Source organism: Monodelphis domestica, chromosome 3 (genome assembly GCF_027887165.1).
Source record: "Monodelphis domestica isolate mMonDom1 chromosome 3, mMonDom1.pri, whole genome shotgun sequence".
In the NCBI taxonomy this organism is placed as follows: domain Eukaryota; kingdom Metazoa; phylum Chordata; class Mammalia; order Didelphimorphia; family Didelphidae; genus Monodelphis; species Monodelphis domestica.
In genome coordinates, this window is record NC_077229.1 from 45,665,918 (window position 1) to 45,801,295 (window position 135,378).

The window sequence follows — 135,378 nt, forward strand, 5'->3', positions numbered from 1 at the left end:
ATAATTTATCCCCAAAATGGCGTGAGATGGGGGGATTGTTGGAAAATCAGGAAGACGGTGCAGAGCCTTCTTTAACTCCTTGAAAATAGTCCCAGGCTGAGCCCCTTGTAGGCTGCTCCAAAGTCTTTCTGGCTCCTTGCTGGTGCCTCTGGCAGGGTCTAGCCCTGGGAGATGCTTGGAAAGATCTGTTGATTAGCTAATTTCTCCTGGTTTTCATCAATGCCTCTATAGATGGGCACAATCTGTTGCCCTGTCCCATAAATGTTAATGGTTACAGTGATGGAAACGATTATACCCCAAATTCAATGTCTATAACTCAACAAACATTTATTAATTGCTAATACTTGAAAGACACTGTACTCACTGAGTAATGAGGCTACAAAGACAACAAATGAAACAGGTCCTGCCCTCTGTGGGCTTCTATTCCCCTAAGTAACATAGAGGACAGAAGATGTGGCTGGGGATACAGGAGGCATTTTGATGTAGTAGGAAGAACCCTAGATTTGAAGTCAGAGGACCCTGCTTAAAATCTCTGAGTCCCTAATTCATCTAATGGATAATTTTCATAAAGCACGGTGTCACTCTCCTGCTCAGTAAACTCCCATGGCTCCCTATGACCTTTGTTTTAGATTTCGAGTCCTCCCCAACCTGGTTCCATTACACCTTTCCAGACTTATACATTTCTCCTTTTCAAACTGGTCTACTTGCTGAAGTTCACAATAGGATGATATAATCTCCCATCTCCAGAGCTTTGCACAGACAGTTCCCTATGTACTCCTTCCTTACAGCTACCTCTCAGAATCCCTCAGAATCACGTTCAAAGTTCCCTTATTTGCTACCTCCTCCAAGAAACCTTTTCTTATAGCTCCAGGAGGGGGGAAGGAAGAAGGGAGGGAAATGATAGATAGATATGGATCATATGACGTTAGCGTTTGAAGCTTTTATGTAGAAATGTATTAATAAAATTAATTAAATTAAAATGAATTAAATTTAAAAAATTAAACATTAAAAATAGAGTGAAAATAAATTTAAAAAGAATAAAGTACTGTTTAGCAATTAGCTAATTTCAAGGGGCTCATATGGGGGAGACGATATGGAAACGATTATGGACAAACCAGATGGAGACAAGATCAAAGGGAGGTAACTGAGAGGAGGCTCTAAAGTGAAGGGGTAGTGGGGAAAGGCTTCCTGTAGGAGGTGGGATTTTATTTGGGACTTGGAGAAAACAGGGAAGCCAGGAGGCAGAGATAAGGAAGAAGAGACTTCTGGGAGCCTTGGAGGACAGTCGATGAAAATGTCCAAGGTTGAGAGAGGACATGTATTGGTTCAGAAATGCAAGGGGCCAGTGGCACTAGATTAAGAATACATAGTGGGGGCAGCTGGGTGGCTTGGTGGATGGAGAGCCAGGCCTAGAGGCAGGAAATCTTGGGTTCAAATCTGACCTCAGACATTTCCTAGCTGGGTGACCCTGGGAGAGTCACTTGACCCCCATTGCCTAGCCCTCTGCCTTGAAACCAATATTGATTCTAAGATGGAAGGTAAGGGTTAAAAAAAAAAAAGTATACGGCTAAGCTCTGTGAATAGAGAGCCAGGAGATGAGAGGTCCTGGGTTCAAATTTAGCTTCAGACATTTCCTAGCTGGGTGACCCTGGGCAAGTCACTTGACCCCCATTGCTTAGCCCTTAGAGCTCTTCTGCCTTGGAACCAATACTTACAATTGGTTCCAAGATAGAAGGTAGGGGTTAAAAAAAATACCCTCTTCCCAATCTACATTGAGACTTTTCTCATCACAATTTCAATATGTCATGGGTCTGCTTAAGAATTTAAATGGGAATTTTGTGGACATTTTTTGTAAGCAAAAACAATACAGGAGAAGTTTAGAAACCTTAGAAATGCATATTTAACCCCCAAAGGGTGCTGATTTCCCCATAAAAGAAAAAGAAAACATTTAGGCTTCTTTTTGGAAAAAACAAAAAAATTAAGGAAGATTTTCCAGTTCACAGAGACTCGGTGCTCCCAACCCCCAGGATGTGGAAGGGATGACTGGATATGGTGGGACGGAGTATGGGATAAGCAGATTGCCAACAGGATTTTTGTGTTCACTTCTGGAGGCGATAGGGAGCCACTGGAGTTTTTTTCAATGGGGAGAGGAGGGAGAATATGGTCAGATCTGATTTAGGAAGTCCTACTTGACAGCAGAGCAGGTGATGGACTGGAGCAGGGAAGAGACCTGAGGCAGCCAGCCCCACCAGCAGGCTACTGCCATCACAGCTCCGGCATGGGGGGGGGGGGGCAGATGAGGGCCTGCCCCAGGTCTGGAGGAGAGAGAGGGATGGTGAACAGGAAATGTTATAGAGGTGAAATCCAGATTGGATAGAGGGGGCGAGAGTGAGTGATCCGTCCAGGGTGACTCCTAGATTGGGACCCCAAGAGACCCGGGGCGAGGGGGTGCCCCTGACTTATTAGGGATATTCCAAAGGGTGAGGGTTTAGGGGTTAAGACAATGAGCTTCTCTTCAACCTGCCAGAAACATGTGTGAGATGAAGAAATGATCAATAGTGAGCAAAGGGAGAATCCCTGAGGTGGAGCCGCCTTTTAGCTTTACTAGTGAGGAAGAGCACTGATCCCTCCCATTTGTAAACTAGAAAAGAGACTCTGCTGACTTCTCTTCACATCTCTGGGCGCCCAGGAAGGGCAGGCAGAGCAGACACCTGTGTCTTTACTGATGAGGAAACTGAGGTTCCAGGAGGCTAAGAGATTTGCCAAACTGAGTCCAGGGCTCTAGGGTGACTCTTCATGGGACCGTTCCCTGGTTTCAGGCACGTCTCACCCTGGAGGCATCCCCTCTCCCTCTCCAGGCATCAGTCTCAGGACATGTCATTGCCAGAAGGAACCTGGATATATTTACCCAGTTGTCTTCCAATAAGGGCGGCTTCTAAACCTAGAACATCAGAAAGATCAAATCTCAGAGGAGGATTCAATACCAATGCCTCTCTTGGCCTTTTAGAACCCTTCACGACCTGCTTCCAGGCTACCTTTTCAGGGTTATTACACATCACAACCCTTCATTCACACAACCCTTTCTTGTTCAGTCACATCCAACTCTTTGTGACCTCATTTAGTGTTTTCTTGGCAGAGATACATTTCCTTCTCCAGCTCATTTGAAAGATGAGGAAACTGAGGTAAACTGGGTGAAGTGACTTGTCCAGGGTCACCCAGCTAGTTTGCCATTTCCTTCTCAAGCTCATTTGAAAGATGAGGAAACTGAGGCAAACAGGGTGAAGTGACTTGTCCAGGGTCACCCAGCTAGTTTGCCATTTCCTTCTCAAGCTCATTTGAAAGATGAGGAAACTGAGGCAAACAGGGTGAAGTGAATAACCCAGAAACATCTGAAGTTTTCTTGACAAAGAGACTGGACTGGTTTGGCATTTCCTTCTCCAACTTGTTTGACAGATAAGGAAACAGGGAAACAGGGTAAAGTAACTTGTCCAGGGTCAGGTTTTTTTTTTTCAGTTGTTTCCAACTCTCCATGACTCCATTTGGGGTTTTCTTGGCAAAAATACTGGAGTGATTTGCCATTTCCTTTTCCAGCTCATTTGTCAGATAAAGAAACTGAGGCAAGTCGAATAAAGTGACTTGCCCAGGTTTCCCATTTCCTTCGCCAACTCATTTGATAGATAAAGAAACTGAGGCAAACAGGGTGAAGTGACTTACCCAAAAGCATTTAGGGTTTTCTTGACAAAGATACTGGAGTGGTTTGCCATTTTCTTCTCCAACTCATTTGACAGATAAGGAAACTGAGGCAAGTAGGGTGAAGTGACTTGCCCAGGGTCACATAGACATTAAGTATCTAAGGTCAGATTTGAACTCTGGAAAATGACTCTTCCTGATTCCAGGTCTAGCTCTCTATCCATTGTGCCATCTAGCTGCACCTCATATCTGACCTCTCTCAAACAGAACAGCCCAGCTTCCTTCTCCATGCCATTGCCAGTCTGTCCTCTATGCCTGGAATGTACTTCCTTTTCACTCCCCCCATCAGAATCCCTAGAATTCTTCAAAGTTCCACTCAAAAGCCATCTGTATGAGGCTTCTTCTTACTCAGCCAAGGCTAGTTTATCCCCCCCATCAAAAAAAAAATTGCCTTGTATTTACATTGTCTGTGTTGTATACATACATGCATATATGTGTGGATGGGTGTATTTTATTTTCCTACAAAGAATGAAAGTTCCTTGAAGGCAGACCTGCTTCATGTCTTCTGTTATTGTGTTATTGTGTTGGCTGAGTAAGAAGAAGCCTCATACAGATGGCTTTTGAGTGGAACTTTGAAGAATTCTAGGGATTCTGATGGGGGGAGTGAAAAGGAAGTACATTTCAGGCATGGAGGACAGACTGGCAGTGGCATGGAGAAGGAAGCTGGGCTGTTCTGTTTGGATGGGGCTACTCTTCTCCCTTTCATGCACCTGAGGACATTTCTCCTATCCCTCCCCTCTGCCCAGAAGTCTAATGGGAAAACTTCCTCCCTCCTCTGTCTGGGATATGGTAGCAATTTGGTCATTCAGTCCCTAAAAGGTTCACCATCACTGGTCCAGACCCTATTCAATAATTTAAATTATTTAAAATATAGGGTCCTAACTTTTCTATAGAATGAACCCCTTATCAGAATCGTACTAGATTATCTGACCAAAAGTCAGGAAGACCTGAGAATCCAGCCTTAGAAACTTACTAGCTGTGTAACAATGGTGAAGTCACTTCATCCCTTGTCTAACTCAGTTTTGTCATCTGCAAAACAGGGATCATAGTAGCACCTGCCTCACAGAGTTGTTGTGAGGATCACATGGAAATAATTGTAAATGGCTTAATATGGTGCCTGGCACATAGTAAGCAGTCTATAAATGTTAGCTGTGATTATTGTATTCTTGAAAGCATAATATAAAATACATAGAATTACAAAAGAAATTGTTTACCATGAGATACAATTATCACAATATATTTTTTAAATTCAGGAATGACCTTGTCATTTGGATTAACCCCCTTTGGATTAAGACCCTGGGGGGAGGCAGCTAAATGGCTCAGTGGATAGGGAGGCCTTCCAAGCTTTGGGACCCTACGTAAGTCACTCAACTCCCATTCTCTAGCCCTTACTGATCTGCCTTGGAACCAAAGCACATTGGTATTGATAAAACTGAAGGTAGGGGTTAAAAAAGAAAAATTTAAAAACCTGGGTCACTTGACCCTAAGGGCAAAACTAGGAACAAGAGAAGCAAGCCACCCAGAAGAAAATTTTAGCCATAGTAGGGAAACCTTCCCAATCATGATTGCTGTCTAAAGGGGGCAGCTGAGTAGCTCAGTGGATTGAGAGTTGAGATGGGAGGTCCTAGGTTCAAATATGACCTCAGACATTTCCCAGCTGGGTGACCCTGGGCAAGTCACTTGACCCCCCATTGCCTAGCTCTTACCACTCTTCTGCCTTGGAGCCAATACACAGTATTGACTCCAAGACGGAAGGTAAGGGTTTAAAAAAAAATGATTGCTGTCCAGAAGTGGAAGGGGCTACTTTGGGAGGGAGTGGGGTGTTCTACACAGTCTTCAAACTGGCTGACTGAAGGAAGAAGGAAGGGAGGGAGGAAGGAAAGGAAGAAAGGAAGGAAGGGAGGGACAGGAGGAAGAAAGAAAAAGAAGGAAAGGAAGAGATCGAGGGAGGGAGGAAGGAAATGAAGAGAAGGAAGAAAAAGATATAGTTTAAATTCAGATTAAATCTTCTCCAGAAGACCTTCCCAGGTCCCCCTCCTGCTCTTACCCTAGTGCCTTCCCTCCCAGAACATCTTCGAAGTATAGTGGCTGAGTTCAACTATGACTTCAAACACCTCTTAGCTGTGTGACCCTGGGCTAGTCTCTTAATCTCATTGACCTTAGTTTCCCCATCTGTAAAACAAGTTGGAGAAGGAAATGGCAAACCACTCCAGTATATTTGCTAAGAAATCCCTCAATGGAAGTGTTGGGGCACTGTATGTGTGTGTGTATATATATATATAAACCTCCAAAAACCTCCTGAGGGTAGGGAACTTATTTTTGCCTTTCTTTGCCCCCCGGGGCTCTTGGCACAAGGAGAACTGCTTTGGGACTCTGTGCGGGGCGGGCTCAGTTCCCAGAGGCATACAGTTTCTGCCCTCCAGAAGCACGCCTTTAAATACGGGGAGCCGGCAGCCCCATTTGTTGGGGCACTGAAGGGCGAGCCCTGGTCCTGGAAGGAGTTGCACTGTGCTGACTGGGAGCGCCTTTCATCTCCGGGGTTCTGTGACCCTCGTTTTATCCCGCTGGAATCTGAGGGAGGGAGAGGGACAGTACCTTGCCCCAGCGAGGCTTAATAGATGTGTGTGTTGTATTCAATCTACTTACCCAAACAAAGTCCCACCGAGAATCTCCCTCTTCTTTGTAACCGCGGGAGGATGGAGCCTGGGGGTTCTCAAAGGGAAGGCATTCAGTAAATATTTGTTGATTGATGGATTAGCCCTCTCCGAGCTATTTGCATTTTAAGCTTTATCTCTAATTGGGAAATGAAAGGCTTTGTTGCTCTGCTGAAGAATTTCGGACTTCGGGAGGGGGGTAGGAAGGGGGCGGAGGAGGGGACGGAGGACAACCCTTTGAAATCCTTGGGGTCAATTCTCCTTACCGGCACCGGACACCCCCACCCCCAGTGGGATAGTGGGAGAAAAAAATGTGCCAGATTAAAAGTCCCTGGATCCACCGACCTAGTATGTGCCTTAGCAAATGCTGCCTCCTTCATTCATTTATCCATCCACCCACTCACCCATCCATCCATCCATCCATCCATCCATCCATCCATCCATCCATCCATCCATCCATCCATCCATCCATCCATTTAAGCTGGTTGGGTCTTACAGGATTTCCCCCTCCACACTCCATCTCTTCTTGGCCACTGTCTCTGCCCTGACCGCCCTAAATTTCCTTCCCCCTTGGCCTCTTGGAATTTCTGGTTTCCTTCAAGACTCGGCTCCAGTGCCTAGGGCTGACGACCTTTAGAAGTTCCCCAGAGGCTAATGCTTTCCCCCATCTGGTTGCCTTTCCTTTGCCGGGGCTATTTTGCATATTTTGTCCCCCGCCCCACTCCGTAGAAAGTGAACTCCTGGAGCGCTGGGATGGTTCCCACTTTGATCTCTGTCAACCCGGCAGCTAGCCTTGAGCCTGCGGTAAAGCTGCCACTTAATAAAACGCTTCTTGAGGGATTAGTGGATTTAGTCCAACCAAGTCCTTTTAGGGAAAGTGATTTACCCAAGGTCACACATGATCCGAATGGAGTTCTTCCTGACTTCAGGCCCCGTGCTCTAAAGTCCCACATGTAGAGTAAGATGATATGCCCAACCCCAGGTTGCCTCGGATTTCAGGCTCTGATGATTCTGAATGCCCATACCTGGCTACTTACTTTTCCAGTTGTATTTCTTTCTTTCCTCTTTTATTTTTTTTTAACCCCTACCCCCCCCCCCCGCTTAGAATTAATACCTAGAATACTAGAGACTGGAGGGTCCTGGGTTCAAATTCGACCTCAGACACTTCCTAGTTTTGTAACCCGTAACATTCTAAGATAGAAGGTGTGTGTTAAAAAAAAAAAATTGTTGAATCGAATTGAATTGCCCTCCTGTCTCTAGACCTGGCTCTCCATCCACTGAGCCACCCAGCTGCCCCTTCGGGTTGTATTTCCATTATACCCCTCCATACGCCCCGTTTTAGCCACATAAATGGAATCTCCATGCCTGAATATGTCCCTCCTGCCTGAAATGCTTTCTCTTCTCATATCCACTTTGTAGAATCCCCTTTAAGCTCATGGGTTACCTTCCATAGCAGACCTTTCCGTGCCATTGTTCCCATTAGATTGTGAGCTATGATCAAGTTTGATCTCAGATGAGTCATTTCACCCTGTTTAACCTCAGTTTCCTCATCTGTAAAATGAACTGGAGAAGGAAATCTCAGACTAGCCGTGTGACCCTGAGCAAGTCGCTTAACTCTGCCTCAGTTTCCTTACCCATAAAATAAGCTGGAGAAGAAAATGGTAAAGTAGCTGTGATCCTATGCAAGTCACTTAATGCTGTCTGCCTCCATCTCTTTATAAAATAAGCTGGAAAAGGAAATGGCAAACTGCACCAGGATTTTTACTCAGAAAACCCCAAATGGGGTCAACAAGAGTTGTACCTGACTGGAAACGGACTGAACAATGAGGAAAACCCACCAAATAGGCTCCAGGTGATTTTGTAGGGGGAGAGCTCCAGTGGGCATCAGGAAAGACTTCTTGTAGAAGATGGTCCTGGAGCTGAGACTTGAAGGAAATGAGGGACTCCAAGGGTAAGAAGGCGGTATATTTCAGTCCTAGAGGCTGAACCAAAGGGACTAAAGAGAAATGGAGTAGGAAAGCTCTTCTATAGAATTTGTTGTTGTCTCTTTTTTTTTTTTCCAATCGTGTCTGACTCTTCTTGATCCCATTTGAAGTTTTCTTAGCAAAGAGACTGGAACAATTTGCCATTTTTTCCTCCAGCTCATTTGACAGATGAGGAAACTGAGGCAAACAGGGTAAGATAACTTACCCAGAAACACATAGCTAGTTTGCCATTTCCTTCTCTAGCTCATTTTACAGATGAGAAAACTGAGGCCAACAAAGTGAAGTGCCTTGCCCAGGGTCACTAGTTTGTCATTTCCTTCTTCAGCTCATTTTACAGATGAGAAAACTGAGGCCAACAAAGTTAAGTGACTTGCCCAGGGCCACACAGCTGGTTTGCCATTTCCTTCTTCAGCTCATTTGTCAGATGAAACCAACAAAATGAAGTGACTTGCCCAGGGCCACACAGCTAGTAAGTGTCATCGGCTAAATTTAAACTCAGGTCTATCTGACTCTAAGCCTGGTACTATATACCCAGGCACCATCTGTAGAATGAGTAAATCTTCCCTGTCTCTTTTCCCCCACATCCCCAGAGATTATCAGCTTCTCAAGACTGAGCAGGAACTCTTTTTGTCTTTGTATCCCCCTCCTCCAGCTCGATGCCCTGCACCCGTCAGCCGACTTTCAGCTGTAAATCTCAGACTCCAGGTGGACTGGCTGGGTGGCTGCTAGATGGGGGAGTGAGTCGATAGGTAGAAAGAGGGAGGCTGGGTAGAAAATTGGCTCTTGAAGGGAGCCTGGGAAGCCGGTGATTTTAATTTAGCTGAAAGGTCTAATTTAGTTCCATGAAGCAGCCACAGGGCTGAGGCTTAGAAGCTCCTTGGAACACAAGGCGTGTTGGGGGGAAAGACTTTAATCACAATAATAATAACTTCCCGACCAACACCTCCTGCTCACTCACCCAGAAAAACAGCCTGAGAGCAGGAATGTGTGTGGCCCCATTCCCTGAATCCCATAGTTAGGAAGACGACAGAACCCTGGAGCTCATAGCAGCTGAGGGTTAGAGCTGGGAGAGTTCCCCCACCCCATGATGTAAAAGGTGACTGAGAGAGCTAAAGAGGACTTGGTTAGAGGGTCTGGGTTGGAATTCTGAAGCTTTGTGACCTTGGGTAAGTCACTAGTAGGTGGTGAAATTAAAGACCTTAAAGTTTCTTTTCCAATTCTAAATTCTGTGATCTAATAAAAGGAACAGAGAAACAGGGAGACAGGAGGTCCCGTGTCCTCAGATACTTCCTAGCTGTGTGACCCTGGGCAAGTCACTTAACCTTAATCACCTAGTCCTTGCCACTCTTCTGCCTTAGAACCAATACACAGTATTGATTCTAAAACAGAAGGGAAGGGATTAAAAAAAAAGAAGGAAATGGCAAAATAGCTGTGTGACCCTGGGTAAGTCACTTCACCTTGTTTGCCTCAGTTTCTTCATCTGTCAAATGAGTTGGAAAGGAAATGGTAAATCACACCAGTATATTTGCCAAGAAAACCCCACATGGGGTCAACAATCTGAGATAACCAAACAATAACAGCCTTTTTATTAGAGCATGAATCCATAAAAATGAAGGACTCCTCATAATAATAATAATAATTTTGAATTTAAAAAATAAAATATATAGGCTTACAAAGGAAACCGATTCTGTCGAAGTCTAGTTATAAACACTTTTTTCTAGTTCAGAGACTTCAGGTTTTGAACTCCTGCCCTCAGATCCGATGGGAGAGGGAGAGTTTCCCCAAGGTTGTCAGGAATAATCTCTCCAATCCCAGAACTCCCCAGCTGGCTGGATCACAGCTCTTCAGGCGTGCATTATAGGATGGTGTCTTGCTCATTTCTGTAGGAAATTACAAAGAATTACAGAGGAAGACGGGAAGAGGAGAAAGCTACTTGTTTCTTTCTCATTGCCTTGTCCAGAGCTTTCCCAGCCAGATTCATCAAGCAGCCAGTGTTCTGATGTTGTGGTTTGCACCCTGGGAGTCCAGAAGGGAGGCAGAGCTGAGTGAGGACTTTATGTCCTGCCTATGATCTGGGCACATCACACCGTAAGGACTCTGCTCCCATATGGCCCCTCTAACCCAGGAGTTCTCATCCTATACTTCATGAACTTATTTTTCTGTCTTTATTTATTTAAACCCTCACCATCCATCTTAGAATCAATACTGTGCATTCGTTCCAAGGCAGAAGAGCAGTAAGGGCTGGGCAATGGGGGTAAGGGACTTACCCAGGGTCACACAGCTAGGAAGTATCTGAAGTCACATTTGAATCCAGGATTCATTAAAAAATGAGAATTTTTAACATGAAAAGAAAGAGAAAAAAAATTTAAAGAAACTTTTATAGGAAATAGTGAATCTCTTTTACTTGGGCATTTTTAAATGTTCCTTAAATTTAGCACTATCATACCAACAATCCCCAGCTTGGCCACAACCCCTTCTCTACTTCCTCTCTCTTCTGTATATTTGCCCTTTCATTAAGGCTCTCTGATTTTTTTCTTCTTCTCTTAAAAAGCAAATGAAGGGGCAGTGAGATGGTTCAATGGATAGAGAGCCAGATCTGGAGACCTCAGGTCCTGGGTTCAAATTTGATCTCAGACACTTCCTACTTGTATGACCCTGGGCAAGTCACTTGACTCTGATTTTCTAGCCTTTACCACTCTTCTGTCCTTGAAACCAATACTGAGTATTGATTCTAAGATGGAAGATAAAGTTGAAAAAAAAGTGAATGGAAAACATTATTAAGGGATCTTTGCTAATTAGGATAAAGGTAACACATGGTTTCAGGAAGCTCAGAGATTATCCATCCACTCCCACTCATGATCTGCCTTAATGAAAATTGCTCCTTTTTTAAAAAAATAAATAAGAGTAGTCGGGGACAGGGAGGTGGCACAGTGGCTAGAGAGCCAGGCTTGGAGTCTAGAGGACCTGGGTTCAAATGTGGACTCAAACACCCTGGGCAAATGACTTAATTTTATTTGTCTAGGTCTTGCCCTTGTGTCTTAGAATCATTAGGACAGAAGGTAAGGGTTTAAAATGAACGAATGAATGAATGAATGAATGAGCATAATAAAGTAAAACGGACCAACAATTTGGCCAAAGAAAATATTTGAAAACCAGAGTCGCATTCAGTGCATCTTTACTCTGCCATCTCTCCACCAAGACCAGCAGCATCATTGGTCCTTTGGCATTCTGATTGGCCATTGTATAGATCAGAGTAAAGTCTTTGAAAGTGAGGCTTCCTTTATGCTCTTTTGTTCATTGTATGCATTTTTCTCCTGGGACTGCTCACTTCACCCTGCATCAGATGTTGCAGATCTTCTCAGGTGTCTCTGAATATCCCAATTCCTTTTGTGAGTTCTAATATCCCGAGACTATGCCATTGCATTGATACACCAGTTTGTTCAGCCCTCACCTGAGCGGATGGCTACCCACCTTCAAGTTCCTTTTGTTATTGTTGTTGAGTCCTTTCACTCATGTCTGCCTCCTCGTGACCTCATTTGGGGTTTTCTTGGCAGAGATACTGGAGTGGTTGGCTATTTCCTCCTTCGGCTCATTTGACAGATGAGGAAACTGAGGCAAATGAGGTTAAGTGACTTCCCTAGGGACACATAGCTATTAAGTGAATGATTCTCCATTACCTAATTTGGGTTTTCTTGGCCAAAATACTGGAGTGGTTGGTCATTTCCTCCTTCAGCTCGTTTGACAGATGAGGAAACTGAGGCCAATATGGTTTAATTGACTTGCCCATAATCACACAACTAGTGTCTGAGGTTGGTTTTGAATTCACGTCTTCCTGATTCCACATGGAGTCACAAAGAGTCAAACATGACTAAAAAATAAAAATTCTTCATAGAAAGTCAAGGTATGATTGGCTTTAGGTATGAAAGACTTCCTAAAAGAAAAGCCTCAGTATGTGGACACAACTTTTTTCATAGGAATAGATAGTTTCATTTTTTTATTTTTGGAAATGTTTTTAATTAGTTAATTTAGAATATTTTTCCATGGTTACAAGATTCATATCCCCACCCCCACCCCCGAAGTACAATTCTACTGTTTTTTTGTTTGTTTGTTTGTTTTTTAATAAAAACCCTTACACTTTCCATCTTGGAATCAATACTACGTATTGGTTCCAAGGCAGAAGAATGGTAAGGGTTAAATAGAATTGAGGCGCTAGTCTCTGGGCCCCTAAAAATGAAGAGAACACAGCCAACAGGGGCTCAAGCTGATGGCAGCAAAAAGAGACACCCATAAATTCTTCGGGGTACCCTTCCACCCTGAGGAAAAATATAACTCACTTTGCCCTGGAAAAGGAGACCCAAATAACTATGGGAAATAAGAATACTGTTAATAATAAATAGTAAATATATAGTAATATATATATATTATATATATATATATATATATAATATATAAAAAAATAGTAAATAAATAGTAAATAAATAATAAAAGAATACTTTTTAAAATAGCCCTGGAATATTATTGTGCATGATTTCAGAAAAACCTGGGAAGACTCATATGAACTGATGCAAAGTGAAGTGAGCAGAACCAAGCGAGCGTTATATTCAGAAACATTTAATATTGTGAGGATGATTGACCGTGAAGATGATGATCCAAGAAAATGCCACAGGATACATGGTGGAAAATGCTACCTATCTAGAAAGAAGCTCTCAGTGCTGGTTGAAACATATTTTACATTTTTCTTTTTTTTCCCTTCTGTTGTGTGTGTGTTTTCCTTTGTAGGTCTTTTTCAACATAGCTAATATGGAAATATATTTTGTATGGCTTCACATGTACAATCGATACCCCATTGTTTGCCTTCTCAATGGGTGGGAAGGAGTGAATTTGGAACTCACATTTTAAAATGAATGTTAAAAAAAATTTACATCTAATTGCAGAATAATTAGTGAAATAAATAAAAATATTTTTAAATAGCATGTCCGTCACCATGGATACTCTGGGGGAAAGACAAAAGATCTTTGTGGAACTGCTAGACCTAAATTTCACTTTCACCTCAAACCTGTACTGTCTTGTATGACTCATCAGGCCCAGATTTCCTGCCCAGCTAAGGTGTGGCTTGAGTTTTCTTAGTTCTTTTGGCTAAGGCATTCGCCTGACAAATGCTACTTCTCCAAGAAATTGTCTAGCTCCTGGAAGGGCCTTCTTCTGGGCAACTGGCACCAACTAAGGAGCCCAGGACCTCTCAGATTTGACAAATGGTAGCCGAGGCTGGAAATTCCCATGCTCTCAGAATTACTGTTCAGTGAAATGTGTTCCATTACCTTATTTGGGGTTTTCTTGGCCAAGATACTGGAGTGCTTACTATGCACCCTAAAAACCGCAGTACCTTTCCATCTGATTTGCGGCTGAAATTTTCCATATATGTTGTTTTTCCCATTAGGCTCAAGGCTCCTTGAGAACAGGGACTCTATTTATATTTCTACTCTTTGTACTCTTTTTTTGTACACAGTAAGTGCCTAATAAATGCTTTACTTGGGGATTCTAGATAGTACAGTGGATAGAAAGCCTCACCTAGAGTCAGAAAGACCTAGGTTCAATTCAATCTGGCACTTTTTTAAAAAACCCTTACCTTCTGTGTATTGGCTCCCAGGCAGAAGAGTGGTAAGGGCTAGGCAATGGGTGTGAAGTGACTTGCCCAGGGTCACACAGCTGGGAAGTGTCTGAGGCCAGATTTGCACCTAGCTAAACTTGGTTCTCAATCCACTGAGCTACCCAGCTGTCCCCTTCAATCTGGCACTTCTTAACTGTGTGACCCTAGGCAAGTCACTTCACAGGGTTAGCCTAGTCCTTGTCCTTGGGTCTTTGACTTGTTACTAAGACAGAAGATAAGAGTTTTTAAAAAGTCAATAAATAAATGCTTTACTTATGCATTCATTCATAAAAATGTGGACTCTTTACTCTTCTTAGAACCTTCAATCTTGAAATTCAAAGATGGAGCTCTTTGTGGAGAGAGTAAAAAGACTTTAAAGTTTTTGCAAAGAGCCTCCTAGGGCAAAGTGGAGTAACCTTCCTTCTCCTTCTAAATCTATTGCCTCAGGCAGGAGGAAGAAGAAAATCTGTGAACTTCCATCTCCTGCCTTTAGAGGGAAGAAGAGGGGGGAAATGGGGCTTCCCACTTACTACATGCCTTCCTCCTCTTGCTTCTTCTGTCTCCTGCCTGATCTCCAGGCTCTTCTGGAAAGAGGAGTTGCACCTTCCACTGATGCCTGGTCACCCCCTACTCGTCCCAAGGATTCTGAACCCCGATAAGACATCCTCCAAACCCCATTTTCCACCCCCCCACTCCATTCTTTATTCTCATCCTCCTCCAACTTCCTACTCCAGTCTCAAGCATCTATGAGGCCCTCTGGAATGCCTATTCCATAGGCAACAAATTGACCATCATCTTAGATCTTTTCCTCTCCTAGCCATCACTGAGATCCGGCTCTCCCATCATGACCCGGCCTCCTTGGCTACTCTTTCTAATTCTGGCTACACTTTTATTCATCTCTCTCAACTTCCTGGTTGAGGTCAGAAAGTTGGAATATTCCTTGCTCCCCATTGCCACTTGGAGGTTCTTCCCTTATTCCCATCACTCAGTAATCTTGGAACTCCATAGAATGCACAAGACTCTTTCATTTGGTGATCTCATCAGCTCCCATAGTTTTCATTATCATCTCTATGTTGATGATTTTCAAATCTACCTGTCCTGTCTCAGCCTCTCTGTTGATGGGCAGTCTGCCATCTTCAAATGCCTCTTGGACATCTCCAACGCTATATCCAATGAACTCAACATGTCCAAAATGTTATCTTCCCTCCCAAGACTTTCCCCACCTTCTTTCTTTCCTATCCACCATCTTTCCATCCCGCAGGCATCATCCTGGATTCCTCTCTCCCACCCTCCATGTCCATTCTCTTGCCGAGACCTGTCAATTTCTCCTTTGGAGCATCTTCCCAGTGTGCCCCCTTCTCTCCCTTGAAACTGCAACCACTCTTTCTGCTCCCTCATCACCTTATGCTTGGACTATTGCAACAATCTGCTGGTTAGTCTGCCTACCACAAGGCTCTCTTCACTCCAATTCATCCTCCATTCAGCCACCGAAATCATGTTCCAAAGTTCAGAGATGACCAACTCCAGGGACTCCCTGGCACCTCAAATCAATTTGATCAATTGATCAAAAAAAGTGATCAAATCAAATTTTCTGCTTAGTGTTCAAAGCTCTTTGTAACCATATAAAACCTTGGAAAATCTTTTAACCATCTCATACGAACCAACTATTTATTGTATAGCTAAGTATGGACACAAAAAGTTATCAGAATGGTCAGAATCAGATTGCATTTTTGTTGTTTTTGCTTTTTTTTTTAATAAGGTTTTACAAGGTAACACCTGGACCTCCCTGCCTCCTTCCAGTTTTCTTACACCTTAATCTCTGCCACAGATTCTTTGATCTAATGCTACCCATCTCCTTGCTGTTCCATCTCTCTCATTTTGTGTCTTTTCCCTTTAGGCTCTGGGCATTTACCTTGGCCGTCCTCCTTGCTTGCTATATACTCCCTCTCCATCTCTCTGTTTCTTGGCTGTTCTGGCTTCCTTCAAGGCCCATTTATAAAACCACCTCCTACAGGAAGCCTTTCCCAACCCAACCACTCTTAATTCCGGTGCTTTCCTGATATCGATTATTCCCTATAGAGCTGATTTGTATACATTTCTTTGCTTCTTGTCTCCTCTGTTGAATCTGGAGCTCCTTGAGGGCAGCGCCTGGCAGTGTTTTTGCCTCTTCTTACTTCTCAGGTACAGTGCCTGCCACACAGTAGACACCTAATAACATCTAATAAGTGCTTATTGACTGACTGGTAACCCAAGGAATCTCAGATGCATTTTCTTTAAGCTCTTAGCTTCCATCTTGGAATCAATACTGTGAATTGGTTCCAAGGCAGAAGAGTGGTAAGGACTAGGCAATGGGGGTTAAGTGACTTGTCCAGGGTCACCCAGCTAGGAAGTGTCTGAGGCCACCTTTGAACCCAGGAGCCTCCTGTCTCTAGATCTGTCTCTCAATCCACTGTCACCCAGCTGCCCCCCTCAGATGCATTTTAAAATATTTTATTTATGATTTCAGAGATGAGGGTAATTCTAGATGGAAACATCTGCTGAGCCTGGAGCAAAATTATTGTTAGTGCCCATCCTCAATATTTCTGGAACTTGAGTTTGTGACTTGCAAATCATTTCTTCTTTTTTGGAAGTAAATATCAAAATAAAGCACTTCCTAAACAACCAGTTAACAAAGTAGGGAATGGGCTGTTAGTCACTGGTCAAACTGAAGAGGTTCCTTGTTCAATCTTATAACATCATATGGCCACTGAAGGAACCCAAGAGATCGATGTGGATGTAATTGGCTGCCTGGTACTCAGCCACATGCTGGTACTCAGCCACACAGCCACATAAAAGTCTGCTGAGGGGGCAGTTGAGTGGCTCAGTGGATTGAGAACCAGGCTCGGAGACAGGTCCTGGGTTCAAATCTGCCTCAGATACTTTCCAGCTATGTGACCCTGGGTAAGTCACTTCACCCCCATTGCCTAGCCCTCACCACTCTTCTGCCTTAGAGCCAATAAGGACTTTAAAAAAAAAAAAAGCTAGCTGGCCCAACTCTGTTTTGGCTCTCAGTTCTTTTCCTTTGTGCCTCTTCAGGGTGTAGGAGGGGAGGATTTCCCCACCCTAACCAGACTAAGCAGTGCAGAGGCAGAAGCAGAAGCACATGGCCACAGGAGACATCTGCTTTCACAGAGGAGAGGTGATTCTGAATTCCCTAGACAGCGCGATCCCAGAATCGAGTCTTCTAACAGAGAAACATGTCTTGGGGAGCACCAGTTTAGGGGCAGGTTGATGATACAGTGGATAGAATGCCAGAGCTGGAGTCAGGAAGACTCATCTTCCGGAGTTCAAATCTGACTTCAGATACTTATTAGCTATGTGATGCTGTAGATTTTAAAATTAACGTCCAGTGCTGAGTATTCTATTTAGTAAGATTTATTTATAATACCATGAAGCAAAAAGGAAAATAAATGGCTAGAGAAACAGAGAGCACTCATCCAGCCTTGCACGTGGGAAAAAAAAGAGAGCGAGGAGCCCCAAAATTATATACACACGTAACAAATACAAATGTGAACAAAAGGAAAAGGATTCTTGGGATGAGAAAAGAATTCTGGGAGAGGGAGTCCAAATTTTTCTAATTATACAACTCTGTGCAAGTCACTTCACTCTGCCTCAGTTTTCTCATCTGTCAAATGAGCTGAAGAAGGAAATAGCAAACTAGCTGTGTTACCCTGGACAAATCATTTAACCCTGTTTGCCTCATTTTTCTCTTCTGTCAAATGATCTAGAGAAGGAAAAGGCAAACCAGATGTGTGACTCTGCGCAAGTCACTTCTCCCTGTCTGCCTCCATTTCCTCATCTGACAAATGAACTAGAAAAGGAAATGGCAAACCAGCTGTATGACTGGGAAGTCACTTAACCCTGTTTGCCTCAGTTTCTTCATCTGTCAAATGATCTAGAGAAGGAAATGGCAAACTAGTTGTGTTACCCTGGACAAGTCATTTAACCCTGTTTGCCTCAGTTTCCTCATCTATCAAATGAGCTGAAGAAGGAAAAGGCAAACCAGCTGTGTAACTCTGGGCAAGTCACTTCTCCCTGTCTGCCTCCATTTCCTCATCTGACAAATGAACTAGAAAAGGAAATGGCAAACCAGCTGTATGACTGGGAAGTCACTTAACCCTGTTTGCCTCAGTTTCCTCATCTGTCAAATGAGCTGAAGAAGGAAATGGCAAACTAGCTGTATGACTGGGAAGTCACTTAACCCTGTTTGCCTCAGTTTCTTCATTTGTCAAATGATCTAGAGAAGGAAATGGCAAACTAGCTGTGTGACTCTGGAAAAGTCACTTCATTCTGTTTGCCTCAGTTTCCTCATCTGTCAAATGAGCTGGAGAAGAAAACGGCAAACTACTCAGAGTGTTGTTGTCAAGAAGACCCCAAATGGGGTCAGGACGAGTCGGATATGACTGAACAACAACTACATTCTAGGCTCTTGTGCTAAGTGCGTTACAAATATGATCTCACAAGAACCCTGGGAGTTGGATGCTTTTGTAGTTGGGGAAACCAAGGCAGATGGAGGTTAAGTGATTTAGTCACACAGCTAATAAGTATCTGAGTCTGGATTTGAACTCAGATCTTCATTCCTCCATATCCACTGCACCAACAAGCTGTCTTAAGCAGCTATTATAGTGTCTCTTGGCTTAAACAGGTTAATCAGTATAACAGGGTGTAACCCTTTTAAAAAGTAAACACCTCCATAAAGGCTAATGGACTCCTTGAACCTTTGGAAGGGTGCTAACTCAGAGAATGGACCAGATGGTCTTTGAGCCTCTGAGGACCTCCAGATCTCTGCTTGAGAGTCCCTCCCTGCTCTGGCGTCCCCATTCTGTGTCTCTTCGTCCTTCCCATGATCACAAATTTCATCTATAAAACAGAAGTACCAGTTGCTACTTCTCCATGCCCTGTTCTCATCAGCTCTGTTGGCCCCGAGAGGAGAGGCTGGGCCCTTGTGTGTGCCTGGAGTTTCAACTTTGATAAGATACACATTGGTTTTATTGTATTTCAGAAAAAGATAGGAAAGGACCTGGCACAGAGCCACCTGAGGAGCAGGAGGTTTGGCAGGCGCTGTGGGACCCACTTCTGAGTCGGTCTGTGCTTTTTCATCACTGCGTGACCTTGCAGCCTAGCATTTCCTTCTCCTGTGAGTATCAGTTTGCCCATCTTTAAAATGGGAATGATAATTTCCCTTTTCCCTATTCCACAAAATTGATATGAGTAATACCTCAATAGCCTGAGATTTCCTCCCCTGGGGAACTCCTTTGATTGTTGTTCAGTTGGTTTTCGGTTGTGTCCTCACCCCATTTGGGATCTTGGCACAGATACTGGAGTAGTTTGTCATTTCCTTCTCCAGATCATTTGACAGCTGAGGAAACTGAGGCGAACAGGGTTAAGTAACTTGGGTAAGGTCACACAGCTACTAAGTATCTAAGGCCAGATTTTTTTTTTGAGGGAATCCTTACCTTTTGTCTTAGAATTATTACTAAGTATAATTTCCAAGGCATAAGAATAATCGAGGCTGTTTTATTTTATTTACATTTTATTTAATTAGATGATTTAGAATATTTTTCCATGGTTCTTTCCCTCCTCTCCCTCCACCCACTTCCCATAGCCGACATGCAATTCCACTGGGTTTAACATGTGTCATTGATCAAGACCCATTTCCATACTATTAATTGTAGCATTGGGGTGATCTTTTAGAGTCTACTTTCCCAGTCATATCCAATAAGGGCTATTTTACCCAAGATCACACCACAAAGAAGCATCTAAGGTCAGATTTGAACCCAGGACCTCCCATTTCCAGACTTGGCTTTCTATCCAGAGAGAGGGTTACCTTTCTCTTACCACCCTTTTGCCTTAGAATCAATACAGAAGGTAATAATAATTTTTTTAAAAAGCGATTGAGGCAGCCTGGCATCCCATGTTCTAAAGAAGTCTAGGCTTGGAGATGGGTGTGTCCTAATGGGCAAATCTGTTCCAAATCTTGCCATTCTTTCTCCACCCTCTGCAAGGAGCCTTTCTCCATCTTCCTTAAATTTAGGGCATTCTAATTGGACTTCCTGCCTGGAGTCTCTCTCCACTCCAGTCTATCTAACATTAACATGCCCAAGTGATCAGTCCAAAGTGCAGATCTGATCTTGGTACTCCCTTCCTCAATAAATTTCAAGGGCTCCCTATTACCTCCGGGTTCAATAGAAAATACTCTGTTTGGCATTCAAAGCCCTTCTGGACTTGTCCCTTTCCTCTCTTTAGAGTCTTCTTACTTATCACTTCCCTGTCTTCAGTTCTCTGGGAGAATACCTACCCGGGGCCAAATGTGATAACAGAGAGAGAGGAATAGGAGCAGAGGAGAGATCCCAACAAAATATTGGAGAAAGTTTGAGGAGAGAGATGGCATTTTTAGCTGGTAAAGGGAGGGGAGATCACTGGAGATTTCAAGTAAATGTTGGGGTGGGAGCTGAGTCTTGAAGGAAGAAAAAGAGTTCAGGTTAGCTACCCTATTTTTTAATTGTTGTTCAGTCATATCCAACTCTTTGTGACCCCATTTGGGGTTTTCTTGGCAGAGATACTGGAGGGGGTTGTCATTTCCTTTTCCAGCTCATTTGACAGATGAGGAAACTGAGGTAAAGAGGGTAAAGTGACTTGCCCAGGATCACACAGCTAAGTAAATGTCTGGGGCCAGACTTGAACTCAGGAAGATGAGCATTGCTGATTCCAAGTCCAATGCCCTATCCACATGGGGAATTAGGTTCAGAGAGTGACTTGCCCAGGGCAAGCTTGGCAGCTAGCTGGTTCCGTGGATAGAGCACTGGGACTAGAGTCCGGAAAACTTGAGTTCCAATTTGGTCTTAGATACTCACTCAGTGGCCATTTGCAAAATGCTTTACAATTATTATTTGTCCTCACAACAACTATGAAAGGTAAGTGTAAATTTTATTCCCATTTTACAAGAGAGGAAATCTAGGCAAATAGAGGTTAAATCATTTGGGTGGGGTGGATAGCTAGGTGGTTGGTTCACTGAATAGAGAACTAGGACTAAAAACTCAAAGGTCCTGGGTTCAAATCTGACCATGGACACTTCCTAGCTGTGTGACCCTGGGCAAGTCACTTCACTCCCATTACCTAGCTCTTACCTCTCTTCTGCTTTATAACCAGCACAAAGTATTCATTCTAAGATGGAAGATCAGGGTTAAAAAAAAAAAAAAAGATTTACCTGGGCTCATATGGCAGTTCTCTGGGAAGGGGCTTACTACAGTGGGGCATCTAGGTGACCGTGTCTCTTATAAATGTCTTGGCCTGGCATTTGAGGCTCTCGGCTAGTTTACTCCAATACTTCTTCCCAGATGATTTCATCTGGGTTTCTCTGGGTTCCTGATAGTCATTGTTTCTTACAGCCTCATAATATTCTCTTCCATTTGTGGACCACAGTTTGGTTAGCTATTCCCCAAACCGCGGCCATCTTTCTACTTTGTTTCCTTATCTTTGTTCCCACAAAAAGTGCTGCTGTAAATATTTTGGGGCGTATGTAGATATCGGCTTTTCTCTTTGTCAGTGACCCAAGAAACGTTCATTTGGACCTGCTTACAGGGATTTGAAATGGAGCCTCCAGCTCCTTCCTTGAACCACTTGGACCTTGCCACAGGGACAAAGGTCTAGACAACACAGGCATCTTTCCGTTGGCTCTGCCTCTCACTACTTGGAACAGAGAACCTGCCTCTACCTCCCAGCCCAGAGGAGATACTCACTCTGACTTTGTGGTCTGCCTGAGATGGACCCTGTAAACTTCTATCCCTAGCCAGGTCCCACTCAAGGCTCCACCTAGGTCCTTGGCTGCCATAACCAGGGCCAGCAACTTGGCCATGCTCTGAATTTGAACACCTAACGGGGACCGGGGTGGGGAGTGCTAAGGAGAAGGAACCCTGGATTCATATATCTGGAGCATATAAATATTGGAGTTATTTTATGGCTCTTGACAGCTAGATGGTACATTGGATAAAAGGTTGGCCTTGGATACAGGAAAATGTGAATTGTGCATTTACTAGCTATGCAGCTGACTCGGTTTCCTCTGTAGAATGGAGATAATAACCTACCCTCTGGGTTGTCTTAAGGATAAAATGAGTTAATATTTGTAAAGCATTTTGGAAATCTGAAAGTGCTATATGGATTCTTATTAATAATAATTATAAGTGATAGATTGCCAAGCCTGGAGTAAGGAAGACATGGGTTCAAATTTGGCCTCAGATTCTTCCTACCTGTGTGACCTTGGGCAAATCACTTAACCCTAATTGCCTTGCCCATGTTCTTCTGTCTCAGAATTGCTACAAAGATAGAAGGTGAGGGTTTTGAATAATAATAGTAATTATAAATGACTACAAAGTTAATAACAGAATTTGGCGGTATCATTCAGTAAAAATTCCCATTCCCATCACACATGAATAATTACTGATGTATACGACCAGAGTGATCCAAGTAGTGGAGAGAGCTCCATTTAAAGATATCTCTAAGGATGTCCCTAGATTGGGGAATGGCTGAGCAAATTGTTTGCTATGATGGTGATGGAATACTACTGTGCTCTCTGTAATTGGAAATCATGTACCTTTGAACTACATTTCCCAAGAGCCCACTAACTTCCTGTCTTTACATGGAATGTGTAATTATCCTATAATGCAAAGTTTAAATTCTTTTGAGAGTAATTTCAGGATAAGAAACATGCTACCTCTCCAAATCCAGAAAATGAACTGTTTGGAGAAGGTCTCATGAAGTTGCCTGTACAGACCACATGCTGCACCAGAAGATCCAGAGTGAACTTTGGGATGTTGTGATTTGAACTGTGTGGGGTTGAATGCATTTGTTTTGTATGTATGCTCTTATGCCAAAAGGGGACTGCCCCCAACTGGCTTTTTGTCAATGTGCCTAGCAATTATTGGCTTTGTTCTCTTTTCCTTCTATCCCAAAATTATTGTAATTTAAAAATTGGTTATGTTTCCAGGATCCATTGGAGAGACTAGTCTTCCAAGGGATCTCAGGGGGGAATGTGTAATTGGAAATCGTGTGCCTTTGAACTGCATTTCTCAGAAGTCCACTGACTTTCTGTTGTTACGTGCTGACATAGACAGGGGATAAATAGGATGTTCTTCCATGGCTAGGGCTCTTTCCTTCCTGAGTAAGGACATTGGTGGAGCAGGCTATTGGATCAGGTAGATTAGCCATGGGCATGTGGTTTTATTTTGTTACCTTTTTATTTTGTTACTTCTAGTGATCATTAATAAATCTTATAAAATATAATATTGAAATTAGTGTATATTCATTTTAATTTTTCCGGCTCTAAGGAATGATGAGCAGGATGATTTCAGAAAGAGTTGGAAAGACTTCCATGAACTGATGCAGAGTGAAATAAGCAGAACCAGGAGAACATCGTACACAGAGACTGAAACATTGTGGGATGATCAGATGTGATAGACTTTGATATTAACAGCAATACAATAACAGGACAATTCTGAGGGACTTATGACAAAGAATGATCTCTACCTCCAGAGAAAGAACTATGGGAGCAGAAATGCAAATGAAAACATATGATTTATCATGTATGTTTTGGGGTTTTGATTATATAAGATTATTCACTTATAAAAATGAATAATATGGAAATATGTTTTGCATAATAATACATGTATAACCCAGATCAAATTGCTTGTCAGCTCCAGGAGGGGGAAGAGAAGAGGGGAAGGAAATAATATGGATCATATAACTTCAGAAAACTGCAAGGAAGGAAAAGGGGTTATTTTTTAAAGGGTTGGACTGGATTATTTAAAAGTGGTTGCCAGGAATTTAATGAATTCCAAAGAAATTTATTTTATCATTTATTTACAAAATATAGAGAAGAATGAAGAAGGAAATCAGAGAGAGGGTAGGGTAAGATGTCTAGCCTAAGCACTAAGTAATTTATTCTTGGCTCCCCTGGGCAGGGAGAATTAGTTTCAGCTGGCCTCAGCAAAATCAAGGATGCAGGGAAGTCTCTCAAGAGGATAGGTCTTTCCTGAGACCAATCTCTTTAGGAAAAAAAAAACAGCAGTTAAGAATCATCTTTTCACTCACCACGTGTCAGTCCAGTCAACAGATTCTTTGTTAGCCTCCACTCCAAGTTGAACTCCCAGTAGAGCTCCCAGGAGAACTCTCTCACAGGAGGTTCTACTCCAAGTGAGAGTTCCAAATCAAACTGCACTCAGGCAGTTGTCACTCCTTTTTAAAGGCACTTTCTTTTGCATCACTTCCCCTAATTCTACCAATCACAGTTGATGCTTTTGCTTGTAGGACTGCCCAGGGGCAATCAGTTGATTTTGATTCATCACCCACTATTTCACAGGAGGTCACAGAGCTTGCACTTATTGTGTGAAATGGGGTGTTTACACCTTGGTGATTAAATCTAAAAAATGGGCAGATCTCTCCCCACTACTGTGATTAATCTAATTAGTGATTAAATCTAAAAAGTAGTTAGGGGTTACAATTTAATCTTCACAATCTGGGGGAGTTAATTAATTTCATTGTTATAATCAGGAGAGAGTTAAATGTAATCTTCACAAAACTTATGTGGAAACTTGTCATTAAAATAAAAAATAGAATAATTTACCTAACAATATCCCTAAGGAATGTTGTCCTTTCAAAAGAGTCCTTGAAATTAAAGGTAATGGGACAAAGAAATGGAGATTGTGACAGACTGATGCAAATTCAGGGGGAGTAAAGCAGAGAGTCAGAATTTCCTTCTGTTACAATCATGGAGAAGATGACCATCCATAATAGAAATACGCTTGTTTTCTGTTTGTTTTTAATTTTTTTTTCAGTTCTAAATTCTTTTCCATCCTCCTCCCCTTTTCTCCACCACTTGAGAAAGCAAGATAAACAAAACTATTACAAATAAGAATAAAGAACACATTCCTCACTCCACACTGAGTCTCCAAAATCTCTGGAAGGAGGTGGGTGCTATGTTTCAACATGAATCCTTTGGAATCAGAGTTGTGGTTGGTGTTTCCGTTGATTGAAGTTTCTAAGTCTTTCAGAGTTGGCTGTCTTTACAATATTGTTATTATTCTGTAAATTGTTCTTCTAGTTCTACTCACTTCACTTTGAATCACTTCATACAAGTCTTCCCAGGTTTTTCTGAAATCGTTTTCTTCATTTCTTTTAGCACAATGGTATCCTACCGGGAGCAGTTGGTTGATTCAGTGGATTGAGAGTCAGGCCTAGAGACAGGAGGTTCTGGGTTCAAATCTGACCGCAGACATTTTCCAGCTGTGTGACCCTGGGCAAGTCACTTAACCCCCATTGCCTCGCCCTTACTGCTCTTCTGCTTTGGAACCAATACACAGTATTAATTCCAAGATGGAAGGTGAGGGTTTAAAAAACATTTTTTTAAATAGTATCCTAACACCTTCATAGAGTATAACTTATTCAGTAATTCCCCAGTTGGTGGTCCTCTTCTCATTTTCCAGTTCTGCTCTAAATATTTTTGTATATGTGGATCCTTCCCACTCTTTGTCTCTCTCTGTCTCTCTCTGTCCTGTCTCTCTCTTCTTTCTGGGTCATGGACCTAGTAGCTATATCACTGGGTGAAATAATATGCCCAATTTAATAGCTTTTTGACATTGTTCCAAATTGCTTTCCAGAATAGTTGAATAGAATGTGTGCCTGTTTTCTCCCAGCCCCTCCAGCATTTCCTTAGTTGTTGACTTGGGCAATCTAAATATAGACTTATATAGACAATATAGCTTTGGCAGAGAAGCTTCAAACATCAGGTCCAGCTTCAGAAAAATAGATGGGGGGCTGGGGATGGAGATTGTGAGAGTCCCCTTAAGCGCTCAATGGGACTTCATTGGCAATTCTTTTCCATTTAGACTCATCAGACCTAAGAAAGAGGTGATGGACTGAGCCATTCATTGTTCTGGACAATAGTGCCCAAGTGCCTCCATGTTCCAGTTACTTTATGAAAAACCTCTAAAGAAGATCCCTGGGGGGCCTCAAGAACAGGGGTTCTTCACCTGGAAATGAGCATTTCAGGGAATCTGTGAACTTGGATGGAAAACCCCACATCTTTATTGTCACTCGTGTCTAGCGTTAATTTAATATTGACTTCTATTATTCAAGAAAGGGTCACTGCCAAAGAGGTCCTTGGTGCAGAAAAGGTGGAGAACCCGTGTTCTAGATGACAAAAACTGCCCATAATTGAAACAGAAGTTCCTATGTAGTTCCTCAAATTGCCTACATCAGTGTCAGCAAATAAATAGCTGTCCTAGCTTTTTTTGAAAAAATTTTTTTGAAATCTGGAGTAAGAGCATTTGCCCCTTACAAATTGGGGTGTTGTTCAGTTATTTCAATCATGTCTGACTCTTCATGAACCCATTTGGGGTTTTCTTGACAAAGATACTAGAGTGGTTTGCCATTTCCTTCTCTAGATCATTTGACAGATGAGGAAACTGAGGCAAACAAGGTGAAGTGACCTGCCCAGGGTCACCCAGCTTGGAAGTGTCTGAGGCCACATTTGAACTCAGGAAGTAGAGTCTTCCTGACTCTAGGCTGGGCATTCTATCCACTGTGCCATCTAGCTGCAAAACTGGCAAATGCTACAAATGAAGGCAAGCTTTATTGTTTTGTTGACTATCCAAACTTAAGGAACCGATAAAGAAAATGTTCATAACAGAGATTAAACTTCAAAGTGTGGCTTGCGTTCCCTTTTCCCCTAGAGAGCTGATTGTTAAACATTTACTAATTTAGCCCCACCATGTGTTAAAGGAATGCCAGCTCTAATTGGATCCAATTTCAGTCTATATAAGATCTTAGCAGAATCCTGAAAATAGAAAGCTAGGATCAACAGGAATCTAAAATTAGCCTCCATCTGTCTTTTGTTTATTTCTCCTCTCCCTCCTTCTTTCTTCCTCATCCTCCTTTTCTTGCTTCTCTTTCTTTTCTCTGTGTCTATCACCTCACTTCCCACTCCCTTTGCTTGTTCCAAACTGGTAGGATCTTCAACCTTATTGTTGCCATTGAGTCATTTCAGCCACATCTGACTCTTTCTGACCCCATTTGGGATTTTCCTGTCAAAGATACTGGAATGGTTTTCCATTTCCTTCTCTGGCTCATTTGACAGATGAGGAAACTGAGGCCAACAAGGTGATATGACTTGCCTAAGGTCACAAAGCTAGGAAGTATATGATTCTTTGTGACCCCATTTGGAGTTTTCTTGGCACAGACTAGAGTGATTGGCCATTTCCTTCTCCAGATCATTTGACAGGTGAGGAAACTGAGACCAACAAAATGACATGACTTGCCTAAGGTCACAAAACTAGGAAGTGTATGATTCTTTGTGACCCCATTTGGAGTTTTCTTGGCAAAGATATTGGAGTGGTTTGCCATTTCCTTCTCCAGCTCATTTGTCAGATGAGGAAACTGATGTCAACAATGACTTGCAACAGACACTTGCCCAGTGTCACCCCACTAGTAAGTGTCTGAGGTCAGATTTGAACTCAGAAAGATGAGTCTTCCTGACTCTAGACCTGGCCATTCTATCCATTGTACCAAGTTGCTGGTTATAATTTACATATTTGCATATCAATATCTGAGGCCATGAATTTAACTCCTACCAGGATCCCACAGCTAATAAGTGTCTGAGGCTGAATTTGAACTCAGGTCTTTGGAACAACAACGGTGACGCTCTAACCACTGTACCACCTAGTGACCCAATGCCTTATGAACTAAACCCAGTCTTTTTTGCCATGAAAAACCAACAGATCTCCAGCTCAACTTAGATGAGTTTTTTCGAGGGGGTCCCCCTTTCCCCTTCGGTGTCCCATAGGTGTTTGTTGGTATTCCACGTACCCTTCCCAGGTCCTCCTTTGTCTAGTTCTATTTTTTCTCATCTTTTCGTGTGTGTGTGTGTGTGTGTGTGTGAGTGGGCTGCAGCTACAGCTCTTCGAAGATCTTAGGAAAATCGATTTACTGAGTTGATAGAACCAGAAGAGAAAGTAGAGGCCGTCCAGACAAAGTCGCTTCCTGTACTTGAAGCTCTTCGGGGCTCCGAAGAAGAAAAGACCTTTTAATGGGACTCTTGGGTAAGGCTAGGAATATTTTGTCCTTTCCCACTGGGTGGTCCATTTCTTTATTGCAAACACTCCCTCAGCATGCAATGAAAAATCAACTTCTCCTTATCTGGAGACGAAATCCAGTGGAAAAGCACAGCTGGCAAATAAACAAGATTCAGAGATTTCAATTTAAAGAACTTGGAGATTAAAGGAGGGTAACTGATGCCAGCTTATGCGCCTGCCTGGATGGGGCAGGAGAAAGGGAGGAAGGAGAGGAAGGAGAAATCTGCCAGGTGCAAATCTCTGTCCAGGAAGGCTGTTATTTAATTGGCCAATGAGTCGGACTGTCTGAAATCACCCATAATTCCATTGGTAGGAAGGGAGCAGGGACTTCTTTTGGCAATTGGCTAGCTGCTGGTTCTGGGACAGATCTCCAGACTCTGCACCTCTCTGGAGGAGCTCAAAAGTCCTGTGATTTTCCTCACTTCCTACACCTCAACTTCCCATAATCCTTAGTTCCTCCTTCCAGTCTGAAACTATCAGTCTCTTCCCATCATCCCCTTTGCTGATATGCGACTACTTGTAGATGAGGAAAGGGCATATTAGAGTGATCAAATGCCTCCTAAGAACACAGAATTAAAGCTAGAAGGAAACTCAGAAGACCTCCAGCTAACACTCTTCACCCTACAGAAGTCATAGGGAAGTTATTTAGTCTGCCCATCACACCGGTGGTATGTCAGAGGTGGGGATGTTTAGCTGTATTTTGTTAAACCCGTAACTTCTTACTTTCTAAGGGCTAGGCAATGGGGGTGAAGTGACTTGCCCAGGGTCATTAAAATTTTTATTTGTATTTTTTTAAACCCTTACCTTCCATCTTGGAATCAATACTCAGTATCGGTTCCAAGGCAGAAAAGCCATAAGGGCTACGAAATAAGGGTTAAGTGACTTGCCCAGGGTCACACATTTAGTATGGATTCTTTTTCTTTGTTTTTTTTTTGTTTTGTTTTTAAACCCTCACCTTCTGTCTTAGAATCAATACTGTGTATTGGTTCCAAAACAGAAGAGCCATAAGGGCTAGGCAATGGGAGTTAAGTGACTTCCCCAGGGTCATTAAAATTTTTTTAAACTCTTACCGTCCATCTTGAAATCAATACTGTGTATTGGTTCCAAGGCAGAAGAATAGTAAGGGTTAGGAAATGAGGATGAAGTGACTTGGCCAGGGTCACACAGCTAGGAAGTGTCTGAGGTCAGATTTGAACCCAGGACTCCTGGTGTCCAGGCCTGGCACTCTACCCACTGAGCTACCAACCTGCCCACAGAGATAGGAATCGAACTCAAGTTTTACTAATTCTAGGTCCAGCCCTCTAATCACTACATCCCTAACTTAGTTTTCATTATCACCACTGTGCTTAGGAGGTCCCTAACAAATGTGTGCTGAATTCAAGGCACACGTCCATCCTTCCCATTGGCAGAGCTGGCTCAGGATTACAGCTCAGGATCCCAGTTCCAACCTCTGCCATGACTATCATCCTTTGATCTCAAACCTTCCCACCGCTCTTAGACCCTGGACCTTCTCTGCTTCTGTAGAATATTGTCACATCTGTCTCAGCAGGTGCCCAGGTTTTCCTAAGTAAATAATGACTCCTTTCCAAGTTCTGAAATGTCTATTCAAAGGAAACCTGGATCCTGAACAGTGGTTCATCATTCAAATCTGGCCTCAGACACTTATTAGCTGGGTGATCCTGGGCAAGTCATCATTGGCCTCAGTTTCCTCATTTGTTAAATGAGCTGGAGAAATGTCAAGCCTATCTGTGACCCTGGGTAAGCCATTTCACCCTGTTTGCCTCAGTTTCCTCATCTGTCAAATGAGCTGGAGAAATGTCAAGCCTATCTGTGACCCTGGGCAAGCCATTTCACCCTGTTTGCCTCAGTTTCCTCACCTGTCAAATGAGCTGGAGAAGGAAATGGCAAATTAGTTGTGTGATCCTGGTCAAGTCACTTCATCCTGTCTGCTTCAGTTTCTTCATCTGTCAAATGAACTGGAGAAGGAAATGACATATTAATTGTGTGACCTTGGGCAAGTCACTTCATCCTGTCTGCCTCAGTTTCCTCATCTGTCAAATGAGCTGGAGAAGGAAATGGCAAGCCACTCCAGAAAACCACAAGTGGCATCACAAAGAACTGGCCATAACCAAACAACAACAGCAGCACTAAACACTGGGGACCCTGGAATAATTTAGCAGGTATTGGGAATTTTAAGGCGATTGGAGAGGTTTTCCTAGCTGAGAGCTTGGATTCTAATCTGAGTTTGGGGAATAAAATAGTTTATTCTCCAACTCGAAGGTATATTTTCAGTTTGACCAGCTGGATTTGGCTGGTGGGATTGAAAGGAGGCGAGGGGGGACATTGGCTAGCATTCTGGTTCTGAAATCAAAGGGCCTGGCTTCAAACCTTTCCTCCCTTCTTATGTGGGTTTTTGTTGTCCAGTCATATTTGATGCTTCTTGACCCCCATTTGGAGTTTTCTTGGCAGAGATACTGGAGCGATTTGATATTTCCTTCTCCAGCTCATTTGACAGATGAGGAAACTGAGGCAGACAGGATGAAGTGACTTGCCCAAGGTCACACAACTAATTTGTCATTTCCTTCTCCAGTTCATTTGACAGATGAAGAAACGGAGGCAGACAGGATGAAGTGACTTGTCCAGAGTCACCCAGCTACTTGGTTTTTCTGGCTGGATTTGAACTCAGATCTTCTTGACTCTAGGGCTAGCACTGTATCTACTACTACACATAGCTGCCCTCTTATCTGCATAGACTTGGGCAAATCACATAATCTTTCTGAGTTTCAGCCCCTCATCTGTAAAGTGGAGAGGATGGAGAGAGAAGGCTTCTGAGACCCTTTCCAGTCCTAGATCTATGAATGTGAGTTGGGAAGAAACCTAGTCCAATTATATTATTTTACAGACAGGGAAACTGAGGCAAAGAGGTTTCAGTTCATTCTATGTCGGACAGAGAGCTGCATTGGGATTCAGGAAATCTGGGTTGGTGTCTTAGACAGCTGCCTATATTTCCCAATTGTGTGACTCTAGTCAAGTCCCTCTTCCTGGGTTTCAGTTTCTTCTTCTATAAAATGACAATAACACTGTCTTCACTGGATCCCTGGTAGAAAATGGACCTCAAAATGAGATAGAAGCAGGAGTTGTTATAATAAGTGCTCCTTATAGATTACAAGTTGCAGAGGTAGGACTTGAACTCAGGTCCCTTTACTCCACCATTCCACCACTGGCCACCACCCTACTATTTCCAATCTTCACTATGTCTCATAGAGTGTTTGATGCTCTTCTATGATGTCTGAGCCCTTTTAGAGTGGGAGTTATCTCCCATGGGACATTTTTACAGAAGTGGCATTCCTCTTCCGATTTATCTGCCTCAGTAACCCACTTCTGGGATCCTTGGGAGGTTTTAGATGCCCTCTACCCATTTTTTTAAAAAATCCTGACCTTCATTCTAAGATAGAAGGTAAGGGTTAAAAGAAAAAAAAATAATGACCCTGGGCAAGTCACTTGACTCCCATTGCCTAACCCCAGAAGAGAGGTAATCTCTTCTGCCTTAGAGTCATACACAGTATCAATTCCAAGATGGAAGGGTTTAAAAGAGAAGGTCTACACCATGGCTATCGAGCTCCTCTAGAACCCGGGGCCCCTCCATTATAGCCAGGGCTGCATTTTGACTAAGAAAACCACATGTTAACATCACCTGTGTTCTATTACGTATTTGTTGTTGGATTTTCCCTCACTACATCATCATCTGGTTGGTCGCCTCTTCTGTCCACATACCTCGTAAGGGGCCTCCTTTGACTTTCTTCCAGCCTTTCCGCCCAGCCCAGCCTGAACCCGCTTCCTGTTCAGGGAAGAGGACTCCAACAGACAGACACTACCAGTGTCGAGAAGCAGGTGTGTCCTGACAGTTCTCCATTTCTGTAGGTGGACCATTCTACAGACCTACGTGAAAGGATCTTTCTGCCACACAAACGTGCCCACACACACCAGGAAGGGCTGGCAGGGAGGGAAGGAAGTCAAGGGCCAGAGAATCCGGGGTGGGGGGCACCCAGCTGGGGCTTGCCAAATGGGGCTCAGCTGGAACCCAGAGGAAGAATGGGGACCCAGACAGGAGAGAACAGGTGACAAGTGGACACGGGGCGGGCAGGAGAGCAGGTGGGCAGAGCTGGGGTCTCTCCTCTCCTTTCTGTCTTGGAGGGGGGTCTGGGGAGTTTGTGGCCTTGTGTTTTGGTGGGGAGGTGGGACACTGTTCCTTTCCTTTCGGCACTGAGCTCTGAGGACTTGTACAGGACAGTTAAACCTGGGTGTTTGGGGGAATGTGTATTTCTCTCAGAATTCTTTTCTTAAAGTTCAATTTACATGATGCAAATTTACATAAAACTGAAATTGAGAACTGTCTTCTGTGTAATGGATAGGGCCCTGCATGTGGGGTGAGGAAGATCTGTGGGTGTATCCAGCCGTAGATCTAGGTAATGCTGGGAAAATCACTTACTCCTCCAACACAGTTTCCTTAGATGTCCAAAGAGGAGGGTGGGGGACAGCTCCTTTCTACAGTGGATAGAAGGACAGGGGTACAGATGGGAAGTCCTGGGTTCAAATATGACCTCAGACACTTCCTAGCTGGGTGATCTTGGACAAGTCACTTAACCCCATTTGCTAAGCTCTTGTCCCTCTGTTCTAAGAGTTGATATTGACACAGAAGGTAAGACTTTGAGAGAGAGAAAGAGAAAGAGAGAGAGAGAAAAGAGAAAGAGAGAAAGAGGAAGAGAAAGAGAGAGAAAAGAGAAAGAAAGAGAGGAAGAGAAAGAGAGAGAGAAGAGAGAGAGAGAAAGAGGAAGAGAAAGAGAGAGAAAGAGAGGAAGAGAAAGAGAGAGAAAAAAAGCCAAAGAGAGAGAGAAGGGGGGGGGGGCTGGATCTGATGATCCTTCAGACTTGAAATCCATGATCCTGTGACAGAGGACTGCTTTTTCCCTCTACTGGTCCTTCCAGGGATTCCAGGATAAAAAACGTCCTTCCCTGTCGATGTCTGCTGTCCTATTTAAATGGAAAGTCTTAGCTGGCTAGGTCTGTCTCCCTTTTGTCTCTGCATTTATCTCTAGGACCTAGCATAGTCCTTCCAACATCACTGGAGCTTAGCATAAACTTTTTCATTCATTCATCCATCCATCCATCCATCCACCCATCCACCCATGCCTCCCTCCACCTATCCATTCATCCATCCAATTCCTCCAGGTGTCTGTCTTATTATCTCTTCATCCGTCCATCCGTTGGTCCATCCGTCCGTCCATCCATCCACCCACCCTTTGGGATTTGGCCCTCAGTTCTCTAGCTCTGGGGATGATGTGTCTGAGCTGGGAAGGCAGAAATCTTGGACCATACCATTCTTCCGAGCTGGGAGTGGGGGGAAGGGGTGATATTAGCATTTGACTAAGCCATTTAGAGGAGGGGTTGGGGGGATTAATCACTTTCCAAACCGGCCTCCCTAGGGCTTTGAAGACAGATTGTTCCCTACCGAGATGGCCTGGGGGCCTGAGAGGGAGAAGAGTGAGGAAGGGGGTCGGGGAAAGCCCGCGGTGGGGGCAGGGCTGGGACCTGATTGGCCCTCCGAGTACAGAACAATGGAACTTTTTTTTTTCAGAGGAAATGGGGTTGGGGGGTATTTTGGGGGTGGAAGATAATCTCTCCATCCAGCAGGGGCCCCTCCCCCGCCCGCAGCCCAGAGGGAGCTTTCCTTCCTTTCTTTTAGCTCAGACAAGACTCCACCGACTCCCAATCCTTTACACTTAGGGTGAGAGGACTTTAGAGTTAGAAGTGAATTTAGGGCAAAGGATGTTGGGGCAGAAAGGGATGACTAAATGACTTTAGAGATCACAGATCAGTCCATCCATTAATCAGTATATTAGGCATCTCCTGTGTGACAGGCATTGGGGATAGAAAAGCAAAAATGTATGGTCCCTACCCACACCAAGCTTATGTTCTAGATTCATTCTTTCTTTTTTTAATTTTAAACTCTTTTCTAGCCTCAAAATAACTCTAGGATAGGGGTCAGCTGGGTAACTCAGTGAACTGAGAGCCAGACCTAGAGAAAGGAGGTCCTGGGTTCAAATCTGCCCTCAGACACTTCCCAGCTGTGTGACCCTGGGCAAGTCACTTAACCCTCATTGCCTAGCCCTTACCATTCTTCTGCCCTGGAATACACAGTATTGATTCCAAGACAGAAGGTGAGGGTTTTTAAAAATAAATAAAATAAAATAACTCTAGGATAGAAGGGTAAAGGCTGGGCAAACAGGGTGAAGTGACTTTTTCAGTCTTTTTTCCCCCCTTCAGTTATTTGGGGTTTTCTTGGCAAAGATACTAGAGTGTTTTGCCATTTTCTTCTTCAGCTCATTTTATAAAATGAGAACTGAGGCAAACAGGGTGAAGTGACTTATTCAGGGTCATTCAGTCTTTTTTTTTTTCAGTTGTTTACAACTCTCCATGACTCCATTTGGGGTTTTCTTGGCAAAGATACTGGAGCAATTTGCCATTTCTTTCTACAGCTCATTTGATAGATGAAGAAACTGAGGCAAATAGGGTGAAGTGACTTGTCCAGGGTCACCTAACTGGTAAGTGTCTGAGGCCAAATTTGAACTCAGGAAGAGGAATCCTTGTGCACTTTCCACCACCTAGCTGGCCTTCCATTCCATGATCTCAAACTGAACAAACTAAAATCATCCCCTCTGTGCTTTTTCCCTTTCTCCCTAGTTCTGCCATCAATCTAGTCCTTTTGTTATGCTGACAGCCCTTCAGACCCTTGAACAAATTTGTCATCTCCCTCCGGAGCCTTCTCCAGTCCAAGTTAAACCTCCCCAGGTGCTAATCAGCTCCCATGAGCACCCAGCATGATCCACGGTCCCTTGCTGGCCTGCTCCTGAATGAGCCTCATCTGGCACCTGGCATGGACCACAGCATCCTGGAGAAGGTCTGCTTAGGCAAAGGATGCGGGACATCCAAAGGTCCCTGCTCTGACCGGGCTTCTCCTCTAAGGGCAGCCTGCTCTTCGTGACAGAGTTGGGACTTGAACCCTTTGCATCCAACCCAACAAGGTTAAGCAGGCACAATTCCAGCTCCTGGGAGGGGGCCAGGAGAAAAGGATCCCCTGCCCCGGAGACCATCCAACCCAAAGCCACGATGTCTGTGTTGTCCGGTTAGGAGGGGTTCGAAGTTCACCGGAGCCTGGAAAGGGAGCAAGAAGCGTCCAGGATGGGAAGGTCTTTAAAAGCCCAACAGAGAAGGGCAGCTAGGTTGCACCATAGATAGAGCGCCAGGCTTGGAGACCAGAAGACCTGGGTTCAAATGTGACCTCAGGTGTGTCCTAGCTGATTCTGGGCAAGGCTTTTAAACCCGATTGCCAAGCCCTTGCTGCTCTTCTGTTTGAGAACTGGCACTAAGACGCATGGCAAGGGTTTACAAAAAAGTAACAAAGCCACTGGAGTTTGTAATATGGTGTCGGTGTGGAACATGGATTGGAATGGGAGAGACTTGAAGACATGGGAAGATCTGAGTTCAAATTCAGACATTTACTAGCTGGGTGACCTTGGAGAAGCCACTTCACCTTAGTTTCCTCAGCTATAAAATGGGAGTAATTTTAAAAAATGGGAGTAATAATAGCACTTATCTCCTAGTGTTGTGAGACTCAAATGAGATAACATTTTTAAGTGTTCACCAGTCTCTGGCACATAGTAGGCACTCAATATGAATGCTAGCTATTATTATTATTATTGGATAAATAGGAAGATCTGAGTTCAAATTCCCCAACAAATCATTATTCCTTGTCTAATCTTGGGACAGCTAGATGGGGTCGTGGAGAGACCATCAACTTTAGAGTCAGGAAGACTTAAGTTCAAATCTGGTCTCAGATGCTTCCTTGCTGGGTGACTCTGCACAAGTCACTTTACCCTTTTTGCCTCAATTTCCTCATCTGTAAAATGAACTAGAGAAGGAAATGGCAAGCCACTCAAGTATATTTGCCAAGAAAACTCCAAATGAGCCTTTGATGAAGAATCAGACGTCACTATAAATCACTTTATCATTTGGGCTTCTGTTCCTTCATGTCCAAGAGGAAGGGTTGGACTTGATGGCCCTTAATCTCCCATCCAGCTTTAATTAGATGATCCTTTTTTTTTTTTAAACCCTTACCTTCCGTCTTGGAGTCAATACTGTGTATTGGCTCCAAGGCAGAAGAGTGGTAAGGGCTAGGCAATGGGGGTCAAGTGACTTGCCCAGGGTCACACAGCTGGGAAGTGGCTGAGGCCAGATTTGAACCTAGGACTTCCCGTCTCTAGGACTGGCTCTCAATCCACTGAGCTACCCAGCTGCCCCCTAGATGATCCTTTGAAGTCACTTTAGCACTTAGTTATCAAGAAGAATTGGTTAGAGCAGGTGATTGAGAACCAGTCCTAGAGACAGGAAGTTCTAGATTCAAACGTCAGACACTTCCCAGCTGTGTGACCTTGAGCAAGTCATTGTACCCCAATTGCCTAGTCCTTACCATTCTTCTGCCTTGGAACCAATACTTTGTATTGATTCTAAGCCAGAAGCTAAGAGGTATTTTTTATTAAAATTTTTAAAGATTAAAAAGAATAATTCATTCCATTTGAGAGCTCTCCCTGGAGGATGGAGGTGGAAAGGGTGGATGAGCAGCCTCTGAATGCCTCAAGGACTGGTCTTGGTTTCTATCCTTCTTCCCCCACATCAGAGGGTGGTTTTCCTGCTGTTTGTCCTGGACCAGGTTCCAGCTATTTCCTACTAAGCATGAATTCCTGGATTTGGCTCTAATCCCTAGAAAATCCGCTCCATATCTCCAGAAATACGGAACCAGGAGCCCCACTATGCGATGACCCTTTGGGATCACATCCAGTTCTAGGCACTGTATTTCTTAGGAAAGATGGATAATCCAGAGAGTGTCCAGCCTGGATAGTAAAGGTCACGAAACCTCTTGAATCCATGGTGTTTTGTTAAGGACAGTTTGAAGGGCATGTTCAGACATGGAAAGAGAGGCCTCTGGGAACTGTCTTCTGGAATTTGAAGGGCTGTCATGGGAACGATGGATTAGCCTTACTTTGCTTGGCCCCAAAGGGCAGAACCGAGGGTAATAGGTGGAAAATATAAATTGGGCTGGACGGCAGAGAAAACTTCCTAACAATTAGAACTGCCCCACAGGCCTTCAGTGGCAGTCAAGAATCACAGATTCAGGGCTAGACGGGACCTTCTGAATCTCACACGTTATTGATGAGTCTTCTTCACATTTATTTTTTAGTGAACTAAAATGGCTTTTCTCTCCCTTTTGGAGAAAAAAAAAAGAAAAATCAAGCAAAACATATTTCCGTATTGGTCAGCCACATAAAAAAGTGTGTGTGTGTGTGTGTGTGTGTGTGTGTGTGTGTGTGTGTGTGACTATACCCACAGTTGTCACTGACAAGAGGTCAAGGCATGGGCAGCGTGGGCGCTTTTCCTCACTGTCAGTCCGAATCAGGGCTGGTCATTTACATTGATTAGAGTTCTGAAGTGTTTCAGAGTGATTTGTTTTTATTTGTAAAATGAGGAGGTTGAACTAGATGGTCTCTAATATCTCTTCTAATTCTAACCTGTGATCTCCCATGATTGGCAGTATCCTACTATCAATCAAGAAACATTTATTTAAGGTTTACTATGGGTCAGGTACTAAAAAAAAAAAGAGACCCTGCCCTCAAGGAGCTCACAATCTAATGGGGTAAACAAATATGTATGAACAAGCTATATAGAGGGTAAAGAGGAAATATTTAAGAGAGGGAAAGCAGCTAAATTGAGAAGCTTTGGAGAGAAGGGGGAGCAGCTTAGTTGACTCAGTGGACGGAAAGCCAGGCTTGAAGATGGGAGATTCTGGTTTCAAATCTGACCTCAGACACTTCCTAGCTGTGTGACCCTGGGCAAGTCACTTAACCCCCATTGCCTAGCCCTTACCACTCTTCTGCCTTGGAGCCAAATACACAGTATTGATGCTAAGAAGGAAGGTGAGGGTTTAAAAAAAGGCGGGGGGGTATTAACTGGGTAGCTCAGTGGATTGAGAGTCAGGCCTAGAGACTGGAGGTCCTGGGTTCAAATCAGATACTTCCCAGCTGTGTGACCCTGGACAAGTCACTTGACCCCCATTGCCTAGCCCTTACCACTCTTCTGCCTTGGAACCAATACCCAGTATTGATTCCAAGATGGAAGGTGAGGGTTTAAAAAAAAAAAAAGAGATGGGCCTTATAGGCCATCTAGGCTGAACCTCAGATTTACAGAAGGGGCCACTGAGGCCCAGAGAGATCAAATCTGGATTTCAAGCGGAAAGGGACCTCTGAGATCACATGATCTAACCCCTAAAGAAATGGCCGCGTGGGCCCAGACAGGCGAAATCCCTCACTGGAGGTCAGAAAGTGAAATGTGGGTGGTGGGATTCGAACCCTGTTCTCAGGCCCCAAAGTCTGCGTTCTTTCTTTTGCACCTGCAATATCTCCGCCTTCCCCAGGGCCCTCAAGGACTGCTGCTCGGCATGCAACTCTAGACATGTAGGGAGTTATTCTTATTATCCGGCTAAAATTGTTCTGCTGGAAAGAAATGGCCCCAGCCTAAAAGGCTTCTTGGGGCCAGGCCTGGGGATTACTAGCAGCAGGGCTGGGGAGAGGGCCCGGGGTCAGGAGACAGGCTCAGCTTGGAGCCTTTCATGTCAGCCTTAAAAAGCCTCCATTCCTTACTCCCGAGGCTCGCCGTGTCACTTTAAATCCATGTTGGGCAACATCAGCTGTTCTATTTTTCTTCTTAATTATACAAAGTGAGATCTGAGAAGAGCTCTCGCCTGGAGAGGGGGCGGTGGGAGCAGGCAGGGGAGGATCCTGCCTGGCAGAGGCTCCTGGGAACAGGCTGAGGTGGCTGCCTTCTCTGGGGCCCCAGAAAGAACCAGCAGACCTGGGAGTCTGGCCTTGGCAAGGGCTCTCCGACCCACAGAGGGGCAGCCCTGACTCAGCGGCCCTAAAAGGGGGCAGGAGGAGTCACAGGCCCAGAATGGAGCAGTTGGACAAATGGTTAGGGCAGGGGGATAAAAATAACCCCCATCCCAGGGCAGCCACTCACACCTTGACTCCGTCCATCCACAAATGGTCCTTCAAGGCTTTGGCAGCCCAAAGCTGACTGCTGTAGAGCGCCTCCTCCCAAGGCGGTCCTGCCCTGTAATGCTCCCTCCTTGGCCACTTCTACCTCCTTGAATTCTGGGCTTTGGAGGCTTGGTTCATGTCCTATCCCCGGATCCTGCAGGGAGCTGGTGGGGCAATAAAGAGAGTTCTGGGCCCTGATTTAGTAAGACCTAACTTCAAATTCTGCTTATTTCATGTATGGCCCTGGGCAAGTCATTTAACTTTTCTTTCTTAAAAAAAAAATCCTTCCCTTGCATCTTAGAATCATTAAGTATTGGTTCCAGGGCAGAAGAGTAGTAAGGGCTAGGCAATGGGGGTCAAGTGACTTGCCCAGGGTCACACAGCTAGGAAGTATCTGAGGCCAGATTTGAACTAGGACCTGCTGGTTTCCACCTAGCAGCCACCCATCTAATCTTTGTCGGCCTCAGTTTCATCATTTGCAAAAAAAAGTGGTTGGAAATAGGGGATCCTTGGTTCAAATCTGACCTCAGATACTTCCTAGCTGTGTGACCCTGGGCAAGTCACTTGACCCCCATTGCCTAGCTCTTATCGCTCTTCTGCCTTGAAGCAATACGCAGTATTGACTTTTTTTTCCTTAACTTTTAAATATTTTTCCATGGTTCTTTTCTTCTTGTCTTTTCTCCCCCTCCCAGAGATGAGGAGCAATTCCACAGGGTTCTACATGTATCATCACTTGATAAGGTAAGGGTTTAAAAAAAGAAGAAAAGGCTGGACACAATAGCCTTGAAGGCCTCTCCCAGTTCCATCCCGTCAATTATTTTGAGTATATTATTGTCCATAGATGTCTCTGCATGCACGCTTCTCTTTAGTAGAATGTAACCTCATCAAGGGCAAGAACTGTTTCCTTTTTGATCTGCATGGCGGTCTTAGTACAGTGCCTGGGCCCTGATAGATGTTTAATAACTACCTGTGGAAGGAATGAAGAGGGATTACTCATAGGTTCCTAGAGCTTTACATTTGCAACATTTTCCTCCCAACAGCTCGGTGAAGTAGTTAGAGAAAGTAAAATGATTTCCATTTTACAGCTGAATAAACTGAGGCTCAGACAGTATCCAATAATAAAATACTAAGTAGGTTCTGACTCTCTTTCCCAGTGCTAGGTAGGCTACATGTACTCTTGAGCATTTGTCCTGGGAGTACTCTCCGAGGTGGGCAGGCTATCTTTCTTCTCTATTGGGCCACCACTGGCAGCATTCCCTCACCGTTAAGGTGCCAATCACTAACATTTTTAAGATGGGATGTTTACTTTGATGATGGGAAAGTTACTTGGAAGATACAACAAGAATAAAGTACAAATATTTCTGCCCAATACTTTGAAGCATACTCTCACCTACACCAGGTAGGTCGCTAGGAGGCCTTGACTTAGCTCAGTTCCTACATGGCATTGGTCCTACCGAACTCATACTCAATTCTGGTCTATCAATAAGCATTTATCAAATCCTTACCATGTACAGCCAGGCCCTGGACAAAGCACATCTACTAAGCAAATGGAGATATAAATAGAAGCAAAAAGGGGGCAGCTGGGTAGCTCAGTGGATTGAGAACCAGGCCTAGAGACAGGAAGTCCTAAGTTCAAATCTGGCTTCAGATACTTCCCAGTTGTATGACCCTGGGCAAGTCACTTAACCCCCATTGCCTAGCCCTTACTGCTCTTCTGCCTTGGAACTGATATACACTATTGATTCCAAGATGGAAGGTAAAGGTTGAATAAAAAAAAATAATAAATAAATAGAAGCATATGCCAGTCCCTGATCTCTAAGCACTCACAATCTAACAGTGGAGACGACTGTCTCTAATGTGTGACTTGGTACAAACAAGCTGGATATAGGATAAATAAGTAATAATCAACAGAGGAAAGGCACTAGAATTAAAGAGATTTGGGAAAGACTTTTCACAGAAAGTGGGATTTTATCTGGGACTTGAACAAAGCCAAGGGAGGCACTGATTTTCCCATAAAATGGAAAAGAGCAAATGCAGAGGCCAAAGGCCAAAGCCCATTTTGGGGGCTTTCCTTTTAGGAAATTCCCTCTTCTGGGGTGCTGTAAGATTAATATCCAAATACTTCAAGTATTATATATATGTATATATATATATATATTTTTTTTTTTTAAATTTATAACCCTCACCTTCCATCTTGGAATCAATACTGTGTACTAGTTCCAAAGCAGAAAAGCAGTAAGGGCTAGGCAATGGGGGTGAAGTGACTTGCCCAGGGTCACACAGCTGGGAAGTGTCTGAGGCCAGATTGATTTGAACCTAGGACCTCCCGTCTCTCGTTGTTGACCTCCTTCAAGTATTATATTCTTATAAGAATTTATTAATTAATCACTTGAAGGAAAAGGAAAATGATAGCATTAGCAAAGAGAGAGTTGCCAGGACCTCCAAAAGCGGGCAGAGAGCCAGGAGAAGAGTGCTGGAAGAAGAGAGTGCAACAGGGTGGAGTTACAGGACTTATCTATATTAATAAAGACACAAACCTGCAGATGAAGGGAAAGGGATGCTGGGAGATGAAGTTCAAGTGTGCAAAATTTCTATTTGCACAGTGCTGTGAGTAGAATTAAACTGATGGAGCAGATGAGTGGAAGGGATTGAGGCAATTGCAAGAGATGGCAGAAGCCAATGGGATAATGCCTCCACAATCTATCAATGAGTGTCCTATTTACCACCAGGTTGGTGGACCAGAACCAATCTGAGAATGGCTGCACATGCTCCCTAGAGCCTTTCCTTGCATGTCATCAGGCCTGACCTAGAACTTGCTTCTCCATATGGAGAGCTCCATCCCAGGCAATCTGGATGTGCACCAGACCCCATTATAGTAGCAATTGATATTTATATAGTGATTGAAGGTTGTTAAAAATGCTTTAAATAAAGAACCTCACTGGAATGCTGGGAAGTAGGTAAATTATCCCCATTTTACAGATGTGGAAATGAAGAGGCAGAGAGCTAAGGGAGGCTTTCCCCGAGGTCATGTATCTAGTCCGTGTGCACAGTGAGATCTGAACCCAGGTCCATTACCTGGGTTATAGATGATATTGATGATAGCTGATATAGATGAGTAGATGATATTGCCTCTGGAGACAAGGATATAAATCCCTGTTACGAGGAAGTCATCCAGGGAGGGGGAGCAGTGGGTGGGAGTGTTAGATTTGGATCAGGAAATCCAGAGCTCAAATTCAACCTCAGATACTTACTAGTTGTGTGACCCTGGACCGATCATTTAACCTCTCTTTGCCTCGATTTCTTTGTATGTAAAATGGGTATAACAATAGCCCACAATTCCCAGGATTGTTCTGAGGAGGAGAGGAGATGATGTTTGCAAAGTACTTTGCACACTCTAAAGTGCTCTATAAATACTAGCTGTTATTCTTCAATGTAAACAGGCCAAGCACCATGGGACATTTGAGCAGGGAGAGACTTGCCTACACTGGACCTTTAAAGAAGGTCTGGATTTCAGCTGCTGGAGAAAATTGGAGAATCTATTTGAAACCTGAGGGACAGTGGATACAAAGGGGAAGGAAGAGGGGCAGGCAAGGCAGAAACAGAGAGCAGAAAGCAATCTGATCACAACCTACAAAATAGAGGAAAGAAGTCTGTGGAAGGCCTTGAATGCCAGAGTCAGCAGTATGCTGTATTCTAGGGGCAATTGGGAGCCCCTGAGTGTTTGTTGTTTTTTTTTAAACCCTCACTTTGGACTCAATCTTGGAATCTTGGAATCAGTACTGTGTATTGGTTCCAAGGCAGAAGAGTGGTAAGGGCTACGCAATGGGGGTGAAGTGACTTGCCCAGGGTCACACAGCTAGGAAGTGTCTGAGGCCACATTTGAACCCAGGACCTCCCATTTCTAGGTCTGACTCTCCATTCACTGAGCCACCCAGCTGCCCCCTATACTTTAAGGTTTGAAAAATGTCTCCCATAGGTTCACTTATAATGGAACTCGGGGTGCCCTGGGGGAACTTTCCAAGGTTATCAATGACAAAGCAGTTGCCTACCTGCATTGGCAGAAGGAATTTCCATACTGGAAGTTACCTACATCTCAAATTTGGGCCCAAAATAAACAAATACCCCCATCTCCTCCCATCTCTAGGTCTGGCTCTCCATCCACTGAGCTACCCAGCTGCCCCCCCCCAAGTATTTTTTGAGTAAGAGAATGAATGGCATGATCACAGTTGTGGGCTTTAGGGATTACTTGGGCAGAAATATGAGGGAAGGATTAGAAAGTGAATGAGCAGAGAGAATCTCCATCATCTACTTCCCGTGTTTCCCTTTTACCCCTGGCAAGTGCCAAATGTGAGGTCAAACACGTGGTGGGACTCTAAGGACACTCAACTAGGGCTTTTGAATACTTACTTCCATGAACTTGTGAACTACTGTGACCCTGGATAAGTCACCTTTTGGGGGATTCGTTTTTTCCTTTTACTGTGGCAGCTGGGATACTGCTTCACTCATGGGTGTCCCCACATGCTTTGTGAGTCTGCAGTCTCATTGTAAAATGGAGATTTGAACCCTGGACTTCAATCCCCAGAAGTCCTTGGTACTTCCCAGAATTCCCTGTAATCTCACCTGAGTCCTCCCCTGAGTGTGAGAACACAATTTAGTATTTAAAGGGCTCTCTGCCTCCCAAGCTCTCACTTCTTTTTCTTCTAAGCACACGCCATCTCTCTACTGGGTATGCAAGATGTAGTAAGTGAATTGTGAATGGGCTTATCAGCCCTAGGCACGTGCTTTTCTTATTTTGTCTTGTCTTATTTCCTTGATTTCTAGTAATCTTAACAAACCTCATAAAATATAATACTTTTATTACTAGAAACTAATTTAATTTTTCCACCATCACAAGGAACAGCCCAGACCTCCCTGATATCTTTATCCTTACCAGTTAGCTAGAGGACACAGTAACTACCAAACAAAATCATTTCATTAAAAAGAATGTTAAGGGGGCAGCTGGGTGGCTCAGTGGATGGAGAGCCAGGCCTAGAGACGGGAGGTCCTGGGTTAAAATCTGGCCACAGACACTTCCCAGCTGTGTGACCCTGGGCAAGTCACTTGACCCCCCTTGCCTAGCCCTTACCACTCTTCTGTCTTGGAGCCAATACACAGTATTGATGCTAAGAAGGAAGGTGAGGGTTTAAAAAAAAAAGGAAGAAGCACTGAGTTCAAATTCTGACTTAAACTTCATCAGCTCAGTGACTAAAGGCAAATCTCTGAGCCTCAGCTTCCTCACCTGTAAAATGGGGATAGTAATACCCATAGACCTTACCTCGGAGGGTTAGTGGGGATAGGGACCAGCCTCATGATTCTGTTAACTCGGAGAACTCCCAAATGAGGAAGGAGCTGCTACTTCTAGTCTGAGGAGTTGCCCAGGCTACATACAGAGAGATTTAAGCCAACATTTGAGCTGGGCATCCTTCAAGCCTGCTGCCAGGCTGAATCTCCTCTGGGTTGTTGTATGGGTAATAAATGAGCATCTCATGACCCGGAAGGGCTTTGAAGTCTTCAGAATATAACCATCGGTCACATCCTATCAGCCGAGAGGAAATGAGGGCTCAGTGGCCACCGAGGTCCCTTCCTGCTCTGCATTCAGAAGTCTATACGATGATCCAATCACATTTTGTTTCACCAAACCTCAGTTTCCCCATCTGTAAAAGGAGAGAGCCGAGCTCTAAGGCTTCTCTCTCTAGACTTGTGACCCGAGGAAATCAGCAGCAGCCTTTTGGTATTCCCCATCCCATGAGAACCTCCAGACTTTTGTGTTTTCTGAAGTCGTTTATTCATGTTTTTTTGGCGTGTGTGTGTGTGTGTGTGTGTGTGTGTGTGTGTGTGTGTGTGTGTGTGTGTGTGTGTGTGTGTAGCTGGGATCTCATCCAAATGTACCAGATTTTTCGTACGAATTGGTTCAGTCGAATTAGAGGAGCAGATGGAAGAGGTCGGTGGAGGTTAGTTTCATCAACAAGGCTTCTTGGTAACTCGTGTGGGGGACGGCAATAAGGGAGGAGTGAGAGATGACTCCCTTGTTTGGCATGTGGGCAAGGGATGATGGTAGTGCCAGCCAGGGAAACAGAGAACTTAGGGGGTGGAGCAGGTTTCCAGGGCAAGGAGATCTCCCAAGAGGAGGGGTTCAGGTCTGGACATGCCGAGCCCAGTGCCTGGTATTCGGGAGTATTCACACTCTCCTCTCCTTTGACTGAATCCTTTGTTCATAGGACTTGGGACTGTGGGCCAGTCTCAGTTTCCTCATCTCTAAAATGGGAATATTAATTTCATTAAGCTATTTCACAGGCATTTTGAGGAAAAGATTTCCTAAAAATAAATAATTCTATAAGGATATTGAGATTTTTATAAAAATTGTTTTTATGGAATGAGAGCCAGGCCTAGAGATGGGAGGTCCTGGGTTCAAATCTGACCTCACATACTTCCTAGCTGTGGGACCCTGGGCAAGTCACTTAATCTCCATTACCTAGCTCTTACCACTTTTCTGTCTTAGAACCAATAGACAGGTGTTTTGTTTTTTTTAAGGCAATAGGGGTTAAGTGACTTGCCCAGGGTCACCCAGTAGGAAGTGTCTGAGGTCAGATTTGAGTCCAGGATCTCCCATCTCTGGATGTGACTCTCAATCCACTGAGCCACCCAGCTACCCCTGACAATATTGATTCTAAGACTAAAGGTAAGAGTTTAAAAAAAAAAATAAATAAATACCAACCATCGGTTCTAAGGCAGAAGAGTGGTAAGAATCATTAAAGTAAAGTGACTTTCCCAGGGTCACCCAGCTAGCAAGTGTCTGAGGCTAGATTTGAACCCAAGATATCCCATCTCTAGGTCTGCTGCTCTATCCACTGAGCCACCCAGTTGCCCCCAGCTTCACTCTTTCTTCTAGAGTCATCTAGGTCCAGTGGAGAGGCAAAAGCCAAGACGAATCTAGAATGTAGCGGATGATCCTGGTGACTTTGATGTCTGACGTGGTGCCTCCTTCTGCCACCTTCATGGTGGCTGGAACAAACTATTCTCCTCCGTTCATTCCTCTAGAGAAGGTCTTCACGTGCCTGGAACGGACAACCCCCAAGTCACTTGCCCTGGTTAGTCCATCTGCCAAGATGGTTGTACCAGGATGTGGTCGCCACATGGGCTCCAGCTTCTTGGAGCCACGGGAAGAGTTGTGAGATGGGTAGACTCCAGAGGTGACTCCTCCTTTGGTGTGAATCCTCCCTAAATGCCACAGTTGCATACCTAGTAAGTAGCTAGCATAGGATTTGAACTCAGATCTTTCTGACTCTAGGTCTAGTACTCTACCCACTATGCTTCTGGCTCCCTCTCTTTTTCTGACAAGAGATTGTCTAGTCAGGCTTTCACCACATTGGCCTCCTGGATCCTGAGATCCATTACCCAAGAAGCAAGTATGATGGGGGGTATTTGTTTATTTTGGGCCCAAATTTGAGATGTAGGTAACTTCCAGTATGGAAATTCCTTCTGCCAATGCAGGTAGGCAACTGCTTTGTCATTGATAACCTTGGAAAGTTCCCCCAGGGCACCCCGAATTCCATTATAAGTGAACCTATGGGAGACATTTTGCAAACTTTAAAGTATAGGGGGCAGCTGGGTGGCTCAGTGAATGGAGAGCCAGACCTAGAAATGGAAGGTCCTGGGTTCAAATGTGGCCTCAGACACTTCCTAGCTGTGTGACCCTGGGCAAGTCACTTCACCCCCATTGCCTAGCCCTTACCACTCTTCTGCCTTAGAACTAGTACACTGTATTGATTCTAAGACAGAAAGTGAGGGTTTAAAAAAACAAGCAAATCTTAAAATCTATAAAAATGCTAGCTATGTAGCTACCACTTATTTGCTCAGGAGCAATATGTGCAAGGGACAGGATTTGAACTCAGGACTTCCTCACTCCAGGGCTAACCTTCCATCACTATTCCAAGGGTTCTTAAGGTATGCTCTGGGGACCCATGGTGGGAGTTGTATGCTACAGCTTCTTGGAGTCACAAGTGAGAGCTGGGTGACAGGTAGACATCAAAGGTGGATGAGCAGCCCCAAAAAGCCAAGTCCTCACCCCAGAGACTCTGGTCCTCCCCCAATACTCCAGATACCCTGGCGGACTCTAGCTAAAAACAGAGGGAGGAGGCATTCTCTAAGAGGGTTCCCTTCCATTCTTCCCACTAATGGGGAGTCATAGGAAAGGTTCCCCCATATTTCTGGGGGAAATATTTTATTGCTGCTTTTCTTAACAGGCTTTTAAAAAACTGTTTACCTACCATCTTAGAATCAACACTGTGTATTGGTTCCAAGAGAAAAGAGCCATAAGGATTAGGCAGTGACTTGCCCAGGGTCACACAGCTAGAAAGTGTCTGAATCTAGATTTGAACCCAGGACCTTCTGTCTCTAACCCTGGCTCTCTATCACCCAGTCACCCAGATGCCCTGGAATTATAGAATTTTACAAGAAGTGACCTCACAGGCCACTGAAATTCAACCAATATTTGAACCTCTGCCTGAAAAATCTATAGAGAGAGGCAACCCAGCACCCTCCCCATGCAGTCCATTTCATTTTGGGACCACCCTCCTTTTTAGGAAAGTTTTTTTTGACTTCAAACCTCCTTTAGCTTCCTGGAAATACCATCTGCTGCTCCTAGCTCTGTCCCTGGCGCCAAGCAGAACAAGGCTAATTACTTTTTTTATTTGTTTAAATGGAGGCAAACCAGATTAAGTGACTTGCCCAAGGTCACACAGCCAGTAAGTGTCTGAGCCTGGACTTCCTTCCTTCCCTCCTTCCCTCCTTCCCTCCTTCCCTCCTTCCTTCCTTCCCTCCTTCCCTCCTTCCTTCCTTCCTTCCTTCCTTCCTTCCTTCCTTCCTTCCTTCCTTCCTTCCTTTCTTCCTTTCTTTCTTTCTTTCTTTCTTTCTTTCTTTCTTTCTTTCTTTCTTTCTTTCTTTCTTTCTTTCTTTCTTTCTTTCTTTCTTTCTTTCTTTCTTTCTTTCTTTCTTTCTTTCTTTCTTTCTTTCTTTCTTTCTTTCTTTCTTTCTTTCTTTCTTTCTTTCTTTCTTTCTTTCTTTCTTTCTCTTTCTTCTCTTTTTAAATATTTTCCCATGGTTACATGATTCATTTTCTTTCCCTCCCCTCTTCCTTCCCATCTCCCCAAATTGATAAGCAATTGCCCTGGGATGTACATGTGTTATCACTCAATATGAGGCTGGATTTGAATTTAGGTCTTCCTGACTCCAGCTCCTGTACTCTGTGCGCTGCTCCCCCTTGGTGCTCAGAGGTAGTGAATAATTGGCAATGTTGAATCCCTTTGCTCTCCTCCCCCAGTCTTTTTCTTTTCAGAGCTGAACATTCCTCATTTTTTACCCGATCTGTGAGAGGCTGATTTACTGAGCCCCTTCCCAGATGGGCTGCTGGCTGGGACAACGGTCAGCTCATCAATATCCCCTTGATCAAGAGCTCAGAGACTAGAAGAGGGACAGAAGCTCCTCAACTATGTGTCTGTGGAGCCAACGCAGACAATAAAGTCGGAGATCTGGAGTTCAAATCCCATCTCTGATGGTCACTACCTGGGTGACTTCATCACTTTATCACTGAGGCAGCGGTAGAAAAGTTCTGAGCCTGGAGTCAAAAAGACCTGAGTTCAAATGTGCATGCACATGTTTAGTTGTACAATCCTGGGCAAGTTACTTAATCCTGATGTCTCTTTGACTCAGTTTCCTCAGCTGGATGTGACCCTAGTACCAAAGCCCATTGATATGGGACCCTCTCTCTCTCTCTCTCTCTCTCTCTCTTCTTCTTCTTCTTCTTCTTCTTCTTCTCTTCTTCTTCTTCTTCTTCTTCTTCTTCTTCTTCTTCTTCTTCTTCTTCTTCTTCTTCTTCTTCTTCCTCTCTCTCTCTCTCTCTCTCTCTCTCTCTCTCTCTCTCTCTCTCTCTCTCTCTCTCTCTCTCTCTCCTTATGTCCTATCTTGGTATCGGTTTTAAGACTGAAGAGCAGCAATAAGGGCTAGTCAATGAAGGTTAAGTGACTTGCTCAGGGTCACACAGCTGGGAAGTATCTGAGGCCAGGCTTGAACCCACGACCTCCTGTCTCCTAGAGCTCCATCCACTGTGCTCTCTGGCTCTCCCCAGGTGACTTTCTCTTTTGGTGGAAATGAATGGCCTGCCCTCTTTGAGGAGGCAGGGCAGAGTTCCGGGGAGTTCTCTTGGGTTTTGTTCTTTCTCCTACTGTCTCTTTGAGTTCTCTTCTAGCCCGGCAGCTGCTTCAGGTACTGCTGGCTCTCATCTTCAAGAAGGGAGATGGAAGAGGCCAACCTCCCCCCAGGGTGCTGATGGGAAAGACTCCAGGAAAAAGAGCTGATGCCCTTTATTGTGTCCTTGTTCCCAGCTCACCGCTGCCCTGGAGACTTCCTTTTGGGTGAGATCGAGGCTCCGTCTCTCTGTTCAGCTGAATTACTTCCGTACCAATGGGAGAGTTCCATCGCTGTGTCTGGCTGCTCTATAGTCTCCCATGTCTCCCTCGTCGGATTTGTTTTGCTGCTGCTTGGGAGAAACATGTTTTTCTCAGCTAGCGCTCTGCGTGTTTGTTGTGGAAGTGGTTAGGTGGTGGGGAAAGTGTCGCACCTTGGCTCTCCAGTTTGGGGCCTTCCTTCCCCCCAAGAATGAAAGTTGTGATCAGAAGTTAGCTTGAACCTGAAGATAGAGAGGGCCCAGGCCTCGGCTAAGAGCACCAAAGGGAGCAGAGAGCTCTAATCCTCTCTCTCTGAGCAGAACAGACCTCAACTTTGACCTCAACTTCCGGCTTCCCCTCCTGGCAGGAATTAAAGTCTTCCTGAGAAAGGTGGGGGGAGAAGCCCTGAGACAGGCTCTTCTGCTTCCTTTAAGCCACCCACGGGTTCCCTGTGGGGGATGGGCCTCTCCACATGGAAAGGGGGATAATTGCAGCCATGACCACACAGGGTTATTGTGAGGAAAAAAAGGAAAGCATCTGAAAGGTGCTTAGTAAAGTATCATAGGGCCTGCCCACAGTAGGAGCTTTAGAAATGCTTCTGTCCTTCCCACTTCACTGCCTTAGACCTCAGTTTCCTTATCTGTAGAATGAGGCGAGTTAGACCTAAAGTCTGGTTAGATTCTTTTGCTGGCCACAGGTTCATTCAGATCCTCCCAAGTCCCAAATCTTTTCTGGAGGTCTTTTTCAGTTGAATTACTTCAAAGGAATTAGCCATAGGGTAGTTAGGTGGTAAGGTGGTTAGAGCATGGGGCTTAGAGTCAGAAAAGCTCATCTTCCTGGGTTCAAATTTAATCTCAGACACTTTCTAACTGTGTGACCCTGGGCAAGTCACTTGAACTTGTTTGCCTCAGTTCCTTAAATGTAAAATGAGCTGGAGAAGGAAAGACAAACCATTCCAGTATTGTAGCTGTGTGACCCTGGGCAAGTCACTTGAACTTGTTTGCTTCAGTTCCTTAAGTGTAAAAGGAGCTGGAGAAGGAAAAGACAAACCATTCCAGTATTTTAGCTGTGTGACCCTGGACAAGTCACTTGAACCTGTTTGCTTCAGTTCCTTAAGTATAAATAAACTGGAGAAGGAAAAGACAAACCATTCTAGTATTGTAGCTGTGTGACCCTGGGCAAGTCACTTGAACTTGTTTGCTTCAGTTCCTTAAGTGTAAAAGGAGCTGGAGAAGGAAAAGACAAACCATTCCAGTATTTTAGCTGTGTGACCCTGGACAAGTCACTTGAACCTGTTTGCTTCAGTTCCTTAAGTGTAAAAGGAGCTGGAGAAGGAAAAGACAAACCATTCTAGTATTATAGCTGTGTGACCCTGGGCAAGTCACTTGAACTTGTTTGCTTCAGTTCCTTAAGTGTAAAAGGAGCTGGAGAAGGAAAAGACAAACCATTCCAGTATTTTAGCTGTGTGACCCTGGGCAAGTCACTTGAACCTGTGTACCTCTGCTCCTTAAGTGTAAAAGGAGCCAGAGAAGGAAAAGACAAACTACTCTAGTGTCTTAGCTGTGTAAGAATTGAATACTATTTCTACCCAGATATATATTTTATAAAGTTTATTGGAAGGGTAGACAAACGTTCCTATAAGTAACCTGACCTCGTGGTGCCTAGCCTGCCAGTCTCTTTCCTCTTTCCCCTTCACCTGCCTCCTCTGTTCTCTTCTCAGTTTCCCCCAATCCTCTCCAAACCTTCACCTTTATTGATGGACCACACCTTGAGGGACGCAAAACCTGGTGGGACTGTGTTATGTCCGGAATGTTTGATGGACGGATCAAGCTCCTGAGGAGGGGGAGGAGATAAACTTCCTTGACACAGCTGTGTGACCCTGGGCAAGTCACCTTGAACTTGTTTACCTCTGCTCCTTAAATGTAAAATGAGCCGGAGAAGGAAAAGACAAAGAACTCCAGTGTCTTTGCCAAGAAAAGCCCTAAATAGGGCCAGGAAGAGTCAGGCAGGACTGCAGTGACTTAAACAACAAACTTAGCCATACCTCCCCCCTTTGTACTTTCCATGGACTTCTTGAGCCCTCGAGGAAGCCTTTGCATTTCTTCCTTGCAGAGGAGCAATGTTGAAAGCACTGTACCAACATGTTCTGTTGCCTCTTCTGGGATGATGGTAAAAGCTGCTCGTTGCTTTCCCTCCTCCTAGTCTCTCGTCCCTGATTTCCCTGGTTCCCCACACTGCCTACCACATCAGAGGAGGACCAGTAACTGGATTTCTGCTGGATACATGTGGCTCCGTCCCTGCGTTAGAATGTAGCCTCCTTCCCAGGAGGGATTGTTTCATTCTCTTACTTATGTGCCTGGTGTTTGACACATAGTAAGTAAGAGGCCAATAGATACTTGTTGACTGAGTTGATATTTCCAGGGCTTGACAATGCCAAGATGCCTGGCATGGCATGATTCTGCCACAAGAGGGAACCATGAGGCAGCCAATGACTGTAGCTTTAGGTGCAGGCAGGGCTCTAAGAGCTAAGGGCTACAGCTGAGTCACTGTGTGGAGAGAGACAGGAGGTCCTGGGTTCAAATTTGACCTCAGATACTTCCCAACTGTATGACCCTGGGCAAGTCACTTAACTCCCATTGCCTAGCCCTTACTGCTCTTCTGCCTTGGAACTGATCCACAGTATTAAGTCTAAGGCAGAAGGTGAGGGTTTAAAAGAAATCAGCCTAATCCTTATCCCTCTTCTGCCTTGGAACTAATACTTTGTTTTGATCTGAGACATGAGGTAAAGGTTAAAAAAAGACTGCTAAGAGCCCACATAATTTAATTAGCTGAGTTCCACCCCTGTGGCAGGCAACTTGCTAAGGACCAGGCATACAAACAGAATGGACCTCACCCTCAAGAAGTACTTCTTTGTTTCACTAGGAAAAACAATAACAATATGGGAACAACTTAGTGATTTGAGGAGAAGGAGTATATTGATAAATGGGGGCTCAGAAAAGGCTTTCTGGCAGAAGGAACAGCCTGCTGAAGGTAAAGATTCCCAGAGATGAGAGTGCCTAGCATTCTAGCAGTGGATACAGCTTGTGCAAAGACTTGGTGACAGGAGGTGGCATACTGAGTTTGTAGAACCAGAAAATGGTTGTTTTGACTGAAACCTAGGATATGTGAAGGGGAAGGAGATGAAATGTTTGGATACTGGAACCAGACTATGGAAGGCTAATGTGGAAGGTTAAGAAATCTGTAACAGGTAGTTTTGGCAAGCCACTACCATCTTATCACCAAACTCTTACATTTGAAAAGGATCTGAGGGTTGAAATGGACTACCAGTCCAGACCAAAATTCAACACAACAGCCAAGCAATGATGTTCTGAGCAGCTTTAAGAAAGGCAGGGTGTTGGAGAGCAAATGGTCTAGGGCAGTGATGGTGAACCTATGGCACAGGTGCCAAAGAGGGCATGCAGAGTGCTCTCTGTGGTATGCTGACCATCCTCTCTCCCCACCCCACATCCTCCTAGAGTTCATTACTAGAAAGGCAGAGGGACTCAAGTAGATCTGTTCCCTTCCTTTCTGCATAGTGCCTGATGACTTTTTTTCACATCACCCATCACTCCACCCAGCAGCCCAATGGAAGTACTTCCTCTCTCCTCTATGTCAGGTAAGAGGAGGGGGCAGGACATACCCAGCATGTGGTGGAGAGGAGCACAGCCACGTGGTCTCAGGGGGGGTGGGCACAGCACTTGGTCTAGGGAGTGGGGTAGGGGCAGGGCCCAGCACTCTGACTCTAAAAGGTTCACCATCACTGGTTTAGGGAGTGTTCTTTTCCTCACTTGCCTGAGACACAGAGAAACAGAGAGAGGGAGACAGAGATGAAGACTAGGGAGGTGAATGCACCAGTGTGCTCTGGGCTCCAAGCCTTCTATCTGGATGTTGAAAGGCTAGCCTTGGTCTGATAATCTCTGGAGATGGTATTAATGGGGTCAGCTGGGTGGCTCAGTAGGTGGAGAGCCAGAACCAGAGATGGGAGATCCTCAGTTCAAATTTGATCTCAGACACTTCCTAGCGGTATGACTCTGGCCAAGTCACTTAACCCCCATTGCCTAGTCCTTACCACTTCTGCCTTAGAACCAATACCCAGTATTGATTCTAAGATGGAAGGTAGGGTTTTACAAAACAACAACAAACCAAAGCATTCTTTCCTCATAAGAGCCTTGCTTTGTGGGAATAGTCCTTATTTAGAGGTTAAGAAACTTGTTTACAAGACTATCATCTTTTCTTATCCCTCTAGTCATCAACCCCCTCCCTCCTGGAACTAAGATATTGTACCTTAGGGCAGCAAAGAGCAGCTGGGGGCACCATAGTGCACAGAGTGTTGGGCCTGGAGTCAAATGTGGCCTCAGATACTTGCTAGCTATGTGACCCTGGAAAAGTCATTTGTAACCCTGTGTGCTTCAATTTATTCATCTGTAAAATGAGCTAGAGGGAGGCATCTAGGTAGCTTAGTGAATCGAGAACCAACCCTAGAGATGGGAGGTCTTAATTTCAGTGGACACTTGCTACCCGTGTGACCCTGAGCAAGTCACTTAACCCCCATTGCCTAGCCCTTACTACTCAATACTACACAGTATTGATTCTAAAATGGAAAGTAGGAGTCTAAAAAAAACCAAAAACTGAGCTGAAGAAGGAAATGGCAAGCAACTCCAGCATCTCTGCCAGGAAAACCCCAAATGGGGTCTTGGAGAGGTGGACACAATTGGAACAACTGAACAACAATGAATTTCTTTCCCTGTTTGAAATCTTCTGATGTCTAATTCATTAAATCGTGGGTTCCCCATCTGTACCCTGTGACTTCTTTTTTTTAGGGGTTTTTAATTTTTAATTTTTAATTTTTTTTTAATTTGAAAATTTTTATTTCATTAGTTAATTTAGAATATTTTTCCATATTGCAAGAATCATGTTCTTTCCCTCCCCTCTCCCAAGTGCCCCCCTCCCATAGCCAACACACAATTCCACTGGGTTTTACATGTGTAATTGATCAAGACCTATTTCCATATTATTGATATTTGCATTAGGGTGATCATTTAGAGTCTCCATCCCCAGCCATATCCCCATTGACCCATGTGATCAAGCAGTTGTTTTTCTTCTGTGTTTCCGCTCCCACAGTTCTTCCTCTAGTTGTGGACAGCATCTTTCTCATAAGGCCCTCAGAATTGTCCTGGGTCATTGCATTGCTGCTAGTAGAGAAGTCTATTACATTTGATTGTGCCACAGTATATCTGTTTCTGTTGTACCCTATGACTTCTTGCCATTTGCTTGACTCTGAGTTTTTCTTTAAATAAAATATTTTCTTTTCCCAATTTCATGTAATAACAATTTTCAACAAAGATTTTCCAAGATCCTAAGATCTAAATTGTCTCCCTCCCTGGATAGATGGAGAGTAATCTGATCCTGGTTATACATGTATTATTATGCAAAACACACTTCCATTTTGGTCATTGTTGGCAGAGAATCCTCATATAACACCAAAAACCCCAAATAAAAACATAAATAAGCTTAAGTGAAAATCCTGTGCTTTGATTTGCATTCCAGCTCCCACTGTTCTTTCTCCAGAGGTGGAAGACATTATTTTTCCTAGCAATTCAGGGTTGCTTTTCATAGAAGTGTGTATGTGAGGGACAGTTAGGTGCCTCAGCTGGTAGAGAGCCAGGTCTGGAGATGGGAGGTCCTGGGTTCAAATTTGACCTCAGACACTTTCTAGCTGAGTGACCCTGGACAAGTCATTTAATCCCAATTGCCTAACCCTTATTGCTTACTCATCTGCCTTGGAACTGAGGCTAAGACAATAGATAAAGGTTAAAATGGGGTGGTGGTGTATGTAGTGGTGACTCCCAGTAAAGAAACTCCCTCCACACATACCGAGGAGTACATACTCTGCAATGCCTGGGGGCTGCACATTTTCCCAAAAGGCACTGGGAAGACTGGTTGAGCAAGGAAGGAGAATGAAGACAGGGGAGCTTGGTTGCCCTGTAACCAGAGAAAGCTCTGCTAAGAATGCTTCGGAATAGAGTTCCACTGTGTCCCGCCTCCTAGCTTGCTCTGGGAGTCTGCAGTCCTTTGATTCTATTGTTTTTCCCAAACCAGTTGGGGAAGGTCATCCCAGAGTCCCCTTCCTGGCCATCCTTTTCTCTGACCTCCCCAGTAGACTTCTTCCCAGCCCTAAGCCCACTCCCCTTTCCGCTCTCTGCTGTTAACCTTCGCCCCCTTCTGGGGAGGGAGCTCTCTGCAGTCACTGGACTTTCAGAATGGATGATGCCGGGTAAAATATTGGGGACAAAAAAAGTGAATAGGAACTGGGTGGCCCTGGACCAGTCACATAACTCTGTCTTAGAGTTTTTACTAAGATAGAAAGTAAAGGTTTAAAAAGAAAAAGTGATAGGGCCCCAAGATTTTTTTTAGATTAAAAATGTAAAAACATTTATTTATTTTTATTACTCCCACTTCACCCTTCCCTTCCTTTTCCTTCCCTTTTCCTTTTCCCCTTCCCCTCTCTTCTCCTCCCCTCCCCTCCCTTCTCTTCCTCTCCCTCCCCTCCCCTCCCCTCCCCTCCCCTCCCCTTCCCTTCCCTTCCCTCCCCTTCCCTCCCCTCCCCTTCCTTTCCCTTCCCTCTCCTCCCCTCCCCTTCCTTTCCCTTCCCTTCCCTCCCCTTCCCTTCCCTTCCCTCCCCTTCCCTTCCCTTCCCTTCCCTTCCCTTCCCTTCCCTTCCCTTCCCTTCCCTTCCCTTCCCTTCCCTTCCCTTCCCTTCCCTTCCCTTCCCTCCCCTTCCCTCCCCTCCCCTCCCCTCCCCTTTCCTCCCCTTAATCTTCCCTTCCCTCCCCTTCCCTCCCCTTCCCTTCCCTCCCCTTCCCTTCCCTCCCCTTCCCTTCCCTTCCCTTCCCTTCCCTTCCCTTCCCTTCCCTTCCCTTCCCTTCCCTTCCCTTCCCTTCCCTTCCCTTCCCTTCCCTTCCCTTCCCTTTCCTTCCCTTCCCTCCCCTTCCCTCCCCTCCCCTCCCCTCCCCTTTCCTCCCCTTAATCTTCCCTTCCCTCCCCTTCCCTCCCCTTCCCTTCCCTCCCCTTCCCTTCCCTTCCCTTCCCTTCCCTTCCCTTCCCTTCCCTTCCCTTCCCTTCCCTTCCCTTCCCTTCCCTTCCCTTCCCTTCCTTTCCCTTCCTTCCCCTTCCTCTTCCCTTCCCTCCCCTTCCCTCCCCTTCCCTCCCCTTCCCTCCCCTTCCCTCCCCTTCCCTCCCCTTCCCTCCCCTTCCCTCCCCTTCCCTTCCCTTCCCTTCCCTTCCCTTCCCTTCCCTTCCCTTCCCTTCCCTTCCCTTCCCTTCCCTTCCCTTCCCTTCCCTTCCCTTCCCTCCCCTCCCCTCCCCTCTCCTCCCCTCCCCTTCCCTTCCCTCCCCTTCCCTCCCCTTCCCTTCCCTTCCCTTCCCTTCCCTTCCCTTCCCTTCCCTCCCCTCCCCTCCCCTCTCCTCCCCTCCCCTTCCCTTCCCTTCCCTTCCCTCCCCTCCCCTCCCCTCCCCTTCCCTTCCCTTCCCTTCATCTCCTTTTGTACTATGTATTTGTTCCAAAGCAGAAGAGTGTTAAGGGCTAGATGATTGGGGTTAAGTGACTTACTCAGGATCACACAACTAGGAAGAAACTGAGACCACATTTGAACCCAGGACCTCCTATCTCTACACCTGGCTGTCAATCCACTGAGTCACCTAGCTACCTCCAATCACTCTCTTTTCAAAAAGAAAAACACAAATATTGTGGAAAATTATGCATAGATAAGCAAAATAAATTCTCATATCAAGAGCTGGCCATAGATAGACGTTCAGTTGTTTCAGTTGCGCCTGACTCTTTGTGACCGTATTTGGGATTTTTTTTGGCAAAGATGCTAGATCAGTTTGCCATTTCCTCCTCCAACTCATTTTACAGATGAGGAAACTGAGGCAAATAGGGTTAAATGTCTTGCCCAGGGTGACCCAGCTAGTAAATGTCTGAGGCCACATTTGAACTCAAGAAGAGAAATCTTCCCAATTTCATTATTGTCTGACTTTTCATGAGGACAACCTCCATCTCTCATCACCCCATGGACACCAATGTTGTCTATGGGTTTTTTTTTTTCAAAGACGCTAAAGTGATTTGCTATTTCCTTTTCCAATGGATTAAGGGAAACAGAGGATAAGTGACTTGCCCAGGGTCACATAGCGAATCAGTGTCTGAGGCCAAAGATGAACTCAGGTCTTCCTGACTGCAGACCCAATGCTTTAACCAGTGAGCCATCCAGCTGCCTCTGAAGGGATCTGAGATCATCTAGAAGAAGCTCCTCGGAGTTTGGGAAGAGAACTGTGGCTTTCCAAAGTCTTGAAGGAAGCCAAGGATTCTGACACTGAGGTGCGGAGACAGCACCTTCCGGGAAGGGGGCAGCCCCTTTAAAGAGACCGGAATGACGTCTGCGAGCGGATCATCAAGTAGGGTAAGTAGAGCTGGATGCCAGAGTGCTCCGAAGGGGGTAAAGTAGAAGCAAAAGATAATAATATTAAAACAAAAAACAACCGCATCAGTTATCTAATAGGAGCCCCAAAGCAACTGGCTGAGGGAGCTGTTTCAATTTATGCAGAGATGAGGAACTTAAAGCTCCAGGAGGATAAATATAATAGTAGCGAGCGTTTGTATAGGGCTTAGCAAAGCCCTTTACAAATCTTACCTCATTAGATCATTAGAAAAACCCCTAAGCTAGGTGCTATTATGCTTGTCCCCGGTTTAGGAAGGAGGAAGTAGGCTGTTAAATGACTTGCTCAGGGTGTCACAGATAGTTCAGTTTCTGAGGCTGGATTCGAACTGGAATCCTTTCTTTGTGATCTATGATAATAGCAAACGCTAATATGCCCTTACTATGCATCTGGGACTGGGCTGAGTGCTTTACAATTATTCTTTCATTGCATCTTTTTTCCCCCTCTCTTTTCTCTCTCTCATTTGATCTTTATGACAACCCTGGGAGGTAAGGTGCCGGCGTTATTCCCGTTTTAAAGATGAGGAAAGTGAGGCAAGCTGAGGTGAAATGACTTGCCCAGCTAATAAGTCATCCAGGTCTGGCGTTCCATTCTCAGCAGCTCTCCAGTGGACTTGGACTTTCTGTCATTTCTGACGGGTTTCCTAAGTCAGGAGTCAACCACCCTAGGAGGTAGGTGTGAAAAGCTGTCAAAGGAAGTGGCTTGGGGTGCGGGTCAGAATGAGCAGTCAGCGGGAAGAGGTGGGCGCACAGCTGGGAGGAAAGCAGCCCGACATTAGGGGGCGCTTTGGGGGCGGGGCTTGGAGGCAGAAGGGGTGGGGCCAGAGGGAGAGGGTCATGGGGGGAGCCGACTCACGCGGCCTCCACTGCCCGCCCACTCTCCCTCCACCCCCGGGCGGGGTTTGGAGGCGGAGCTTGGAGGGGGTGTCGAGTGTGGGCGGAGCTCGGTGGGCTTATGCAAATGAGGCTGTAACTGTGAGGCCAATCGGCGGGCGCGCCGGGGTCCGGCGGCTGGCAGCGGCGGCCTGGGCTTGGTTCTCCAGTGCCGTCTTTTCCCGTCTACTGCTCGGGACGTACTACTAGGATCCAGCTCCGGCTGCTCAACAGGCAGGCGGAGGCGGAGGCAGAGGCGGAGGCGGAGGTGCAGCGAGGCCGAGGCGGGAGTGCCGTGCCTGTCGCGCGGGCCCCTCCCGTCCTAGCCGCCGCCCGGGCGGCAGCGTGCTCCATGCATCCGGAGCCCGCCCCGCCCCCGCCCAGCAGCAGCAGCCCGGAGCTTCCCCTCGCCAGCGGCGGCCGCGGCAGCTCTCCCCCGATCAGCGGCAGCCGCCGGAGCCGCCGCCGCAGCGGGGACGCCGAGCCGCCCGGGGCCGCTCCGCCGCCGCCACCACCTCCTCTGCCCGGGGCTGCCGTCTCATACCCGGACTGGGTGGGCCAGAGCTACCAGGAGGTGATGAGCCTCAACGAGCACTCCATGCAGGCGCTGTCCTGGCGCAAGCTCTACCTGAGCCGGGCCAAGCTTAAAGCCTCCAGCAGGACGTCGGCGCTGCTCTCGGGCTTCGCCATGGTGAGCCCGCCCGGCCCGGCCCGGCCTGCGCCCAGCTTCCGCACACGGGAGGGGAGGGCGGGCGTGCCTGCCCGGGGCTGGGGGGAGTCAGCAGGAGGCTAGTCGGGCGGACTGGAGGAGGAGCAGACCAGGGGCTGTCAGCCGTGCCACCGTCAGGAGAGACCAGGGGGCTGCCAGCTGTGCCACCGCCAGGGGAGACCTGGGGGCTGCCAGCCGTGCTCCCGCAGGGGGTAGCTGTGCGGGCTAGGGGGTCGATGGGGGCGGGGTGCAGGTCGGGTCGGGCCGGAGCAGACTAGAGTTAGGGGCAAAAAGAGTATGTAGGAATAAACTAAGGCTAAGCGTTTGAGTTGGAGCTGTGGTGGAATGGGATAAATGAGTAAGTGGGCTGGACGTGTGTGGCTGGTGGAGACTAGCGATGGGTTTAGTTGGCAGGGCTAGAGACTCGGTGGAGAGGGGAGATGATGGAGCGGACAACTCGGGAAGGTTCCTTCCCCGCTTTTCTTTCCACTTAAACTTCCCCCATCGTGTGTATACGTGGACAGGTGTGAGCCAGGGAAACTGAGCAGCTTTAAAATTATTTTTTAAAACCCTTACTTTCTGTCTTAGAAGGAATACTAAGTATCGGTGCCTAGGCAGAAGAGCCGTAAAAGCTAGAGAGTTGGGGTTAAGTGACTCATCCAGGGTCACTCAGCTAGGAAGTGTCAGAAGCTAGATGTGAACTCAGGACCTCCCCCCACTCGATGGAGCCACTTAGCTGCCCCTAAATTGAGCAGCTTTTGAGGACCAGTGCCTTCCCCACTCTGCTATCCCCTCCATCGTTATCACTGTTGGGAACTGTGGATGGGGATTTCAGGCCCCCTGCCCACCCTTGCTTTCTCTATCACCCCTGAACTCTTGACAGCTCCTCCTTTGTCCCCACTTCTTACCCTCTTGCTCAAAGCTCAGCCCTGAGCCCCAGGCCAGTCAGCTGGAGACTGGGAAGTGGGCCCAGCCTTGAATCTTGACCAAGTGAGATAATCTGAGAATGAGAATACCCTCTGCTTGGAGAGGGTGGGGGGAATTTTGGAGGGGGGGGGAAGAGGGGTAAAGCAGAGGCCAGGGCACTATCTCCCGGGGTAAGAGTTGCCAGAAGTGGGGGACAGGACAGTAAACACTGAATTTGGGACGAGATGATTATTTCTCTTTAGCAGGCCATTTAATCTCTCCCTTGGAGCCTCAGTTTCCCCAAATGGGCCTTTCTGCTTTATAAAGAAACAGTAGGAATGGAACAGAGCTATTTGGACCGTCTGCAGTAGCCGTTACCCAGTTAGACACTTAATTAGTGTTTATTGGGCAAAGCCATGATTTCATCTTGTAAGAAACTAATGGTGTGGAAACTCTTCTCTAAGGATGCAGATATGAGCTATGTAACTAGTGTTTAACTTTATAATAGTATAGAGCTGCCTTGACCACTAAGAGGCTAATTGAGGGGGCAGTTAGTGGATAACAGGGCTGGGTCTGGAGGACCTGGGTTCAAATCTGCCCTCAGTAGCTGTCTCACCCTGTTTGCCTGACCCTTGCCCCTCTGCCTTAGAATTGTTACAAAGACAGAAAGTAAGGCTATTATTATTTTTTTAAAGAAGCCCATGGTCACATGAGGAGCCCACGGTCACAGGACTAATATGCCTCAGAGGCAGGACTGGAACTCAGGTTTTCCTGACCGACCCTGCTTCTCTAATAATTTTTAAAAATTGAATTGCAATAAAATAATGGATGGGCCAGCAGGGAAGACTTATCTGAATCGTTGCTCCTTTTCCCCAGCAGATAACCCAGAGGTTGGGGACTTTCTATGGGTCTGAGTGTCCTCAGATCAGTGCTCTTGCTGGGATAATGAGACATGGGAAATTCTTCCCCAGATAAAGCATCCTTGGATGCCAAGGCCCTGGATCTGAATTCTGGGTGACTCCTGGACTTATTAGCCATGTGACCTTGGCCAGGTCACTCCCTCTCCGGGATTTATTGGCTCATTAAATAAGGTAGAGTTTCCATAGATGACTGAGGAGTCAGTATGCTATAGTAGGAAGCTTACTGAGCTTGGATTCTTCAGGATTTTGTGGAACCATGTGGCTTTGGGCTCAGCCCTTGGAGGGTTCAAATCTGGCCTCACACACAATCTGTGGGACCTTTGCCAAGTCACTGAACCTCTGAGGTCTCAGCTTCAGTTGTGAAGTGACCCAGAGTAGCCTCTGAGGTTCTAGATCTCTTATCCGAATGGTCCGAATTTGAATTCTGACTCCAAAGCCTTAACTTTTCTGGGTCTTCCATTTAATTCTCTTGTAAAATAAGAGGGTTTCACACGACTCCTTCGAAGGGCCTTTCCAGTTTTTTAATCTTGGCCTCAGACTGAGTTGCTCCATGGGCTTGGGATGGTGTGAGATAAGCCTTGGAAGAGGCCCCGAAAAGGAGGATAACTCCCCAGCCTCCCTCTCTGGTGGATTTCAGCCTAGGTCTCCAGCTTTTTCCTTTGCAGCAGCAAGTAAGTGGGAGAAGGTTTCAGTGGGGAGGAGGTTAAGTTTACTCATTTCATCAGTCGGATTAAAAAAAAAAAACCCCACGCAAACCCTTTCCAGGCAGTGACATCTTATAAGTAACTGAGCTGGAGGAATGAGAGATTAGGGAATGAGGTGGAGGGTGGGGGAGAAAGTTGGGCCCTAGGCAAGAGGGGACCTAAATGGGTCAGTCTAGGGGCAGTTGGAGCCTGTCTCCTTCCTGCTATTTCTCTGGGGCTCCTGGTTCCCGCTTCAGCCTGGGGGTGGGGGGGACTCCCCACATCCTGTCCTTGACCTGTTATTGAAATAATTTCCTTTCATACTTAGGGCCCCACTTGCCTTGCTGCCAGGTTGTTAGGATGTGATTAAAAGGAAGAAAAGCTTATTCACCCTGTTTGGCGTGAGCAGGGTGCTGGGGTTTTTGTTTGTTTGGCCTCCCAAGCTCCTACAATAATTAAAAAGAATTTCGTCAAACCCTTTCCCATCCTTGATCTCATTTGATCTTTTCAACCTTCTGGGGTAAGTAGGACAGGAATGATCCCCATTTTACAGGTTAGAAGACTGAGGCCCATAGAGATGAAGTGGACTGCCACATGGCTCTTATTTAGAATCTGGCTTTCCTGGCCTCTCATTCACTCAATTCAATTCCATATTTTTTAAAGTTTTTTTAAAATAAGTTTTTATTAACATCTTTTGTTTTTATATCACTTACTTAATATATCCGCATGTGGCTTTATTTAGTGATTAAATGAATGTTCTTCCCTACTTATCCTTATAGAGCCTCAGCTTTCTCCTGTAAAATGGAGGTAATTCCCATAGAATTACCTGATTTCCTCTTGAAAAGGCTGTCTCTCTGCCACACTGGTCTGCTCATCATCTCCTGCCTTCCAAGCCTTTGCCCAGGCTGTGTCCCATGTCTGGAATGCCCTTTCTCCTGATCATGGTCTCTGGAAACCCCTAAACTTAAGTTCAGGGTCCACCTCATTTGCATCTTCAGGCTTAGCCCAAGAGGCCTCTCCTGATTCTCCCAGTTAGTACTACTTCTAAACTCATCTCCTTCCTCCCTTTCTCCCTTCCTTCCTTCCTCTCTCCCTCTCTCCTTCCCTTCCTTCCTTTCTTCCTACCTCCCTTCCCTCCCTCCCTCTCTCCCTCCTTTCCTTCCTTTCTTCCTTCCCTCCCTCCCTCTCTCCCTCCTTTCCTTCCTTTTTTCCTTCCTTCCCTCCTTTCCCTCCCTTCTCTCCTTTCCTTCCTTCCCTCTCTCCCTTTCTTCCTTCATTCCTTCCTTCCTTCCCTCTCTCCCTTTCTTCCTTCATTCCTTCCTTCCTTCCCCCCTCCCTCTTTTCCTTCCTTCCCTCCTTTCCCTCCCTTCTTCCTTCCTTTCCTTCCTTCCTTCCCTCCCTCCCTTTCTTCCTTCTTTCCTTCCTTCCCTCTCTTCCTTCCTTCCCTCTTTTCCTTCCTTCCCTCTCTTCCTTCCTTCCTTCCTTCCTTCCTTCCTTCCTTCCTTCCTTCCTTCCTTCCTTCTTTTCTTCCATCCCTCGCTTCTTTCCTTTCTCTTTTCCTCTGCCTCCCCCCCTCCATATTTATCTGCAAAAGCATTGTTTCCCCTAAGATGAATGCAAACTTGGCATGATCTCTGGTTGCTTCCAGCTGAAGAGCTCCCTTCCCATGGAGCTCCTTGAGGTCAGGGCCTGGCTCACTTTTGTCTTTTCATTCTCAGGGCCTCACTTGGTGCCTGACATCGGGTAGGTGCTCAGTCGAGTTTTGTTGCCTGACTCTCTTGACTTCAGAAGGATATATATATATGTGTGTGTGTGTGTGTATGTATAATATAAAATATTTTAAAATATACATTAAAAAATTTAAGTATATATAATATGCTTTTTAAAAAACTTTTACCTTCTATCTCAGAATCAATATTGTATATTGATTCCAAGGCAGAAAAGCAGTAAAGGCTAGGCAATGGGGGTTAAGTGACTTGCCCAGGGTCCCACAGCTCGGAAAGGTCTGAGACCAGATTTGAATCCAGGTCCTTCGATCTAATCCTTGAATCACCCAGCTGCCCCTCATAACATGTGTATTACTTATAAGTAAAATGCTTTGCTAACTTTAAGGCCACTACAGTGACTGTCATTATCAGTACTGAATAAGCCTGTGGCACTAGTGTGTCTCCCTATCTCTGGGTTTGTAATTCCCCCATTTGAACAGAATCTCTGAAAGCTCATTGACAGCAGTGTTGTTGTCCTTTGACTCCTCAGGGCTCCCTTAGCAGGGTGAGGACTCCATGAATGCTTGCTCCTTTAGGATCGGGTTTGGGGGAAAGGTCAGAGTTGGGGTTCCTCCTTTCTGCGTGTACCTCCCGAGAGCAGAACATGGCACGGTCTTGACCAGCCTTCCTTTCTGCCCTGGTGGCTCAAATCCTTGACTTCCACCAGTGGGATGCTGGGACATGGAGAAAGTCCCCTCCTCACCCTGGCTCACCCGGTGGTCAGCTGAACGGCCTTCCTATGGCTAAAAACAGCAGGCGGGGAGCAGGGGGCCCCGAGAATGATAGGCAGCTGTTCTGGCCTCTACTGACCCCAGTTTGACAGATAAACAGATGGTCTGTCACCGGGGGAAGTTCTCCCTTTTGGACCTGGTCCCTGGTCAGGGTAGGGAAGGCTTCCTGGCTTCAGTAAAAGTGAGTTTGTTGTGGAAGGGATTCTGCTTTGGGGGCATGTTTGGATGAGGCAGGACCAGACCAGCTAACGGGGCTGGGAGCTCTTTTAGCTTGGATAAAGGATGCTCCTGGGCATAGGTAGAGGTAGTGAGTTCTCCCTAAAGCAAAGATTGGAGTTGGCTTCCACAGGAAAGTCTGCGATTCCGACTCCTCCATCTCTGGGACTTTCTAATGGAATAAAGCCCCTGCCTTGTGCGGGGAAGCAGGGGGTTTGTGTCTGTGGGGTGTGATACGGGAAAACTTTGCTGACTTGATATGTCCAGGGAGAACAATAATGAAAGGGTGTGATTGAAGGGAGCTGTTGGGATGGGAGGATTTGCGGTGTCTAGGTTCGACCCACCTTCCTTGTGGTTCAGATCCCTCTTAAACATGGGGCTGTGGAGGACAGGGATTGGGGTGCTTTGGCCCAATTGAAGGTAACCATGGGAACGAGTGCCAGCTAGTCAGTTTCCAGAGCCCATGAGTCAGCAGAGCGGACTTCCCCCAAGGGGATACCCCACCCTTTAGGCCATGAAGATGGCCTTTGATCTGGAGGGAAGAGGAGGGGAAAGTCAGTCAGTGAACAAGCCCACGCTACATATCTGGAAGGAGCCTTTAGAGAGCCTTTAATATAGGAGATAATAATTGTACTTAGCACATAGTAGGTGCTATATAATCCAAACCCCTTATTTTATAGGGGCACAATTCTGATGTATCACTCCCCTGCTCTGGAAGTTTTAGTGATTCCCATTTTCCTCTAGGATAAATCCAGACACCATGACCTGGCACTGAAGGTCCTTCATAAGGGGCAGTTGGTGGCACAGGGGGTGGAGAGCCAGGCCCAGAGATGGGAGGTCCTGGGTTCAAATGTGACCTCAGACACTTCCTGTGTGACCCTTGGAAATCCACTTAATCCCAGTTGCCTAGCCCTTACCACTTGGAACTGATACTTAGTATTGATGCTAAGACAGAAGGTAAGGGTTTAAAAAAAAGCAACACTTGTATGAATGAGTACAAAGTGGCTTGTCTGAGGTCCTACCATGTAACTTGAGATTCTCATTTCTGTCTTTTGAAATCCTTCAAGGCCTAGCTTAGGGTTCCTTCTCCGTGAAGTCTGGCCCAGTCCTGCCAACTCAAAAAGCTCAGACTTTAGAGCTAGAAAAGATTTTAGTGATTATGTAGCCCAAGTGGCTTATTTGCCCCAGAGAGTAGAAATTACTTATCCAAGGACACACAGATAGTAATTAGCAGAACTGGGGTTCTCTGACCCCTTATCTCTACAGTAATAGAAGAAGTCTTGGACTGTGCTGCAGCTGTGGTCCTCAGCTTCCTTTTTTTTTTAAACCCTCACTTTCTGTCTTAGAATAAATATATTTATTTTATATATATAATTTATGTTATAAATTATATATATATATGTATTGGTTCCAAGGCAGAAGAGTGAGAAGGGCTAAGCAGTGGGGGTCAAGTGACTTGCCCAGGGGGTACCTAGCTAAGAAGTACCTGAGGGCAGATTTGAACCCAGGACTTTGTTTCTAGGTCTGCTTCTCCATCCACTGAGCCCCTTAGCTGCCCCTCAGTTTCCTTGTAATCCTTGTAACCTTGCAAGTTTCTCTGTTTGCCAGGAATGTGTGAAGGCTACTTTTCTCCTCAGACTTTGGGAATTCTTGATGGGATTTCTGTCAGGGAGGCAGAAAGAGTCAGCGTTGGGGCAGCAGGGTGGCTCAGTGGATGGGGAGCCAGGCTTAGAGACTCCAAGATCCTGGGTTCAAAGTTGGCCTCAGACACTTCCTTGTTGGGTGACCCTGAGCAAGTCACTTCACCCCCACTGCCTAGCCCTGATCTGTCTTCTGCCTTGGAACGGATATTTAGTATTGCGTCTATGATGGAAGATAAAGGTTTGGGGTTTTTTTGTTTTTGTTTTTTTAAGTCAGCCTCTGCTTGGGGAAGGGTTCATGGTATGGTGTTTCCCCAGTCTGCCATATGCCCTCTGGCTGCTCCCTCTTAGGTTTCTGCTTTCTGTCCAGGATGGGCAGTTCACAGAATTCCTGTTCTGTGCAGGGCTTGGGGGAAGGAGCTCCTCCACTCCTGCCTTTGGGAGTGAAGGGTCAGGATGTCCTGGCAAGGACTCTGGCATCCTGCCCCGGGGAGGGGGGTGGTGGCACAGGATCAGCACAAATGAAAATGGGCACCCTGATGTTGGCCTGGAAGCTAGCCAGAGACCAAACTCTCACTGGGCTCCTGCGCTTTGGCTTCCCCCTGATCTGTGTGGGGCACAACATGGGCAGAATGGCATCCTTGATATACAGGGAGCCCCCCACCAGGCTAGGGGGGCCACTTGTCTGACCCTCCTAGCCTCAGAGAGCTGTCTGGGTGACTAGGAGGGATCATAGCCAGGATGGGGCCAAGCATGGACCTTCGTCCTCCATCTAACTGACTCAGGTGACGAGAAGAACTCTCACAGGCATATTATTATATTATATTATATTATATTATATCGTATTATATCATATCATATCATATCATATCATATTATATTATAATTATTGGGCTGGGGACAGAATGATGTCTTGGTTAGGACCCCAGAAAGCCTCGGTTCCGATTCTGTCCTTTTTGGATACTTCCCAGTGAGTGCCTGACTCTGGGTGAGTCTTTCGCTTGGCTGGACCTCAGTTTCTCATCTGTAAAATGAGAACGTTGGACAGAATGGTTGTAACTGAATCTAAGAGCCTGAGAAACTGTCCTCCTCCTGAGGCAAGTCAGACGTCTGTGTCTCATCCCTCTCGGGGGTTATTATCTCCTTCCCAGGGCGGTTGTGAGGATAAAACTGAGATCATGTCTGTAAAGTGCTTGGGGAAGCTGGAAGCAGCTCAGACCCTGCCTCTGGCTCTGGTGATTACAGGCTGGGTGATCCTCATCTCCCCAGACCTCAGTTTCTCATCTGTAAAATAAAAAGGATCAGGGAGCAGGTCACACCAGCTTGGGCATTCTCGCCTCCGAAGGTACCCAAGGTGCAACTCAGGTGGTTCATCTGTAGAGTGGAGAAAGAGTATTACGTGGGATGGTGAGGTAGCACAATGAATAGAGTAACAGGCTTGGAGTCAGAAGGTCCTGGGTTCAAATCTGGTCTCAGAAACTTCCTAGCTGTATGATTCTGGGCAAGCCACTTAAACCTCATCACTTAACCCTTATAGTTCTTCTATACTAAGTCAGAAGCTTGTTTTTTTTTTTTTAAAGATGACATTTTTAAAAGACAGCATTAACTCTGAAGTTAGAAGCTCTGGGTTAAAATCCTAGCCCTTGGGTATTTACCTTCTCTGGCCCTTGGTTTCTGCCTCTGTAAAATGAGAGGGTTGAACTAGATCCCATCTGAGATCCCTTCCAGCTTATGTTACGATAAGGGAGACTGTCCAGGAGTCCGCTGAGGTTAGAGTTGCCTCGGGTTAGGGGTTGGGTCTTCATGTCCCTGCAGTTCTCTCCTGGCCCCCTCACAGGCTTTGGAAGAAGGCAGCTAGGTGTGTCAGTAGACAGAGTCAGGCTTAGAGACAGGAGATCTTGGTTTCAAATCTGGCCTCAGATGTTTCCTAGCCGTGTGACCCTGGGCAAGTCACTTAATTCATATTGTCTAACCCTTACCTCTCTTCTGCTTTAGAACCATTGCACAGAATACTTGTATAACCCAGTGGCGGTGGTGGTAGTGGGAAGAACCAATATACAGAATTGATTTAAGATGGAGATAAGGGGAAAGAAAGGAAGGAAGGAAGGAAGGAAGGAAGGAAGGAAGAAAGAAAGAAAGAAAGAAAGAAAGAAAGAAAGAAAGAAAGAAAGAAAGAAAGAAAGAAAGAAAGAAAGAAAGAAAGAAAGAAAGAAAGGAAGGAAGGAAGGAAGGAAGGAAGGAAGGAAGGAAGAGAGGAAAGGAAGAGAGGAAAGGAAGAAAGGGAGGGAGGGAGGAAAGGAAGAAAGGGAGGGAGGAAGGAGTGAATTTATTTTAGGGTTCCAGATCTCATAGGTTACAGAGCTGTCTCCATCCATTGAATCTAATCAGGGTCAACTCTTCACTCTGGGCCTCCATTTACCCAACTTTAAAAGTGGAAGAACGATCCTCCCCACTCCATCCCTACCTTTCAGAGATGTGGTGAGGGCAGATCTGACCTATAGCCTTCCAGCCTCTGTGACTGTGGGCCAAGACATTGTTACAAGGGAATCACTTTAAAAGACTGATATATATTAATTTAAGGTCGCCAAGGAATCAGCTATGTAATTCCTAAATGAAAAACTCAAGTCAGCCGTCAGCCTTTTTTGGAGTTTAATTACAATAGGAGTAAGAAAGGAATTAGAGATATATATAGAGAGAGAAAGGGGAGAGAAGGGAATAGGGCTTAAATACCCCTTCTGTTTAGGCTGGGCCAAAAGGCCCAAGCCCTTAGATAGCTGGGGCAAAGAAAAGAGATCAGTCCCTTTCACTCACGTGTCCAAAATGGAGAAACAGTCTCAGAGGCCCCCACCTTCAGCTTCCTTCAGAGCAACCTTCCTCAGAGCCCAGGAACCACACAGACCAAAAAACTCCACTCTCTCCAGTCTCCAGACCCTCCTATCTTTAAGGACACCATCCAAGTTGCCTCCCCTCAGTCCTCACATCTACCAATCACTCTTCATCAATTTCCCTGTCAATGGAGGCTCTCGCTTAACCCAGGACCGCCCAGAGGTTTCTGGCTTTTGCACATGTCTGTTGAAGGTCATATTTTTCAAATGATTAAATCTATACTCCTTTGCTACAGCCCTTTCTAAATCCTGTTAAATTGAGTATGGTAGAGATTGGAATAATTAAATTTTGATCTAGGCTGCAGCCCTTACTCAATCCTATTAGGACTGAATAGGGTGGAGATTTATTCCAAGTATCTCCATTGTATCAATTCTAAATCAATCAAGACTCAAAGAAATTCCTGTTCTATGCTTAAGCATAGGTCAAAGTCCTTTCCATTGTTCAGCAAAGGGTTTCTGTCCTAAAGTAATCTTAAGAAGGGAAGAGAAGGAACCTCCCATGCCAATGGAGTTCCCATTCCAATAGACTATCAGTAAGAAATTTTCCAAGTATGAAATATCCCAATGGTGAAATTTCCAACATTTATAAGTCTAAGGAAATTTGAGGTTTACAATCCCCCCTGATGATCATTGGGAGACTAGTCTCCCCATTGATCATTTAACATAATCATTTTGTAGTTCTAAATTCACTTCTAACTAAAGATATACACAATATTCAATTTCTAAGAGAAATTAGAATAGTGAGAGAGGAAATAGAAAAGAAAAGAAAGCAAAACCAATGTTTGCTAGGCGCATTGACAGAAAGCCAAATTAGGGGCAGTCCCTTTTGGCATAAATGTTACAATAAATGTTCAATCAAAAGTTCAGTCCAATCAATCACATCCAAGGTTCATTCTTGATCTTCTTGATGAAGTGTAGGTTTTTGGCATCTTTCTGCAACAGTTCATTCTCTGGATATAAAAGTTTCAAGCTTCTTTCTTGAAGATCTTTTCTCGAACAAAATCAAAATCTTTGAAAATTTTTTATAACAGTAAAATCTTAAACAAAAGTCTTGGATTTTTATAAAAATAAAATCTCAAATAAAAAAAATTCAAAAATTCTTAGATTTTAAATTAAAATACAATCCCCCCTGAAGTAAGTATTTAAAAAAAAATATCAAGTTTAGCTCAGAATGCAATGTTCAGTTATGGGGGTGTATGTGTCAATTATCAAAAGAATAGAAAAATAATCAAAAACATAAGAAAATTTCAAAATAGACCTTGTATAGGTCCAGTTTAAAGTAATTTCTATCCCACAAGTATGTAGGACAGAATGCAGTAATATTTCACTTAGCCATTTGTAGCCAAGACTACAGGAAGTTGCCATAATATAAGAAGAAAAGAATTAGAATTCTATTTTGATGGGGAAATGTCATTCCCTTGTCTGATTCTTTTCCTTCAGAGATATAGGGAGCCAGCATGATAGTCAAGCTTTGTACTTGTTTGAGTACTTCGAAAGGAGTGTAGATACAAGGAAGTCCTACGACTTAAACATAAGTTAAGCGTCGCAACCTTGAGTCTCACTTTAATATTTCATGTGTGCTCTATTGGCACTATTCAGGTTTAGTCTGTGCTCCTTGTTTTTATCCCTTTTCCTGGAATCAGACACAAACATTAATCACAGTCCGATAATATTTTATCAATAAATGGCAGGTTCCCATAGTTTAAAGCTTTTAGGCATATATTGATATTATAGCAAGAGTATATATATTAACTTGTATTACTGCAGGGAAAAAATATTAATATTAATATTAATTATGTGTACCTTCAGTACAAAAAAATGAGAAAAAAATCAAATATTCTGATCAAAAAATAAAAAGAAATAAGAAAAAATAAGGAAAAAAAAATCAGTAATTCAATATATTCTTGAAAGAAAAAAAACCAGCATCCATTTGTCTATGGATTATTATCTCCAATTCTTATGATAAGATAGAGTCACAATTCATATGATAGGATAGAGTCAATCAGTCTCAGCAGAAGATGCTTTCTTCACATGTGAGCAGTGAATCCAAGAGTCTCTTTCTCCAATCTTTATAGATGTTGGAGTAGTTAATAATATTTGGAATGGTCCTTCCCATGAAGGTTCAGTTGCTCCAGTTCGCTTGAAATTCTTGATATAAACTTTATCTCCTGGGTTCAGGTCATGCAGAGAAAAGTCTAATGGTCCAGCTTGTACTGCAGCTCCGGATTCATGAAGTTCACGTAGTTTGTGCTGTAACTCCTGTATATAGGAAGCAATAGTAATATCTCCCCCTAATAGCGATGTATAAGCCGGGGAGAAAGGCTTAGCCTGTATAGACGGATGTCCAAAAAGCATCTCAAATGGTGAAGTTCTTTATTCATCTTTCCTACTATTTGGAGAGGAGAAAAACAAAACTGAAAAAGGTTAATTAATATCAACAAAATCAATACAATCTAAGAAGAATCATCTTTATTATACTGGGAAGTTCCCTGGGCACCCTCCTGAAGGGCACCTCTCTGAGGATCATTAGCACCTCGAGTATTTTTTGGACGAGCTCCATTTCTCATATATTGTTGTTGTTCATTTTCATTATAATTTTCTTTAATTGGAACATTGTCATTAAATTCCCAATTCCTATTTCTATAATTCTGGTTTCTAAAGTTCTTATTTCTATATTCATTATAGTTATTTCCATAGTCATTATTATAATTTCTAGAATTTTGGTTTCTATAACCATTATCATAATTTCTATAGTTATTATTTCTAAAACCATTATTAAACTGTGTATTCCTTCCAAACATCTTAAGAAAGGTTCTACATTCCATCATTTTGTGGCCCTTCTTCTCACAGAAGTGGCAAGTAATGGATTGATAATTGGATTTCTGGAGAGGGGCAATTGTCGTTGGTTCATTATCATGCCCACTTTCTAATTTAGTTATCCTATCTATTACACATCTCATTTTTTTCTTCATTTCCTTCATGTCATCATTATTCTCTTTCTCCTTTTCTTCGTTTCCCTTAAAAACATATATAGCTGTTTTTCGCAATTCTTCAAGGTCCATATCTGACCATCTTGGGCATTGTGTTTTAAAATAATTTTTAATTACTTTGCAAGAATTATTTACAAAGATTCTTCTAACTTGTCTTAAACTATTCTCTTTATTTAAGTCCCAATCTAAGTATCTGTCCCCAAACTCGATAATTCTGTCCATAAATCTGGAGGGTGTTTCGTTTTCCTTTTGCTTAATTTTTTCCAGTTCCATCCACTTATCTGTACTGTCCGCACATTCCTTCATGGCCGTGAGGATGGCCTCTCTACAACGGTATAGTTGTAGATAGTCCTCAGGATTATTATAGTCCCATTCGGGATCCTGAGATGGCCAATGTGCTGCATTACGCCCCCGGGTTTTGTTGACATGAGCAATTATTTTATTTTTTTCACGTTCACTTAAAAAAGCCTGTAGTAAGCTCTCAACGTCCTTGTAAGATGGATTATATTGAAAAAATATGTCTCCCATCTTTTTTGTTACTAGAAAAGGATCTTGTTCATATGTGGGGATATTTCGTGTAAATTCATAAAGTCACCACATCCCCATTTCGTCCTATTTCAGGTACTTCTCTTAGAGGAAACAGGCCTCTAGTTGAATTTTGCACCTGTGGGTCAGTTTGACAAGGACAGGTTTCTCTAGGAGGACAAGATCTCCCTTGCATTGGAATTTGGTTTTCTGTAGGAGAAGGAACATGAGAAGCTGGGATTGCAGGGGAAGGGTTTTGGGGATTAAATTCAGACAAGATTTGCACTGCACGAGAGAAGCAGTCTGTTAACTGGGCTATAGGGAAGGTGTTTTCCATCTCTATTTCAGGGAAGGAAATTTCCTCATTCAAAGGTTCAGAAACAGGTCTGTTTCTGGTAGAGTGGGTGTTTGCCCATTGATCCTGTAAGAAACATTTTAGATCTTCTAATTGGGCTTGCATTTTTTCCTCAATTTTTCCTATTTTATCTTCCATATCTCCCATTTTATCCTCAATATTTCCTATTTTATTCTCAATATTTCCTATTTTATCCTCAAGTTTTTCTATTTTATTCTCAATATTTCCTATTTTATCCTCAATTTTTTCTATTGTATCCTCAATTTTTTCTATTGTATCCTCAATTTTTTCTATTTTATCCTCAATATTTTCTATTTTATCCTCAATATTTTCTATTTTATCCTCATTTTTTTCTATTTTATCCTCAACATTTTCTATTTTATCCTCAATATTTTCTATTTTATCCTCATTTTGTTTTATTTTATCCTCATTTTGTTTTATTTTATCCTCATTTTGTTTTATTTTATCCTCATTTTGTTTTATTTTATCCTCATTTTGTTTTATTTTATCCTCAATATTTTTTATTTTTTCATCTCTAAATATAGTATTGAGGAGTACAAAAATGACAGTACCTATTAATATAAAAATTTGGAGGTATCCTTCATTCCTCAATGCCCCTACTTCTTCAGCTGCCATATAATTGTCAAAGAATGTAGTACTCATTTTTATATGTATATTTTGTAATTTCACAAAACACGTGGGGAGCAGGGCAAAGCAACAAACTTTCCACAGGGTTTTTTTTTTTTTAATCCAGGAAGTTGTTCCTTAAGGGAAAGGATATTTAGAAACAGTTCTTCCAGCCAGGACTTTAGAGTCCTGTTGCTGAGATTTAAAAACAGCTGTTTTCTGTCTATCAGAGTCACACAGCTGGGAAGTATCTGAGGTCCGATTTGAACCCAGGACCTTCTGCCTCTAGGGCTGGCTCTCAATCCGCTGAGCTACCCAGCTGTCCCTTAAGATTAAAGGGAAGAAAAAGAAAAAACTGCTGATTCCAATTTAACTTAAGGAGAAAAGAGAAAAAGTTTTTTATACTCACGTGTTCTAGCAGCTGTGTCTTTAAGCCAAGTTTTTTTTTTTTTTTTTAAAAAGGGACTAAGTGGTGAAACAGTATAGTAAAAAAGCAAGGAAAAAGTTTTATTGAGAGGATTCTTTAGACTCCCGTGTGGTCAGCCACAATGTTACAAGGGAATCACTTTAAAAGACTGATATATATTAATTTAAGGTCGCCAAGGAATCAGCTATGTAATTCCTAAATGAAAAACTCAAGTCAGCCGTCAGCCTTTTTTGGAGTTTAATTACAATAGGAGTAAGAAAGGAATTAGAGATATATATAGAGAGAGAAAGGGGAGAGAAGGGAATAGGGCTTAAATACCCCTTCTGTTTAGGCTGGGCCAAAAGGCCCAAGCCCTTAGATAGCTGGGGCAAAGAAAAGAGATCAGTCCCTTTCACTCACGTGTCCAAAATGGAGAAACAGTCTCAGAGGCCCCCACCTTCAGCTTCCTTCAGAGCAACCTTCCTCAGAGCCCAGGAACCACACGGACCAAAAAACTCCACTCTCTCCAGTCTCCAGACCCTCCTATCTTTAAGGACACCATCCAAGTTGCCTCCCCTCAGTCCTCACATCTACCAATCACTCTTCATCAATTTCCCTGTCAATGGAGGCTCTCGCTTAACCCAGGACCGCCCAGAGGTTTCTGGCTTTTGCACATGTCTGTTGAAGGTCATATTTTTCAAATGATTAAATCTATACTCCTTTGCTACAGCCCTTTCTAAATCCTGTTAAATTGAGTATGGTAGAGATTGGAATAATTAAATTTTGATCTAGGCTGCAGCCCTTACTCAATCCTATTAGGACTGAATAGGGTGGAGATTTATTCCAAGTATCTCCATTGTATCAATTCTAAATCAATCAAGACTCAAAGAAATTCCTGTTCTATGCTTAAGCATAGGTCAAAGTCCTTTCCATTGTTCAGCAAAGGGTTTCTGTCCTAAAGTAATCTTAAGAAGGGAAGAGAAGGAACCTCCCATGCCAATGGAGTTCCCATTCCAATAGACTATCAGTAAGAAATTTTCCAAGTATGAAATATCCCAATGGTGAAATTTCCAACATTTATAAGTCTAAGGAAATTTGAGGTTTACAACATTGACAAGGTAGCCTAAGCCAAACAAAATTAGGAAGTGCACTGTGTGCATTCCAAAGCCAAACATAAATTACTTTTGGATTATTCCCTCCCTCCTCTGTGATCTCCTCTCATTCCTAGGCCCAGGTGGGGAAGTTGCCGAGAAATAGTTTCGAAAAAGGACTTAGGAAACACTGCAGGAAACAAAAGATGGAGACTAGTGGAAAGAATGCCAGATGTGGGAAGGTCCGGTAAATTTTGACCTTGCTGACGTTTATCTGGGTGACCTTAATCAAATCACTGTACTCAAGGCCTTGATTTCCTCATCTGTAAAATGGGGGCAGTTGGCTTAAGGCCATAATTCTAATGACTGAAGATTCCTTTCTAGCTCTTGTCTGTGGTCTTATGATAGAGAGGGGAGAGGAAGCTAGTAAGATCCCACATCATGCTTTCACATGGGTTATCAATCGTGGGCACATGTTTAGAATAGTAGTCCCAAGATCTTCTCAGTTCCTGTAGACCTGGAAAAAGATTCCCCATGAGCACTCTCAGTAAATGGGCCTCCCACTTGTGTTTGCAGCCCTATAGTAATTTACAGTAAAATATTACTATAAAAATACAGTAAAATTTAAAGTAAAACACAGTTTTTAAAAAAAAGTCCTTTGCCCATGCCACTTGGGGCCAGCTAGCAGCCAGGAGAATGGTTCTTCTTTTTTTTTTAAACCCTTACCTTCTGTCTTAGAATATTGGTGCCAAGGCAGAAGAATGGTAAGGGCTAGGCAGTGGAGATTAAGTGACTTGCCCAGGGTCACACAACTAGGAAGTGTCTGAGGTTGGAACTCAGGGCTTCCCAACTTAAGGCCTGGGACTCTATCTACTGAGCTACCTAACTGCCTCAGGTTCTTTGATTCTTAGAAGAAAATCCTTTTCTGTTAATGCCTTGAGACCTCTGGGGCCTGTGCTCTGTCAGGAATCTAATAATGAACCCCCAGGTTTTGATTTGACCATTGGGAATGTAGTCACTGTCCATTGACCAAGCATTTTTAAAGCACCTATCATGTCCCATGTCCTATATATACTAGGCCATGGGGAAATAGTTCTTGCCTTCAAGGAGCTTTTATATTCTACTTAGGGGAAGGAAATAAAGTGTGTAATGCCACCTCAATAAAGTTTTTTTAGCAAGTTAAGTTTCCAAAGTGCTTTACTTGACCTCGTGCAAGTAAACTGAGGCTGAGAGAGCCCAGTGGCTTGCTCAGTGTCACATAGGGAGTTTTGGCACCAGTGTTTGTACCCTGCTCTCTTCAACTCCAAAGTCCAGTGCTCTCTGCACCAGGTTAGGCTGCCTCTGAACACTATTCAGTAAACCTGGTCATTTCAGGAGGGAGAGCTCACTAGCTAATTTTATTTGGGGGGAGGTTGTTTTTGTTTTTGCTTTTTACTCATTAGCTAATTGAAAAAGTTAAACTGAGCCTTGGTTAAAACCTTTTTCTAAAAAAGCCATGCCTTATTCCACCTGCTGTTCATGTTTTAGTCTAGATTTTCACACCCAGCAACAAGCCAACAGTCCTTGTCTGTACTAGGACATGGTAGAAGGAGCTAGTTTTTTGTCCTGCTGTAGTACTTGCTGGCTGTGTGATTCTGGTCAAGTCCTCTGACTTCTCTGAACTTTGGTTTCCCCATTTATAAAATGGGAAGAATATTAGCCCTCTCTACTATGGCGATGTGGGGCAGAGAGGAAGGAGGGGAGGAGGAATGGCCACCTGTAGGTTCCCTCTTCTCAGTCTGAGTGAATCTAGCATGGCTCTCAGTAGGCCTTTGACTTACTTGGGGGTGTAGGGCTGTTTATTTTGAGTTAATAGGCCCTGTGCTCTGGCTATATTTACCTTATGGAGCAACTCAAGGTAACCTGATCTCTTGGGGACAGGCTGGGGGTGGGGGGAGGCTAGGAGCTCTGGCCACAGAGGAAACCATGGAGATCTGTGGGAACTTGCCAGGGACCCGGGAGGATTGGACTTGATATGTTTGTTGCAGGATTCCTTCCAGGCCTTTCCCCGTTACCTCTAGGTCCTAGTCTCTTTGTCATTCTCTAGGGGCGAGCTTGTCCCGAAGGGCCACCCCCAGCTTTACCAGAAAGCACCCAGGGATGCATCTGCTCCATCCAGATCTGGAGAATCGCCCTTAAATAAATTGGGAAACTTTCTGACGTGTGGATGTTTGCTCCTGAGCTTGGTCCCCTTCCCAGGCAGTAGAGGGAGAGGAGGGAGTGGTGGTGGGGAAAGCCCCTTTTCTGGGGCCTGTTCTCATAAGCCCTGATCCCCTGGGCCAGCCACAAGAGTTGGACTATTGTCATAGCCCAAGAATTGGACCTCTGGCCGCCTGACCTCAAGCAAGTTTTTTCTGTCTTCTGAGGGCATTGGACTAAGATGACAGCTAACATATCCCATCTATCTCTGACATTTCCTCTTCTTAGGCCCTCCCAGCTTGGACATCCTCTGCTCTCATCCCTGACATTCCCTGTTCTAGGCCTCTCCCACCCATCACATCTCCCTTCATCCTTTGAACCTTATATTCTCCATCAATAAAATGGAGCCTCCTTCACTAGACCTTCATGAGGCTCCAATAACTTAATGCCTTTTTTTTTTAACCCTTTCTGCCTTGGAATCAAAACTAAATATTGGTTCTTTGGCAGAAGAACAGTAAGGGCTAGGAAATGTGGGTCAAGTGACTTGCCCAGGGTCTCACAATCAGGAAGTCTCTGAGGTCATATCGGAACCCAGGCTGGCTCTCTATCCACTGAACCTCCCTAATTTAATGTCTCCAAAAGGAGGGACTTTGCCATTTTAAAGTACCCTATGAAAGGCTTTGTTCTTGTCTTTGTCGTTGCCCTAAGCACTCTTGGTGTAGTCTTGGGACTCTTTGGGTGTGTGAAATCCAGACCTTGTCACCTGCCTGGCATCAGCTTGATCTGGAGGAACACACTCTGTGCCAGAGTCCCCCACTGCCCCATGGGAGGCTACTGAGGCACAGCCTCTCACTTGGGATGGGCACGCTTTGGATTTTGCCTCCTAGTTCCCCCAAGCGAGCAGAGCCACAGACGGTAGCCTGAGCAGGGGGGGTGGGGGTGGGGGCTTCCTGCACTGTGGGGGTTGGTTCGCTGCTGCTTCTGAAAAGAGGAAGTGCTGGGGGAAGGCAAAGACAGAGGTGTGAGGGCTTGTGGGGCCTGCAGTGAACAGGCTGACCCCAGGCGATGACTTTCCCCATGTTTCCTCCCATTTCCTAAGAACCAGGAGCCCAGTAAAACTGGAAGCCGTGTTCCCCTCCCGCATATTTTTCCTGTTTATGTTGGTTTCATAGCTTCAGTTTTTTAGATTTAGACTTGAACGGGTGCTTCAGAAGCCATCAAGTGGGATCCTGTTATTTTACAGACAAGGCAACTGAGGCCCAAAGAGGAGAGCCTTGCCCACTGTTGCCTCGCTAGCTAGCTAGCACATTTCTGCGGCAGGATTTGAAGGCAAAGCCAGTGTCCTGCCCATCACACTGGGGAAGGGGTTGGAAAAGGCACAGGCAACAGAAAGGAATGTCTGATCATCAATGGGAGAAGGCCTTGGGGTAGAGGAAGAAGAATCCCAAAGTTTGGGGTTCAAATCCTTCCCCTGAGGCTGACATGTATAATAATGTATAATAAGGCGGTGGGACCATTCTATGATGTTATGGATGGAAGGCAGAGGGGCAGATTCCCCCCACCTTCCCTCTTTTGTGTGCATATTTTGGGAAGCTCTTACGCTGTCAGGGAAGGGAGTCGATCCTTCTGCTGTCTAAGTCAGGCCGTGCTCAGCCCCCATAGTGAGGAGACGTCATGACAGCCGAGATAGCTCCACCACAGGCAGAGGTATGGCTCTGGAGAAGCGTATTTGCACGTGCTACATAGAGAGCAAAGGTCTTGGGCCTGGGAAGACCTAAGTTCAAATCCAAGTTTAGACACTTACTGACTGTGTAACTCTGGGCAAGCCACTTACCCTTTTTAGCCTCACTTTTGTCATCTGTAAAATAGGGAGAACCCTTGCATCTGCCTCTCGGGATTGTTGGGAGAATCTAACCAGAAAGTGTTGCACAAATACATGCTGGCCGTCGTTATTTTTCCTGTCCCTCTTCCTAAGGAGCGTCGGGGCAGTCTCTGTTTGCGTGGGGATGGTGGTATTGGTTTCCCTGAAAGAGTAAACTTCCCCCCTCTTGGGGCCCTTGTGGCCAGCTCCTAAATTTGGCAGGGGATGGGACAGGGACCTTGGACTTGAATGACCTGAGTTGCAATCCTTTATCCACCATTTTTTAACCTTGTAATCTTGGGCCAATCACTTATCATCCCGATGCCTCAGTTTCCTTCTCTGTAAAATGACGGAGGGGGTTAGACCAGATCATCTCTCGTGTCCCTCTGGGATGGTGACCCCCCCCCCCCCCAGGCTCAGAGATTGGGCTCTGCAGGACTTTAAACAGGGCTGCTACATCCCCAAAACATGTTGTTCCCCTCTGATGCCTCTGTGTCCTGAGAAACACCTAGAGGACTGTAAAAGCCCTGTCTGCTCCGGGGGCCACAGTGGACCCCTATGGAAAGTTTTACTATCTCCCTCAGGGCACAGAAGTGAACCCTGAGGCATTCTTAACTCCCTTGGGTGTTTGTGGGCACCCAGCCAGCCTCCTCTGCCCCAGGGACAGGAAGAAGAAGCAAAGGGGAAGTCAGAGGAACTCTAGGCACCTCTTTGTGCGACTAGGCTCCCTCTTTCTCTTCACGTGTGCAAGGAAGGCACAGGGCAGACAGGTGCAGGAGTAGCTGGGAGACTCTCCCCCTGCTGGGAGGCTGGGAGGGAGGACAGCTGCCCGGCCAAGCTGGAGGAGCTCAGGAATGAGCAGCTGCCTCTTCCTGGTCTCCTGGGGCTGTGGCCTCCCCAGACTGGAGACTGGGCTGGGTGGCTCCCCTCTCCTACCCCATCCTGGCCTCTGGAGCAGTCCAAGAAGCCTCGAGCCGCAGCTGATGATCTTAGGAATAAACAGGACGTTTGTCTTCAGCCGAACCGTTTACAAAGCATTGGACAATGGCCATCGGATCTTCAGATTCCACATTTGGAATTCTTGGATTTTAATCCAGATTCTGTGGCTGTCTCCATGCGACCTGGGGCTCCTTTCTGCATTCCCTCCTGGGCTTTCCGCATGATTTCCTCCCATAGAACGCAAGCTCTTTGAGGACGGGGACTGTTCGCTTTTTGTCTTTATAGCTCGCTGTCCCTGGCTCCCAGGCATTTAAGAAGGACTTTGGGGTGGCCTTTAAAATGGTGGAATTGCACCAGATGGCCTTTCAGCTCCCTTTTGGCCTTAGGTCCCATGACGTTCCAAAAAGAGAAAAGAGCCAAGCGATAGAAGCATGTAGGGGCCCGGAGTATGAGTCAGCGGAGTGAGCTTGGCTTCCATCAGACCTCATGGGCGTTGGGACTTCATCTGGACAGAGAAGGCGAAAATCATTTCCCCTTCCCCTGCTCGGATAGAACCACCCCTGGAGAACTGGGTTCTCTGCTTGGAAAAAGAATCCTTCTCTTTTAACCCTTACAGGTCCCCATCCACTGAGCCACCCAGCTACCCCTCTGACCCCCTTTTTTTAAATAGAGGCTGTACAAAGGCTTGGTTAGAAGAGGGACATTGATGGACTGGAGAGTGTCCAGAGGAGTGTAACCAGGATGGCCAAGAGTCCTGAGCCCGTCTCCTAGGAGGATCAGTGAACAGAAGGCTCAGGGGGACCCTGTAAGGGTTCTCTTCCCCCATTTGAAGGTCTGACTTGGGAAGGACGGACTGGTCTTGTTCTCCTTGGCCTCCTGAAGATGGCAGGAGCCTACTTTAGTTGGGCTCTTCATCTCAAGTCCTCCACCCTCACCCCATGATTTATTCTCTGCCAAGCAGAGCTCCCTCCGTAGCGACTCAGCCCGGAGGCCTGCCTAGATCCAGCCTCAGATAACACCCCAGATCTGCTGATCGGGCTGCTTTGGATGGGGGTATTTTTAAAGGCCCCAATGAAAGAGAAAGGCAGGGCTGGAGTGGGGCAGGACAGGGCCAAGTAAGGTTCTTGGGTCTCAAGCATGCACCTGATGACCCCCTGTGACAGCCTCTCCAAGAATCTGGGAGCAAAAAGGTTTCTCGCAGTCGTGGGGTACTGCAGCCCCACTTGGAATCTCTGATGGAAAAATCCCCGGGGCCATATTTGCTGCTGGTCCAGTAACTTCCTGGGGGCTTCCTGGGCTGCCCTGTGGTGCTGGCAGCAGGTGAAGGGAGGTTTTCTTAGAAGCCTCTCCCTTCTGTTCCTGGCCATGAAGAACACGGGGCACCCAGGGCCCTGGGCCAGTTGGGGGGCCATCGGAGGAGCTTACTGGAGTTCACAGCCTGGGGATCATGGTAGGGGGGACTTCTCCAGAGCCAGGCCAGCCACCTCCTCCCCCCAGGAGAATGGGATGATTGTGTTCTTCCCATCTCTAGGACCCAACACCCTCCTGCCATGTTATAAACACTCAAGTGCTGATTGAGCTGGAGTCAGTCTGTCATCAATCATTTGTTAAGGGCTTGGAAGTACCAAGGAATAGAAAAGCCAAGAATGAAATAATCCCCATTCAGGAACTGAGATTGAGAGCAGAGGAATGTACCTCATTACCTGGCTGCTGAGTGTTAATGGAGTATTTTTTTTTAATTAGCAAGTATTTATGTTTTCTCCTACTAGTTTTCCCAGCAGCCAAGTGGATAGAGGAGTCAGAAAGACCAGAGATAGAATCCAGACATTGTCTAGCTGTGTGACCCTGGGCAAGTCACTTAACCCTCATCACCTAGCCCTTACTGCTTTTTTGCATTGAAACCAATACATCCAATTGACTCTAAAATGGAAGGTGAGGGTAGAAAGAAACAAAGAAGGAAGGAAGGAAGGAAGGAAGGAAGAAAGAAAGAAAGAAAGAAAGAAAGAAAGAAAGAAAGAAAGAAAGAAAGAAAGAAAGAAAGAAAGAAAGAAAGAAAGAAAGAAAGAAAGAAAGAAAGAAAGAAAGAAAGAAAGAAAGAAAGAAAGAAAATTGTCTGCCTTCTGTGTATTCCAGCTAGCTCTAAGATAAAGCAAACTCTCATCCTGGAGGTTCCCTCCTCAGAATGTGGCAGAGAGCCCTTCCAGCTCTAAATAAATCTGTGTTCTAACTTGGAAAAATTAGTCTTAATGGAGTAGAACTAAAAGTGCTGGCATGGTTCTCCTGGTATTCAACATGGTGGCAACCTTTGTGGGACTGACTTCTGAATCACTGAGGGCAGCAGAGCTTGGGGAATCATTTCCCCTAGAATGGAGCATTTATTAAGTGCCTGCTGTTTCCCAGTTGCCATCTTGGATGCCAGGGGTGCAAAGATGAAAAGGAAGGGGACCCTGCCTGCCCTCAAAGATCTTATTCACAGCAAACAAGGTGTTCCTAGAGGAGTATGTAGTGAAATAAACAAGGGGATTTCGCAAGGAGGTATGCTAGAAACTGGGGGGAGTCAGGAAAAGCCTCATTTAGAACATGGCTGAGTTTTGAAAGGAATTCTAGAAACTAGAGGTGAAGAGGGAAGCGTATTCCAAAAATAGGAGGGAGGAGAGGGGCAACCCATGCAAAGACCCAGAGGTGGGAGATGAAGCATTGTCTTTGAGAAACAACAAAGGGGCCAGTCTGGCTGGACTTGGAGCATTCAGGAAGGAGAATAGTGTGTGATGAGGATGGAAAGACAGTGAGAGTCCCATTGTAAAGGGTTTTAAATGCCAAATGAGTTGATATTTGAATTTGGAGACAATGAGGAGCCACTGGAGTTGACTGAGGTGGGAATGGCACAATCAGGAGGATGGAGTGGGGACTGGAGGCCAAATAAAAGACTTTTCTATAGTTCCAAGAAGTGAGGAAGCTAAGCAGTTCAGTGGAAAGAGAGCCAAACCTGGAGTTGGGAGGTCCTGGGTTCAAATCTGTCCTTGCTTTTTGATCCTGAGCAAGTCACTTTTGCCCAACTCTTAGCAATATTCTACCTTGGAAGCAACACTTAGTATTGATTCTAAGATAAAAGATAAAAGCTTTAAAAAAAAATAGTTCCAAGTAGTGATGAGGGTCTGAGCGAGGATGGGGCAACATGAGTGAGGAGAAAGGGGCTTTTGTGAGATGTTATGGAAGGGAGATTTGGCAACTGGTTGGTTTAGGAGGGAAGAGTTGAAAAGGACACAAAGCGACATTCAGTCATCTAACTCTTGGTGATTCCATTTCAGGTTTTCTTGGCAAAGATCTTGAGAGTGGGTTAGCCATTTCCTTATTCCTTATTTTATAGATGAGGAAACAGACAAACGAGATTAAGTGATTTGCCCAGGATGCGAAGCTAGTTTACTATTTCCTTCACCAGCTCATTTGACAGTTGAGAAAACTGAGGCAAACAAGGTGAAGCAATTTGCCCAGAGTCACCCAGCTAGTTTTCCATTTCCTTATCCAGCTCATTTGACAGATGAGGAAACTGAGGCAGAGTGAAGTGACTTGCCCAGGGACACACAGCCAGTTTGCCATTTCCTTCTCCAGTTCATTTGACAGATGAGGAAACTGAGGCAGTTAAGTGACTTGCCCAAAGACACAGCCAGTTTGCCATTTCCTTCTCTGGCTAGTAAAAGTCTAGAGACCAAATTTGAACTCAGATCTTACTGCCTTCGGGCCTGATCCTCCATTTGCTTTGTAACCTAGCTGCTGCCAACACAAAATAATGCAGTTATTTTAGTCATGATTTTACGAGAGAGGGAAGACACCCTAATGCTGTTACAGTGCGCCACTGCTTCTTATCCATTAGTTTAATTTGTCCGAGGGCAGGAACCGTTTCATCCTGTGTGTCTCCAGCCCTTAGCACAGAGCTGAAAGATTTCCACAAAGCCCATCTCATATCCTGTCTTCCTGAGCTTAGACATCATCCTAGGAGCCCTTCTGCTCGCTGCTCGTTCGGGATGGGGCAGCTCACTGCCTCTGGAGGCCTGAAATGGTTTTGCTTATTCTTCTCGGTAGACCTTCATCCCACCCATCTGAAATGTAAACTCCTTGAGGCCAGGGACTCTTTTCTGGCCAGGCCTGGGACTTAGAATTAGTATCTGCCTCCTCTCCTCCAGCCAGCAGTCCCTAAGGCAGACATCATTTCCCTGGGCCTCCATCTCTCCTTTAAAGGGACCTAGGAGGCAGCTGGGTAGCTCAGTGGATGGAGAGCTAGCCCTAGAGATGGGAGGTCCTGGGTTCAAATCTGGCCTCAGATACTTCCCAGCTGTGTGACCCTGGGCAAGTCACTTGACCCCCATTGCCTAGCCCTTACCACTCTTCTGCCTTGGAGCCAATACACAGTATTGACTCCAAGATGGAAGGTAAGGGTTAAAAAAATAAATAAATAAAGGGACCTAAATGTTTTACAAGATTTACAAAAATCTATATCTGATCACTTACCATCTCAGTTTGGAGGGGGGATTCGAGACTCGAAATTTAAAAAAAGAAACGTTGGAAATTGTTTTTCCATGTAATTAGGAGGAAATTTTTTTTTAGAAAGGGAAAAAATAAACATAACCACAAAAAAAAAAATTGGGTGTAATAAGGAGCTTTCCCATGGATGCTGGATGGATAGATGTTAGCTGTTGTTCTGCGTCCCAAGTTCCTGGCGGGCAATTGAAATTGTCCAGGACTCTAGAATGCATTTGAACCCTGAGAAAAGGCCTGTATTGCTTCCTTTTCTTTTCTTTTTTTTTCCTTGAATTTAAACCCTTACCCTTCATCTTAGAATCAGTGTGTGAATTCCAGGGCTAAGAGTGGGAAGGGCTAAGCCATTGGGGTTCAGTGACTTGCCCAGGGTCACCCAGCTGGGAAGTGTCTGAGGTCGGGTTTGAACCCAGGACCTCCTGTTTCTGAGCTTGTCCCTCTGCCAGGCCCCCCTGACCGAGCTGTGTTCCCCCCAGGTGGCCATGGTGGAGGTGCAGCTGGACGCGAGCCACGACTACCCGCCGGGGCTGCTCATCGCCTTCAGCGCCTGCACCACGGTCCTGGTGGCCGTGCACCTCTTTGCCCTGATGATCAGCACGTGCATCCTGCCCAACATCGAGGCGGTCAGCAACGTGCACAACCTCAACTCCGTGAAAGAGTCCCCCCACGAGCGCATGCACCGCCACATCGAGCTGGCCTGGGCCTTCTCCACGGTCATCGGCACGCTGCTCTTCCTGGCCGAGGTGGTCCTGCTCTGCTGGGTCAAGTTCCTGCCCCTCAAGAAGCAGCCCGAGCCGCCGCAGCCCAGCAAGTCCCCCGCCGCGGTGGGATCCCACGGGCCGGGGGCGTCCAACGCCAGCTTCACGCCGGGCCAGGAGGCGGCCATCGCCTCCACCACCATCATGGTCCCCTTCGGCCTGGTCTTCATCGTCTTTGCGGTCCACTTTTACCGCTCGCTGGTCAGCCACAAGACCGACAGGCAGTTCCAGGAGCTGAATGAGCTGGCCGAGTTTGCCCGGCTGCAGGACCAGCTGGACCATAGAGGGGATCACCCGCTGACCCCTGGCGGCCACTTTGCCTAATGGTCCGCCCCAGCCCCGTATCCCGGAGCCGGGGGGCTCCGAGGGAGGCCAGTTTGGGCAGCCCTGGAGGTGTGCAAGGAAAGCTGTCCTGCCTTAACCCCACTCCTCTGTCCGAGGCTCCAACCTGGGGAGGTGGTTCGGGGCTGTGCGGAGGAGAAGACCAGTTTTTTTGTCTTTAAAGCCTTGACTCGAAGCCCCCCAGCCTTCCCTTCTGGTGGGTGAAGCAGCAGGGCCTCTTCTTTCCTGCCCAGCATCCCCAAAGGGCCATCTTGGATCCCTTGGTCCTCCTTTTGTGGAGCAGCGAGAGAGGATGCGCGTGTGTGTTTGTGTGTGTGTGTGTGTGTGTGTTTGTGTGTGTGTGTGTGTGTGTGTGTGTACATACAAAATATACACGTACGGGACTTGGCTCTGTGTGTGTCCGTGTTTGTTGGGCTGGGGGTGCCCGGTTTTCCTGGGGTGTGTCGTCCCCTTTCCATGCTTTCTGCCTTTGCCCGACCCTTGGTTTTCCCCAGGTCAGGGCAGAGTCCTGAGGGCTGTCCTCAGGCAATGGGGGAATCTTCTTCATCTAAAGGGGAAGGGAGAGCTGGAATAGAGGAGGGGACACCAGCGGTCCTCTAACTGGGGAATACCCCAATTTGGGTGTCTTTCTTGGCCTCACTTTTCCCACCCGTAAAATGAAGGGCCCAAACTAGGTGGTTTCTGAGATCCTTTCTGCCCATCTCCATCTCCTCTTTCTGAGCAGTGACCGGCCTCCCAACATGCCCGTCATCTTTTTGTATGAAATGCACATATTTTGCAGAGTTTTTATTTGGAAATAAACCCCAGGCTGCAAAGTCAAAGCAGAGTGTGTGTGTCCTGGGGGGACTTAGTGCCTCCCTAGCCCCATGCCCACACATGCCAGCCTGCCCCACCATCTCGCATTGGCACAGACCAAAAGGGAGAGGAGGAAGTTCTTCCAACATCATTTCAAGCAGGAAAGTGGGAAGGAACAAACATTTATTCAGTGCCCTCAATGAGCTAAGGGCTTTACAAATACCCGGTGTCTGGTCCTAGAGCTGGGCACAATTCTAGAGGGCAGACCGCTCGTGGGAAGAATGATCTTGGAGGCTCCGCGGACTCCCCAGAGCCCATTACAGTTCATTTGGATGCCAGGGCAGCCCCGAGAAGCTAAGGGCTCTTAGACTGCGCTAGGAAGGGGCACGGGGTCCAGAATGTGGGGAGGGGAGCTCCCCTGCTTCATTCTACCCCACGTAGTCCAGCGCCAGAGGATTATCTCCACTCGGGCTCTTTAGGAAGGATGCTGGTACATCCATTCCAGACCACAGGAGAAGGACCTGTACTTGGAGATGCCTGGAGACTATGCCGTCCAAGAAGCGGTGGAAAGAAATGGGAATGTTTGACCTGGAGAGGATTTAACTGGCTCCAAGCGTTGGAATGGTAGAGCTGAAAGCTTGGAGATTTGGGTTCTGCTCTGTCTTAGGGCATGGGGGCAGGAAAAGATTGAGGAAGGAAGAGAAGGCATTGGCCCTGCCTTGTGGGAGCCTAAATTGGGTAGGGGAAAGACCCGAGCTAAAGGCTGGCATTGATGGTACTCAGTGCCAACACCAGGTCCCAGAGGAAGGGGCCGGAGGGAAGAGCAGGGCTGATCAGAGAGGGCTTTATGGCACAGGGGACTGAACTTGAAGGGCAGGGAGCGCTCATTCCAGCTGGGGCCCCTTTGTGGAAGGCTTTTTATACCAGGCTAAGGAGCATTTTTGAGATGCCCACAATCCCTCCATTGTGAGGATTAAGCAATTCCTTCAAGACCCGGAAAGGGGCTCCTGGTCTGAACAAGCCCAGCATTCTCTGACAACTGATTTTCAGAGCCCAGGATGTTAGGAAATTTTGAAGACCAAATTTTTACTTGGATTAAAGAAAAATCCCACAAAACGCTCTTCACGAAATACTCTGGACGAAAAGGGGTGCAGGGGGGCGTACATCTCGATGTTCAGTGAACACAGCCCCCAGGCTCAGAATCTGGAGACTTGAGTTCTAGTCCTGCCCTCCTCTGCTCTGGGACTTTGGGCAAATTAGTTGCCCTCTTTGAGCCAATTTCCTTATCTGTAAAAGAAGAGCTGAGACTAGATGGTCTCTAAGGTTTTCTCTAAGCTCTCCTATTTGCTCTTCTAAGGTCTCTCTGTTCCAAAAGTCATTGCTCTAAGTCCCTTCTCAGTCCAATCTGTATTTTATAGTCCCTGCCCTGCCCTAGGTTCTAAGCCCCCTCCCAGACCCCATCTGTATTCTAAGCCCCCTCCCAGATCCAATCTGTGTTCTAAGTCCCCTTCCAACCTCAATTTGTTCCAAGCCCCTTCCCAGATCCCATCTGTGTTCTAAGCCCCCTTCCAACCTCAATTTATGTTCTAAGCTCCCTCCCAGACCCAATCTGTATCCTAACCTCCCTCCTAATCTTGACCTATATTCTAAACCCCCTCCCAGACCCCATCTATATTCTAAGCCCCCTCCCAGACCCCATCTGTATTCTAAGCCCCCTCCCAGACCCCATCTGTATTCTAAGCCCTCTTCCAACCTCAATCTGTGTTCTAAGCCCCCTTCCAACCTCAATTTACATTTTAAGCCCTCTCCTAAACCCAATCTGTATTCTAAGCCCCCTTCCAACCTCAATTTATGTTCTAAGCTCCCTCCCAGACCCCATCTGTATTCTAAGCCCCCTCCCAGACCCCATCTGTGTTCTAAGCCCCCTTCCAACTTAAATTTATGTTCTAAGCCCCCTTCCAGACCCCATCTGCATTCTAACCTCCCTCCCAATCTTGACCTATATTCTAAGCCCCCTCCCAGACCCTATCTGTATTCTAAGCCCCCTCCCAGATCCCATCTGTGTTCTAAGCCCCCTCCCAGACCCCATCTGTATTCTAAGCCCCCTCCCAGACCCCATCTGTATTCTAAGCCCCTTCCAACCTCAGAGTTTATGTTCTAAGCCCCCTCCCAGACCCCATCTGTATTCTAAGCTCCCTCCCAGACCCCATCTGTATTCTAAGCCCCCTCCCAATCTTGACCTATATTCTAAGCCCCCTCCCAGACCCCATCTGTATTCTAAGCTCCCTCCCAGACCCCATCTGTATTCTAAGCCCCCTCCCAATCTTGACCTATATTCTAAGCCCCCTCTCAGACCCCATCTGTATTCTAAGCCCCCTCCCATACCCATCTGTATTCTAAGCCCCCTCCCATACCCATCTGTATTCTAAGCCCCTCCCAGACCCCATCTGTGTTCTAAGCCCCCTCTCAGACCCCATCTGTATTCTAAGCCCCCTCCCATACCCATCTGTATTCTAAGCCCCTCCCAGACCCCATCTGTGTTCTAAGCCCCTTCCAACCTCAGTTTATGTTCTACGCCCCCTCCCCACCCCAGCCTCCTATGTTCTAAAGTCTCAGCCCTAGCTCTAGAAGAAGTGGGGGTAGGTTATCATTGGAGATTGCTATGGGCAGTTCTACTACGATGGCCATCCATGTATGGGACAGACCAGTCTTAGAGAAGGTCATTTACCCGGAGTCACCCAGTGAGTTGTTGGCAGAGCTGGGATGAGGCCCAGGTTATCGGACTTCCTATGCTCGTTCCTTTAAGACTGGAGCGCTGTTGGAGTAAAAGCATTTCAGGCCTAGGACAGAAGAGAATCCCTTCTCCTTGGGTAAAGGGGACAAAGGCCTGCCGCCATCTTCTCTAGTCCAGCAGCCTGCCTATTGCTTTGGCAGAAGGGATTGCTGGGGGAAGAGTGAGGTACCAGCCTGCGACCCGGGCCGTTTAACGGAAGGGCCTCTAATAGCCCCCTCCTTGGCAGGGAGCTTGGATCCTCAGCTGCCTTCACTAGGCACAGCGCCCCCTCCCCTCCCTGTTCCCCAAAGCCCTGCAGAGGGAATGAGGTAAGGGCAGACACAGGGCCCCTGGTTACATCTTCCCTTTATCAGCTTGACCCACCCGAATGACCTCCCCCCAAGGGCCCTGATGACTTGGCCTTGGGGAAGGGGGGCTCCCCACCAGCCCCCACCATTGCTTCCACTGATTCAGCCCCTGTTGTTGCTTCTACGTATGCTTTCACTCTTCTTCCCGGATGAACATGGCTACGGCTTCTTCCAGCACCTTATCAGGATCCAGCAGCTCAACCTGGGGGTAGATGGTGAGCCCTATTGGGAACTTGGGACAGGCAGCTTTTTCCCCCCACCACTGCCTGTGTCTGGGAGCTGGGCTCCCAGAGCCCTCTCTGCTAGCCCTCTGCCAACCCAGCTGTCTTTTGGGGAAGGCTGGCTGGTCCTGTCTGAGTCCTCTAACAAAAGGCTCTTGTCTCTTCCTTGGCCGCCTGGCCCGGATCTGGGTGTGTTCCGTCTCCCTCCCCGTGGTAGGACGGATGAAGCTGGGGCAGGAGAGGCAGGTGGCTTCTGGCAGCCCCTGCCAAGGGCTTACAGGGCGAGTGACCGGCTTAACAGGTAGCATTCTGAGCCCCAGAATTGGGGTGCCTCCCTGGAAGTGGCTGTGGAGACTAAGACCAGAGCATCCTTTTCACTTTGGGTCCTCACAGCCGCCCCATGAGGTTGTGACTTGCCCAGAGTCACACATCTGCCTTTTTAGGCAAGATTCTAATCTAGGTCTTCCAGATTTCTAAGCCCTAAGACTGTCCCCTCGCCGTGCCACCTCCTCAGCCCCCAGCATCATAGATTTAGGGCTGGCGAGGCCATCAGAGCTCACCTAGTTCCAACATCTCAACTCGAGGCTGAAGCCCAGTGGGGGTAAATGGCTTGCCCAAAGTCCCACAGGCAATAAGAATCACAGCCTGGATTTGAACTCGGGATGCCGATCTGAGGGTTTCTGTTTATTTTCCACTGTTAACACCCCGACTGTCCTATATCCTGGGGTTGGGGTGGAGGATACAGGCTCTGAAGAGGAATGCATGCTTGGGGAGAAAGGGAGCACCAGAGAAAATGACTCATTTCCTAACCTAAATGAGGCCTTTCCTCATCGTTGGCATTTTATCTCCTCAAAGCAACTCGATAATTTGGCATCCACTTTGCATTGGTGCCTGTGTGGGCAAATGCTGAGGGCTGGAAAGGTTTCTTTTTTCATCACTGAACTCTCACCACCAAGAGCATCGTCTGGCACGTTTTTGTGGTGTGTGGAGGTCCAGATCTGAGCTTTTTGTCCCTCCAGGGAGCTTCCTGTGAGAAAACTCCCTTCCCCAAAGCAGACATGGCACCTGCTTTGCAACATACAGTCTTGGAGATTTGTCCAGGACCCAGGAGAGTGGATGAGGGGATTCATCCAAGGCCACACAATCAGAGGTGTGTCTGAGGGACTTGCCTGGCTCTTCTAATTTCTTTATGCTATGCTAGAGTTGGAAGGGGTTAATAAAACGTTGAATTGACTGGTTTTTTTTAAGGGGGAAGGAAAGAGGATGCCTATAACCAACTGACCTTTGGAATGGGATACTTGGTGGGCTCTGGGGCTTCCTCTCGACCAAAGTCAATCATGGTCCCACATTTGGGCACATCATCTACCCAGAAGCCCTCAAAGAGTTGCCCGTGGTCTAGATGGAAGAAGCGGCCAGGCCCATTCTTCATTCCATTCTGCCAGCAACCTTCGTAGCGGTTTCCATTTTCTGCAGAGGCGAGAGAGAGAGAGAGAGAGAGAGAGAGAGAGAGAGAGAGAGAGAGAGAGAGAGAGAGAGAGAGAGAGAGAGGGAGGGAGGGAGGGAGAGACAGAGACAGAAAGAGAGAGAGACAGAGAGAGAGAGACATAGAAAGAGAGGAGAGAAGGAAGATGGGGTGGGGAATGGGGGTGAGACTGGAACCTTGGCCCTTTCTACAAGAGCATCTAAACAACAGAAATTAGCCAGCTAGTAACTGAAGGCTAGCCCAACTCTGCTAAGGCCCCCATAAAGGTTTAAAATCTACTGGTTGAAAAGAAACAACTCCCTAACAGTATAGGAAGGTAAGTGAATATGGACAGAAAATACCAGTCAAGTTCTAAGAAGGAAATCTTAATAACCCTGGCTTGGGGTGATGAGGGATGGAGGGAAGAAGTCCCAGGCAGACGGCGGTGAAGACACTGCCAATCTAGGGGACTAAAACCTTCCAACAGCTCACTTCTCTCGCCTTGGGCATATATATAACTTCTAAAATGTAAAAATGGCTTTTGGACTTTTTGTTGTAATAAAGAATAGCTGAGCAAGTTGTGATCCATGAATATAATATGTAGAAGCTTCATGAGCAAAGATGTCTATGAAGAATTCCAAGAAACCTAGGGAGACTTTGATGAACAGAAGCAGAGAATAGCAATCAGAACCAGGAGAACAACTGACAATCATAATGATGTATGTCAAGAACTCATTCATTTTCAGCCATTGCCAAAACCTTGATTTGTTTTACTTGATTGTACTTACCTGTTACAAGGGAGAATGGGGAGGGGGCTAGACATTCAGAAATGAAAGTGAGATGTTTAAGTAGCATCAATAAAATCGATTTTAAAAAGTGGTGTTAAGACTAGAGAAAATGCTGGACACTTCTGTAGTCAGAAGAAACTCGAGTTTCACTAGTTCTGGGAATATGAGCAAATTACCAAACCTACAGAGCCTCCCCTTTCTCATCTGCAAAATGGAGATGATAATCCATGTAATAATACCTACCTTGGGGCCTGTGAGACAAAGATCATGGATAGTTAGCATTTTGCAAAACTGAAAAGCAGTTAGAGGCAGCTAAGGTAGCACTATGGATAGAGAGCCAGGCCTGAAGAAAAAGAGGTCCTGGGTTCAAATGTGACCTCAGACACATCCTAGCTGTGTGACCCTGGACAAGTCACTTAGCCCCAAAAGCCTAGCACTTTTCCATTCTTCTGTCTTGGAACTGATAGTATTAATTCTATAACAGATAGTAAGAGTTTTATTTTTTAAAAAAACTATATAAATGTCAGCTCTTAGGATCATAGAATCAGAGGTCTAGGCAGGAGTTCTTAACTGTGTTTTGTTTGTGTATCATGGACCCCTTTGGCAGCCTAGGGAAGCCTGTGGATCCCTGCTCAAAATGTTTTTAGGCACATAAAATAAAATATGTAGGACTACGAAGGATGCCAATTAAATGTTACCTCTCTCTCTCTCTCTCTCTCTCTCCCTCCCTCTCTCTCTCTCTCTCTCTCTCTCTCTCTCTCTCTCTCTCTCTCTCTCTCTCTCTCTCTCTCTCTATATATATATATATATATATATATATATATATATATATATATATATATAAGTTTATGGATTCCCCACCCCCATCCCCAGTTAATAGCTAGAAAAAACTTCTAGTTCAATTTACTGATTTTACAGAAGAGGGAACCTGAGGCTTGGAGATATAAACTATAGCTCTTCACTAAATGGTGGAATAGAGGATGTTTCCTTCTTTCCTCTCTCCCTTCCTTCTTCCCTCCTTCCTTCCTTCTTTCCTTTCCTCCTTCCTTCCTTCCTTCCTTGCTTCCTTGCTTCCTTCTTTCCTTCTTTCCTTCTTTCCTTCCTTCCTTCCTTCCTTCCTTCCTTCTTCCCTCCTTCCTTCCTTCCTTCCTTCCTTCCTTCCTTCCTTCCTTCCTTCCTTCCTTCCTTCCTTCCTTCTTCCCTCCTTCCTTCCTTCCTTCCTTCCTTCCTTCCTTCCTTCCTTCCTTCCTTCCTTCCTTCCTTCCTTCCTTCCTTCTTCCCTCCTTCCTTCCTTCCTTCTTTCCTTTCTTCCTTCCTTCCTTCCTTCCTTCCTTCCTTCCTTCCTTCCTTCCTTCCTTCCTTCCTTCCTTCCTTCCTTCCTTCCTTCCTTCCTTCCTTCCTTCCTTCCTTCCTTCCTTCCTTCCTTCCTTCCTTCCTTCCTTCCTTTCCTCCCTCTTTCCTTCCTTCCTTTCCTCTCTCCCTTCTTCTTTCCTTCTGATTCCAAGCAGTAAGGGCCAGGCAATTAGGGTCATATTTGAACCCAGAACCTCTTATCTCTAGGCTTTGCTCTCCATCCACTAAAGCTCCCTAGCTTCGCCTATTAAAAGATGTTTTCAAAGAAATATAGGTATGGTTCAAAAAAGATGAGCTGCTTGTTCACAAAAGCTAGCAGGAGCAAGGACTATAACCAATGGATTGCACGCGTTCTCCATGAGTAGGCAAGTCCTCCATTCCGTTGGTGCCATGGTGAACGGATGGGAGACCGGGACTAAAGCTGCCCAGGATGGGTTGAGATCCACCCGTCTGAAGGGGATCTACTCCCATGGCTGAGGTCGCACAGCCCTTGGTGTGTCGGAGTACATGGCCCCTTAGTTAGCATCCTAAATCCCTTGACTAAAGGGCTCTCTGAAGCCAGCTTCCAGATTGAATGGATGTTCTGTGTGGTCAGGGCATGCCAAGGTGCCAAAAGGCAAGCCCTGTGTGTTTGGGTGACTTCTATCGGGCTCATAGAGGGAACTCATTGGACGGGGCAGAGCCCCAATGAGACTTACTTAGGCGGAGCATGCCCTCCCCATCTTTCTTGCCCAGCAGCCACTGGCCTTCATAGATGTCTCCATTGGCATAGTACATGCGGCCCCATCCGCTCCGGAGGCCGTCCTCCCACTCTCCTTCATAGTATTCCTGGGGCCCATAGTACCAGATACCATAGCCCTGTAGGAGGCAGAGGTGTGAACCTGCCTCAATACTCCAGTCATCAATCAACAACAATTAGCCGCCTCCAAAGTCCATGACCGAGGGAAAGGATAATCACCCCCATTCTAGAGATGAGAAGAGGAAGGCTACATGGCTTGCCTAATGGGGCCACACAGCTGGTAAGTATCAGAACTGGGAGCTGAGCCTGGATATCACTGACACCAAATGGCGCGTCGTTCCCTCAACATGGCCTGGCCACGGAGGGCAGAGTAGACGAGTCTCCCAGCCCAAGTGGGCCAGAGTTTAGGAAAGGCTCCTTCATTTCCCAACTCCGGTCCCAGAAGCCAAGAGCTTGGCTTGGGCTCTGGTTGGCCCTGGGCCTCCCCCCTTGAACTTCTTCCAGTTATCCCCACCTCTTTTCTCACCACCCATAATAGCCTGGGAAGTTTTCAGTCTAGGGGAAGCCCAGAGGTCCTGGGGCCTCTAACAAAGGCCCCCAGGCTAGAAAAATAAAGCCAGGAAGTGAGAAACCCAGGATATGGGCGGTGCACAAGCTAGGCCCTTTTTTGAGGGATGGGGGTGAGGAAGAGATTTCCTAACCCACCCCTAGATTCAGGGTAGGAGGAAACCCTAGCCCCATCCATGGCCTGTTTGCCTCTCAGGCTGGCTAGATTGGCAGGCTTACTTCTGGCTCCCACCCCTATATCTCTCCTTTCTCCTGCTTCCTGTTGCTAAGGCTTTGGTTCCTGTGATACTGAAGGGAGCTGCCCCTGAGAGGCCCTCTGCCATTGTCTCATTCTCCCCATTTTCCCCCTTGGTTTCTAAGTCCCTTCTCCTTAAGCTTTCTTTCCTGTTCTTTTCCCTTTCATCTTTCCAGACAAGCAAGACCCTCCCCTGGGGTCCCCCAAGTTCATTCTGGCAGCCCTGGCCCCGTCCTTCCCTCCAACGGTCACCCTCAGACCCCCTCTTCCCCACCTCCTGGGGAACAACCCAAACTCACACATTTTTTGTCGTTCGACCACCAGCCAGAGTAGACCTTCTTGTACTTTTTCACAGGGTCGGGAAGGCTGAGGGTCCCGTATCCATCTCTTTTCCCAAACTTCCAGTCTCCTTGGTAGATGGCTCCACTCTTTTTCCATTTCTGGATTCCTTTTCCTGATGGGAATGGACATTAGGCATGGCTCAGATCACCTTGCCCAGCTAATGAGGCTCTTGGATCCCAGAAAGTTCTTCCCACTTGGGTGTCTGCTGTGATTTCCTTACCCCCTTCCCAACTTCTGAGACAAAGTTCAATGGCAAACTCCACTTCTGGATCAACATCCCCATTCCTTGCCACTGGGTTTTCTTGAGATGTTCAGTTGTTGCTCAGTCATGTCCACCTCTTAATGATTCCAGTTGGGGTTTTCTTGGCAAAGATACTGGAATGGTTTGCCATTTCCTTCTCCAACTCATTTTACAGATGAGGAAACTGAGGCAAACAAAAGCAAATGACTTGCCCAGGGTCACCCAGCTATTAAGTTTCTGAGGCTAGACTGGAATTCAGGAAGATGAGTCTCCCTGACTGCAGCTTGGTGCTCTGTACACTCATGGGAACCCCTGGATGCTCCTGAGGTGCCCAACTGGTTTATTCTCTTGGAGATAGAGGCTAGAGAAGAGATGTGTCTGAAGTTGCTCAAGACTGACTATGTCACTCCTATACTCCCAACTCTCCATTGGCTCCCTATTGCCTTTCGAATAAGATAAATTCCTCTCTTTGGTCTTTGAAGCCCTTCACAATGTAGCCCCATCTGGCTTTCCAACCTCATTATTACATATTCCCCTTCATCTACATAGCAATCTAAGCAAAGTGGTTTCCATCTCCCATCTCCATCTATGCCTTGGCCCCTGGGATGCCCTCTTTCCTTACCACCTAGAATCCCTAACTAGCTTCCTTCAAGACTCAGTTCAAAGGGCAGTTAGATCAGGTGGTTCAGTGGATAGAACACCATGTCTAGAGATAAGAAGTTCTGTGTTCAAATTTGACCTCAGATACTTTCTAGCTGTGTGACCCTGGACAAGTCACTTAACCCCAATCATCTAGCCTTTACTGCTCTTCTCTCTTGGAACTGAAACTTAGAATGGATTCCAAGACAGAAGATAAGGATTGAACAACAACAAAAGACTCAGCTCAAGTACCACCTTCTAAGTGACAGCTTTCATGATTCCCTCTCCCTCTCCAGTATCTACCCTCCCCAAACTTAACCTTGTAGGTATCGCTCCAATTTAGGGTTAAATTAGGGTTGGCAAAGCACTTTAAAAATAAAAAATTATCCTTGCGACAACCCTGGGAGGTGGGTGCTTTATGATCCCCATTTCCCAGTTAAGGGAACTGAGTTTCCTTATCCCTACTCTCTCTTAGCTGAGTTTTGACTTGCCCAAGGTCATATAGCTCGGAAGTCTCAGGCCAGATTTGAATTCTGGTCTTCCAGGGCATAACACCACCAACTGCTGCTTGTTTTGTATACTGTATAATTTTTAAAATTTAACCCTTATCTTCCATTTTGGAATCAATACTGTGCATTGGTTCCAAGACAGAAGAGCGATAAGGGATAGGCAATGGGGGTCAAGTGACTTACCCAGGGTCACCCAGCTAGGAAGGCTCTAGCTACTATCTATACACTGACCCATCACCAGGACATGCAGCTGTCAGTTGAGTGTCCTGTAGCGGGGACAGGTTGGTCCTGAGCCATCTGCACTGTCCCCTAATTCTCCTGGTGTCCACCAATACAGTCTCAGGGTTGGACAAGTAACCAATGGCTTTGATGTAATTTTTCTCCATGCAAAGAGACCAGAATAGAATCCATGCTTTGGTCTTATATGCTCAAAAATGATCATAGAATTTAGCATTTAATAGCATTAAGGTGGGGAGAAGGGAGGGAGAAAATTTGGAACTCAATTTTAAAAATGTTAAAAATCATTTTTACATGCAATTGGGGGAATAAAATATTATTTAAAATGTTTCAAGAAATAATCTCATCAAAGGAACATAGGGAATCAGAGCTGGAAGAGACCTTAGAGGTCACCTTATCGAACCCATTTTTTAGATGAGAAAACTGAGACCCAGAAAAGACCAAAGCTCTAGAAGCAACCTTAGAAGAACTCTTCATTTTACCTATGAAGAAACAGACCTAAAATGGTTTATGATTTGCCCCAAGATCATATAGGTCTGAGGCAGGGGTCAGAAATGAAAAGCTGAAGGCTAGACTTTCTGACTACTTTCCCCAAAATATGATCATTTCCCCAACCATGGAAGAGAAAGGCCCTAATCTTTGAAACCCTAACTACTTTGGTCCTCAGGAAAAAAAAATGGCTCCTGTGTCTCTCCTTCCAGAATTCCTTTTCTTCTCTTTTTCTGGCTGAAGATAAGACTCTTCTCTCTCTCCCTCGGCTCCTCTCCATCCTCAGGGATGAGCTGGGAAACATTGGATTCTGTAACTATCTCGCTGGATTTCAGTTTCTCTCATCAGTGGAATGGGAAGAGTGAATTCTAAGCACCATAGCCTAGAGGAACTTTAGGGAGATCACCCTGGAAAGAGAGCTGGATTTTGAGTCAGAGAACATGGGCTCCAATCTCAGTTCTTCCACTTCTTAACTGTGGCACCTCATGCAAATCACTTAGTTAACTTCCCTGGGCCTTAGTTGGAAATTTAAGGAGTTGAACTAGGTGACCTGGGGTTAGGATTGGACTAGATAACCTTAGCTAGGAAGCACCACGTCTGGAGTCAGGAAGATTCATCTCCCCAAGTTCAAATCTGACATGAGCTGTATAACCCTAGGCAAGCCACTGAACCCTCTTTGCCTCAGTTTCCTCATCTGTAAAATGAGCTAGAGAAGGAAATGACACACCTTCTCAGTATCTTTGCCAAGAAAAGCCCATGATCATGGGGTCATGAAGAGTCAATCTTGCAGTTCCTAGCTTTGTGACCCTAGGCAAGTCATTTAACCCTGTTTGCTTAGTCCTTGCCTTTCTGACAAAATTGTTGCTAAGATAGAAGGTTAGGGTTTAAAAAAATAAAATGTGGGGATAAGATCCTATAATCTTAGAGCTAGGAGTCAGGGCTTGGAGGCAGAGGATCATAGTTTATTCAGATATTTTCTTTAGCCATGGGAAGGAAGGAAGAAAAAAGTCATTTTTGAAGTACCTACTATGTGCTAGGCACTGCCCTGAGCTAAATATTCAATCCTATCTCATTTCATCTGCACAACAACCTTGAGAAGCAGGTACTATTACCATCCTCCTTTTACAGTTAAGGGACCTAGGGCAGAGATAGATTAAGTGACTTGTCCAGGGTCACACGGTTAGGACAAGCCAAAGCTGAATTTGAACTTGGGTCTTCCCCTCCAGGCTCAGTGCTCTGCACCCACAGGAGTCAGAGGATCTGAGAAGCTTTCCTGTATATAATGGCTCCCATACTTCACTTGAGCCAAGAGGAAATGGGCATGTTCAGAAACCCTTGATTGCTTTAAGGCTCAATCTAACCCTATTTTGGGGTGCCTCCAGAGAGTCAAGACGTCCCCATTGGCCTGTGGGTCCTTCTGGTTGAGTCCCTGTGCCTGTGCCCTTCGACAATCCTCACAAGGTCCTTACCATGTTTCTTGTTGTCTTTCCATTCTCCAACGTAGGTGTTGCCATTGACAGCATAAATCTCATGTCTCAGGCCACTCTTCTGGGCCTTCTGGTCCCATTTGACCCATAAGGGTTCACTGGTCTTTGGAGCCTTAGTGAGGGGCATGGCACTCTTAGCCTTGGCGGAGGACCTGAGAGAAGGAGTCGGGGGATCATTAGAGAAGGAGGGATCTCGTCGGATGGCAGATGCAGTGTTTGCTTGGGCCCAGGGTCCTTAGGGTCCAGGGACTTCTCCTAGATGGCAATTTTATTAGACAACTCCACAGTGTCATTTCAAGATGTTTCCAGTCCCTGGGGGCGATGATTTGCCCACTGGTACCTCCTTCTGCTTAAATTACTTTGCGCTCACCCTGTTCCCCCCATCCCCTTCCCAGGGAGCAACGATGACACAATGGGTGAGCCCGGAGTGGGAGGAGGGTCACAGTGGGGGTTGCTGTGGCATCAGAACCTCGTGACACTGGTCCATATTTGGTGACCTGCAGCAAGCCCTCAGTCCCCAGGAGTCACCAACGGGGGCTGAAAGAGAAAAGGGGTGAGCCGTGGGAGAAGCACAGAAAGGGAGGAAGAGCCAAATTAGGGATGGACATGGTTCAAGATGGCAGGGCTAGAGATATATTCCTTTATGCAGGTCACCCATTAACACTTAGAGTCCCTGGAAGCTCTGCAGAGAGTGGGAAAGGAAGGCTTTGGAAAATCCAGGTTTGGGATCTTTGCATCTAACAGGACCCTAGCAGCAGGCACTCTCAGGGATTTGGGGACCATCCATCAGCCTCTTTTAGGGGAGGGATCCTGTGTGGAATGTTGGAGGATCTGTAAAGAGACACAGGGAAGCTTATGCATTGGTAACACAGAAGTGGGCCATCCCTGAGTCATATCTTCTATCCACATTGGGTGTAGGCACAGTCATGGAATCATCAAGTGTCAGAGTTGCAAGGTGTCTTAGAAGGGAGAACATCAGAGCTCAAAGGGACCATGGAACATGGAATGTCAACGCTAAGAGAGCCTGGAGCACAACATTGGCACTAGGAGGAATCACAGGGCAAAGGATGTCAGAATTGGAAGGGACCTTAGAAGGTAGAACCCTGGACTGGGGAAGGATCTTAGAACATAATATATCAGAGAAGGGAGGAACCTTAGAGTATAGAACATCTGAACTGATTGAGACCATAGAGCATGGAATGTCAAAGCTAAGAGAGCCTGGAGCACAACATTGGCACTAGGAGGAATCACAGGGCAAAGGATGTCAGAATTGGAAGGGACCTTAGAAGGTAGAACCCTGGACTGGGGAAGGACCTTAGAACATAATATATCAGAGAAGGGAGAAACCTTAGAGTGTAGAACATCTGAACTGATTGAGACCATAGAACATGGAATGTCAAAGCTAAGAGAGCCTGGAGCACAACATTGGCACTAGGAGGAATCACAGGGCAAAGGATGTCAGAATTGGAAGGGACCTTAGAAGGTAGAACCCTGGACTGGGGAAGGATCTTAGAACATAATATATCAGAGAAGGGAGAAACCTTAGAGTGTAGAACATCTGAACTGATTGCTACCATAGAACATAGAGCTTGGAGGGAACATAGAACACAGGGTGTCAAAAATTGAAAAAAGACTTTAGGGCAACTGATCCAACAGAAACTGATCCTAGCAGACAACTCACTGACTTAGAAAACTACAAATTAACATTATCTATGTTAGATGGTATTTTTATTTTGTGAAAGATTTCCCAGTTATATTTTTATCTGGTTTGGGCCACATATGGGAGTTTTACAGATGGCTTATCCCAATAGGCTTGGGAATTTGGCCCCTTTGCTTTTAGAGCATGTGATTTCAGGTCAGGGAGGGAAAGCGTCAGTGCCAGGCGAGACTTTAGAAATAGAATTTCAAAGCTGGGAAGGAAATTAGAATCTAGCACATCAGAGAGATCTCTTAGAATACAGAATGTCAGCACTATGAGAGTCTGAACTTAGAACATGTCAGAGCTGAGAGGCCCCCTAAAACAGGGAATGTCAGACATGGGAGAATCCTTAGAACACAGAATATCAGAGTTGGGTACAACTTCCTCATTTTACAGAAGAGAAAACTGAGGCAAATGACACTTCCCCAAGGTCACATCAGGGGTCAAAGGTAAGGCAAGACACTCAACCCCAGACTTTTTTTCTTCTCTCCTGCCCTTCCTGCTTCCCACCTCCAGATACTACAGTAAGCCAAATTTTGTGTGTCAGCCCTGGAGGGGAGAAGCAAGGAATATCTGACTCAGAGATTTCATGGATCTGTCACTTTCTGGGTTTGTTTGTTTTTTTAAGTTCTTGGACTCCAGGAAAGGGATACCCCTTGGGGGTGAGGTGAATAAGCTTGGAAGCAGCTGGCTTAAACAACTCCAGGCCCCCCAGTTTTTACTCTCTGTCTTCATTGGAGAGTGTACCATAGGTATGTTAACGTGGAAATCTAGAAATCCCCAGTTTGTTTAATTGGGAAACCTGGGGTTTCTACCTTCCAACTAAATAAACTGGGGATTTCTAGATTTCTACGTTGACAGGTATTTGTCCATTTTTCCTTTCAACCATGTTAAAATATCAATTCTTTGAGATTTTAAAAAGATATATCTTTGGGGAAGCTAGGTGTCTCAGTAGATATAGAGGCAGGCCTAAAGAATAGGAGGTCCTGGGTTCAAATTTGACCTTAGACACCTCCTAGCTGTGTGACCCTGAGCAAGTTACTTGACCCCCATTGTCTAGCCCTTACCACTCTTCTGCCTTGGAGCCAACACACAGTATTGACTCCAAGATGGAAGGTAAGGGTTTAAAAAAAAAATTTAAAAAAAAAAATAAAAAAAAATAAAAAAAAAATTAAAACTTTCCAGCTGTGTGACCCTGGGCAAGTCACTTGACCCCCATTGCCTGGCCCTTACCACTCTTCTGCCTTGGAAGCAATACACAGTAGTGAGGGCCAGGAGAGGAAATAAGGATTGCTTAGTAATAATAGCTGAGAGTTCAAGAGCTAAAAATGCACAAAACTCAACATCTATTGTCTCTTTTTGTGCTTACCTCACTCTGAGACTAAGACATAGCAGGTGTTATCCCCATTTTACAGGTGAAAAAAATGAGAGAGAGAAGTGAAGGGACTTGACCCCAAGTCACCCAACTCTGGGTTCAAAGCAGGAGTTTGAATTTGCGACTCTCTAAACTGAACTCCAAGACAGCTACCCAATGAAACAGGTTGCTATAGAGTGGGGAGAAATTGAAGGAAATTTAATTCACCAAGAATTTACTAGGTACCTACTATGTGTAAGAAAGGGGCAACAATGTGAATAGAGCACCAGGCCCAGAGTCAGGAAAACTCATCATCCCAAGTTCAAATCTGACCTCTCAGACACTAAATTGTATGACCCTGGGAAAGTCACTTCATCCTGTTTGCCTCTGTTTCCTCATCTGTCAAATAAGCAGGAGAAGGAAAATAACAAACCAGTTGTGTGACCCTAGAAAATTCACTTAACCCTGTTTGTCTCCATTTCCTCATCTATCGAATAAGCAGGAAAAGGAAATGGTAAATTAGCTGTGTGACACTGGGCAAGTCATTTCACCCCATTTGCCTCAGTTTCCACATCTGTCAAATGAGCTGAAGAAGGAAATGATAAACTAGCTGTGTGACAATGGGGAAGTCATTTCACCCCATTTGCCTCAGTTTCCACATCTGTCAAATGAGCTGAAGAAGGAAATGATAAACTAGCTGTGTGACATTGGGCAAGTCATTTCACCCCATTGGCCTCAGTTTCCACATCTGTCAAATGAGCTGAAGAAGGAAATGATAAACTAGCTGTTTGACATTGGGCAAGGCACTTAACTTTGTTGGTCTCAGTTTTCTCATCTGTAAAATGATCTGGTGAAGGAAATGGTAAACTAGCTATGTGTCTCTGGGCAAGTCACTTAATTCTGTTTGGCTCAGTTTCTTCATATGTCAAATGAGCTGAAGAAGGAAATGGCAAACTACTCCAGTATCTGTGTCAAGAAAACCCCAAATGGGGTCACGACTGAACAACAAGAGGTGCCAGCACTAAGGGGCTACAAGGCCGGAAGGAAAATCACAGTTACATTCTATTAGAAGAGGTTGGAACCGATGGCTAAAAAACAAGGTGCCGGGTTTCAAGGTTAGGGACCAGGCAAGGAAGGCTTCCTTCCATAGAAAGTGGCACGGAAAATGAGCCTAGAAGAAATGAAAGAATTCTGAGAGGCTGAGGTGAGGAGGGAGGGCAGCTGGGGAAGGTGGGATTATTTAATCCTATGGGCCAAGGGGAAGGGGAAGGGGAAGGGGAAGGAAGTGAGCGGGAAGCAGCCCAAGAGTTTTGAAAGTGTTCCAGAAAGGGAAGATTTATTGGTCGTTTTGTCCCCAATCCCCCATGTTACATAGTAGGAAATTCAAGCTCAGGGAGGTTAATCGATTTACCCAACGCCACACAGTAACCAAGGCACCAGGACTGGAAGCCCAGGGTCCTGACTCCAAGGTTCTCTGAGCAACTCCTGCCTAAGGAGGGAGGCATTCGTCTTTGGGGGCCGTGTCCTCCACGCCTTCCCCCATGGGAGCCCCCACAATGGGTCGTTGGCAAAGCAAGAGGCTGAGAGGCAGAGCTTGTTTCGGAAAGCAGGGTGAGAGGGAGAGTGGGGGCTCAGAGGAGGCAAGTCACGCAGGCTCCCGAGATTCACGCAAGTCCTTCCATCGCAGCCTTCTGAAGTCGCGCACTCACCTCGAGCAGCTACGGCTCCGCGGCGGACCCCCAGCAGCCACTGGTGGTCGGTCCACAGCCTTGGCCCAGCCTTCGCCCGGCCGCACTGCAGCGCGTGCACTCCAGCCCTGGGCCCCGGCCGGGGTCACCCTGGCAACGCAGGGACAACTCAAGAGCAGCCTCGCGTGTGCCTCCTGGACCGGTTTGGAGCGGAGCCCAGAGGTGGTGGCGTGGGGAGGGAGCCCCGGCGTTCTCTAAGCCCAGGGAGCCCTGCCCCTCCCCCTGTCCGTTGGGGCAGAAATGTGGGCACAGGGCGTGGGGGCACGGAGGGAAGCGACCCTAGAGTTTGCCAAAGCAAAGTCCCGTGTATCCCTGGAGACGGCAACTTGGCCTGGCTCAGTGCCTGCAGACCTGACAGGGGTCAGAGAATGAGCTTTGGACCGGGAAGGAGAGGGGGGAGAGCTGCCAGGGAATCAAAAGCTGAAGAAAAAAGAAGTCAGGAGGTGGTCAGCCGACGTCTAATAATAATTTATGGAGCTCTCGAGCTGGCAAAACCCTTTCCACGAATTAAGGAGGCAGGATGGTGTACGGAGAGAATCTTGGCTTTGGAGGCAGATGCTCTGGGTCGGACTTCTCAGTCTGCCATTGGAGGAGCCTGGGTTCAGCCCTTCCTGTAGGATTCCATAACCTGAGAACCACTAAGGTCTAGCTATGATTCAAGAATCCCTTGGACCATTTTCACCTTGCCCCAGTGGTCATTTGATTATCACCATCTTACAAATGGGGAAACTGAGGTTCAGAGAAGTTGAATAACTTGGCCATGGCCATACAGGTTAGTAAAGAGCATAGACGAGATTGGAATTTAGCTCTTGATGCCTCCAGGTCCTTCCTTTTGGCTCTCAATTCAACAAATTACGGATTGGATCAGGGGAGAAACAAAGTTTACAGAAATCAAGGTTCCTGCCTTTAAAGAGCTCAGTCTAGGAGGGTAGAAGATACAAATTGGAGCTCATTAAAATCCATATATAATTTTTCTCTTTCTTTTTTTTTAACCATAACTTTCTCTTAGAATCAATTAAGTATTCCAAGACAGAAATGCAATTAGAGTTAAGGGTCACACAATTAGGAAGTGTCTGAGGCTAGATAATTTTTCTTAGAGAGAGAGAGGATGGCATGATGTATAGATAACTGGACTTAGTAGTTAGGAAACCCTGTGTTCAAATCCTGACTGATATTTACCAGCTGTGTGATCATGGGCAAATTAATTAAACTCTGAGTCTTGGTTTTCTCATCTATAATGTACTTTTCTCCATTTTCCAAATTCCATGCAACTAATAACCAAATTCTACTAACCTCTATAAGCCTTAATTTCCTCATCTTTGAAATGAGAGTTGGGGAGAGTTGAACATTTCAAAGATGAGGAAACTAAGGCTTATAGAGATTAGTAGAGTTTGGTTATTAGTTGCATGGAATTTGGAAAATGCAGAATAATCTTTTAACTTTATTTTTCTTAGGGTGTTTTGGTAAGATAATTAATGTAGAAATGTTTTGCACGATTTCATACATATAATTAATATATTGCTTGCCCTCTCAATGGTGGGGAAAGGGCTAGAGGGAAGGAGAGAGTTTGGAGCTAACATTTTTTCCCCTAAATACTAGAAATAAATAATTACAAAAAACAAACAAACAAACCCTTACCTTCTATTTTAGAACCAATACTGTGTATTAGTCCCAAGGCAGAAGAGTGATAAGGGCTAGGCAATGGGAGTGAAGTGACTTGCCCAGGGTCACACAGCTAGGAAGTATCTGAGGCCAAATTTGAACCCAGGCACCACCAACTACAGGCCTGACTCTCTATACACTGAGCCACCTAGCTTTCCTTATATATATATGTGTGTGTGTGTGTCTGTGTGTGTGTGTGTGTAGTTATATATATATATAATTATATAAATTATATTATTTATAATATGTATTTAAAACTTACATTTCTGTGCATTGATTGTTCACCCCATGAGAATATGTTTCTATTTTTTAAAAACCTTTACCTTGGGGGCAGCTGGGTAGCTCAGTGGATTGAGAGCCGTTCCTAGAGACGGGAGGTCCTAGGTTCAAATCTGGCCTCAGCCACTTCCCAGCTGTGTGACCCTGGGCAAGTCACTTGACCCCCATTGCCTAGCCCTTACCACTCTTCTGCCTTGGAGCCAATACACAGTATTGACTCCAAGACGGAAGGTAAGAGTTTAAAAAAAAAAAAAAACTTTACCTTGCCTTAGAATCAATACTATGTATTGGTTCCAAGGCAGAAGAGTGGTAAGGGCTGGGCAATGGGGGTTGTGACTTGCCCAGGGTCACACAGTTAGGAAGTGAGACTATAAGTTTCTTGAGAGCAAAGATGGTTTCATTTTTTTGTCTTCAACAGCAGTTTAAGTCTTCATCTCTCAGCTGGGCTATTTCAATAAGCTCCAGATAGGTTTTCCTGCCACAAATCTTTTCCCCAATCTAGTCCATTTTCCTGAGAGTTTCCAAAGTGATTTTCTTAAAGCATAGATCTGACTATAATAGGTATTAACACATAGAAGGTGCTTATAAATGTTCACTGACTAACTGATTTACCTTGTCACTGTCCCCTGCTCAATAAATTCCAGGGGTGGGGCAGCTAGGTGGTTCAATGGTATTGAGAGCCAGACCTTGTAATAAAATAGATTATCTGTGTGGAAACTATTTCAGGTTGTGGTGCCTGGCTTGCTGTTACTGGGGAGCTGCTACTAGGGGAACACCTGAAGCTGCTAGTTATAATGGAGATAGATGAGAGATGCTGCTAGAGAGATAAAGAGATGCTGCTACAGGGGAATGCTCTGGGGTTTGCCCACTGATCACTATTTGATGGCTAATGGATCAATGTTTTTCCTAACCTCCTCCTCCCTTCACTCCCTCCCTTCTCCTTCCCTCTCCCTCCCAGTTTCTTCTGAAGCTTGTGGCTTCATCCCTCCCCCCTGAGTGGACTATGATATTTATGAGGAAAAACTTCCTTTCTTCTCTCAGGTAAGGGGTTTATTGGGATAACAGGACAAGGAAACTGAGGTGAGAGGGATGAGGGTTTCCCTAATCTAAAATGAGGATTATGAGGGTTTGGGAAGTCACAGCTGTGACAGGGGGACAGTCAGAGAGATGGAGGATAACTATTAAGTCTTCTTTTCTTCTTTCAATTCACAAAACCACCAAGGTCTCTCAGCCTAATTTCAGAAGCCCTCCACCCCCACCCTCCAGGGTCCTTCAGCCTGGGACAGAAGCTAATAGGATCAGTTCAGCTTCTTCCCTTCCAGCCAGGCTTGCCTCCCTTGGTCAGGAAAACCCAGAGAAGAGGTTTCTCTCTCCTTTCTTGGTCAGTCACCCCCAGAGAGAGAGAATCAGTTCCTCCCCCTGGCCAGCTTCAACTGCCTCCTCCTGGGAACATTCTGTTTGGAATCTTCACCTTGATTTTGCAGATCAGGTCCCCAGCTTGGTCTGCATGCCTGGCTTGTCCTGCAAATCCTCTCTTTCTTCTTCCTCTTCCACAACCTAGAGACAGGAGGTCCTGGATTCAAATCTAGCCTCAAACACTTCCTAGCTATATATATGATCCTGGGTAAGTCACTGAACCCCAATTGCATAAGCTAATACTGCTCTTCTGTCTTGGAACAGATATTTAATATTGGAGTCTAAGGAAAAAGATATGGGCTTAAAATAAATAAATAAAATATACTCCACTGGCTCTCTGTTACCTCCAAGACCAAATATAAAGTCCTCTCTCTGGCTTTCAGGGTCCTCTATGTGACAAGGAAATCACTTTAAAAGACTGATATATATTAATTTAAGGTCGCCAAGGAATTCAGCTATGTAATTCCTAAATGAAAACTCAAGTCAGCAGTCAACCTTTTATGAAGTTTTAATTACAAACAGGAGGAAGAAAGGTATGAGAGAGAGAGAGAGAGAGAGAAAGGGGAGAGAAGGGAATAGGGCTTAAATACCCCCTCTGTTTAGGCTGGGCCAAAAGGCCCAAGCCCTTAGATAGCTGGGGCAAAGAAAGAAGATCAGTCCCTATCACTCACGTGACCAAAATGGAGAAACAGTCTCAGGGGCCTCCACCTCCAGCCTCCTTCAGAGCAGGCTTCTCAGAGCACAACCTCTCAGAGCAAAACCTCTCCAACCAACCCTCAGTCCTCAGACCCCTCTATCTTTAAGGAAACCATCTCAGTTCCCTCCCCTCAGTTCTCACATCTACCAATCACTGTCCATGTCTTCCCTGTGCCAATGGTGGCTCTAGCTTAACCCAGGACCGCCCAGAGGTCTTCCCCTTTGCACATGTCTGTTTGTAAAAAATAGACTCGAATACAGGACTACAATCCCCACGAGCCTTTGCTCCACTTCCCCAGAATGCCTTGTAATCTCACCTGGGCCGAGATCGAGAAGAGATTTAAGAAAAGGCTTTTGAAGGCTTTGGGGTCTTTTGAACTGCCGTTTTGGAGCAGAGGCATCTCTTCCATGATGTGAGGTTATTTTGTCTAGGCCTCTGGCCTAGGCACATGTTTCTTACTTGTATATTCTTAATCTTTAACCTTTAATAAGCCTCTAAAAAATATAATACTCCTTGCAGAGAGAAACTAATTTCTACCTGCCTCAGTCTCCCCATCTCCCCTAAATTTTAATCTTTACATGTTGAAGGTCGTATTCTCAAATAATTAAATTTTGATCTATGCTACAGCCCTTCCTAAATCCTGTTAGGACTGAGTAGGGTGGAGATTGTAAGTTCCAAGACATGGTTCTGTCATTCCAAGTATCTCTATTGTATCAATTCTAAAATCAATCATGACTCAAAGAACTTCCTGTTCTATGCTTAAGCATAGGTCAAAGCCCTTTCCATTGTTCAGCAAAAGGTTTCTGTCCTAAAGTAATCTTAAGTAGGGAGGAGAAGGACCCTCCCATGCCAAGGGGGTTCACATTCCAATAGACTATCAGTAGGAAATTTTTCAAGTATGAAATTTCCCAATGGTGAAATTTCCAACATTTATAAGTCTAAGAAATTTTAAGGTTTACATCTATAACCTGGCCCCACTCCTACCTTTGTAGTCTTCTTATACCTTATATCCCTTATCCCTTTCTCCTGGGTCTTCTTTCTGATTGGTAATGGAGAATACACTGGTAGAGGCCTATGAGCAATAGAATAGCTTCTCATAGTTATACATAAAAGTATAAAAATTTGATTTTTTCTAGTTAACATTTTCCTCCTCTCCCACTTCCCCTTCCTTAAAAAAATAAAATTAAACACTGTAAAAATTAATCATCAATAATTAAAATATTATATTTAAGGGATCATTAGAAGTAAAGGAATAAAAAGGTAACAATTAAAAAAAAGAGAGAGACCAAGTGCCCATGGCTGATCAGCCAGTTCAAAAACCCCTGTGCTTACTTACCACCACCATGCTTACAACCTTCAAGCCAAAGAGAGCAAGCAGGACTGCCCACTGAATATTTTATTCCCTGTCTACAGGAATTACATAATGACAGGAAGTCAGTGGGTTCCCAGGAAATATAGTTCTTTTTTAGGGTAACAGATTTTCAATTATACAACACATATAGCAAATATTCCTAGTCAAGCAAAGTGAATCCTTGCATTGATTGGCCTTGTCCAAAACTGTATATCTCATACCGTACCCTGAGGCCACCACTTCTCTGTCAGGAGGTGGATAGCAAACATCATCATCATGGGCCTTTGGAATTTGGTTGATTGCTGTAATTATCAGAGTTTTTAGGTTTTTTTAAGTTGTTTGTCTTTATGGTGTTGTAAAGGGATAAATTATTCTCCTGGTTCTGCTCACCTTACTATGTATACTATGTATCAGTTTATACAAATCTTCCCAGGTCTCTCTGAAACTGTCTCCTTCATTTCTTTTTTTAATATTGTTATTCAAAGTTATTTTATTTTCCCAATTACAGTAACTCTTTCATTTCTTAAAGCACAATAATATTCCCTTCTACTTGCATAGCATAATTTGTTCAGCAATTTCCAACCAATGGGCACAGTTTTAGTTTCTAGTTCTTTGACATTGCAGAAAGAGCTCTTCTAAATATTTTTTTGTTTATGTGGTTCTTTTTCCTATTTTAATGAAGTTTTTTTGAGGAATGGAGATAGTCAAAAGGAATGTATGGTGAGTAACTTTATAGGTATGATTTCTAATTGTATTCCAGGATGGCAATACCAATTCACAATGCACCAAAAAATGTGTCAATGTGCCATTTTCCCATGACCCCTCCAACAATTCTCATTTTCCCTTTATTCAATTTTGATATTTTGATATATGTACGGTAAAGTTTGGAGAATTACTTTAACTTGCAATTTGATTAATCGAGGATTCCTTTCAGACTCAACTCAAGCTTTTTCTGCAGGAATCCTTATCTGGTTCCCTCTGTTCTCATAGCTTTCCCTTCCCTGGATACTCTTCCATCTACTCTGTATCTTATATGTATCTATTTACTGTATTTACATGCCTTTTCCTTTAGAATGTAAGCTTTTTGAGAGCAGGAACTTTTTCTTTGAGTTCCTAATCCTTGGCATAGTTCCTGGTACAGAATAATTAATAAATGATTACTGATTGAAGGACATTACCCAAATTATACTATCTGCTTCAAAGGGTCACTGTGAAGGTCAAGTTTGTCAAGGTATTGTGCAGGTGGAAAATTTGCCACACCTGAGCTACATTCCCAGCATCCTTTTAAGTTATGTCCTCATTTTATGTAGGGAGACTTGCGAGATAAATTTGGCCGAGACCCTTGCAGCGTGGGACAAATTTTCCACCTGCACAGTATATAAAAATGCTTTGAACATTTTAAAGTGAAATATATTTGTTATTGTTAGTATTTCTCTCAAACAGAACCTTTCGGAATAATGTCTGGTCCTTCCTTCGGAAGAGTCAAGATTTCAAAGACTTCAATGTCTCCTGGGGATTTCAGCCACCTAGTCTACCAAGCTGTTTGCCAATGCCAGCACTGAGGAGATTAGCCATTCTGGGTGACCACTTTGTGTCTTAGGAAAAACAGTTCTTTAGTTCAAAGTTGTGGTTGTGCCTGTCCAGACTTCCACGAGGTTGAGATAAAACCCTGAAGGTTTTGAGAGGAAATTAAAACTCCTGTCTATCCACTCACTAGAACTTCTGTGCCCATCCCTCCTGCTGGCTCCATCTCTATGCGATGCCCTGGCCAGGACCTGGCTGGCTTACTAAAGCACAGGCTCCAGGGCCAGGAAGCTGGCAGTGCCTGAGGCCCAGGAAGAACTGGGGCAGGTGGTGCTCAGCCTTATCTGTAGGTTGACCAGCCTCATTACAAATCTGTGCCCTTGTTCTCCCTGCAGGTCAAGGCACCTGCTACATTATTCACAAGCCCAGTCTGTGTTTAGCACAGGGGCCCAGTGCCCCATGCCAGGTGGCTGCTCTGGAGCCAGGTGTATCAGATAATTTCCATCCACTGGCTGCCTCTCACTCTTGTTGAAAGGGCTCTTTCTCACTCACTTGCCAGCTTTGAATGAACTGTCCCTCTCATCCTTCAAGACTAGGCTCAAATATCACAACTGTTCCATCCCTGGGTCGGTAAATCTGCCCTTCCCCTGTAATGTGCGGATATTTATAACCCTTTGGGGGAATTGGTTAGTGCAAGCACTATGATTCCCATTTTACAGATGAGGAAACTGAGTGAGGTTCGGGGAAGTTACACAATGTGCTGCAGGTCACACAGTGAGTGTCAGAGGCAAAACTGGAATCCTGGTCCTCCAGTCTCCAGGCCCACCATGCTGTCCAGCAGAGGCTCTGGATAGGCAGGGAATGCATCTGAAGGCTTGGTTTCTAGTCCTGACTATATCACAAAGCTGCTCACACTTGGAAAAAACAGGAAACTACTCAAGTAGTCAGAAAAACCTTGTGTTTAATCAGGAAAGAGAGAGTGTTCAATATTTGGCCGCAGCGTAGTCAGGGGCTCTGGGACTCCGGGACCAGTATCTCTGTGAGAATGCACCGCGCAAGATGATTCTCCGAAGAGTGACAGAACTTGGGGGTCTTTTATGCCCTCTGGAGAACTTGAAACAGCTCGCATGCATAGAGAGGCTGCAAAGAGACGGCAGCCAGCAGCTGGGGTATGAGGGAGTGGTCATGTACAATGAATACAAAAGGAAAGGGTCAAACCAAGAGCTGGGCTTCAAGAGAGAGGACTTTAACAATGGAAGAAGCTACTAAGACAATATTTGACTCTACAATCCCACCCAAATTGGGGTCACCAAACACTTCAAGGTCTATTGTTCAGTCTAAAACAGGTGTGCCCGGAACTTCCTGAGTGTGACTTCACAGAAAACCCATTTGTCATGGGTCAGAGGAGAAGGCTGGATGAAGGGTGCCTGGCGCGCAGGAAAGGGATACTCGTATCTAAAGCTATTTCTCTCCTCCTCCTCCTTTCTCTTTATCTCTCTCTCTCCGCTTTTCCCCTCTCTTTCTCTCTTCTTCTGCCTCTCTTTCTCCTTTCTCTCTTTTCCTTTCCTTCTCTCACTTCTTTCTCTTTCTCTCTTCTCTCCTCTCTCTATCTTCCTCCCCTCTGATTTTAAGATTCCTCCAAGTTCTGACAATTCTTCGATTCAGTCATTCCAAACTATTAAAATGACAAGGAAACATTGAAAAAGTCTGTGCCTTGAGAATGCGGAGAAAGCGCTCATGTCTCTTTAAAAGCATAATAGGGAAGGGAGGGGGTGGAGAGAGGGAGGAAATGAGGGCGGCCCTTGGGGGTAGAAAAAGGAGGAGGAGCACGTAATAGACGCAATGGACGCCGGAACAAGACTGCTCGTCCTTCTCTAATTGGGCATGCGTGGAGGCTTGAAACGCAGTGAAGGATAGCTTGCCCTTTCCTCTGCGCATGCGGATCTCTGGAAGCCAACTACGAGGCTTTTTCCAGGTGGGCGGAGACAATTGCGGCGCTCTTCCGTCTCACATTCTCCCGCGCTCTGAGGCCGACTCCTCCCTCTACTTGCTCTGGCCCCTTCCCCCTGCGCGCCTGCGCACAAGTCCTTTCTAGCCCAAGTCTCCCAGTGCCACTGGGGGCCTCCAGACTCCCTTCTCTATAAGTACAAAAAGATTCTTGTCTCTAGGAATTGGGGATAAAGTCTACAGAGTGAAAACGAGACTGTCAAAGCTATACAATTTTATAAGACGCAAAAAAATTAATTTTCCCGAATAAAGTCTTACCCCGAAAAAAAAATCGCTAAAAAGAAAAATACGCAGGGGCGAATATTACCACCCCCCCCGCCAAAAAAAACCCAAACAATAAAAAACTTTTTCCCCGCAATGAAAATTTCTTTTCCCACCTATAGACTTTTTCTTTCAGAATCTAGCTGTAGAGAATCAGGGGACAACCTATAAAAGGGGACTGAATTTGGGATCAGACAGCGTTGTCCAGGGTCCTAGATTTGTTTCTTGTCATCTGTGTAGTCTCTGGGGGTCTCAGAAGACAACAGATTAGAGGCGAGGGTTGGGAAGCTGGTTTTAAAAATATTATTTATCGATCCCTCACCTTCCACCTTAGAATTAATACTGGATATTGCTTCCAAGGCAGAGGAGTTCTAAGGGCTTGGCAATAAGGGTTAAGTGACTTGTTCAGGAGCACACAGTTGGGAAGTGTCTGATTTTAGATTTGAACCTAGGACCTCCCATCTCCAGGTCTGATTCTTAATAGGCTGAGCTACCTAGCTGTCTCCTGAACTTATGTTTTAAGAAGTACCTGAACAGATAACTGCATTTCATTTACTTTCTCATTTTAATATATATTATTTTGTCTTTAAAAATCTGATTCTGAGGAGTCCCTAGGCTTCACTTTTAAACCATTGGAGGGGTCCAGGACACCTAAAAGGTTTAAGAGTCTCAGCCTTGACGATCTGGAAGGTGTCTTGGGATCCCTAAGCCCCATATTTAAGGAGAGCTGCTTCCCATCTCTGTAGGATTAATTAAGTACCTTAAAGGCTTCTAGGGAAGGAGGTGGAAGGATGTTTCATTCATAAGTATTTTTCTTATTGTTGGGTTGGGGGGGTGAGGGAAGACTTTATTAAGGAAAATTGATACTAAACACAAATACTAAATTAGTCTTCCTAAGGCACTAAGGTCTGACTGTGTTCCTCCACTGCTCAGAAAAAGTTCTGTAGCTTTCTATTGCTTCTAGGATTATTTAAATACTCTGTCACTTTTCTTAGTTATGTGATCCTGGACAAGTCACTTAACCCCCATTGCCTGGCCCTTACTGCTCTTCTGCCTTGGAACTAATAATACATGTATTGATTCTAAGGCAGAAGGTTAAAAATGTTAAAAAAAAAATACTCTGACTTTTAAGACCTTCCACAATTTAATCCCACCCTAATATTTCATTCCTAATATTCTACTAGCTTCTATAAACTCTGATCAAACCAAACTGAACTCTTGGCTATTTCCTAGTCTTATCCAGCTTTTCCCTTTTATTTATTTATTGTATTGTATTTTTGAGTTCTGAGCTGCCTTCCTCTCTCTCTCTCTCTCTCTCTCTCTCTCTCTCTCTCTCTCTCTCTTTCTCTCTCTCTCCCCTTCCCAACCCCCTGCACTAGAAAAGGTCACCATTTGGCACATATATGTGAAATTATACAATACTTTTTCCCTTATATCAGGTTCTTTGGAAGTGGATAGTATCTTTCTTCATAGGTCCTTTGTAGAGGATTTTGACAACTTGCCTTCAAGAAGCCCCTAGATGGACCTTTGATCCAGACTGAACAATAAACCCTCAAGTACCTTTCGATCATCCAAGTCAGAATTCAGCTAAGTTAATCAAAACCTTAATTACTTGTCTGATCACTCTAAAACTCTGGCTATTGCATCTAGGCTTCTCCCAGCCACTCCCAGGCTAGTGCTTCTGCAGGTGGCAGGATCTATGCTCTTCCTCATCTCCAAAAGTCCATAGAAACACTTTGTATTTTGTAGTTCATCATAAATCCCAAAATTGAGGTTCTCTGAGTCTTCTCAGAGATTGATCTGGTTGCCTCCATTAAAAACCCTAATTATGACTAATTTGGTAGTCCTTTGTTTTTCAAGCTGACAATTTGAACATTCATATTACTCAGAATAGTTTAGTCATTCACAGCTACTCTTTGAACAATCTTAGTGTTACTGAATGCAACATTCTCTTGATCTTGCTCATTTCATTCTTCATTATTTCATGCATGTCTTCTATGTTCTCTAAAATCAACCTACTCATCATTTCTTACAACACAGTATATTCCAGCACAACCATATACCACAGTTTATTCATCCATTCCCACTGGATGGGCATCCCTTCAATTTCCAGTTCTTTGCCACCACAAAGAAAGCTGTTATAAATATTTAGAATATATAGGCTCTTTTCCTTTTTTTTTATCACCTTGAGAAACAGATCTAGTAGTGATATTGCTAGGTCAAAGGGTATTCACTGCTGTAACTCTTTGTGTATAATTCTAGATTGTGTTCCAGAATGGTTGAATCAGTTCCACAGTTCCACCAACAGTGTATTAGTGTCACCATTTTTTCACATCCCCACTAGCATTTGTTGTTTTGCCCTTCTATCACTTTAGCCAATCTAACAGGTGTAATATGATACCTCAGTTGTTTTAATTTGCATTTCTCTAATCAATGACAAGTTAGAGTATTTTTTCATGAGTATACATAGCCTTGATTCCTTCTTCCAAAAACTGCATTTTCACCATCCTTTGATCATTTATCAATGGGGGGATGATTCTTATTCTTATAAATTTGTCTTCCTTCTCTATATATTTGAGATAGGAGGCTGTCTATAAAATTCCCCTCCCAATTTTATTATTTCCTTCTAATCTTGGTTATATTGGTATTATAGGTATAAAGTCTTTTTTTTTTTTAACCCTTACCTTCTCTCTTGGAATCAATAATGTGCATTGGTTCCAAGGCAGAAGAGTGGTAAGGGCTAGGTAATGGGGGTTAAGTGACTTGCCCAGGGTCTCACATCTGGGAAGTGTCTGAGGTCAGATTTGAACAGAGGACCTCTCTAGGCCTGACTCTCAATCCATTGAGTCACCCAACTGCCTCTGGTATAAAATCTTTTTAATGTAATATAGTCAAAATGATCCATTTTACATATAACAATGTTCTCTATCTTTCATTTATTCCCAAGTTAACCTATCCATAAATTTGATAGATAACATATTCCATATTCTTTTAATTTATTTATACTAACTTCCTTTATGTCTAGATCATGTATCCATTTTGACCTTATTTTGGTAAATGGTGTAAGACATTGGTCTAGTTTCTGCCAGACTGCTTTCCAGTTTTCCCAACAATATTTGCCAAATAAGTTTTTATTTCCCCAAACTTAAATTTTTGTGTTTGTTAAACACAAAGTTATTATAATAATTTATTACTACATGTCATATACCTACTCTACTCCACTGATCCATCATTCTATTTCTTTGTCAATACCAGATAATTTGATAATTATTATCCTTTAATGGAGTTTAAAATCTGGTAGTGCTAGATCTCCTTCCTTTATTTTTTTTTCTTGAATACCTTTGATATTCTTTGGCCTTTGTCCTTCCAAATGAGTTTTGTTATTTTTTCTAGCTCAATAAAAAAAATTTTTTTTGGTACTTTCCTCCTCTCTTGACTCTGTGAATTTTGCTGGGAAGGCCATGATCAGTACTGCTTAATCTCTTGAAATCCTTATCTTCCCAGGCCCAACTCAGACACTCTCTCCCATGAGGCTTTCCATGATCCCTGAAGCTGAAAATGATCTCTCTTCCTCTTCAAATTTTCCTAGAGCACTTTGGAGTTCTCCTTTGTCTCTGATCCAGTTTGCTTTGAACTATAGTTATTTAGCACAGAATAGGAGAGTGATAGGGAATGGGCCTCTGATTTCATGGGTGTAGGGAATTCCCAGGAGAGGAAATTCCTTTTGCTAATGCAGGTCAGCACCACTTTGGCAAATTTCAGTTTCTGAAAGTGACTTACTTAGGGTCACATATGAGGCAAGACTTGAACCTAGGCCTTCCTGACTTTAACAGTAACATATCAGTGAGGCAGAAGCCACCCATGCTGACCAGGTAAGCACTTAATAAGTGATTGTAGATTAATTATTGTCTGTAGATGTTGTAGGGCTCCCCCCCCAATATTAAATCCTTAAAGGCAGAATTGAGTTCTTGCTTTTCTTCTCACCCTAATCTTGCCTCATGGGGTTGGTGTGAAGATCAAATAAAAATATATTTGTAAAGTGCCAAGCACAATGCCTGGCACCTAGTAGTTACTTCAATCAATCAATCAATAATATGTATTAAATTCTTACTAGATGCCAGGCACTGGGCTAAGTGCTGGGGTTACAAAAAGGGGCAAAAGCTCCAAAAGAGCTTATAAGTCTAATGGGGGAAGACAACATGCTGACAAATATATACAAAATAAGCTATATAGAAAACAAATAGGATATAATGAAAAGAGGGAAAACACTGGATTTTTTTTTAATCCTTACTTTGTGTCTTAGTAACAATTCTAAGACAGAAAAGCAAGGGTTAGGCAAAGAGGGTTTAAGTGATTTTCTCAGGGTCATGCAGCCAGGAATATCTGAGGTCCTATTTGAACCCAGGTCCATCCTAAGGACAGTTCTGGTGCTCTATCTCCACTGTGCCACCTAGCTGCCACCAAAAGCACTGGAACTAAGAGGGGGAAGAATTCTCTCCTTTCCTTCCTTCCTCTCTCCCCTCTTCCTTCTGCTCTACATCCTTCCTTCCTTCCTTCCTTCCTTCCTTCCTTCCTTCCTTCCTTCCTTCCTTCCTTCCTTCCTTCCTTCCTTCCTTCCTTCCTTCCTTCCTTCCTTCCTTCCTTCCTTCCTTCCTTCCTTCCTTCCCCCCAGAACTTAGTAGTGTCTGTTCAATGGAACCATAACCTGTTCTCAAAAAATTCACTTGGAGAAAACAAGAAACAAATAGCCCAGACAGTAAGAGAACACATATAATAACCATGTCAGAGTATGTGGTCCAGGTGATCAATACTTTGGGAAATGGGTAGAAAGGAAATAACTTTAGTATAACAAATGTGGACTTTGGATTAGGAAGACCTAGGTTTGAATCCAACCTCTGGCACTTAGTAGTGGTCCAAGGTACTTTACCTCTCTGGGCCCTAGTTTCTTCATCTGTAAAAAGGAGATGATTATAATATCTGCTACACAGGCTTGTTATAAAGCCAAAATAAGATAACATATGCAAAGCATTTTGTGAACCTTTAGGTACAATATAAATGGCAGTTATTGTGATTATTATGCTTAATGATATTCAATTTAATTCAGCAATCACTTTTTAGGCAATTATGAGTCACAAGGCAGTGTTCTAGGTACTAGGAATACAAATACAAGAAGAAAATCATCACTGCCCTCAAGGAGATTCCATTCTACTGTTTAGATGTGTCCACCTCTTTGTGACCCTATTTGGAGTTTTCTTTTTTCATTTTTTTAAAAAATATTTTATTTCCCCATTTACATGTAATAACAACCTTCAACATCCTTTCCCCCCCAAACTTATAGGACTCAAATTGTCTCCCTCTCTTCTTTCCCCCCTCCTAGAGATGGTAAGCAATTTGATTTGGGTTATACATGTATTATGTAAAACTGACTTCCATATTGGTCCTTGTTGTAAGAGAATGCTCATATAAAATCAAAACCCATTTGGGATTTTTTTTTAACCCTCACCTTCCATCTTGGAATCAGTACTGTGTATTGGTTCCAAGGCAGAAGAATGGTAAGGGATAGGCAATGGGGGTCAAGTGACTTGTCTAGGGTCACACAGCTAGGAAGTGTCTAAGGCCAAATTTGAACCCAGGACTTCTCATCTCTGGGCCTGACTCTCATTCCACTGAGCTATCCCTCCCCGCCCCCCAATTTGGTATTTTCTTGGCAAAGATACTGGAACAGTTAGCCATTTCCTTCTCCAACTTATTTTTCAGAAAAGGAAATTGAGGCAGAATAAAGCAATTTGCCCACGGTCACACAGCTAGTAAGTATTGGAAGTTGGATTTGAACTCAGGACTTCCTGACTCCAAGCCTGGTACTCTTTCCACAGTTCCATCTAGCCATCCTTCCATTCTACTAGAGGAGTATGTTTACTCCATCTGTAAATACAAAGCGACACAAAGTGTTTTGAGGAAAAAGAAAGTTTCTCTGCTAATGGCTGTGGAAAGGAAACAAGACTGACAGTTGGTGGGGAAGGGGCAACTGAGAGTAGCAGTTGGGTCTTGTGACTAACACTTCCTTCCTGCCAGGTTTTACTTCCTTCCTGGTGTTGGAGGAGGGAGGAGCTCATTCAGCCCAGTCTGGAATGGAGTACCTCTACTCTGTTCAGCCCAAAGATACAGGCTTCTGAAGGTTAGAACTGTTCTTGTTTGCTTTCTGTCTACTGCTAAGATTCTGAATTAGACAAAGCAAGGACTGATATAGAGTAGCCAGAAGTGGGAGAAACCCACCACCAGCCTATGAGGCCTGGCCTCAGCTCTGTAGCTGAGGAAAAAACTCCAATCTCAACCAGTTATTAAACTTTATATTATTTCAATTCACAGTCAGATAAGTAGATTATCTTTCTGGGGCATAGAGGGAGCTGAACATCAGTTCAGTCATTCAACGACAAACAGTCCTTATCAGACCCCTGCTGCTTCCTCTCGGCAGGGGGCATCTCTCTCCTTTGCCTCACTGAGCAATATTTCCTCTCTTCCCTCAACTCCTCCATACCCTGCTACAAACCTTCCATTATTTCCCATTTTTCTAATCCCCCCATTTCCTTTCCCAATAAATATTACATGACTCCACAGAGCATCCATTCTCTTGTCAGAAACAAACTTGCGAAATGGGTTGGAAGTTTAGACCTTGCTAGAAGTAGCCCCTTGGGAAGTTCATTAGGTTATATCTTTTCAATCCAGATTTTAGCCAGGAAATGCACTTTAAGCCACAATTCAAGTGGGTCACATAAAGTTGGAAAAGCCAAAGAATCTTAATGGGAATAGAGCCCAAACTAGATGTTGGAGTTTTGCCCAGATCTTGAACTTTATGTGAGGGGAAACAAGCCAATTGGTGATAAAGTTATGAAATTTTGTATGTGAACAATTTTATATTTTAAACCCTAGATGGAATTGAGAGGAACCAGGACCAAAACACTAGGTGGCAAGATTCCAGACACTCTCCTGGGCTTGGATGCCAACCTACCTTCTCACTGGATCTCCACCAGCTCTGAAGAATTGGAGAGGTGCATGATGGGTATGGGTCAACTGCAACATATGACCCATGAGGAGTTGTAAAGAATAATAGGAATAAAGGATGGAGTGACAGGAAGAGAAGATGGGCTGGTCTGATGGCAAGAGAGAGGGATGACAGGTGGGTGGTCAGAGTGTTCCACTGGCATCCTCCCAAAGTTAGGAGAAAGTGAGGGTGTTTCAGCATGCTTAATGGACCCCCCTTCCCCTCTCGTGGCAAATCTATGGGAAGACATGAACAAAAAAGTAGCCATAGGATAGCCAGATGTGGATGGGTTTGCAATCTGTATCCAAATTGATGCAATCTCAGATTCATTGGAGAATTTGACTGGTATACATTATATATATATATGCACACACATATGCATATCAGTTTATCAGCAAGCATAAGAGATTGGGGGAGAGAAATAGAGAGAAAATAGCTAAACAAATTATGGTATGTGACTTTAAAAAATATTATTTGCCAAAAGAAATGATGAAAGGAATATTTTCTGAGAAAATTGGGAAGACTTGAATGGAAAGAAAGAAAAAATGGGGGGGAAGCTGGGTAGCTCAGTGGATTGAGAGTCAGGCCTAGAGATGGGAGGTCCTGGGTTCAAATCTGGATTCAGACACTTCCCAGCTGTGTGACCTTGGGCAAGTCACTTGACCCCCATTGCCTAGCCCTTACTACTCTTCTGCCTTGGAGCCAAGGTAAGAGTTTAAAAAAAATTAAAAGAAAAGAAAAAAGAAAGAAAAATGGGAAGAAGGAAAGCTACAGAGTGAAGTGAAAAGGAGCAGGAGGATAATTTCTATAATAAAAAACAATTTGAAAATTCTGAGACCTATAATAAATGTAATAACTATAATTTCAGGGAGCTGATAGAGCATGCTATCCACTTCCTTTTTTTTTTTTATTAAAACCCTTACCTTCCATCTTGGAGTCAATACTGTGAATTGGCTCCAGGGCAGAAGAGTGGTAAGGGCTAGGCAATGGGGGTCAAATGACTTGCCCAGGGTCACACAGCTGGGAAGTATCTGAGGCCAGATTTGAACCTAGGACCTCTAGACCTGGTTCTCAATCCACTGAACTACCCAGCTGCCTCTCCCCCCTTTTTTAAATCCTTACCTTCTGTCTTAGAATCAATACTGTGTATTGGTTCCAAGGCAGAAGATCGTTTAAAGGCTGGACAATGCAATAAGGATTAAGTGACTTGCCCAGGGTCACACAGCTAAGAAGTGTCCGAGTTGAACTCATGTCCTCCTGACTCCAGACATGGCACTCTATCCATTGTGCCACCTAGCTGCCCCTATCCAATTCCTCAGAGAGATCATGGAATCAATGTGCAAACTGAGATATATTCTTTTTTAAAAATATGGCCCATGCAAGAATTTGCATTGCTTGACTATGCATATTTATTTCAAGGATTTTTTTTTTCTTGTTTTATTCAATTTACAGGCCAAGGTGAGGAGCTGTGGAAGTGAGAGGGAAGGAAAATGAATGTTTATTATCATGAAAAATAAAAAAAATTTAAATTTAAAAAGAAAAAGTTGGGGCAGAAGGAAAATGAAGAGTCTGAAACAGCTTTATAGAAAAGGTGGAGGTGTTTTAGGGAGATTTATGGCCGTTGCCTCCTTTTTTGTGATCCAAGAGTCTTGTGAGCTTGGGATTGTTTTGACCAGATTGTGTCCAACAACTTATCCCTCAGAAGTGTGATAGAGACATGCAGTAACAGTTCCCTGTCAGTTTGTTCCTCTATTTCAGAGGTCATTTGGAAACAAAAAAAAGGAAAGAGGTTGTAAATTGGTGAAGCCTACTGTGTCAAATATAGACATGATTTGGGGGCTTTTAGCCCAAGACAAGCAGGCAAAGTTTTGTTCATCAAAACGTGAATTCATCCAATTAGATAACTATTTTGTATTAGAAATTTAGTTTTTCATTCATTCATTCTATGAATCTTAATAGAGTCTAATAGTAAATCCCACCTTCTACAGTCCTGCAAAGAAAACACAAAAGAGAGATGGATATGGCTGAGGTCCCTGAAAGCACCAATAAATCACGGAACTTCCCAGCTGTGTGACCCTGGGCAAGTCACTTCACCCCCATTGCCTAGCCCTTACCACTCTTATGCCTTGGAACCAATACAAAGGGTTGATTCTAAGGTGGAAGGTAAGGGTTAAAAAAAAAATTTGCGTTCCAAGTTTTCTCTCTCCCTACCCCTCCCTCACTCATATATAATTAGAAAATCTTGAACCCTTAAAACTACATTACCCAGGGGCAGCTGGGTAGCTCAGTGGATTGAGAGTCAGGTCTAGAGATGGGAGGTCCTGGGTTCAAATCTGGCCTCAGACACTTCCCAGCTGTGTGACCCTGGGCAAGTCACTTGACCCCCATTGCCTAGCCCTTACCACTCTTCTGCCTTGGAGCCAATACACAGTATTGACTCCAAGAAGGAAGGTAAGGGTTTAAAAAAACAAAACATTACCCAGAATGTTTTCCCTTTTGTACACGGTTGTGTCTTCTCATAATTGTAAGTTCTGGAGCTCCACCCTATTGTTCTCTTTTCTCAGGACCTGGGGCTGGGTTAGTTAGCCTTTTTTACTTTAGTTGTTATTAATAAACTTTTAAAAATATAATAGTTATTGTATATTAGTTTTAATCTTCACACCCATTGGGATGGGAAGAAATGTAGTATTAATCATAAAAGTGAAGTCATGCACAACATAGTTTCCTATTTCCTATTATCTATGTCGCAAAAAATCCCAAACAAAACAAGAAAAATAAAGTGGAAAAATAATGCTTCAATCTGCCTTCAGTTTCCATGGGTTTTTTCCCTCTGGATGTGGATAGCATTTTTCATCATGAATCCTTTGGAATTACCTTAGATCATTGTATTGATCAAAATAGCTAAACCACATAAAATGGTCTTCTGGTTCTGCTCACTTCACTCTACATTGGTTCATAGAAGTCTTCTCTTTTTTTCTGGAACCATTTCCTTCATCATTTCTTATAGCACAATAGTATTCTATCACAATCATAGGCCACGACTTGTTCAGCCACCCCCCAATTGATGGGCATCCCCTCAATGTTTAATCCTTTGTCACCACAAAAAGAGTGTCCATAAAGATTTTTGGGCATGTAGGTACTTTTTCTTTCTTTGTCTTTGGAATGCAGATTTTAAAACATTGGTATTGCTGGGTCAAAGTGTATACACCATCTGATAACCCTCTGGGCATAGCTCTGAATTGCTTTTCAGAATGGCTAGATCAGTTCTACCAACTATGCATTAGTATCTGTGTCCCATTCTTGCTAGGGTGTGATAGAGCAAAAAGAAAACATTCTGAGACTCTCTCTCTCTCTCTCTCTCTCTCTCTCTCTCTCTCTCTCTCTCTCTCTCTCCCTCCCTCCCTCCCTTCCTCCCTCCCTCCTTCCCTCTCTCTTTCTCTCTCTCTCCTTTCTTTGTCTCTCCTCTCTCTGTGTCTGTCTTTTCTCTGTCTCTCTCTCCCTCTTTCTCTCTCTCTCTGTCTCAGTCTCTGTCTCTCTGTCTCCCTCTCCCTCTTTCCCTCTCCTCTCTCTTTCTCTCTCTCCTCTCTCTGTCTGTCTCCCTTTCCCTTTCTCTCTCTGTCTTTCTCTGTCTCTGTCTCAGTCTCTGTCTGTCTTTCTCTCTCTCCTCTCTCCCTCTCTCCTCTCTGTCTTTGTCTCTCTCTGTCTCTGTCTCCCTCTTCCTCTCTTCTCTGTCTCTGTCTCCCTCTCCCTCTCTCTGTCTATCTGTCTCTCTTTCTCTCTCTTTCTCTCTCTCTCTCTCTCTCTCTCTCTCTCTCTCTCTCTCTCTCTCTCTCTCTCTCTCTCTCTCTCTCTCTCTCTCTCTCTCACACACACACACACACACACACACACACACACACACACACACACACACACACAAGAGGTATTCATTTGGCATATGGATATTTGGGTTTGGAGCCCACTGGTGCAGTCAAGGGGTTTGAATTAACTCGGGTGCAATGTCAATGTTAGCCACCAGGTGGCGCTCTAGCCAAGCTATTCTGTTGGCACTGTAGCCTCTACTTTCTTTCACTGGGCTCTCTAGTCCTAAAGCCCTGCTGATTGGCAGACACTCTCATTTACCTGGCCCAGAAATCCAAACATGCCATCTCCATTCTGCCTCTACTGTTCCTTCTCCCTGCCTCGACAGCTTTCCACCTCTGGCTCTTAGAAGCAATCGAATCCATCCCTTTTGGAAAGGGCTCATTATTCCATTGCCCAGTGGCTCCATTCCCCATGCCAGTGACTTCATCCTGCCCTCTGCCTTGTCTCCCGCATTAGAATATCGATTCTTTGAGGGTAGGGGCTGTCGTCTCCCTTTTGCTCTTGAATGCCCAGCACTTAGTGCCCTGCCTAGTAAGAACTCATTCATTAATTGGTTAATTAATTCATTTCATCCAATTTTCTAGACTTGCAAGGGTGAAGCCATTTTTCAGCAGTCTGCGACAGCCAAAGACCACCAGATGGAGCCCCAAACTGAGCCAACCTTCCGCGCCCACTAAACCTGGGCTATTTCCCAGGGTCCCTGGCTTATCGTGTAAAGGGGAGCCTGTTTCCCCTTGGTTATGGGTCCTAGTCTAGTCTAGGAGATGATGCTAACACATTCAAATTTGGATGTGACTGTAATTATCTTTGGGTTTCAGTGATGGTCCCCATTGTAGATTCTCAGATCTAGTGATCCTAACCTCCGGCCTTGTATCCCTAATAGCCTCGGTAGGCGACATCTCAAACTGAACGCCCAGCATGTCCAGAACTGAACTCACCACCTTTCTTCCCAAACCCTCCTCTCTTCTGAAAGGCTGTTGAGGGCACTACCATTGTCCCAGGCACCCAGGCTGGGAACCTAGAAGTCATCCTTGACACTTCAATGCTGCCAAATCCTGTCCATTTTACCTTCATGACATCTCTCTATGCCCCCTTGTCTCTTCTGACACTGCTACCATTCTGGTATGGATCCTCAAGACCCCACCACTGGACTATTGCAATAGCCCACTACGTTTTTCTCCCTGCTACATCTGCCCCCAACTCAGCTGTCAAATGAATCTCCCTAAAATACAAACAAGATCCTATTTTAAAAATTCCAGTGGCTGCCTTTCACCTCCAGGATCAAATGTAAAATCCTTTGTTTTGGCATTCAAAGCCCTTCCTAAGCTGCCCTCTCCTAGCTTTCCAGACTTCTCATACCTTATTCTCCCCACATTTGCTTCCCACCATCTCTGAATCCAGCATTTTCAGTGGCTGGTGACCATGCCTTGAAAGCTCTCTCTCCTTGCCTCCACCTCTGACTTCCTTGAAGTCCCAACTACAGTTCTGCCTCTTTTAAGAAGCCCTAGCTGATCTCCTTCAGTGCTAATGTCCTCTTTCTGATGATTATCTACCATGTATCCTGTATATATCTTAAAACCAAACAAAAACTCTTACCTTCTCTCTTAGAATGATTACTAAGTGAGGGCAGCTGGCTGGCTCAGTGGATTGAGAGCCAGGCCTAGAAATGGGAGGTCCTAGGTTCAAATTTGTTCTCAGACACTTGTATTGGTTCCAAGGCAGAAGAATAAGAACTAGACAATCGGGGTGAAATGACTTGCCCAGGGTCACACAGCTAGTGTGTAGAATGGGGTCATGGACAATGGACCCTATAGCACTAAAAGAAGTTCACAAACATGGAGCTCAGAAGCCAAAACAGAAGATAGTAGTTTATTCTTTCTTGAAAGGGACATTCCCCAGCTTTAGGTGTCCAAGAAATAGCAAAGTATGGAGTCCAAAGAGTCCATTTACAGGGTCTTCCAACAAAGAAACTCCCCCTCCCCCTTCCCCTTTTTTCTGGTCAGACAGTCTTATTTTTGACATCTTTAAAAGATAAGTGAATTACCGGTTGCAGATGACTTTAAAAGTATTAAAGTGATAGTGATATGAGTCACTGGGTTGCACAAGGTAAGTGAATTAGACAACTAGTTAAAAGATGAGTGATTCACTCACTGGGTTGTAGATTATGAGATTTGATGGATTGTAAACTACTCCACTCCTCAAGGCCTTTGAAATGTGAAAGGCCAAAGTTTTTGTTCTTAGAGGAGGGAGAATTGTCTGAGGCCAAATTTGAACTCAGGACCTCCTGTCTCCAGGCTTGGCTCTCTATCCACTGGAACCACCTCCCTGTTCCTAACCTGTACATATCTTATTTGTACTTCATTGTATTGTCAACCTGGAAAAACACTGAACCACTAAAGTATTTACAAAGAGTAAGTCATAAAGATTAGGCTTAGATCAACATCTCACACCCTACCCCAAGATAAACTCAGAATGGGTGAATAACTTGAATATAAAGAAGGAAACTAAGTAAATGAGGTGAACATAGAATAGTATACTTGTCAGATCTGTGGAAAAGGAAAGACTTTAAGAACAATCAAGAGTTAGAAAAAATCACAAAATGTAAAATAAATACTTTTAATTACATTAAATTAAAAAGTTTTTGTACAAACAAAACCAATGCAACCAAAATTAGAAGGGAAGCAACAAATTGGGGGGAAAATCTTCATAACAAAAACTTCTGACAAAGGACTAATTATTCAAATTTGTAAGGAGCTAAATCAATTGTACAAAAAAAAATCAAGCCATTTTCCAATAGATAAATGGGCAAGAGATGTGAATAGGTAATTTTCAGTTAAAGTCATTAAAACTATTAATAAGCACATGAAAAAGTGTTCTAAATCTCTTATAATCAGAGAAATGCAAATCAAAACAACTCAGAAGTACCACCTCATACCTAGCAGATTGGCTAACATGACAGCAAAGGGAAGTAATGAATGCTGGAGGGGATGTGGCAAAATTGGGACATTAATGCATTGCTGGTGGAGTTGTGAATTGATCCAAACATTTTGGAGGGCAATTTGGAACTATGCCCAAAGGTCACTAAAAAACTGCCTACCCTTTGATCCAGCCATTGCATTCCTGGGTTTATACCCCAACAAGAAAAGAGGGAAAAAGACTTGTACAAGAATATTCATAACCATGTTCTTTGTGGTAGCCAAAAATTGGAAAATGAGGGGATGCCCATCAATTCAGGAATGGCTGAACAAAGTGTGATATCTGTTGGTGATGGAATACTATTGTGCTCAAAGGAATAATAAAGTGGAGGGATTCCATGTGAACTGGAAGGACCTTCAGGAACTGATGCAGAATGAGAGGAGCAGAACCAGGAGAACATTGTACACAGAGACTAATACACTGTGGTACAATCTAATGTAATGGACTTCTCTACTAGCAGCAATGCAATGACCCAGGACAGTTCTGAGGGATTTATGAGAAAGATACTATCCCCATCCTGAGAAAGAACTGTGGGAGCAGAAACACAGACTGTGGTACAATCTAATGTAATGGACTTCTCTACTAGCAGCAATGCAATGACCCAGGACAGTTCTGAGGGATTTATGAGAAAGATGCTATCCACATTCTGAGAAAGAACTGTGGGAGCAGAAACACAGAAGAAAAACAACTGCTTGATCACATGGGTCAATGGAGATGTGATTGGGGATGTGGACTCTAAACAATGCAAATATGAATAATATGGAAATAGGTCTTGACACATGTAAAATAGGTCAATGACACATGTAAAACTCAGTGGAATTGCTTGGCTATGGGAGGGTGTGAGAGGAGGGAAATGAAAGAACATGAATCATGGAATCATGGAAAAATATTCTAAATCAATTAATTAAATAAAAATATTCAAATAAAAAATTATTTGGAGAATTAAAAAAAAAAGAATAAGTCTTTAATCAGGACAAGGGAGATGATGCTCTAACAACTACCACACAATGTCTCTGGGAAAATGCACCTTGAATGGAAATGACCATCATGGGAATTTCTAATGAACTGAAGAACTTGGGGTTCTATTTACACTCTGAGGAATAAAAGAAAAGGACAACTGACTGGCTTATGAGATTGGGAAAGGAGGATTCTAGCCTGGGACTGGACTACCTGGGAGAGACCTAGATACAATGGGAGAAATTTCTAAGCTAAAAGGATACTTGAGTATTTCTATCACTCTTCTTCTAGGTGCTTAATGGGTGCTGATACTTGTTTAGTCTGGGAGTTCCTTGGAGGCAAGTTCCCAAGGGACAAGGTAAATTTGGGGGTTCCATAAAACATTATCCAGATATTGTTTCCTTTATTAGACTGTGAGCTCCTTGAGGGCAGAGACTCTCTTTTGCCCTTCTTTGAGTCTTTTGTTGTTCCATCATTTCAGTTGATCTGATGCTTCATGACCCCATTTGGGGTTTTCTTGTGCCAACTTGGAAAAACACAGAACTACTAAAGCAGTGAAAGAAACCAAGTCTTTAATCAGGAAAGAGACTGGGTCATAATAATGGGCTGCTCCACAGAGCCAAGCGCCAAATACTACCCTGGGGCTCTGGGAACAGTATCTCTGGGAGGATCAACATTCTAGAAGGTTCTCCAAAGAGTACAGAACTTGGGGATCTTCTAGCATTTGGGGAACTAAGGACAGGGAAGGATGATTGATTGGCATTAGCAGGGCTACAAGGAGTAGAGAAGTCCAAGACTGGATTATCAGGGAGAGGCTGAGGCTTTACCATAGATACAGAGGAGTGGGCTACCTGGGAGAGGACTTTGTACAGTGGGAGGAGAAACTACTCAGACAAAAGCATACTTAACATTTGATTAGATTTACTAGTTCCTCCTGAACTGGGACCATTTACTACTGCTCGGTCTGAAAGGAGTGAGTCTAGGACTTCCCTTGGGGTGAGTTCTCAGGGTGGCATGGGCTTTGTGCCCCCCCCAAAACTCGGGCAAACTAATCATCTAGAAAGGGAAATTCCTCTGCTCCAGAGGCCCTCAGGACTCCCAACCCAAATCACCTGACCCTGAAGATTACCCTCCTTTGATTGCCCATTGAATTGAGATGGACAAGGAGACACACCCAAGTCATTCATCCAGCAAAACAGGAGAACCACCACCATGCCCCTGGGCAAACCTTCCCCCAACCTGTTGCTCCTGAATCATGCCCTCACTGCTGAAAAGAATATAGAAAGCCCAGAATGGAGGCATTCTGGGTGCAATCCCCAGGTTGCTCCTCTCATGCTGTCTTGCTGGCCAAAAGTTCACCATTACTAATAAATCTCTTTACTTTTAAGCTAAGTTTTGGAGTCTTGCATTCTTGTGAAAGATATCCTTCCTGAACCCCAGGGGCACATCTCTACACCCCACAACTGGGGCATGGATAAAATTGGGGTTCCCCAAAAAACCATTTGACACTTGGCAAGACACTGAAGTAGCTCACCATTTCCTTCTCCAGATCATCTCACAGATAAGGAAACTGAGGCAAACAGGGTCAGATTTGAGCTCAGATCTCCAGGCCCAGAGGCTCAATTCACTGCTCTACCTAGCTGCCCCTTAGCCAAGTGTCTGGCACACAGAGTGGGCTCTTGATAGATGATTTTTGACTTACTGGCTCCATTCCCTACCCCTTTGGAAAATCAAGGACACTCTTGCTTTTCTTTCCTCATTACCCACACAAAACAGAAGCTCACTGAAGCTTTCATGTGGAATGAAATGGAGGAAAAGGAAAACCTGCAAACTCTCCTTTACTGTGTGTGGATCTAGATAGTCAGAGCCCCCAACTGTCAGGTCTTCCATATTTTTACCTTTTAGGTCTTCCATCTAGATGAACAAACTGGGGTGCAGGCATGCCCTCGGTTCATAAAGGAGTGAAGAGGGAGAGGAATGAGGGAGAGGAAGAAGAGGAAGAAACAGGGAGAAAGAGAAGAGAGGGAGAGAAGGAAGAGAAGAGAGGGAGGGTGGAGAGAGAGACAGAAAAGAAAGAGAAGAAAGAAAAAAAGGAGAGAAGACAGAGAGAAACAGGAGAGGCAAAGAGAGAGAGAAAAGGGAGAGAGAGAGAAGAAAGAAAGGGAGGGTAGAGAGAGAGACAGAAGAGAAAGAGGAGAGAAGACAGGGAAAGGCAGACAAATAGGAGAGTTAGAGAGAGAGAGAAGGGAGAGACAGAGACAGACCTGGCAGCTCAGTCCTTTGCAGATCTGCTTTACAGATGACTTGATTATCTCCATGCTGCCCCCCTACCCATGCTCTAACATGACTCTATTTAAGCCTTCCATTGCAAACAGATGTTTCTTCTTTATAGACATGTTAGGCAACCAATTGCACAACAGACAATTAGAGAATATTTACAGATTCTGGATTAGTCTAATTTGTTGTGGAGGTGATAATGGAGGAAGGAGTACTTGGGAGAACCTCCTGTTTGCTGTGTTCTGCTACATTTTGGCTGGGAAATGACAAACTGACTTTGCATACTTCCTCATGGGCCTGTTTTATTCCTGGATAAATTTGGAATCCGGAAGTGTCAATTCATGGGATCCATTTTTTCATGCCTTTCAAAAGATGCTGGGGCCTGTGGTCAGCCAAGCTAGGATGGCAAGTGAATTCCTATTTCAAAGGAGGAAAATAAGGAAAGGTTTCAGGGAAGTCCTACGTGTACCTTTCTGAGGCACTTCTTTCTAGGCCTTTACCCGGCACCTCTATATTAACTTGAGATCAATTGAATATTCTGACTTCAGGATAGCTTTCATGAGAGTTGCTCTTCTGGTAAAGGGGGTTAGAATATTGAGTTTAGTCAGGAAGATTGGAATGCAAATCCTGTGTCCATTATTTGTTAGGTGTGTATCCCCAGGCAAATTACATTTTCTCTCAGTTTCTTAATTTAAATTAAAAATTTCAATGAACAAAAAATGTATATTCTTTTTTTTTTAATGACCCTTTTCCTTCTGTCTTGGAACTAATTCAATACTGTGTATTGGCTCCAAGGCAGAAGAGTGGTAAGGGCTAGGTAATGGGGGTTAAGTGACTTGCCCAGGGTCACACAGCTAGGAAGTATCTGAAGCCAGATTTTTTTAAATTTTTATAATTTTATTTAATTATATGATTTAGAATAAATTTCCATGGTTATAAGATTCAAGTTCCTTCCCTCCCCTCCCCCACCTCTCCCATATATGACACACAATTCCTCTGGGTTTAACATGTGTGAGGCCAGATTTAAAAATAGGATCTCCCATCTATAGGTCTGATTCTCAATCCACTGAGCCACCCAGCTGCCTCCCCAAAATTTATTTTCTTATTCACTCACTCACCCATTAAAAAAAAGGGTGTGTGTGTGAAATTCCTTGTAATAAATCTGAATAGTCCAGCAAAACAAATTCTCACATTAGCTATATCCAGAAATACAGATCTCATTCTGCTTCCACCACCTCCCTATCAGGGGATGGGGAGCATGTTTCATCCTTGGTCTTTATAATCATGGTTGGCCATTGTGTTGCTCAGAGTTCTTAAATCTGTAAGAGTTAAAATTGGTTTTGGTCAAATTAAGAGTTATAAAAGTTGTTGTGGTCGCCATTTATAAAAATTAACTCTTAAGTCATGAGGCTGTTAGTAGCTTTAGTAGCTTTATTACAGAAAATTAGAGATAGTAAAAAGAGGGAAATGTAAGAAGGAGGTAGAAAATATTGCCTAGCTAAATATCCTATAATTGCTGATCCAGGGGAATCCAGTTCAACTCCGACAAAGGCTCCCTCAGGTCTCCATTTCCAACCAAGTATAGACTTTGAAGAATTGAGGAGAGTCCCGTTTATGTAGTTTAACTGTCACCAGAGGAAAGATGAAGATAACAGTGACTCAGCAGAGGCATCAAGAAAGAAATTAAACTTTTAAGAGAAAGAAATTGAAAAAAGAAAGAGCAAATCGAGCAGTGGCCATAGCCCCTTTGCAAGAAGCCACAAATAAAGCACCAAAGTGTTATTTATGTGGAAAAAGAGGTCACTTAATGTTAAACTACATAAACTGGAATCAAGTATTCAGTAACATAAATTTTAGGAATAATTGTAATTTCAGAAATAATAATTAAGAAATAACAATAATCATAATCATAATTTTAAAAATTACAGAAATAATCATCCAAATGAGGCAACTGATATCTCACAACAATATATCCAAAATGGGACTTGTTCATGCTATACTCAGAGTGGAAATCCCTCTCAATATGGGGAATTCTAGAGGAGTAATCAAAGGAATCTAGAAAAATGATGGTATTCATGAGGAAAAGGAACCCCAAAGAGTCTGGAGGTGAATTTTAAGCCTTTTCAGACTGTTCTCCTCCCAATAGTGAAGAAGCCTCTGAAATGCAATTGTTTTTTATTTTTACTCCTCCTATGATTGGACTAGAGATAATAACATTTTAAAGGTCATAAACAAGTGGACACTATTTTGGCTGACATATTGAATTCCTGAAATGTTTTTATTATTGCTTTTATTTTTGTTTTCAATAGAATATTTTATTTTTTCCTTTCTTATTTCTTGTACTTAAAGTATATATAAATTAATATTAATCTTTTTTGATTTTGCAATAGAATGAGTTTAAAATATCTATTTTCTCTAATATCAATACATACCCAAAAGCTTTAGACTATGGAAACCTGCCATTGATTGATAAATATTATGGAACTGTGATTAATGATTGTGTTTAATTCCAGGAGAAGGGATCACAATAGACCCATTGTATAGTGCCAACAAATTGGGATTGATGAGATCTGTGACAACAATGTGGGATTGATGAGATCTGCACCAAGACAGAGGACTTATTTGAGGTTTGAGGTATTGGCTGTTTGACATATGTCAGATGCAGGCCTCCCCTGTGCCACATTCCAACAAATACCTCAGTTTGGCTGCCATTTTGGATCCCCTATCCCCGAGAGTGAAAGTAAAATCAGACCAGGGAATAACATACTTCCTCTTCAGGTCAAAATCTAGTTTTTTTTTCTCTCTTACAGTATGGCAATTTTCTGTAGTCCTGACTGCCAATGGGTAAGTGCTATATTACTGTATTTGCCCTCTAGACTTGTGGGACATAAATCACTAATACAAGGACCTGTTAAGGATTTATTCTTGCTTACTCAGAAATTTTTATATACATAGATTTTGATATTTTGATTTTGCTTTTATTTTCTTCCAAAGTTTAATTTTTTCTTCTATTTGTTTTTTTTTAATGTTTTTGAGTTTTCTTTTGACACTTGATTTATAGACCCCATAACTCAACCATGTATACTGAGTTGATCCAGGTGTTGGTCAACACCATCCTTGGGGGGATTGTATAATTTTAATGAAATCCAAGACTTAAAATTTTTTGAGAAAAATTTCAGGAAAAGAAGCTCACTAACTAATCAAGAAAGTGAACAGTTTAAAGAAAGTGCCATAAGAGAAACCTACACTGCATCAGAAGATACAGAATGAAATTTGGAATGTAACTGATTGAACTGAAGGGGGTTGAACCCATTTATTCTGAATATAAACTCTTATGCCAAAGGGGACTGCCCCCTAATTGGCTTTTTGTCAATGCACCTAGCAAACATTAGTTTTGCTCTCTCTCTCTCTTTTATTTTCCTCTTATCTCCAGCTATTTTAATTTCCTCTTAGAAAGTGCAATATTATACACACCTTTAGCTAGAAGATCTTTAGAGGTATAATCTGGTTATGTTAAATAATTCATTGGGGAGACTAGTCTTCCAAAGAATCACAGGGGAGATTGTGAAGAGTGAATCAAACTCTCTTTGCCTTCAATCAGCAACTTTTATGTTAATCAATCAAAAACTTAAGTACTCCTACTTAGTACTGTGAATTTTAAAACTACTCCACCCTACTCAGACCATACTTTAGAAGATTTGATTTACCTATTTCCTGATTTGTAACAATGGAGATACTTGGTCTAACAGAATCAGGTCTTGGGAACTCTACATTTCTCCACCCTACTTAGTTTAACAAGGTCAGGAATGTCTGCACATACTCAAGGATTAAGTATCTGAGAAGATGGCCTTCAACATATCTGTGCAGAAACAGTGGACAGACCCCTGGGCTGTCCTAAGTCAAGCTAAGCTAACATTGGTACAGATGAGACACAGGAAAGTGATATAAAACCATCTATATAAGGCACATCACTTCCTCTCTTCGGGGCTTTTCCCCAGAGAGGTGGCTCTGGCTGGCAGCGCGCTAAGCATTCTGACATCTTGGCATGGTGGCAGCTATTTGTCTGGGTTTTTTTTTTTTCAGCTGACTTGGATATTTTTTTATTTGGGATATCCATGGTGACCAATAATTAATATAGTTTAGGTCACAATGCTGAAATTATCCTTTACAGTACCTTACTTGTCACTAAATATGAGAGTTCACAAGTTACTTGCTAGAGTGGGTGACAACTCCAGAGGCCACTGCCCCATCCCTGGGCAGTGCTAGGCAAATTGAAAGATTGCAACTTGTTCCTGTAAAGTGGTGTAAAAATGGAGATTTGAACCCCAGACTTCAATCCCCAGAAGTCCTTGGTACTTCCCAGAATTCCCTATAATCTCACCTGAGTCCCCACCTGGGCGAGAACACAATTTGTATTTAAACTGGCTGCAACACCTACTTCGGCCTCTCTCTTCCTCTACTCAGAGACTACAACATGTTGTAAGTAGGCTGTGAATGGGTTAATCATGCCCTAGGCACGTGGCTTATTATTTTGTAACCTTGATTTCTAGTACTCTTAATAAACCTCATAAAATATAATACTTTTAGTAGAGAAACTAATTTAATTTTTACAGTGGGGAAGGAACAGGAAGTAATATGGAAAAAGGACTATAAAAAGTCCTGAACTTCCTGTCCAAGGAACTTCTCCTTTGGAACTCACTCTGTTTTGGTGAGTCAAATGGGAGGAGAAGA

At 44.6% G+C, this 135,378-nt stretch overlaps 2 protein-coding genes and 1 long non-coding RNA gene across 4 annotated transcripts; 2 read left to right on the forward strand and 1 right to left on the reverse strand.

Annotated features, from left to right (window-relative positions):
• The first annotated feature begins 59,342 nt into the window (after positions 1 to 59,342).
• Positions 59,343 to 87,112, forward strand: ORAI1 (ORAI calcium release-activated calcium modulator 1). The gene is made up of 2 exons (XM_001364235.4): positions 59,343 to 59,921; positions 85,668 to 87,112. Exons 1-2 carry the CDS (start codon positions 59,583 to 59,585, stop codon positions 86,271 to 86,273), a joined length of 945 nt encoding a protein of 314 aa, XP_001364272.1. The 5' UTR covers positions 59,343 to 59,582; the 3' UTR covers positions 86,274 to 87,112.
• Positions 87,113 to 88,145: 1,033 nt separating this feature from the next.
• On the reverse strand, positions 88,146 to 100,073 carry MORN3 (MORN repeat containing 3). 2 transcript variants are annotated; one of them, XR_008917327.1, is made up of 7 exons: positions 99,519 to 100,073; positions 95,892 to 96,046; positions 94,750 to 94,909; positions 91,731 to 91,915; positions 90,314 to 90,429; positions 89,815 to 89,901; positions 88,146 to 88,373 (listed from the first exon to the last, which is right to left on the reverse strand). XR_008917327.1 is itself a non-coding variant. In XM_056821795.1 (5 exons), the coding sequence occupies exons 1-5, from the start codon at positions 99,661 to 99,663 to the stop codon at positions 90,361 to 90,363; spliced, it is 714 nt and encodes a 237-aa protein (XP_056677773.1). In that variant the 5' UTR covers positions 99,664 to 99,904; the 3' UTR covers positions 90,208 to 90,360. The 2 variants fall into 2 exon arrangements, 1 of the variants encoding a protein (XP_056677773.1); XM_056821795.1 differs by lacking the exons at positions 88,146 to 88,373; positions 89,815 to 89,901 and having other exon boundaries at positions 90,208 to 90,429; positions 99,519 to 99,904.
• Positions 100,022 to 120,671, forward strand: LOC130458223 (uncharacterized). Its single transcript, XR_008917328.1, has 2 exons — positions 100,022 to 101,684; positions 120,462 to 120,671. It is a non-coding gene; the product is annotated as an uncharacterized LOC130458223 (long non-coding RNA).
• The last annotated feature ends 14,707 nt before the right edge of the window (positions 120,672 to 135,378 follow it).

Excerpts from the sequence above, each read along its gene's own strand:
- MORN3 (XM_056821795.1), bottom strand. The coding sequence starts at position 99,663 with ATGCCCCTCACTAAGGCTCCAAAGACCAGTGAACCCTTATGGGTCAAA. Across the intron at positions 94,910-95,891 it reads GGTCGAACGACAAAAAATGT|GGCTATGGTATCTGGTACTA; the intron begins GTGAGTTTGGGT and ends TGCCTCCTACAG. Across the intron at positions 91,916-94,749 it reads GGAGGGCATGCTCCGCCTAA|AAAATGGAAACCGCTACGAA; the intron begins GTAAGTCTCATT and ends TCGCCTCTGCAG.
- ORAI1 (XM_001364235.4), top strand. The coding sequence starts at position 59,583 with ATGCATCCGGAGCCCGCCCCGCCCCCGCCCAGCAGCAGCAGCCCGGAG. Across the intron at positions 59,922-85,667 it reads TGCTCTCGGGCTTCGCCATG|GTGGCCATGGTGGAGGTGCA; the intron begins GTGAGCCCGCCC and ends TGTTCCCCCCAG.